The sequence below is a fragment of the Trifolium pratense genome, linkage group LG1, assembly GCF_020283565.1.
Source record: "Trifolium pratense cultivar HEN17-A07 linkage group LG1, ARS_RC_1.1, whole genome shotgun sequence".
Taxonomy (NCBI): domain Eukaryota; kingdom Viridiplantae; phylum Streptophyta; class Magnoliopsida; order Fabales; family Fabaceae; genus Trifolium; species Trifolium pratense.
Genome location: NC_060059.1, coordinates 38,378,946 through 38,521,405, shown reverse-complemented (window position 1 = coordinate 38,521,405; position 142,460 = coordinate 38,378,946). Strand labels below are relative to the sequence as shown.

At 32.9% G+C, this 142,460-nt stretch overlaps 17 protein-coding genes, 1 long non-coding RNA gene, 6 other non-coding genes and 1 pseudogene across 37 annotated transcripts in view; 15 read left to right on the top strand and 10 right to left on the bottom strand.

The window, feature by feature from the left end:
- The window catches only part of LOC123915527 (homeobox protein knotted-1-like 3), a 4,340-nt gene extending 3,309 nt beyond the window's left edge, over positions 1-1,031 (top strand). The window contains exon 5 of the mRNA XM_045966685.1: positions 171-1,031. Coding sequence (XP_045822641.1) covers positions 171-320 — 150 coding nt within the window. The 3' untranslated portion in view covers positions 321-1,031. The remainder of the gene's footprint in view (positions 1-170) is intronic.
- A 2,960-nt stretch (positions 1,032-3,991) lies between these two features.
- Positions 3,992-4,704, bottom strand: LOC123915517. Its single transcript, XM_045966673.1, has one exon. The coding sequence runs from the start codon at positions 4,611-4,613 to the stop codon at positions 4,122-4,124; it is 492 nt and encodes a 163-aa protein (XP_045822629.1). The 5' UTR covers positions 4,614-4,704; the 3' UTR covers positions 3,992-4,121.
- Positions 4,705-5,896: 1,192 nt separating this feature from the next.
- TRNAL-AAG lies at positions 5,897-5,977 on the bottom strand. Its single transcript has one exon. It is a non-coding gene; the product is annotated as a tRNA-Leu (tRNA).
- Positions 5,978-6,283: 306 nt separating this feature from the next.
- On the bottom strand, positions 6,284-6,364 carry TRNAL-AAG. Its single transcript has one exon. It is a non-coding gene; the product is annotated as a tRNA-Leu (tRNA).
- Positions 6,365-8,134: 1,770 nt separating this feature from the next.
- LOC123915509 (hydroxyproline O-arabinosyltransferase 1-like) lies at positions 8,135-12,828 on the top strand. The gene is made up of 8 exons (XM_045966662.1): positions 8,135-8,816; positions 9,892-9,959; positions 10,058-10,259; positions 10,658-10,755; positions 10,846-10,915; positions 11,648-11,719; positions 11,832-11,942; positions 12,542-12,828. Exons 1-8 carry the CDS (start codon positions 8,421-8,423, stop codon positions 12,593-12,595), a joined length of 1,071 nt encoding a protein of 356 aa, XP_045822618.1. The 5' UTR covers positions 8,135-8,420; the 3' UTR covers positions 12,596-12,828.
- A 142-nt stretch (positions 12,829-12,970) lies between these two features.
- On the bottom strand, positions 12,971-26,500 carry LOC123915468. Of its 11 annotated transcripts, none has more exons than XM_045966602.1 (18): positions 25,677-26,500; positions 25,503-25,591; positions 25,272-25,370; positions 23,662-23,807; positions 23,134-23,579; positions 22,044-23,009; positions 21,785-21,899; positions 18,814-20,603; positions 17,235-17,307; positions 16,995-17,115; positions 16,822-16,908; positions 16,168-16,260; positions 15,483-15,644; positions 15,212-15,391; positions 13,651-13,755; positions 13,389-13,571; positions 13,227-13,271; positions 12,971-13,140 (listed from the first exon to the last, which is right to left on the bottom strand). In XM_045966602.1, the coding sequence occupies exons 1-18, from the start codon at positions 26,017-26,019 to the stop codon at positions 13,006-13,008; spliced, it is 5,178 nt and encodes a 1,725-aa protein (XP_045822558.1). In that variant the 5' UTR covers positions 26,020-26,500; the 3' UTR covers positions 12,971-13,005. The 11 variants fall into 11 exon arrangements, 9 of the variants coding, with proteins under 9 accessions (XP_045822558.1, XP_045822559.1, XP_045822570.1 ...); XM_045966603.1 differs by having other exon boundaries at positions 21,785-23,009; positions 25,677-25,896; positions 25,979-26,431; XM_045966614.1 differs by having other exon boundaries at positions 21,785-22,075; positions 22,640-23,009; positions 25,677-26,430.
- A 15,662-nt stretch (positions 26,501-42,162) lies between these two features.
- Positions 42,163-42,236, top strand: TRNAI-AAU. Its single transcript has one exon. It is a non-coding gene; the product is annotated as a tRNA-Ile (tRNA).
- Positions 42,237-45,568: 3,332 nt separating this feature from the next.
- On the top strand, positions 45,569-46,594 carry LOC123915462 (annotated as a pseudogene).
- A 1,699-nt stretch (positions 46,595-48,293) lies between these two features.
- LOC123915451 (calcium uptake protein, mitochondrial) lies at positions 48,294-54,411 on the top strand. Its single transcript, XM_045966575.1, has 7 exons — positions 48,294-48,949; positions 49,072-49,139; positions 50,430-50,653; positions 50,965-51,048; positions 51,682-51,895; positions 52,974-53,270; positions 53,720-54,411. Exons 1-7 carry the CDS (start codon positions 48,610-48,612, stop codon positions 53,936-53,938), a joined length of 1,446 nt encoding a protein of 481 aa, XP_045822531.1. The 5' UTR covers positions 48,294-48,609; the 3' UTR covers positions 53,939-54,411.
- Positions 54,412-55,411: 1,000 nt separating this feature from the next.
- LOC123915445 (protein PHOX1-like) lies at positions 55,412-60,113 on the top strand. Its single transcript, XM_045966562.1, has 3 exons — positions 55,412-57,829; positions 57,932-58,168; positions 59,732-60,113. The coding sequence occupies exons 1-2, from the start codon at positions 55,861-55,863 to the stop codon at positions 58,066-58,068; spliced, it is 2,106 nt and encodes a 701-aa protein (XP_045822518.1). The 5' UTR covers positions 55,412-55,860; the 3' UTR covers positions 58,069-58,168; positions 59,732-60,113.
- A 1,771-nt stretch (positions 60,114-61,884) lies between these two features.
- On the top strand, positions 61,885-64,898 carry LOC123915435 (protein MEMO1). Its single transcript, XM_045966553.1, has 8 exons — positions 61,885-62,178; positions 62,808-62,892; positions 63,094-63,162; positions 63,301-63,413; positions 63,550-63,661; positions 63,736-63,879; positions 64,091-64,265; positions 64,481-64,898. Exons 1-8 carry the CDS (start codon positions 62,124-62,126, stop codon positions 64,616-64,618), a joined length of 891 nt encoding a protein of 296 aa, XP_045822509.1. The 5' UTR covers positions 61,885-62,123; the 3' UTR covers positions 64,619-64,898.
- A 1,339-nt stretch (positions 64,899-66,237) lies between these two features.
- On the top strand, positions 66,238-66,309 carry TRNAD-GUC. The gene has a single exon. It is a non-coding gene; the product is annotated as a tRNA-Asp (tRNA).
- Positions 66,310-66,464: 155 nt separating this feature from the next.
- LOC123915426 (topless-related protein 1-like) lies at positions 66,465-68,836 on the bottom strand. Its single transcript, XM_045966540.1, has 5 exons — positions 68,699-68,836; positions 68,510-68,605; positions 67,727-67,909; positions 67,464-67,627; positions 66,465-66,851 (listed from the first exon to the last, which is right to left on the bottom strand). Exons 1-5 carry the CDS (start codon positions 68,798-68,800, stop codon positions 66,713-66,715), a joined length of 684 nt encoding a protein of 227 aa, XP_045822496.1. The 5' UTR covers positions 68,801-68,836; the 3' UTR covers positions 66,465-66,712.
- A 530-nt stretch (positions 68,837-69,366) lies between these two features.
- Positions 69,367-74,894, bottom strand: LOC123893859 (protein TOPLESS-like). The gene is made up of 10 exons (XM_045943679.1): positions 74,821-74,894; positions 73,770-73,949; positions 72,735-72,848; positions 72,302-72,473; positions 72,047-72,146; positions 71,359-71,387; positions 70,169-70,309; positions 69,736-69,837; positions 69,445-69,627; positions 69,367-69,399 (listed from the first exon to the last, which is right to left on the bottom strand). The coding sequence occupies exons 1-10, from the start codon at positions 74,892-74,894 to the stop codon at positions 69,367-69,369; spliced, it is 1,128 nt and encodes a 375-aa protein (XP_045799635.1).
- A 1,212-nt stretch (positions 74,895-76,106) lies between these two features.
- LOC123915410 lies at positions 76,107-79,747 on the top strand. 4 transcript variants are annotated; one of them, XR_006811865.1, is made up of 6 exons: positions 76,107-76,699; positions 77,036-77,182; positions 77,280-77,344; positions 77,513-77,582; positions 78,756-79,239; positions 79,428-79,747. It is a non-coding gene; the product is annotated as an uncharacterized LOC123915410 (long non-coding RNA). The 4 variants fall into 4 exon arrangements; XR_006811863.1 differs by having other exon boundaries at positions 78,756-79,316; XR_006811862.1 differs by having other exon boundaries at positions 76,110-76,699; positions 78,756-79,191.
- A 2,384-nt stretch (positions 79,748-82,131) lies between these two features.
- On the bottom strand, positions 82,132-88,855 carry LOC123915402 (hydroxyproline O-galactosyltransferase HPGT2). The gene is made up of 12 exons (XM_045966521.1): positions 88,575-88,855; positions 88,426-88,489; positions 87,845-87,894; positions 87,350-87,537; positions 86,328-86,388; positions 86,146-86,218; positions 85,689-85,812; positions 85,496-85,583; positions 84,873-84,923; positions 83,202-83,273; positions 82,903-83,015; positions 82,132-82,544 (listed from the first exon to the last, which is right to left on the bottom strand). Exons 1-12 carry the CDS (start codon positions 88,703-88,705, stop codon positions 82,522-82,524), a joined length of 1,038 nt encoding a protein of 345 aa, XP_045822477.1. The 5' UTR covers positions 88,706-88,855; the 3' UTR covers positions 82,132-82,521.
- Positions 88,856-93,852: 4,997 nt separating this feature from the next.
- On the bottom strand, positions 93,853-98,299 carry LOC123915391 (uncharacterized vacuolar membrane protein YML018C). Its single transcript, XM_045966514.1, has 8 exons — positions 97,905-98,299; positions 96,022-96,393; positions 95,715-95,929; positions 95,245-95,315; positions 95,049-95,150; positions 94,507-94,624; positions 94,291-94,426; positions 93,853-94,149 (listed from the first exon to the last, which is right to left on the bottom strand). Exons 1-8 carry the CDS (start codon positions 97,983-97,985, stop codon positions 94,087-94,089), a joined length of 1,158 nt encoding a protein of 385 aa, XP_045822470.1. The 5' UTR covers positions 97,986-98,299; the 3' UTR covers positions 93,853-94,086.
- A 9,267-nt stretch (positions 98,300-107,566) lies between these two features.
- LOC123915382 lies at positions 107,567-111,552 on the top strand. Its single transcript, XM_045966505.1, has 3 exons — positions 107,567-107,723; positions 110,285-110,958; positions 111,140-111,552. The coding sequence occupies exons 2-3, from the start codon at positions 110,287-110,289 to the stop codon at positions 111,278-111,280; spliced, it is 813 nt and encodes a 270-aa protein (XP_045822461.1). The 5' UTR covers positions 107,567-107,723; positions 110,285-110,286; the 3' UTR covers positions 111,281-111,552.
- A 7,703-nt stretch (positions 111,553-119,255) lies between these two features.
- LOC123915362 (14 kDa proline-rich protein DC2.15-like) lies at positions 119,256-120,236 on the top strand. Its single transcript, XM_045966492.1, has one exon. It carries the CDS (start codon positions 119,319-119,321, stop codon positions 119,850-119,852), a length of 534 nt encoding a protein of 177 aa, XP_045822448.1. The 5' UTR covers positions 119,256-119,318; the 3' UTR covers positions 119,853-120,236.
- A 5,010-nt stretch (positions 120,237-125,246) lies between these two features.
- On the bottom strand, positions 125,247-125,319 carry TRNAA-AGC. Its single transcript has one exon. It is a non-coding gene; the product is annotated as a tRNA-Ala (tRNA).
- Positions 125,320-125,401: 82 nt separating this feature from the next.
- TRNAA-AGC lies at positions 125,402-125,474 on the bottom strand. The gene has a single exon. It is a non-coding gene; the product is annotated as a tRNA-Ala (tRNA).
- A 936-nt stretch (positions 125,475-126,410) lies between these two features.
- On the top strand, positions 126,411-127,393 carry LOC123915372 (pEARLI1-like lipid transfer protein 1). Its single transcript, XM_045966500.1, has one exon. The coding sequence runs from the start codon at positions 126,619-126,621 to the stop codon at positions 127,075-127,077; it is 459 nt and encodes a 152-aa protein (XP_045822456.1). The 5' UTR covers positions 126,411-126,618; the 3' UTR covers positions 127,078-127,393.
- Positions 127,394-129,673: 2,280 nt separating this feature from the next.
- On the top strand, positions 129,674-130,503 carry LOC123915354 (lipid transfer protein EARLI 1-like). The gene has a single exon (XM_045966484.1). The coding sequence runs from the start codon at positions 129,797-129,799 to the stop codon at positions 130,271-130,273; it is 477 nt and encodes a 158-aa protein (XP_045822440.1). The 5' UTR covers positions 129,674-129,796; the 3' UTR covers positions 130,274-130,503.
- A 4,578-nt stretch (positions 130,504-135,081) lies between these two features.
- On the top strand, positions 135,082-136,014 carry LOC123915342 (pEARLI1-like lipid transfer protein 1). Its single transcript, XM_045966476.1, has one exon. The coding sequence runs from the start codon at positions 135,139-135,141 to the stop codon at positions 135,649-135,651; it is 513 nt and encodes a 170-aa protein (XP_045822432.1). The 5' UTR covers positions 135,082-135,138; the 3' UTR covers positions 135,652-136,014.
- A 4,739-nt stretch (positions 136,015-140,753) lies between these two features.
- Positions 140,754-141,654, top strand: LOC123915333 (pEARLI1-like lipid transfer protein 1). Its single transcript, XM_045966467.1, has one exon. The coding sequence runs from the start codon at positions 140,826-140,828 to the stop codon at positions 141,390-141,392; it is 567 nt and encodes a 188-aa protein (XP_045822423.1). The 5' UTR covers positions 140,754-140,825; the 3' UTR covers positions 141,393-141,654.
- The last annotated feature ends 806 nt before the right edge of the window (positions 141,655-142,460 follow it).

The following is a 142,460-nucleotide window of genomic DNA, read 5'->3' as shown; positions in this document are numbered from 1 at the left end:
AACTTCTATGTAAAGTTTACCCTTTATTTCATATTCAATTGTAAAAAAGGCTTATATTTAAGAGTATATAGGATAAGATCGTCTTGAATAAATGCTTAATTAAGTTGTTTACTCAAACGCACCTTAGTCTACGTGTTAGCATCACCGAAAGTTTACTATGTGCTTTTCAGGAGGAAGATAAAGCAAGGTTGGTGCAAGAAACTGGTTTGCAATTAAAGCAGATTAATAACTGGTTTATCAATCAAAGGAAGAGGAATTGGCACAGCAATCCTTCATCTTCAACTGTCTTGAAGAGCAAGCGCAAAAGGTCTCAAAACTAGTCTTTTATTTAGGGATAATTGCACTAAACTCGCCTAAGATTAACGTTTATTACACCAACACCCTTCTTGCTAAGGAAATCGCATTTATCATCCTTGCTTTCTTATTTTTAGGGAAACTTAGTTCAAGATAGAGTAAAGGGGTATGTGCAAACTATGTAGCACCGACACTTCAGATTGAAACCGTGTCAGGTGTTCGACACTTGTTAGTATTTGACGTTGACATGAGTCGAAGTCTATATCAGTGTCAATATCATATTTGTGTCTGTGTCAGTGCTTCATAGTGTGCAATACCTTCTTTAACAAAGATGGTTGACTTGGTAAAGAGCAACATATAAAGTAAAGGATGTTGATGTAATTTCACTAACAAAAAGGGATGTCAGTGTAATAAACCATAACCTTAAGAGGTCTTGTGCAATTTTATTTGCACTAGCTTTACACAAATCTTAATTTGAAGTAAGTAATGCTGGTCATAACATTGTTGATGTTTACATGTAAATGAAGCAAGTGTCAAAAACCAATCCTCATGGCCTGCTAATGGTTTTAGTATAATGCTACATAATTAGGAACTTCCATTAGAAATATATGGGAAACAAATTTGGTAAATCAATAGAATTATGAATTTTGTACACATTTTAATGTTTTGTGAATTTTGTGTATGTATAATATTGAGGGGGTTGTTTGGTATCAATTAATTAAATACTATTATTAGCTGTGCATTTTTCCTTAGGATTATATTAATACCAATGTTGTTTTTGTTCTTTAAATTAGTAGTATTTGGAATGTGTATGCTTTTACCTTTTTTCTATTTTAATTTCATTGTCATGGTGTTTCAAGAAACTCTTAATTAATTTATATAAAAAAAATCTTAATTATTTTTTGCCGGTTGGAGGGGTTAAATATTAGAGTGATGGGTTGTTATGATTTGACTAATTAGATGGATTTATTATGTGATTAGACCTCAAAATGAAGCTTGTATTTTCTATTGAGCCAAATCAGTGGTGGTACTATATGTCTTTTGTGATCTTTGTCTGATATAGAAAAATTTGGAGGGTGTTGTTAATACTTAATGAATACTAATATTTTATACGTATTTATGCTCAAAATCACTACTACTTTGAATATAACATACATATTTATTGTCAAAATCACAACTACTTTGAAACACAATAATTAGATTTTGAACGTGTTTGTGAACTTTTTTTCAACATGAAATTATGTTGATGATTATTGCTTGCATTGAAATAATGCACATGGACTACATATAAATATAATATTGAATACTTTTTCTGTGTAGGGAAGAGATATATAAACACGTAGGGGAGTTGTTTAATTTGAATAGGTTTTGGGAGTAAACATTATAAAATTCAAATTTTTTTTTTTAACCAAACAAACTTACTGCATTTCATTAATTATCAAAAGTTCAATACATGAAGGAATAATCTCAAATCTATGGAAACTAGTCCAAGAATTGGCCGCCCTAGCTAAAGTGTGAGCAACCGAATTCACTTGTCTCCTAATAAACTTAACTTCAAAGTTCACACATGATAACATAACAAGAATAATTTCATTAACGATTGAAAGAAATTCTGAGTTGCCTCGTCGTTTGCTATAAAATTCAAATATTAAAATTGCATTAAGTACATTTTTGGATTATTTGATGGGGCATGACAATGTGTGAGAAAAAGTAAGAACTTTAGACTTAAGATCATGATTGTTTGAATAGATTCAAAGGGTTGTATATACATATAAGCATAATAAAAATTTACAGCAACTAATACTAATTTTGCCTTGAATAGATGAATTTTTTACAATAAGTTTTATATAAACATATATACTTTTAGTAAAATAGTATTGGTAACTTAATCCCCCCCAAAAAAAATGTACTGGTAACACTAATATATTGTTTTGAAATTATTTCTAAATATGAAAATATGTTAAATTGACCCAAGTTCATGATAACTTTGATCGTAAAACTACTTAGCAGAGAAACTTTGATGCCAATCAATATTATCCTTATCTACCACATGTTTTCAAAATTTAGATTATACTCAGTTTCGGTATAGCTAAATTCATTTCCAACTTTCTTGTTGGAATGTGATGTCTTCAAGCTTTCCTTAAATTTGGAGAAGAGTCCCTTTCCCTTCTTATTTGGGTCTTTTCCTTGTTTGGTTTCTAATGCCAATAAATTAAACATCATGCTTGTTACAAAAAGTTTTACATTGCTTCCGAATCAAGATCAAAAATATATTAACAACACTCACGCTTTTCAATTCAACGAGACGCTGACAAAAGACAAATATGTGATAGTTTACACGTGACTAAAGTGGACATATCTTAGAAACACAATGTTGTGGAGTTGAGGTCGGAATATTGGCAGCCCCGAGTAGGGGTCGAACCCATGTCACACTTCAACACTTGAGGACTGACAATCCTTCATCTCTTTAACCTCGACTGAGGGGCTACTGTTCTAATACACCAAAACGTCTTACATTATTTGGAAATTGAGGCTAAAAGTGGTCAATACTCACATTTCTCAATCAAATGAAGCGTCTTTTACGAAGGATAAAAGTATAAAACCACAATGATTCACATAAAGTTTAAAACGAAAAATGTCTCAAAAACGCAATGTTGTGGACTTGATTGCCTTGATCAAATAAAATGTAATGTTTGTACCCAAAAACAAAGCACCCAGAGATTCGAAATTTACAAGTGTGGGTAGAAAATTTAAAAATATTTATGAGTAGGAAATTTGATTATAATGCATTTCAAAATAAGGAGTGTTAATAACATTTTCTTTCCAACACTTTTTCTAATACTCATTTTTTTTTATTTGGATGAAATCAATAAGAGTCTCACATAAATTAGTGTTTGTTAGAAAGAGTATTAAAAAGACATTCTAGCACTCAAGACAATGAATTTCATGGAGCTTTGAGATATTTCTTAGAATGAGAGTGTGTATCTTTTTTTTATATGGTTGGTCCCTTTTATAGGTTATTAAATTGCATAGGTGGCACAGGGTTGTGCTTTGTAGCGGGTGGTGTCCTTGCAAAAACACTCTAACACTTAAGTTAGTGAAGTTTCATGGAGATTTAAGGTTTTTCTCAATTGGAGAGTGTATATTTTTTTTGATGCGGTTGGTCCCTTTTTGTAAAATTGTTTAGTAACTAGACTCGCACACTTTTAAGTATAGAAAAATGAAGAATTTTATGATAAACTCAAGACAGTCTTTACAAATAAATATTTCTGTCAGCTACCAATTAAACTGCACTTATGGAACGAGGAATATACTTTTTAACCACAGCAATATATTTATGGAAAGATCGTCCAATCTTCATAGTAGCAAATTAAACTTATTTTCTTGAAGGGTTTATGTGTCTTAATTAAACTATGTTTCTTGTATTCTGGCTTTTTGTATTTTTTTATGAAGTTTTTTTCTATGAAGCTGGCCTTTTGTATTTTAAACGATTATATGCATGAATATTGTATTTTATATGTAGAAATAAGGTTCGAACCTGGAATGAGTGAAAAATCATTAAAAAAAAAAAATTAAAAAAAATAAATTAAAGTTAACAGAAAGATGATCAAATATAACATTTTGATAGAAGATACATTCATGGAAATAGAGATAATGATGCCAACACAACATTGCCAAGTATTTGGGATACATTGAATATTGAATTGAAACCTCCTATCAAACATATACAAACTACCTTGTGTACAAAAGAAGGCAAACCATAGGTTTTTCTCCATTTGATATTCTTGGCACCAAATCTGAATGATTGACTATGTCTATGGTATTGATCAACTACACCCAACAATCTCCTTTGGAAGCTCATCGGAATAATTAACCTTCGAAGAAGAACGCGGTGGGGACCGAGGCAAACGAGAGCTAAAATTTCTAATTGGAAAATCATCTTGGGCATTTTCACTTTCGAAATTAAGTGCATAACTAGAAGGATCATAGCTAAAATCAGCGGATTGTGATTGACGATTATGACCTCTACGACTTCCACGTAACCTTTGGCTTCTCCCCCTAACACGCGAAAATTCGGTTCCATTATTACTCGTCGTTGGCGATTTCTTGAACCATGAGGATGGCGAACCTGAAGAGCCAGCCGGCGAAATTGGTGTTCTTGGTATTGTTAATTTGTTGTAAAATCCTTCGCCACCAAACGATGAATCGTCGACATTATGAGGATGATAATTTCCCGTGAAGCAACATATTGAATTTTTGAACTTGTCCCTTATATGGTCCCTTATAGATGATTGTCTATGAATCCCATTATCCATCATAAACAAATAATGATGATAATGGAATTTTGTTAACAAAATTAATAATTAATAAAACTCTTTTTTTTGTGATTTGATTGAAGGAGTGAAGATTTTGTAATGGTATATATATAATAAGGTATAAGGGACTAAAGAGGAAGGAAAATTTGAAGGATGTAATGAGTTATTGAGTTGGAAAATTCCGTAGAATTCGTGGGATGAACGTGGTTGCGATTTTTGTGTTAAAACCGCGTTTATGTTTATGTTTAGGTTTAGTTTAGGTTAATTTTGTGTGCTGGACACCTTAATTACACACGTGGCAATTATGTTTTTGTTTTGATTTTTTCTTATTGTTGGCTAAATTGTAGGTAGGCTGGGTGGTAATAATATCCACCGTATACATATACTTTAGTTGTTGTTTTTTAACAACATATACTTTTGTTTACCAATAATTAGTTGGTTTAGTGGTGATTGACGTTGAACTTGTTTAGGCAGTATCACAGTTCAATCCCTCGCAACTGTAATCGGGAGAGAGCTAGAACCACTTAATGACAGAACTGACCCCCGAACCAGATTAAACTGATGGTGAAAGCCCAAAAAATTTACCATTAATAGTTTTGTTGTTAATGATGTTGTTATTTTTAGTTTCATTTTTACAAGAATGTTGATGCTGTTATTATTAATACAATTTCAGTATTCTGATGTAACAAAAAAAAGTTAATGTTGTTAATTAGTTTATTTGTTCATGACTCATTTGCTTATTTGTCTATTTTTGAAATAGTTATTGGCAGCTTATTTTCTTTCTATTTTTTAGGATTTGCTAGAAGAACATTATGTTGTACACATAGCAACATTTTTTTCTTAAAATTGCTTTTTTTCTTTGTGATTATTTTTAAGTTGTCTAATGGCTAGACTTGCGTAGTTTAAATTTAGAGTGTAAAGTAAGTAATCTTAGTCATGGATCAACAAATCAAAAATATATATTATATGAATACTATAACAAAACTTGATTTTCCAACTTTACATTTTATTTGCTTTAGAGGATCCAAATCCTTAATCCGTTGTTTTGCAATATCAAAATCCCCCCACTCACATTTTAGGGTTCTAACATATAAGATATTGTGTTGAATTCTAGAGTTCAATTTGTTTTGTTATAGGATTAAAATATTTAACCGGAAGCAAATTGAATTTGAATAGTAATGTGTTTATTATTTTTATTACAACTTAAAAGCAAAATTAGAATGAAATATGTTTATTACAACACAAAGATAACTCAAGTAAATAAGTCGATAAAAAACTTAATCATTTGTTGAGAGTGGGATTTGAACCCACGCCCTTTCGGACCAGAACCTTAATCTGGCGCCTTAGACCAACTCGGCCATCTCAACTATTTTGTATATTTTTTTTTTTAACAAAATTTATATTATACTAATACGGATATCTGAGGTTTTTTTGTGATGGTTTTTACCAAATATTATATCCTTTCTTATTATTTTTTTTTTTTTTATCTTTTGAATTACTTTCCGATAAATTATTATTTCATGTTACCAAGTGAGGAGCGGCAACGCCTCGACTCCCGTGCGGATGCACGGGTGTCCAGCTGGTTATAACTTAAAAGCAAAATTAGAATGAAATATGTTTATTACAACACAAAGATAACTCAAGCAAATAAGTCGATAAAAAACTTAATCATTTGTTGAGAGTGGGATTTGAACCCACGCCCTTTCGGACCAGAACCTTAATCTGGCGCCTTAGACCAACTCGGCCATCTCAACTATTTTGTATATTAATTGGTGTTAACAGATAATTATCTATAGAGCAATTGTCATCTTTCAAAAACAGAACAAAATAACAATGGGTTTTTTATGGTTGCCTTAACAATGTTCATCCCTATACATATCTTTTAAACTGATGTTTTTTAACAAAGAATTTAATATATTCTATTAAAAATTCATTCACAATAATTAATATGACAATGTTTTTTCATGTAAAATAAAAAAAAAATTATTGAAGAAAAAATTATTGATACATCATAGTAGATTTATAAAATGAATCCAACTTTTCGCACTCCCTGAATATCCTCGATCACCCCCTAAAATTAACAAACTAACCCTCTCGTTTTCTAGGATGCAAGCACTTTTTCGCACTCTAAGTAGCGAGTGTCAATATTTTTAGCTCAAATTCACCCCCTATAATGAAAAAATGAGTTCACATTCTAAAAAGCGAACTCAACTGCAATTTGCTATCTAAAAATCGAACTCAGCTGCAGTTCGCATTCTAGAAAGTGAACTCACTACAGTTTGCTATCTAGAAAAGCGAACTCAGTTGCAGTTTGCATTCTAGAAAGCGAACTCTTCCCCCCCCCCCCCCCCCCCCCCCCCCCATTTTTGTTATTTACATCGCATCATAAGTAGCGAGAGGGGTCAAATGGAGTTTTCAGGGGTGCTCATATATGCCGGGGGGGGCAGAAATAATTCTCTGATAAAATAAAGGCTTTGGGCCTAAAAATATAGAACATGTAATTAAGCCTCATTTTCTATATATACACTTTGTAATGGGATTTTCTTTTAGCACCCTCAAACTTTCTTGCAATATCTATGAAATTTTAAAAATACCTTTGTATGCTAGTTAATTAGCAAACAAACTTTGCTACATAAATATTGGACGTGTAAAAAATATTGAAACTCAACAACATTTTAATATTTGACGCCCCCTAGAGATCCTAGTGAAAATTTTGAATTATTTTGCCATATACTACTTAAGTATCAAATAGAGTTCGCTACTTAAGTAGCGGACAATACCAACGTGTATAAAGAACCCGACCTCCTTCCCCCTCATTTCACCAGTTTCAAAAACAATTTCAATTTCTACAAAAAAAAGTTCCAAAACCTCAAAAACCGAAGCCATATTTTGATTTGATTTTTGCGTTTTTTCCTCTTCTTTTGGAAACTAATTCAGTTCGTTACATAAGTAGCGAATTGAGTTCAAACAATGGAGAGTAACCCCTCAAAGAAAGGAGAATTACATTGCAACTAAAAAATCTTAATCATAACTAAAAAACCAGGCAAACGTTAATCTTAGAATAAGACAAAAGGTGGGTACAATCAAATTTCATCCAAAATATACCTATAATAAAGTTTCTTAAATACTCAAAAATGTCTGATTTTACCCATGCAAAACCAAAGCAACATCATATCAATCCATTAACCAAATACAACCCTCTTGCACCCTCTCTCTCTCTCTCTCTCTCTCTCTCTCTCTCTCTCTCTCTCTCTCTCTCTCTCTCTCTCTCTCTCTCTCTCTCTCTCTCTCTCTCAATTGGACCGAGTTTCGACTCAACATGATCAGCCATCTTCCTTGAATTTTATATAAATTGAATCGTGTTCGAGTCGGGTCATATGACCTAGATCTTTGTCGAGCCCTAGTTAATTTCATATTTAACCATATAAAATTGTAGACTATATATAAAAAAAAAAAAAGGTCCTAATTACAATATTTATTATCCTATCCTATATATAAAACATGGATTATGACAAACCTCACCTAATAATCAATCAAACTAATATAAAAACATAACTTCTTCAATCAACATATTATACCAACACAAAAAGTAACACAAATGGCATTTATTTAAATGAACAAATGAATGTTATTTCCATATTAATAATTGAAGAAAGAAAGTGTAGACGACTTTTTTGAGAGTTTCCACTTTCAACTACAGTAACAACTAGATACAGAACCGTTCCCAAAGCCGCCTCATTCTTCTTCTTCTTCTTCTTCTTCACATGAATCAAAACTAGAGAAAGAAGAAGAAAAAGAAAGGACAGAAAAATGGGTTGTGGAAACATGTTTTTCACAATTCTGATAACATTTTCAGTAACATTAATAACATACAACATCATAATATCAGGAAATGCTCCATTGAAACAAGATTTTCCTGGTCCAACACGTCGTCCTTCAATTACTATAGACCCAATAATCAAGATGCCACTTAACAAAAAACCTTCTTCTTCAAAGAGATTATTTCATACTGCAGTTACAGCTTCTGATTCACTTTACAATACATGGCAGTGTAGAGTTATGTATTACTGGTTCAAAAAGATGAAAGAAAGTGGTCATTCTGATATGGGTGGATTTACAAGAATTTTGCATTCTGGTAAAGCTGATCAGTATATGGATGAGATCCCTACTTTTGTTGCTCAACCTTTGCCTTCTGGAATGGATCAGGTTTTTCTTTTCATTTCTTCATTTTCATTGCTTTGAATTAATTTTGTGTTTTGGTTTTTTGGGTTTGGTTGAATTGGATTTTTTGATTAATTTGTGCTATAAAAATCTTTTCTTTTTTTATTGGGATTAAAATATGAGAATTGTTTAGTTTTTGTCTAGATTGAGAAATCCTAGTGGTGAATCCTACCATAGTTGATAGTTGAGTTTGAATGATTTAGGAACTAAATAAATTGTAGTAATTTGAATCATTGACTAAATTGTAAGTTAGGTAGGTAGATTTTTAGGGATCCAAATCAATACTGGGAAATGGATTCTCTGCAGTCAAATAGTGATTGCAGGAAGATCTTAGTCATCTGGTTTTGATCCCGCAATTTATAATTTTGATTGTGGTCAAATACTAAGCTTTAAATTTGGATTGTCTGATATCAACCAAACAGCCTCCAATGCAATGAAACCATGACGGTAGGGTATCCAGGTCCTTGTTATTCTTGGAGTAAATCAGTAATTTAGTCCCTAAAACAGTATGCTTCAGGAAATCGTAAAATTAATGAAGTTTAAAATGATTTTTTAAATTAGTTTTTTTCATTACATTAGTCCTTTTGAGTTGATCAATTTAGTCCTTGAAATTGTTCGGAGAATCGAAGAAACTAATGTGATCTACACTTTTAATTTCAAAAATGATTTTAGAAATTCATTAACTTTGAGGACCAATTTGACTTGTCCTTAGAATTTGAGCACTACATGTTACTTTTTAGAATTTGCATGGGCATGTCCGTGTGCGTGCGTGCGAGTGCATGTGCGTGTGTGTGTGTGGGTGTAAAAGTCACTTTTAATTTTCCATAGACTCGTACGAGTCTACGAGTCGGGCCTACGAGTCGAGTCTATAGACCCTTTACGAGTTTGAGTAGACTCGCGAGTCTGACAACCTTGTTGGAGAATGGTTGGAACTAATGTGATCTACACTTTTAATTTCAAAAATTCATTAATTTTGAGAACCAATTTAACTTGCCCTTAGAACTTGAACACTACATGTTACTCTTGTGCCATCATACTCATGTATGATCTTTTATGGCAGGGTTACATAGTCCTTAATAGACCATGGGCCTTTGTACAGTGGCTTCAACAAGCAGATATCAAAGAAGAGTATGATATGTTTAACTTTAAATTTCATTTCATTTTCTTTTCTGAGATTTTGGTTTTGAATGTTATTTATGTGGTTTTCTTTCTTTTTTGCATATCAGCTACATATTGATGTCAGAGCCAGATCATATAATTGTGAAACCTATACCTAACTTAGCCAGAGATGGAATGGGAGCTGCATTCCCTTTCTTTTATATTGAGCCTAAGAAATATGAGACAGTACTAAGAAAGTACTTCCCTGAGGAAAATGGACCTGTAACCAATATAGATCCAATTGGGAATTCACCTGTAATTGTTGGCAAGGTATCTGTCATTTAGTTTTTTTTGTGGTAATTACGGATAGAGCGTGGTATTTTGACACAAAATTGAACAACAAAATTCGATAACATTTGTTATAGTTAACGTAGTTCAAATACGTAGTTAATACATTTAGTGGTTGGTTAATGAATATAACAAGGTGTTGCAACACATCGACTATCCATTGAATGCAGTTAACCATTAACTGTGTTCATTGGATGGTTAATGGATCACAACACCTTGGTATTTTCATGAATCATCCACTGAATGTAATTAAACACATTTTTGAACTGCGTTGTTAACCATCAAATTGTTGTCAAATTTGTGTATCAAAATATCATTTCTCTTATGGATATTCTTAATTTCATGCAACTTTTTATAAATTGTATCTGCAAAAATATTAGGAATCCCTTAAGAAGATTGCTCCTACTTGGATGAATGTTTCCCTGGCAATGAAGAAAGATCCTGAAACTGATAAAGCTTTTGGATGGGTGCTTGAAATGTAAATTTCTTTCACTTCTCCAATTTTTATTATCCTTTCTTAGCCTCACAACAAATTGAAGTTTTATGATATTTTGTATCGTCGATATAGGTATGCTTATGCAGTTTCTTCTGCTCTTCACGGTGTTCATAACATATTGTTCAAGGACTTCATGATTCAGGTTCAATAAGGTTCTCTGTTTAGTATATTTTCTACTGTCTTGTGTGTTATTAAGGTTCTCATGTGGCAATATGTGATAGTGAATGAGAACCTTTGATTTCTATCCATTGCTTCTTATTTAAAAGCTTAGAACACTATGCAATTAAGAGTTATATTTTAGACAGTTTAGTATCATAAGTTTTATAACACAACACTTCAAGTAAACAACAGTTAGTCTTGTTCAGTCATTTAATCAACCGATTTCAGTGACCTGCATAGACCTTGTTTAGAAGAGTTCATTTGAACTTGTATGCCACAATAATTAAGTGCTTAAAAATTGCAAGAATATAAAATAGTATCGAAAAATATCTTGACATTATCTTGGAATATCTTGATTTATCTTTTAGGATCAGTTCTCAGTCTTATCATATCATGTAAATAGGGATAGAATATTTGTGATTATTATCCTCTTTATTACATTTACGCCTATATAAAGAGTTGTGCATTGCGTGCGTAGTTCAGAACACTGTTTCACTATATATCTCTCATTTTTCTCTTTCAACTTTGCTACTATTTTATAGTCTAACATGAAGCTTCTTGGTTCTGTTTATAACAGACTACAGAAATCACAGAGAATTGTGCTTGAACAATGATGTATTCATTACTTTTTTGTATTCATTTTCAAACATTGTTCTAAAAGCATGCTGCTATCTTCAAACATTCTAACATTTTATTTGTTTATTATGTGTGTCAGCCTCCATGGGACAAACAACTTGGTAAAACATACATAATTCACTACACTTATGGGTGTGACTATTCAATGAAGGTACTACTACTGATCTATATTCAGTTCTTAATCAAACAACATTACATGTACACATCTTTGTTTTTATCTTATTGCTTAAGTTGTTACTTAATGTATGGTGTAAAATATTCAGGGTGAAATGACTTATGGAAAAATTGGAGAATGGAGGTTTGATAAAAGATCTTATGATCTTGTTGCTCCAAAAAATCTGACATTGCCACCACCTGGTGTTCCAGAGAGTGTGGTATGCTTCAATCTGCCTTTGTGTTAGTGTTGGTTACTTTGTCGAATTTCCTTCACTTTTTTTTCCTGTTGGTTTTGTTTTTTGGAATGCGATGTTTTGGAAAAGTTATCATTCATCATGTTGATTTATATGACTCGGCCGTTTAAGGTTTTATTTGGGAGTTTAGGGCAGAAGAGAGGAATAAAATAGTTTCCGATTGTTAGAAAAGAGCTACTTTTATCACCTCTTTCTTAAAACTGATCTCATCCCGATGAACTGTTGTTCTAGACGGGCAAAAAATACAATTTTGTCTGAATTTATCCATCTAGGGATGAAAAAAAGTGTTTTTACCCGTTCAAAACAGTACTTCCGAACAAGATCGGTTTTTAAGAAAAGGTGGGAGGGGATAAAAGCAGCTCTCTCAAACTCAAAGAAGAGCTGATCTGGTTAAATCTTTGGTAAGACATTCATTCACATTGCTGTTCAGGAGAGTTGCTAGGCTTTTTCAGAATAGGTTGAAAATCACCTGCAATAGTTTAGTTCTAATTGAATGGCTCATGGTTTTATGTAAAATTATAATGATATATTTGATAAGAACTACCACGCGTTTCCTTTTCCAGGTGACTCTCGTAAAAATGGTTAATGAAGCTGCAGCAAATATTCCAAACTGGTAGTCATAGGGTTTTCTCAAGGTGGGTTACAATGTGTTAAGAATATACTGGGAATGTGTTCCATTTGAAACAAGTTGGTAACGTACACCACTGTATCTGTAATTCTTATGTAGATGACTTTTTTTTTTATGTAGATGACTTTACATTTGAGACAAACATTAATTTTTTCAATGCTTGGCAAAAGTGTGTTTGTGTTCATCACTGACCAAATTGAAAGATTTTCTTATTTTTATTGATTGATGCCTTAGTATCTTATTTCATTCATCAGTTTCGCTACAAAACTCCATTCAAGTGATGCCATCACATAGACTTGCCCGTGTAAGGAGGCAACGTGTTTGAGTCATAAACACAACAAAAATGTTCAATGACTTTATGTAAAATTTAACAACTAAAGGTTTTTCAAAATGCCAGAGTCAGTTCAGAGAGCGCCTGCAAGTTTTTGAATTGCAGGAACATGGAATTTTCTTTCCTTCATCTTCATAGTTAAATTTGTAATCGTAAGTAATCTCTTCACCAGGAAGTATGTCCCTCTTCGCAAAGAAGACAACCTACAAAATCAAATGTTACTTGGTTTTTTCATCCGCCACCATTAAATTAGTCCAACTTATTCTAAATGAATCATGTGAACAATTACCTTCTTCAGATGCCTGACAGTAATGACTTTTGACACGCAATTTGGCTGGCCATGTAAACAAAGAAAACTATAATCAATGACCTTTAGCAGTCTCGATCAATGAAAAACTATAGAGAGCGAGAACAATAAACAAATACAGAATGGAGCTTCAAAGTAATATACCAGACATGAGTGGTTAACAAATCGAGCTATCCCCCCCTTCCTTGTGGCATCAATTACATGTTCATTGTCTATCCTAAATAAGTAGCAGGCACTTTTGTACTGAAGTTTCCTTCCAGATATGTATTCAATTTCTCTTTTATCAGCCACACTTTGTCTCACAATTTCACCTACATACTCTACAACCTATTGAAGCATGAGAAACATATACTTGCAATCATAGTGGAGAGGGGCATATAAAATAAGAGAGTTAAAAGTATTATACCATTCTACCCTGAGATATTAATTGAGAAGTATAAAGACCAAGGCCATGTATCCCAGATTTGTATACAAAAAGACCCTTCACTTGTTTGTGCAGAGAACATGTTTTCTGCAAATAGTAGACCATTAGATACTCGGCATAATCTTTGAACAGATAGTAGGATGACAGATAATAAAGACTAGGCTGAAGCTTACTCAAAACATTACAATACCAAGTTATCCCGACGCAGCTTCCCCAAAACATAAGAGTCATTTGTGGTTATGTAAAGAGAGAACAGGCACACCCAAAATTATGCTGATTTTCTTATGTTTTTTATTTTGAGCCTATGTCATGAACAAGCAATCTCAAAACTTAAGTTATTGGGTGAAAAGAACATGAAAGGATTTTATATCCCAAAGGATACTAACAAATCATGCTATAATAAATTTCAATATCTCAATACTAACCTACATATATGTAACTTTTTATTTATAAAATTTATGTTCTTGAAATGCCTAAACTCAACTTGATCTCCATAACCCAAACATGTCATATATTCGCCACACATTAGAGGAAACCAAACATCAGTCAACTACTCACTCACCTGTAAATAAAACAACTACCATAGTTGTCCTACTCAACCATCGTTGTCAAACCTGTTGGTACTTGTAAACTACAAGTATACAAGCTTAGGTAAGGGATCTGACTGAGATAAACTTCCTCAAACTTGGAGGTCTTGGAGGAGTTTGCCAGTCTGAAGATTTTCTAAAAACTGGTTAGAAAACAGACGGCACAATTTCATTTAAACCGGCTTTGTGCCAGTTTCTTTCATAATTTCACTTCATCAGGCCAGCCATGGCCTCAGAACGCATCCAGCCGTGACCAGTGGTTACTCTAGGGTTCCATCCATGTTGGTTTATGAGCTAATGTGGCATTATCTAGTTTATGTTGCAAGTGATCATCGTTGATCGTATGCAGCATTATCTAGTTTCTGCTGAAAACTACTGGAATTCTATCAGTTTGTTTGTTAGACGCTTGTCATAAGTTGGTTAACGAGTCTATGGAGGAGTAACAAATAACAATAACAAATTCTTATACAGTTTCAGCTTTTCTCTTTCTCCTTTCCAAATTTCAAAATATACCACTCTGAAGCCTACCTCCCTCTGGATGGCCGCAAAAGGCCTCCCTTCACTGGCGAACATTCAAAGACTATCATTGAAGCCTCGTTTTGACAAGGACAGCCACTAACGTAACAGCAAGGTTCCAACTGCTAACAGACTCTGTTGTGTGTACAGCTTCCTGTTCTTGAGTTTTTCCTAACTCAATGTTATTCTACTGCATTGGAATTCTTCAACGTTGTTATTGTGTGTGTGTGTGTGTGTGTGTGTGTGTACCGCAAGTTTACCTAGACCGTCAAGTTTGACAACCTTGATTTCAACATAACAAATCTCAACCCGTAGGTAACGCTTGAATATACACAAGTACCGCAAGTTTACCTAGACCGTCAAGTTTGACAACCTTGATTTCAACATAACAAATCTCAACCCGTAAAAAATAGGGGACTACATAAACAACTTGAACATACCCGAGAATCATGCTCAATATCTGAATCTGGAAATTTCAAAATTCCTTTTGAGCTCAATTCCTTCCCATTTATGTGAATCCAAGCATTTAACTGCTCATCCGGAACACGGCATTCGCCCTTGAGTTTTAAGGCACTGGTATGATTATTCTGGATACCGTCCCATTTACGGCCCTTGTAACCCTATAAAAATCAAGAAGATATTTAATATCATGAGTCAATCATCCAATCCCCCCGCACTTCATTCCTGATAATGCCATGACAACAGAAATACCTCTGTCCTAGCACAGGTAAATTCCTTTTCCTCTCGACTATCCATCTCATCAGTAGGATCATACGTAGACTGAAATTCAGGGCCAATACCATGAAGCACAGATCTTCGATAAAATGAAACTTTCTCTTCATTAATTCCCTCAGTTTCGATTTGCAAAGGGTTCTGTAGAAGAAGTTCAAAGGCATTTGTTATGGGAGTTGTTATACAAATCAAATGGGTATACTACTCAAAGTAAGTTGTCCATCATTCAATAACTGCATAGTCCACAATAAAGGTTCAAAAATCAACCAACATTGGAAGAAGCCAATAAAATGCTCCACAACTTATCCTGGGTACCGAACCCAGGAAAAGACAGGTGAAAACAGACACGGACACTGAAGATTACACTAATACAGACATAGGCAGTGTCTAAACTATAGATGACACTAGGACATGGTATCTATACAAATTGGAGTGCATAGTTTCTTTTTTTAACAAGTATTTGAGTGTATAGTTGAGAGCAATAAAAATGTTAATCTCGATACAGTTATTATCAATATTATCTCCTATCAATCTCATGAACTCACTTGATATATATACATGGGTGGGGTTACAAGGATGAACAAAGTTCCAAATGAATTCTACAGAGATATTTCCTCTATCAGAAATAGTATGCTGAAAACTTCAAAATAGCAATGGAAAATACCTTCTGATGAGAACAAGGATGAAACTTGACAGAGCAATCAACATTCCTGCACTCTATACACGAACCACCCCGTTGATTGCAAATTGAACACACCTGGGAGAAGTAATATAGAGAAAACATTGTCAAATATCAAATGTTAACGCAATAAGTTTCCCCATTCTCAGTTTATAATTATTACAACACCATTTCCTTTATTTTGACTCTGTCACATGCATGAGGATCTTGAGTTGTGCGTTAATCCATCCATAACAGACAAGGACTTGCAACCAAGTACTAAGCCCATATGTAATTCCAACAAACAATCTATGGTTTACCATATAATCTTGAAGGGGAAGATGAGTAGTTAATTGACCCCTAAATACCATAAAGGCACAAATTTGACAATTTTTCAGGAGAGAAATACTTGCTACGTTACTTAAGAATAAAAGAATGAAAACAATTTAAATTAATTCCAAAAGAAATTAAAAAGTGTGTATCAGAAAAGAGATGGAGCTACCTATAAAAGTAAAAGGAAAATAAAATTTGACTGAATGGCTTCTTGCAGTAAAAAGCAAACCCGAAAACAAAATAATGAAACCTTAGATCAGGACTAAGAATTTTAATGGATAAAATGAAATGCTTATTGGAGTAAAGTGTAAATGTCGACAAACATACAATATCTTTTGAGTTTGTTTGGCATGGTCTACAACCCCTTAGACCTCTTTTAGGTAATGCTGAAATACCATAGCCAGCCTGACGAACCTAATCAACAAGATAATAAAGATAGTATCAAAATCTTACTTCATGCAAAAATATGAAAATGTTGAATTTGTATCATAATTACATACTTTAATTAGACATTTACTACACTTCAATAAACTGTTAACTTCATCATTGCTTGACCTTTGACAGACACCGCAGAAAGAATCTGAATTGGTGATGGACAGGTTTCTGTGTTCCTGAACAGAGCTGTAATAACCATGCAATGCATACAGTAAGAATAACAATATGCACCAACAAGAGATCTAGGCATTTAAAAGGAAGATTTCTACAAAATCAACAAATAAGACAACTTTTGATTTGCTCACATGTTACTTCTTTTGTTACACAAACTATGCTCGTGATCTTCCGCATACTTCAACATATCCTGCATTTGGGTTTCTGGCACGCATTAAAAACCCTAATGAGGAGACATTTTTAAGGAAAATAATTCAAAACACAAACCCAAAAGGATATAATACTTATATCCAATTTGCAACTAAATAGCTACTGATGGTATAAAAAAGCATCACACAGTATGTTGTCAGTCAGTACCAGAAACAGGAGCGGTGCGGCTAACCCTAAACCAAGGATTTCGAAACAGCTGCGTGCGAGGTGACTGCTACTCTTTTTATATTGATTAACTTATATCGATTAAATAATCGAATAAATTATTAATTAATCATATATATGTGTGTGTGTGTGTGTGTGTGTGTGTGTGACGGGGATCTTTTAAGTTTCTCCCTTAATTTTTATTATTTTCATAGTGCATACAAAATTTTTCCTGCACGCAGTTTCAGTCCCTGATGTTGAGTTAAGATGTACTCCCTCCGTCCCAAATTATAAGGGAAAATAAAAAAATCACACTTATTAAGAAAAAGTAAAACATGAGAATTTGAAGTATGTTTTTGTGAGTTTTCCTTGGAATAAGTTGCATAGTAAGAAGTAAAAACAATTTTTATTGGTTGTTGTTTATTGAGAAAATGAGAGAGAGAAGAAATTAAATGCAATTTGCATTTAATTTTATGAAAATAAGGAAAAAACATTCTTGAAAATGATTTTTTCTCTTATAATTTGGGACAAAAAAAATGGGCTTTTTTCCCTTATAATTTGGGACGGAGGGAGTATTTTTTAATGATTTTTTTGCAGGCATGTTTAGAACATTATAAAAAGTTCTTCCACAAAAAATGAGCTCAAAATTTGATTTATAGGTCCAGATTTTCAATACATTTAGCTTGAACTTTGAGTGTTTAAAAAATTCATTTAGCTTAAACTTTGATTTCTATAGCATTTTTGGGGTTCGGCACTACGCGCCGCTATCTGAGATTGACAACATAGGGCCTATTAACTAACCATACTTGTCAAGTAGGGCTCATTATTAACTAACCATACTTATCAAGAATACAGCGATGTCATTCTTTCGCTTCTGTTTGCCTCCTACTTCCTTTTTTCCCGTCTGTGACGGTGTGCCTGTGGATGGCAGGGACTAGGAATGGCGCGGCTGAGGACAGTGCAGATTCATTTCCACGCCGCAGCATGTGGGGGAGGCTACCCCCCATGCTGCTTCTCCCCAAAATGCCACTATTGACAACATAGCTCACACATATGTCATCATTATATGAAAATGAATAGTGACATAAATTGGTAGAATAATAACGGCTAGTTACACCAAAAATGCAAATCAACAATTGTCTTGTAGTACGTATTTGTAACATTTGGAATTCCAAACAGGTAAGCTTGCAATAGTAAAGGAAATTATGGAATGCACATAAAATAAATTTCAAATATGGGTAACTTTATAACCCGCACACCATATGTTGTCATTATTACTTTGTTCTTTATAATAATGAATTTCCTGAAACAAAAGTTATTTTTTTAAAAAAATAATAATACTTAACTCAAATTTACCTTTAGTAATGATTTCGTTAATGCTGCGCTGTTTCCGAATTTCTCTGCTCTTCACCTTCAATGGAGAATCAGCTCTGCTTAAAATATCACCCTGCCTCTCTTTGGCATCTCTCTTCCCTTTGTAAACAACAGTTTGCTTGCAGCCTCTTTCAAAATCTTCCATAGACACATCGGAATTTGTTTCATCACAAATTATTGTATATTCGGATTCATTATCTTTCTTAGCTTTTAAACCAGATTTCGCACAGCTATGCCCCCAACTTGTTTCAAAGCCCAATGTCCTCTGTTTCTTTTTTGCTGTTAGACTAGGTGTTTCAGTTGTAGGGATCATGCATCTTTTGGAAGTTCTAAGAACCTTGCTAAGAGAGACAATTTTTGCTGGTTTTGGTACTTCTGTAATTGATAATTCACTAGATATTTCCCCATATTTTCCACACACTACTGGCCTTTTAATTCTATGAGCGCTTCCTTTTCTGCTAGAGGATAACATCTGCGTAGCATTTTTTGGTTCATCATAGTGTGGTACTTGCATTTGGAAATGCCCAAAGCAATCAGAAGTGAAAACCTTCCTTGATTTCTTTATTCTAGAAATTCCAGGTAATGTGTGAAACTCAGTATGAGAATTTGATTCTGACTCACAGCAATCTTCATCTCTGTGATGTTTGTTTAGATTATTATTATTACAAGAGAGAAATTTAGATGAAAATGAAGAGGGTCTGTGACTAGTTATAGGTTGAACAATAGAAACCTTGTTATATGATCTTTGCTGGCTAGATGAAAAGTACAATTGCATTTCTTCAGATAAACTAGAAGGGGGATCAAAAGATCCAGGACTTTCTCCAATCTGGTTATTCAATGAGCAAGAGATTCCAGGAAGCAATGAAGCACCCAGAACTCTCACCTTGTTTCTCTTTGGCTCTTTTCCTTTGAAGCCCTTTTTGACTTTTTGAGATTGACTAGCTCTACAATTAGCACTAACCATTATATGATTTTGGTCCTGCCCTTTTTTCCAAATCAAAGAATCTAACAGTTTAATATCGTCAAGGAGACTCCGGCATGGTTGATCATTTAATACTCTCGGATAACCTTTTTTCAAGTCACTCCCACTGGTTGAACCTGCATACTCTGCACTTCTTTCGCTTTCAACCAAATCAGAGGACCAGCCTTTATCAATTCCTAACACCTCATCAAGCACAAGGTTCTCAATACAACCAGCATATGTAGTATCTACATTACAAGAATCAACCTTGTTAACCTCCATCCCAGAGGCCTGAGAAACAACAGGAGCAGAACATCCAGAAGAAACATTTAAAATTTCCCGCTCTTTCAACAAACCTTCCCTATCAAATTTATTTTTCAAACGTTTGGTAGAAATGTTTCCCATTTGGGCACTGTCTTGTCCTTCACAATCCAATATAGTAGCCATCTGATCTAAAATTGTTGCATCACATAATGGTTTACTGACCTTACGTGGCACATCCCTCCATTGAGGTGTATGAGAGCCAATTTTTACTGTGTCGTGACTATCTAATCCACTTAGCTCAAAGTAGATATTTTTATTCCTTGAAGGTTTCTGATCTCTACTACACTCTGAAACTATTTTCAAAGAGGTCACACCATTGACATCGGCAAACTTTTCTTTTACAATATTGCGAGAGGGTTCAATTCCAGTGCAAACATTGTTTCTGCAACAGTTTTCCCAAGCAGCACTAGCATATTTGCCTGCAAAATGTATATCTGATTGTTGCTCAGCGCATTTTTCACTTGATCTGGTATTGTTCATTCCAAGGCTGAAACATTAAATTGGGAGACATGAAAAAGGGGAAATTTTAGAAGCCAAATTACGAAACAAAATTCCAGGAAGCCAAAGTACCAAACAGTTAAGGTAGGATTTCACAATGACATACAAAAAAAAAACTGCAATGCGCTATACTATTTTCTTGCAATAGAATTACATGCTCAAGCTCCTTTCACCTTCCACTAATCCTTACTTCGATGATCTTACCGGCTATATATCCATCAATGTGCACATGCCAACCTTTTACACATTTTTTTCTAGATGCACTAGGAATCAATGCATACAGGTTCCCAAGTTTAAATGCTTGACAAGAAACATAAGAACAATTACATTATTAAGTATCATCCCCAAGTGCCACCAAATTATATGTATAGCTGTCATTACCGACTAGAGGTGCATAGTGACCAACTGCAAAAATTCTACGGCGGGATGGCTGCTATATGGAAGATAATGGGAAACAATCATGTAATTTATACTACAAAAAAGTAATTGTTCAGATTTTAAAAAAAGAAAGAAAAAAAAAAAGACAGATCATCTTGATAGTTAAAAGCCATAGTCTGGACACCCGATCACATGTATTCAACGGTATAATTAACAAGTGACTTGGGATAATTGCAACTGAGATAATTCCCAGAATGCACCAAAGAGGTGTTGATTAATCATCAACAGCAAAGAGGCAGAATAGAGGATGGGGGTAGAAGTGTCTCAGCCAAAAGAATGAAGGATCAACATGTGGAATAAGTTGCAGCAGGAGAAAGAGAAAAAGGCAGTCTATCAGGTATGCACTATGAACGGATGGAGTCTGGAAAAGGGACCAAACTCAGCGAAGGTCAAGCAGCAGCCAGTAAACATGTCAGGGACTCAGGGTTGCTCGAAATAGGTTTGACTTATAGAAAAGCAAGGACTTCTATACAAAACGTGTCACCCTGTGGAACGAGGGAAGGTTTTGAAGCGCGTGTGTGTTTGTGCGAGGTGGGGGACACTGTACCACAACAGCCTACTATTAGCTAAAACAAACCATCATTAGAAAAATGAATTAAAGAGACAACTACTCCTAAAGCTGCCACAAAAAGTATCAACATCAAACTATCAAAGCCACCAAAGAAATACATCTTTCCAGCAAGATGCAGCAATTATCCTTATGACATAACATGATATCTGCAGTCACCTAACCTCAAAGACGGACCATCATTTTGAAGATTATAGGAATGTTTACATTGTGATTCCTTTTCTTTAGATTGTAAAGGTATTGGTGTTAAGGCAGAGACATCGCAATATCTGTTCAAACCTGCAAGAAAGATAACCCTTAAACACATGCATACTATAAAAGAAAATCCATAATACATGCCAAGAAATAAACTAAGAAAACAGTTAAAAGAGGAGAGAAAGATTATTGTGTGCCAGTGAGCGTAGCCAGTTAGTTTGTGTATACCATCAGTAATCTCAAGATTTCCACAAGTCCCCCTATTTTGGGGTAATTTCAGTGATGCCCCAGAAGAACCCGGCTCAGGCACTGAAGCCTTGTATATATAGTTCTGAGGTTTTGGAATATCTGTTTTCCCTAGCTTCTGATTCATATCATGAAAATACAAAGCTTGTTGTTGCTTAGATAACTCCAGCATTTGTGTCAATGCAAGCAACCTCATATTTTCATCAAGCATGTAAGTATCCATATTAATACCCCATTGTTTCGGTGTAGAATTCTGATTTAACGTAGAGCTTGAAACAAGATAGGGAAGGCTCTTCAAATTTTCTTCAAATGGAACAGCTGTCCCCAAAGTCAAGTGATTGCTTTGTCCAAAAGAAAATACATTTTTTGAACCTTGCAAAGCATTTGCACCCACAGATGTATCTGATGCAAAGCTTGATTCATATATCTTTTTGCTAACAACAGGAGTACAACTACCACTACCACCAACAGTTCTTCTAATGGAGCCAAATTCCATGAACTGATTTACTTCAAATCCAGAATTTATTTTGGTGCGGGAATCTTCACCAACCCTTGCCCCGTTAACATTTTCCAAATATTTATTGAACTCTGGTGCAGAATCATTTGATTGCCTACCTTTGTGACCATTACTATTCCAGAGAACATTAGAAGAACCAAATTGCACGGTACCATATTCAGAATGTGGGTTCTTGGGCATGATACCATCATTCACCAAATTTCCGCTTGCATTTGTATTACCCTTGGGTTGAGAAGTAAATTGTGTAAATGGTGAAAACAATGAACTCATGGCCACATTGTAAGTTTGTGAACTAGATGTAGCAGCACCTGAAATATTACTACATCCAGACATATAGTATGGGGGGTTAAGTAGAGGTTGTTCCTCGAGCATTTTGAATGAACCAGCAGCATGACTAATATTATTCTGCAATTCCTCCTCCCTGCTAAGATCTGCATTTAATGAACAAAATTCACAGTTAAGAAGGTTTTCTTCAAAATGAGCACACACTTATACACAATTGAAATACTGTAACACTATAACAAACAGTGAAGAGAAAATATTGATTCAACGCACTATTAGTCATCTGCTTCAGGGAATGCGGTTTAGGAGAACTGGCAAAGGTAAACAATGGTGATTCTACAAATGATGCAACTAGATTTCCGGCCCGATGTGGTTGACCAAGCCTAAGCTCAATGTCAGAGAAAGTTGCATCTTTGTCTAGTATACCAGTCTTTAGATTCTTCTTTTTGATACATGCATGGTCTTTATGGCTTGTTGGAATTTGTGTAGACTGGGTAATTGACAAATTTTCATCCCTTTTCAGAGAATCAAGGAAAGGAGGTATAGGCTGACAACCATCATTCAGTTGAACTCCGACAAAGTTTGGTGCAGGTGTAGAATTAGCCATATTAGATTCCATTAACTGGCTTTTCACCCGGTCATACAGGTTGTTCTGCATAAAAGCGTTTAAACCCTTGAGTGGAATGTTGCAACCATCCTGGTTTGGTATCGGTTGTTTTCTGGACAATGCACCAATAAATAAATTGAGGTCTGTATCAAGCATTCTACGGAAACATAACATAGTCAGAAAACTTTTCAGACCTTAACGTGACTGCAGCCGAATTCAAAATATGTGACAGATCACTCTTGGACATATCAGATGCAGATGCATTGGATTTCATCAGATTGCCTGTTGTTGAAAATACTTCTGGCCAGTCCCATTCACTCTCATTTCCAGAAGACCTAATCTAAAGCATTATAAAATATCACCATCCAGTGTTCTCATTGCTTCAAACACATGCAAATAAGAAATTCAACTCTCAATTCCAAGAATGAAGTAAACACGGGAAAAAATAAAGTCAAATTATCACCGTTTTACCATACATAAAGTTGAAACACGGCTTTCATCTAATAAACTAGCTAGAGCCCTCAACACTCACAATCATTATTATTTCTATTCATCAGATGCAATGATACACCAGACTAAGTGCATTGATCTTCTGGACCATTAGCAGTGCCTGGTTTGATGGTATGAAATCATGAACCAATGGTCCAACTGAGACCTGGTTTTTCAAAAGAAAATTCGATAACCAAATGTATGAAAAGTTGTTGGTACCGAAGTTAAAAATTGTCGGTGCAAGTAAACGCCATAGTGTAAATTTTGTGCTATCCATTGGTAAGTTTTCAATGCAACAGACTATAGTTTGTAGTAAAAGAAAAGTTTAGTATAATTTTTGCTTCCTTGCAAACCGGGTGTCAAAGAATGTATCACAGAAAAACATGTTATTTTCATTTTCAAGCTACTTATAGTTGTTGGTCAGTTTGCATCCAAGTAGAACATGTAGCAGAAATCTTTCTGAATCTTGATGCAATGATGCTTATGAAAAATCAAGTTTACATGTATGCAGTGATGTGTCTTATGCAGCAATGTGTCAGCTTTTTGGTAAAAAAAAACGTGTCAGCTTTCACACTATCACAACATTTGCACCAAGAGCCAACCAAACCACTAGAACCACTGTGGTTCACTGATTTCTAACAAAACCAGCTCATTTACTGTTGCAACTAATTTTCAGTGACTACAGTGTTTAGGCAAGAAACAAGCCAATCACATAGCCAGTTAAATGGCATCTGATCAAACCGGCCAATATTCTACTTCTCAAAATCATGAGTAAAACCACAGCTAGTAGTACTCTTTTAACATACATCCAATCAAAGGATAAAGGATGGGGGCTCCATTCTATTTTATATTTTTCAAAATGAAATAGCAATGTAGGAAAGTCGAAGATGCAAGCAAACAAATAAAATTCTAAGAGAACCAAAATAAAAAGCATTAACCAAATGTCCAGACCTTGAAAATACTAGAGAGCTAGAGGAAAGCGAAAGGAATGCATGCTCAGTGAAAGGAAAACACCAAAAGATGCATCTCTGAAGGCGGGGATACAAGTAATTCTCTTCAATCACGATTAAACAAATAAACAAACAATATATTGTCTTCTCACGTGATGCAGTCCAATGTGGGAGAAAAATCACAAAAGAAATAAAAAAAACCATAGAAAATTTGTCTTTTCCTATAACTTGATAAACATATGATGGAAGGACAGGCAAAGAATCAAGAATACACATTATTTGTCTCTAAAAACGCTTTCCCCTATAAAGATACATCATGCAAAATGAAACATTAAGCCCTAAAATGTATAGCATCTACTTCTTACCCCGAATTTTAAGAAATACAGCTTCTGCCATTGTGCAATGGTCTCTCCGCTTTCCATTCGAACAACATCCCCTGGGTTGACACTGTGTAACCCTGAATGCTGCAATATCAAAAGAGATAAATCATTAAGTCGGCAATTTTTACATTGGCATCAGAAATTAATGTTCAAGGAGGTTCAATAGTGCTACAAATCATCTCTATACAAAGTAGAACCAGTTTTGTCATAATTTACCTCACAAAACTTAAGTATAGACATGTGGCAACAATGACATGAGCAAACAATACCAAGAAGCCATGTATTGCTTATAAGAAGATGACCACCTTCAAGCCAACAACAGAAATGTGAGTTCTCAACAAATATATAAAGTATAAACGTTAACCAAACAAATAAACTTTTCCCACTCACTTTTTCCCATGCAGAAGACACGAGGACACCCATTCATGGAAGGAGATGCATAGTTAGCTGAGAACCGTTCAAAAGCCTTTTTTGATGTCGGTTGCATATTTGAGCTGCAAAAATTTAGACCAGATGCAGGGCTTGTAAAACAGAATTGCCCTCTAGAAGAAAAAGACTCCCTTGCCTTCTCACCACCAGGAAATGTTGGCCAAGAAGCAGTATTGTTGCTCTGAATATCATGAAATACAATATTACTACCGCTACTAGTACCAAACATTGCCCCAGAAGAAATATCAGGAAAAGTGTCTGACAAGTTTTGTGGGTTGTGATTAATTCGCTTCCCTGTTTTCATCCTTGCACTTTCTATACAATCAACAGCATGCCATGACCAACAGCCTTCCCAATTGCAGAAGTAAAATTACCAGATTAGTTGCAAAGCTTCAGATCAGACAACTCCAGGAAATTACACTGCCACGACAATAAAGGACCAAAAATGAGTGAGTGAGAGTGTGTGAGAGAGAGAAAGGGGGTGTGGAAGTGACACATGAGAGTGGGGGGGGCGGGTGTGGTGAGTGAAATGATGATTTGTAATGGTGGAGTGATCAGACTACAAACTACAAAAGACTGACTGACACTGAGAAGTGACAAAAGTTAGGGTTGGCGATTTTGGATCGTTGATATTTGTGGATTTTTTGCAATTAGGGATTGTGAGCCATTGATTGTGAATACAGCTGGTTTGGGTATATTAGGAAAGTGAATCTTGCATGGTTAGCTATGACAATGATAGGTACTAAATACTCATCCTCATATTCGCATATGGAAAAAATATCCGTAGACATTTGCATATCCGCATGGATAACAATATTTGTACATGTCCTCATACATTATTCAATGGTTCTTTTCGGTTTGAGAATAAATGGTTGAAGGAACCGGATTTGGAGGAGACGGTGATTGATGGCTGGGGTGCGAATGACAATATTGTGATAGTTGATCGTGTTGCTCGTTGTGCTAACAAGTTACAAAGGTGGGGAAAGAGGAAAAGAGTGAAGTTTAAACAGGAGATTGAAGAATGTGTCCGTGAGATGGAGGCGTTGAGGGATAACCAGGGGGAAGCAGAGAGTCGGAGGTTTTAGGAATACTCTGATAGGCATGCTACTTTACTGGTTCAGGAGGAAGGGTACTGGAAACAGCGAGCCAAGATGCATTGGCTTCAAGAAGGTGACTTGAATACTCGATTTTTTCACATGTCAGCTTCAGCTCGCAGTAAGAAGAAGAAAATTACCAAACTTGTTGATGAAGCAGGTACTGCAGTTCATACTCAAGAGGATTTATGCGAGGTAGCTAAAAATTATTTTAATGCTCTTTTCAAAAATATAAGTGGTATTCATGAACCTGTGCTTAACCATATCCAACAAAGGGTGACAGAGGAGGATAACCATTTACTTATGGCACCCCTGACCAAAATTGAATTACAACAAGCTTTATTTCAGATGCATCCGGATAAATCACCAGGCCCTGATGGTTTCAACCCAGCATTCTACCAAAGGTTCTGGGAACATTGTGGGGACGATATTTTTGTAGCCGCATCTTCCTGGTTAGACAGGGGATATTTTCCTTCTAGCCTTAACGAAACCAATATTTGTCTCATCCCTAAATGTGATAATCCTACTTCGATGAAAGATTTGAGACCTATCTCTCTGTGTAATGTCCTTTACAAGATAGTCTCTAAAGTGCTTGCCAATAGGCTGAAGTTTTGCCTGGACAAATGTGTTTCCCAGGAGCAGTCAGCTTTTGTCGAAGGTCGGTCGATCCTTGATAATGCCCTTATTGCTATTGAAGTTATACATGCTATGAAGAGAAAGACTAGAGGATATAGAGGTGAGTTAGCATTAAAAATTGATATTAGTAAGGCTTATGACAAGGTGGACTGGGGTTTCCTCCGTGGTATGTTAGTCAAATTGGGCTTTGGAGAGAAGTGGATACAATGGATGATGATGTGTGTGAGTTCTGTTAACTATTCAGTGCTTATGAATTTTGACAAAGTTGGTCCTATTACTCCGGGAAGAGGTTTACGGCAAGGAGACCCATTGTCCCCTTATTTATTTATTCTTGTGGCGGAAGGACTGACAACTTTAATACATCAAGCTGTTAGAAAAGGAGACATTCATGGTGTGCGAATTTGTCGAGGCGCCCCTGAAGTGTCTCATCTATTGTTTGCAGATGATTGTTTCTTATTTTGCAGAGCTAATGTTGCTGAGGTGACCCAACTTTTGAGTATTCTACATACTTATGAACAGGCCTCGGGTCAGGAAATTAATCTGTCTAAGTCTGAAGTGTTCATTAGTCGCAATATGTCACAGGCGGCACAAGCAGATTTAGCCGGTATACTTGGGGTTCGACATGTATTGGGCACATGCATTTATCTAGGCCTACCGTCTATGGTAGGTAGAAGTAAGAAGGCAATTTTTTCCTATATTAAAGATCGTATCTGGAAGAGGATAAATTCATGGAGAGGACGAGCCTTATCGAAAGCTGGCAAAGAGATTATGATAAAGTCAGTGCTTCAAGCCATCCCAGCTTATGTTATGAGTATGTTTATCCTCCCTTTTTCTTTTATTGATGATATTGAAAAAATGATAAATGCCTTTTGGTGGGGAGGTGGTAATGGTAATAGTAAAAGTATTCATTGGTTAGCATGGGAGAGACTTGCTTGCCCCAAAGATAAAGGGGGTTTGGGCTTTCGTAATTTTGAAGCCTTTAATATGGCTATGGTAGCGAAACAAGCGTGGAACATCTTACAAAATCCAGATACGTTGGTGGCTAGACTTATTAAAGCAAGGTATTTTCCACGATCTACTTTGTTTGAGGCGTCCTTGGGCTATAATCCTAGTTTTGCATGGCGTAGTATTTGGAAAGCTAGACAGGTTCTGTTACTTGGGTGTAGGTGGAGGATTGGTGGTGGTGACAAGATACACGTCATGTCCGATCCTTGGTTACGTGGGAATGGAGAACGCTGGATCCCTTCGCCTCAAGCTGAAGGAACGTATAACTTATTTGTTAGGGACCTGATGATAGATAATTATAAAGCTTGGAATGTGACTAAAATTCGCATGTTATTCCCAGTCCAGGTGGCAGAGAGGATTATTGTGACCCCTCTCATTGGGTCGGTTGATGTGGATAAATTGGTTTGGGAGGAGGAACGAAATGGTTGTTATTCTGTCAAATCCGGGTACAAACTTGCTATGAAGTGTATTTTTCGTAATGATAAATACCACGTGGAAGGTAATTGGAAAGAAATTTGGAAAGCGCATGCTCCGCATAAAGCGCGTCATCTTTTGTGGCGATTATGTAGGGGATGTATTCCAACGAGGCGTCGGTTATTAGAACGTTATGTTGATTGTGATATTCATTGTCCATTATGTGAAGATGAGATAGAAGATGATGTACACGCTTTTTTCACCTGCGTTTCTGCTCAATCCAGTTGGCAAGCAGCTGGACTGTCATCTGTTTTGGGTTCTGCAGCTTGTCAGCAAGGTAGTGCGGCAGATAGAGTGTTTGCCTTGTGTCGGAATGAGGATTACGCTACTATAGGTAGAGTGGCTACGCTGTTATGGAGTATATGGCATAACCGGAATGATAAAATTTGGAATGATAATGTTAAAAGTCCAAACCAAATTGGTCGGGCGGCGTTTGATCATTGGAACGAGTGGTTTGCAGTCCATAAGCTGCGAGGTAACGATAATCATGATGCTCCGCTTGCCAGCACCAATCGGTGGGAAATGCCTCGTATATGATGGTTAAAGTGTAATGTAGATGCAGCATTTTTTGTCGGTGCAGGTAGGACCACGATGGGTGCTTGTTTTCGTAATAATTCTTGTTGGATATTTGAATTGGCTTAATTTTGCTAAAACAAATATACTAACAAGATGTTGGAAAACATGTTACAACATCATATTTATTCAAGGAAATCTCGCGCATTTATGAGAGCATCTGCTATTTAAGGAAATCCACTTTAAAAGCACGCGTAATGGAGATCTGATCTGATCAGGAGTTTTTAAGGATAAGACAGACTTAATGGTACAACGGTATGATCACAAATATCCTATAAAGTCCTTAAACACTTTTGGAAAGTTTATGTACAATCTTGATGAAGATCAAAAGAGAATCAGATCACCTTTTATGAGCTACAAGGAGCGTCCTACGAGTAATGAAGAAAGAGGAGCGTGCTAGATTATTATATATACGAAGACCAAGCTCAAGACTAGACATCTCATTGAAAAATATTAGTTACACATATTGAGTCTTTGTTGAGTCTTTGTTGAGTGTTTTATTATTTGATTGTAATTCTTGCTTGTGGATTCTATAACACGAGTTAAGAAGTAAGTTTATTATTTTAAGGTTACTCCTAAGCTTTGAAGTACGGAGTTTACCATGTGTGATTCACTTGAAGCTTTTAAGCAAAAGTGAAGTGTTGTCTTGACAAGTTGTCGCCACATCATTCTTAACATTGTATAATCAACACAGGTTGTGTTGTGTGAGTGGAAGTGAGATGGGATCTCATGTCTAGGAGTTCCTAGGCAGAAGTTGCATGAGTAGTGTCGAGGTTATAAGACGTAAACCAAGGGTTTGCTGGAGGTCTTAGTTTAAGGCGTAAATCCTAGGGTTTGCTGGAGGTCTTAGTAACTAGAGCTATTAGTGGATTTCCTTCCTGGATTGGTATCCCCCAGAGTAGGCAGTTGGCTGAACTGGGTTAACAATTACTTGTGTCATTTATTTATTTTCTGTCAGTTTTTATATGTTATATAAGATGTGCCAACAATAGAAAACAACATTATTCACAAAGTAGTTGTTGGGACATCTTAGGCAACATCATTCTAGTGATACCAGAATTACAATTGGCATCAGAGCAGGCACCCTGTTCTGTTATTTTGGGTGAGCTCCAGGGAGAGTACTTTCTAGTACAATGGATAAAGAAGGAGGGTCAGTGTCTAAACCCCCCTTACTGACAGGTCCTGAGAACTATGATTATTGGAAATCTAAAATGGAGGCTTTCATAAAATCAATTGACAGCAGGACATGGAAGGCTGTGTTACGTGGATGGGAACCACCAATGGTTCTTGACAAAGATGGCAATAAAACTAATGTCAAGAAGCCACATGATGAATGGACAAAAGATGAGGATGATCTAGCACTTGGCAACTCCAAAGCCTTGTATGCAATCTTCAATGGTGTGGATGCTAATATGTTTAGGCTTGTAAAGAGATGTGTTACTGCTAAGCATGCCTGGGAAATTCTGAGAAAAGCTCATGAAGGAACATCAAAAGTTAAGCTGTCTAAGCTCCAGATGCTCAAAACCAACTTTGAGAATCTCAGAATGAAGGAGGAAGAAACCATTCATGACTTTCAAATGAATGTGCTTGATTTCGCAAACTCATTTGATGCGCTTGGAAAACCTATCTCAGATGAGGAGCTAGTTGGAAAAATACTCAGATCTTTGCCTAAAAGATTTGATATGAAGGTGACAGCCATTGAGGAGGCTCATGATCTCTCAAGTCTAAATTTAGATGAACTCATAGGATCACTTCAGACCTATGAAATTGGTTTGAACAGAAGGAATGAAAAGAAAGATAAGAATCTAGCTTTTGCTTCAAAAAGTGATGCTGATGATTTACAAATTGAATCTGAAGGTGAAGAAAGCTTAGCTGAGTCTATGGCTATGCTTGGGAGACAGTTCAACAAGTTGATGAAGAAAGTGGATCAAAAGCACAAGCCAAATGGTCGATTCAACAACAACAAACAGTCCAGCTTTCAGAAAAAGACAAATGAAGATGAAAGAGGAGTGAAATGCCACGAATGTGAAGGTTTTGGCCATATCAGACCTGAATGTCCAACCTTTCTAAAAAGACAAAAGAAAAGTCTTGTGGTTTCATGGTCTGATACAGATTCAGAGGAGGAAGAATCTGCCAAATTTGTTAATGCTTTAACAGGAGTTTGTGTATCTGACTCAGAATCATGTGATGAGGAGGTAACTTATGAAGAACTAGCTGCTACTTACAAAGATCTTCTTAGTAGAAGTATAGAAGTTTGCAAAGCATTGGAGAAACAAAAGAAGATCAATGGCAAACTACAAACTGAGAGAAATGACTTACTCATGAACATTAATAATCTCAACATTAAGGTTGAAGATCAGAGTAGTCAAATTCAACAGTTGGAAATGGAGAAGTTTAACCTCCTGTGTAAAGTTGCTGAACAAGATGAAGAAGTGACCAAGTTAAAAGCTGACTTGGATCAAGTCACAAAAGTGGCCAAAATGATGACCAAAGGTACTGATGCCTTTGAGGAAATGTTACAAAGACAAAACTACGGGAAACCTAAGCCCATTGGTTTTGAACATGAAAGAGTAAAGCAACAGATGAAGTTCAACAATGCCACTATACATACTCCAATCAACAACACGTTTGTGTCAGGAGGATTGTCGCAACATCTTATGGAACATCCTGTGCCCAGGTTCTATAACTGGACATGTCATCATTGTGGAAGGAAAGGACATATTAGGCCTTTCTGCTATAGGCTGCACGGATATCCAAGGAGAGTTCATCAAGAATTCTATACTCTTGCCTTTCCTAATGTTACAACAAGACAGGAATGGAGAGAAAAGAAGAAGATCACAGGTCTAATAGCTCATACATCCTTGAGAGCTTCTTCAAGAGAAACATGGTACTTTGATAGTGGCTGTTCTAGACACATGACAGGTGTTGAACACTATCTTGAAGATTTGAAGTCATATGCTACCAGTTTTGTAACCTTTGGAGATGGAGCCAAAGGAGAGATCAAGGGAGTTGGTAAACTTGCAAACCATGGCTTACCAAAGCTTGATAATGTGCTGCTTGTAAAAGGGCTTAAAGCTAATCTAATCAGCATAAGCCAACTTTGTGATCAAGGCATGAAAGTTAACTTCACAAAAGCTGAATGCCTAGTTACAAACGAGCAAGGAGAGCTGTTGATGAAAGGAGTAAGGTCAAGAGACAACTGCTATCTCTGGATTCCTAAAGAAGAAGATGTACCAACATGTCTTATTAGTAAAGAAGATGAGGTAAAGTTGTGGCACCAAAAACTTGGCCACCTGCACCTCAAAGGAATGAAGAAGGCAATAGCTAAAGAGGCAATCAGAGGTCTTCCAAAACTCAAAATTGAGGAAGGAAGTATATGTGGAGAATGTCAAATAGGGAAGCAGACAAAGATGTCACATCCAAAGTTGCAACATCTTACCACAACAAGGGTTCTAGAATTACTGCACATAGACCTGATGGGGCCAATGCAAGTGGAGAGCCTTGGAGGAAAAAGATACGCGTTTGTCATGGTAGATGACTTTTCAAGGTTCACATGGATTGAATTTCTAAAAGACAAATCTGAAAGTTTTGATGCATTCAAAGAACTTTGTCTTCAACTCCAAAGAGAAAAGAACTCTGCTATTGTTAGGATACGAAGTGATCATGGTAAAGAGTTTGAGAATGCAAGCTTTCTTGAATTCTGCATCTCTGAAGGAATCAAGCATGAATTCTCAGCTCCAATCACACCTCAACAAAATGGTGTTGTTGAGAGGAAGAACAGGACAATACAAGAGTCAGCCAGAGTGATGTTGCATGCAAAACATCTTCCATATCAATTCTGGGCTGAGGCCATGCATACTGCCTGTTATATTCACAATCGTGTCACACTCAGAACTGGAACTTCTACTACACTATATGAACTGTGGAAAGGCAGAAAACCAACTGTCAAACACTTTCATGTGTTTGGAAGTAAGTGTTATATCCTATCTGATAGAGAGCACAGAAGAAAAATGGATCCTAAAAGTGAAGAATGATTGTTTCTTGGGTACTCAACAAACAGCAGGGCTTACAGAGTTTACAAGCAGAGAACTAAGGTAATAGTAGAATCTATCAATGTTGTGATAGATGATTTGACATCTGCTAAAACATCTGATACTGAAGATGATGTTGCAACAACTTTGCCAACATCTGAAGAAGCTGTAGCAGAAAAAGAATCAGATTCAGATGATGAATCAACCATTTCTACACCTCGTCCAGTAAGTAAAGTTCCTTCAATAAGAATCCAGAAGAACCATCCCAAGGATCTCATCATAGGAAATCCTAACCAAGGAATTGCTACAAGAAGGACTAATGAAGTGGTTACTAATTCATGTTTTGTTTCAAAAGTTGAGCCTAAAAATGTAAAAGAGGCTCTCACTGATGAGTTCTGGATAGAAGCCATGCAAGATGAATTAACTCAGTTTAGAAGAAGTGATGTGTGGGATCTTGTTCCTAGACCCAATGGTGTTAATGTCATAGGCACAAAATGGGTGTACAAGAACAAGTCAGATGAAAATGGTGTTGTAACAAGAAACAAGGCAAGGTTAGTAGCTCAAGGGTACACTCAGGTTGAAGGACTTGATTTTGATGAAACATTTGCGCCTGTAGCAAGACTAGAATCTATTAGGCTACTCCTTGGTATAGCATGCATCTTCAAATTTAAGCTGTACCAAATGGATGTCAAGAGTGCCTTCCTAAATGGGTATCTACATGAAGAAGTTTATGTGGAGCAGCCAAAAGGTTTTGTAGATCCTGCTAATCCTGATCATGTGTACAAGCTGAAGAAGGCTCTTTATGGACTGAAACAGGCTCCAAGGGCCTGGTATGAAAGGCTGACAAATTTTCTTGTTAGTCAAGGATACAGAAAAGGAGGCCATGACAAAACCTTGTTTGTTAAAGAACAAGAAGAGAAGCTGATGATTGCCCAGATTTATGTTGATGACATAGTATTTGGTGGAATGTCTGAAAAGATGGTGCAACATTTTGTACAACAAATGCAATCAGAGTTTGAAATGAGTTTGGTAGGTGAGCTGACATATTTTCTTGGTCTGCAAGTAAAACAAATGGAAGACACCATATTTGTCTCTCAAAGCAAGTATGCGAAGAACATGATCAAAAAGTTTGGAATGGACACTGCAGCACACAAGAGAACACCAGCTGCTACTCATCTAAAGCTAACCAAAGATGAAAATGGCATTGATGTTCATCAAAGCCTATACAGGAGCATGATTGACAGTCTATTGTATCTTACAGCTAGTAGACCAGACATCACCTTTGCTGTGGGTGTTTGTGCAAGATATCAAGCCAAGCCAAAGATGAGCCATCTTGTCCAAGTCAAAAGGATTCTGAAGTATATAAAGGGCACCAGTGATTATGGGATTCTGTACTCCCAGACAAAGAATTCAACTTTGATAGGGTATTGTGATGCAGATTGGGCTGGAAGTGCTGATGATAGAAAGAGTACCTCAGGAGGATGTTTCTTTTTGGGTGATAATTTAATCTCATGGTTCAGCAAGAAGCAGAATTGTGTGTCTCTGTCTACTGCAGAGGCTGAATACATAGCTGCAGGAAGCAGTTGTTCCCAGCTGATGTGGATGAAACAGATGCTGAAAGAATATAATGTCGACCAAGATGTCATGACATTATATTGTGACAACTTGAGTGCAATCAATATATCAAAGAATCCAGTTCAACACTCAAGAACCAAACACATAGACATCAGGCATCATTTCATCAGAGACCTTGTTGAAGAAAATTGTGTGGAACTCAAGCACATTGGTACAAGTGAACAGCTAGCTGACATTTTTACAAAGGCGCTTGATGCTAATCAATTTGAATTTTTAAGGGGCAAATTGGGAATTTGCCTGCATGAAGAAGCATAGCAGTTACTGCAGTTGTGGCGTGCAAAAGGAAACCGTTTTCTCTCCCATCAATCAATGCACGCTAATTTAGGGAAATCATTACAAACTTCCCTTAAATACATCATCACACGCATTCAATTGTTTTTCTTCCAAATTCTAACCTTTGTCTGCAAACCCTATTCTCTCACTTTGCTCATCAAACTCCATCTATCCATCTTCTCAACCTTCAAAAATTATCAAAACATGTCTGAATCTTCACAAACTGCTAAAACCGGACGGTCTACTCGATCAAAGGCAAAAATCGATCCCTCAAAGATTATCAAGGACGCGGTCCCCGTTACAGTTGTTCATGCATCCAAACCCAAAGCTCAATCCAATGACGCTGAGAAGCAAGGAAAAGGAAAAACTGTTGAGAAGAAGGAAACTTCTGAGGTAGGCGATGATATCTCCCTCTCTACTGCTAAAATTGCTAAATCTAGTAAAGGAAGTTCTAAAAGAAAGAGAAGAGACTACAAGTCTAGGATTCCTCTGAGTATGTCTGATCTGGTGTTTGAATCAAGTGTTAACACATCTGAGAAAGCAACGGAAGGAGAATCTCAAAAACCTAAACCTGTGTCTGAAGTTGTTGAAACAATTCCTCCTGCTGGTGACCCTAGCGAAGAAAATTTGGGATCTGACGCTGCAAAGCAAGATCTTAACTCTATGCCTGTTGAAACGGAGATTGAAGACACCCATACAGAAGTTGAGCCTGACATTGCTGATAAATCACCAACTCTTGCTGAAATGGTAACTGAAAAATCAGCCCCTGTGGAAACAGAAGAAGTTGTGATGAAGGATGTTGAGACATCCTTGAGAGAAGATGAAGAAACTGAAACCGCTGAGGAAGAACCTGTGAAGGAAGCTGATGCTGCAAAAGATGTTGAGACAACTGTCACAACATCTGAGACCTCAGATGAAGAGACTGAAATTGCTGATGAAGGAGCTTCTGCTGATGAAGAGGAAACTCAATCTGAAGAGAGCAATCAATCCATCCCCACAGAAGAACCATATTTTGAGGCTGACAAACCTACAGAACCAGAGAAAGAAAAAGAGAAAGATGTTGTTGATGTTGATGATTATGTCACCACCAAGACTGCTGAAAAATCAACTGGTGGTATAACAAAGAGATTGAGAAGCTGTACAGGGAAGGTTGTGCCCTCTGCAACCAGAACTCCTACACCAAGAGTCAAAACAAAAGGTGTTGGACCAGTCAAAGGTTGGAGTAAGGTTCTCTCCCCTCCTGCCAAGAAGAAGGAGACACTGAAGAGAAAGAAGGAGTCATCCAGTGACTCAGATTATGATGCTGCTGAAGATGTTGCTAATATCTCATCTGCCAACCCTAAGAAAGCTACTGTGAAGAAGGCTCCTCAAGGTGTTGAAGAAGCCCCATGTGATAACATCTCTTTTCATCGTGCTGCCTTTGCACTGAGATGGGACTACATTTACCAAAGGAGATTGGCTGTTGAAAGGGAACTGACCAAAGATGCGCTCAAATGTCAAGACATCTTTGACTACATCAAGGAAGCTGGTCTGATGAAGACAGTTTGTGATTTCAGTCTCTGCTATGAGCTGCTGGTGAAAGAATTTCTTGTAAACATCCCTGAAGAATGTGATAACCCACTGAGCAAGGACTACCACAAAGTTTTTGTCAGAGGTAAATGTATCAATTTTTCTCCTGTTGTGATTAATAATTACTTAGGAAGATCTATAGAACCTAAGGCTGAATTAGAGGTTGCTAATGATGTTGTGAGTGCTGAGATAACTGGTGGTAAGGTTAAGGTCTGGCCTACAAAGAAGCTGATACCCACGAGTAAATTGAATGTCAAATATGCCATCCTCAATAGGATAGGGTCAACCAATTGGGTACCAACCAAGCATGCAACCAATGTTGCAACCAACCTGGGTAGATTTATATATGCTGTAGGAACCAAAGTTGACTATGACTATGGGACCTTTATTTTTGATCAAACCATTAAGCATATTAGATCAACTGCTGTGAAGATGCCAATAGCATTCCCATCACTATTATGTGGAATCATTTTGGCCCAGTATCCAGAAATCAAGGTTGTAACTGATACACCTAAGAAGAGGGAATCTGGCTTTACTTTTCATCATAAGCTTTTTGGTAATCATATTGTTGCTGATCATGTTGGAACATCTGCTGCTGGAGCTGGTGTTATGACAAAAAGGGAGATTATTGCTGGTTTGAAAGTTCAATGTCAAGAGATAGATAAACAGCAGGCTGAGCTTGAGGAGAGGAAGAAATTGTTCTTGCAGATGATTGAAGGATTGGAAGCTGATGAAAAACATGTCAAAGCTAGTGCAAATGTGACTACAGGTGAACAAAACAATGCAGATGAGGATGAAGGGTATGATACTGCTACAGATGAGGATGAAGCTTCTGATAGCAGTGATGATGAATGATTTTGTAATCTGTTTAATGTTTTACTGAACTTTGTTATTTGGTTTGTGGGTTGTTTTGTGCCCTGGATTTAGCACCTTCTGAGTGCATGGTCTGTATTTTGTTTTATTCTGCACCTTGGATACTTAACTTTCCTGTTTTGGCACATTTTGTGGCTAAAAAGGGGGAGTAGTACTTTGATTTGTTTGTTTCTGCTACATGTTGTTGTGACTTTTGTTATGACATGTTTTTAAGTAGCAGTAAGCAAGTATTCAGGGGGAGTAAAAATTTTACCCTAAGATGATGCACAAGCTGATGAAGTCAGGGGGAGTTTGCTGCTGAATGGATATGCTGCCCTGATTGGACGAACATGTGCTAAAAGATGTGCTCCCATATGTCACAACACCTTTGATGACATATGACATATGATATATGTTTTTGCTCTGATACCACGTTTTATTTTGCTCGAGGCTAATTGATGATAACTCCGCTGCTGCTGCCTCTGATGCATATACTTTTCACCTATATGAAACTTTGTTTAATTGATGCTCTAACATTCCTTCTTTTGTGTGACCATAGTGATTTGAAGGATTGCGCTGTTTAATCTCTCAAGGGTAATGGCCTGAAATTGTTTTAGCCAAAAATTGCCAAAGGGGGAGATTGTTGGATATTTGAATTGGCTTAATTTTGCTAAAACAAATATACTAACAAGATGTTGGAAAACATGTTACAACATCATATTTATTCAAGGAAATCTCGCGCATTTATGAGAGCATCTGCTATTTAAGGAAATCCACTTTAAAAGCACGCGTAATGGAGATCTGATCTGATCAGGAGTTTTTAAGGATAAGACAGACTTAATGGTACAACGGTATGATCACAATTATCCTATAAAGTCCTTAAACACTTTTGGAAAGTTTATGTACAATCTTGATGAAGATCAAAAGAGAATCAGATCACCTTTTATGAGCTACAAGGAGCGTCCTACGAGTAATGAAGAAAGAGGAGCGTGCTAGATTATTATATATACGAAGACCAAGCTCAAGACTAGACATCTCATTGAAAAATATTAGTTACACATATTGAGTCTTTGTTGAGTCTTTGTTGAGTGTTTTATTATTTGATTGTAATTCTTGCTTGTGGATTCTATAACACGAGTTAAGAAGTAAGTTTATTATTTTAAGGTTACTCCTAAGCTTTGAAGTACGGAGTTTACCATGTGTGATTCACTTGAAGCTTTTAAGCAAAAGTGAAGTGTTGTCTTGACAAGTTGTCGCCACATCATTCTTAACATTGTATAATCAACACAGGTTGTGTTGTGTGAGTGGAAGTGAGATGGGATCTCATGTCTAGGAGTTCCTAGGCAGAAGTTGCATGAGTAGTGTCGAGGTTATAAGACGTAAACCAAGGGTTTGCTGGAGGTCTTAGTTTAAGGCGTAAATCCTAGGGTTTGCTGGAGGTCTTAGTAACTAGAGCTATTAGTGGATTTCCTTCCTGGATTGGTATCCCCCAGAGTAGGCAGTTGGCTGAACTGGGTTAACAATTACTTGTGTCATTTATTTATTTTCTGTCAGTTTTTATATGTTATATAAGATGTGCCAACAATAGAAAACAACATTATTCACAAAGTAGTTGTTGGGACATCTTAGGCAACATCATTCTAGTGATACCAGAATTACAATTCTGGTGAGTTTATGGCTGGAATTACGCAGTGGCAGCAACTGACTTTATCAACAGAGGAGGGTGAAGCATGGGCATTATTGCAAGCTATGAATGAAGCTAAGAGTAGAGGTTTTGAAAGCGTCCAATTTGAAAGTGACTCTCAAGTGTTGGTTGATGCTATTCGTACCAAACGGCGAGGCAACTCAGAATTTCTTTCAATCGTTAATGAAATTATTTTTGTTATGTTATCATGTGTGAACTTTGAAGTTAAGTTTATTAGGAGAGAAGTGAATTCGGTTGCTCACACGTTAGCTAGGGCGGCCAATTCTTGGACTAGTTTCCATAGATTTGAGATGATTCCTTCATGTATTGAACTTTTGATAAGTAATGAAATGCAGTAAGTTTGTTTGGTTCAAAAAAAGTACCCATACCTATATTTATTGTCCGCATTTTTGCTAAAAATAAATTGATTCATTGTAAAATATTATATTATTTTAATATAATTAAATTTTTAAAATTGTTTATTTTTCTTGGTTTTGGTTTATAAGTCAAACTGCGAACAATGTTAATTTATCTTTCTCTAATTGACGTAATAATCTTTTAGATTGTTTTCATCACATGACATGTTTTAAATACACATCCATTATACTCACTTTGGTTCTTTAAATTGATCCCACTTAATTTTTATATTATTTTACACTTCCCAATTATTTAAACAATTCAATCACATTTTATAAATATTCATGTAACTCGTCAAAATCTCTAAAATGGGTTCACAAACCCCACGATATTTCTCACATTTATACTTCAAAGCAAGTAATCCAACCCAATTTGTCAGTTTACATGTGTTGCTGATGAGCTTAAGTTTGAGAACGTTTTTGAGAATGAAATATCGGTTACATATTGACACAGTATATTTGGTTATTGTGAAAGAGCGACCGATAATGGTGATCTGAAGGTTGAGTACTCCTTCTACTTCTTATAATTCATTTTTTGTTTATAAAAAAAATGTTGACTCGTTAAAATTATAAATAAAATTTTACTAAAGTTCATTTATTTGTTGATATATTCACATTGTGTTTGGATTATATATGTTATAAATAAACATTTTTATTAAAAATGTATAATAGTTTAATAGTGTTGTATTTTTTTAAAATTGATATACATACGTTAGTATATAATAATATATATAATAAATAAATATATATTACGTGGGTATGGGGCGGGGTGGGTACTAAGGTACCCTTACCCGCACTCATACCCGTTCATTTTTGCAAGTAATTATCCATACATGTGTCCGTACCCAAAATGCGTGTGTTTTACCCTATCCGTTATGAGTATTTTTTGCGAGTGCCCATTAGGCATGGCTCAAATTGTCATTCGTATACATGGTCAAAAAGTTGTGTGACATTGTTAGAGCACTCACATGTATCAACCGGGATTCACTTCTTTTTTTTTTTTACTAAAATAGTACGATTTTTATTATTGAAAACTTGTGAATTAACACAAAAGTTTATTTGTTTATATAAGTTATTTTCATAAATTCAAAAATAAGTCAAATTTAAACGAACCAAACTTTTCAATTATTTAAACAATTCAAATACATTTGCTAGATATTTATATAACTAATCAAAACAAGTAAACTATCAAATACCCTCTTAAAATTTTAAAATTCGTCAAATACCCCTCTGAAATTTGGAAATAGGCAAATACCCCCCTGAAATTTTAAAAAGTCACAAAGGAGAGGTGGTTTTAGGATCAATTTTTTATCAAATTGGCATATCTACCTCAACGCATTACAGATCTTTGGACGTCAATGTTGCAGATCCGGGAGTATGAAGATTCCGGTTAATTTTATTTTGTCATATTTGTAGGCACTTTCATGATGCCATTGTATGCTATTAACCTAGGTGCTGCAAGATTGTTTGTAGATTCACTTTTTTCAGTTGTTAACAATCTTGAATTTGTAATGATCGATGTACTTTCAATTTGAATGAATGAATCCATACTTTTTAGTAAAAAAAAAACTGTTGATCCATTATCTTGTAGTATAAATTAATCAATGATTGAGATCAAAACAGTGTTATTTTTTCCTAAACCACATCCATTTTCATCTTAGACATGGGAGAAAAGAAAAAAATATATTATAAATATACTTCTTTTGTCCCTTATTATCATACTCTTCAACAAAATCTGTGTAGGCATTAAGAAATAAGAATAATAGCTGTAATCATAAATTCGTAAAAATTTGAGTTTTCTTTACATATTTATCCCTATAAATGTTAATACCATAAAAGTTAGAAACATAGTTTAAATTTCTATATGGTACTTTTTTTTGTAACTACTATATGGTACTTTATATAGAGGTGTTTTTGTAAAAAAATAGTAATGCATGTTGAATTTTGAAAAACATATTATATTTAGGTACGAACAAAAAGTGAAAAATATATAATTAAAGACGGATGAAGTTTTTTTTTTTATTTAACTTACGGATGAAGTTTTTTTTGTTCTGTGTCAACATGGAAATGGATCATCTTATGTGACACAACATTCAAATCTTCACCAAACCATACAAAAGATCATTTAGGATAGAAAAGTATTTTTATTTTAGTGTATTAGAGGGCACAGGTTAAAATTATTATTTGCAGTACAATTTTTAAATTGGCCCATTAGCTCAGTTGGTTAGAGCGTCGTGCTAATAACGCGAAGGTCGCAGGTTTGAGACCTGCATGGGCCATTTATCATTTTTATTTATTTCTTAATATGTGTGAAACAATCTTAAAAAACAATTTTTTTTTGAGACGGAGAGAGTAAATGACAGATTTAAGCTTGCTCATAAATAATCAACTTCCGATTACTAATACTACACCCTAGCTATTCCACACTTTGACTTTTCACTCAAATTCTATTAAAGAATAACTATATCAGTATATCACTAATACCACACCTTGACACACGCTGTCTTGGTGCAATGTTTGTTACATTCGGATCGACATCTCACTTTCGAGAAACCCGAATTCAACCAATGGTACAAGTTTGTAGGCACGTATACTATATCTTGAGTAACAAACTTATGACGGCTACAACTAAGCTCAATTTCATATAAACATTAAGTAAAGAGTCTTGTCAATATGTGACATAACTGGTCATCTCAAAGACCACTAAAAGATCCCGTATGCCTGAGTGACCGCCCGCGACTATATTTTCTCTGAAATTGTATGAAATCAAATATTGTGAATCTCAAATTATTACTGGTCTTTGACCATATCTGGAAAAATTTAATCCCATTGTTAAGATTTGGATTTTTTATTTGTTAAAGCTTTCGTGTCTCATGAAAGTTTTGTATGTATTTTTAACGAGTATTTAACTATCATAATTGTCTATTGAAAAGAGATTTATTTTAACATGAAACTCACCTAAAAACTTCTATCTTCTTGTTTATCTATTCATCCAAACTAAATAAATATAAACTAAATAAATATCTTATCTTCTTTACTATCTCTCTTACAAATCCATACCACTACACCAGCTTTTATGTTTTGCCTTCACCCAATTCTCCCACTCTTCCCAACCACCGCCAACAAATTTAGGTGCTTTAACCATTGTCCTTGATTAAAATAAAAAATAAAAAGTCCTATTCATTAATCGTGATCATTAATAGCCGACATGATCCTATCTAATTAACTTTGGGTACAAGATATTTTATGCAACAAAACAGAATGAATGTTTTGCTTGTAAAGCCCTCTTTGTCAAAAAAAAAAAAAGTCGCAACTGATCAATAAATTAATAGGACCATTTAAAAAAAGAACAGGAGAGTTAAAGAAATCCCACCAAAACAAAACCTTATTGTTTGGTAAATATCAAAATATAACGAGAAAGCCAGAAAGGCAAATAAATTAATAGAACTAGGGAAGTTTGATGTCCATAATCAAATTAATAATCAAGTTGTGACGGTTGTTAAATAGTTTAATAATGGGATTTTTTAAATAATAAATAAAAAGAAAGAAAAAATAATAGGATTTTCAATCAACCATTTTCATCCATTATATTTAAATTATAAAGACCAGCTTTTTTTTTTTACCGTATAAAGACCAGCTTTTTTTTTTTTTTTACCGTATAAAGACCAGCTTTTTTTTAATTGAAATTTCAGTCGTTTTCATCCTCTTCAATTTTTCTTCCATGTTTTTTATAATTCAATGGTTGGCAAATCACAAAGAATTTAAAAAACACTTAAGAAGAGAGAGAAGATAAATGAATAAATGGTTAAAATTACTACGGTATGAGCATGACCAACATAGGAGAATTGTTTTTAGAGAGGATCCAAATCCTACGTAGTGGGGTTGAAGTTTTTTAGAAATACATCCAATGGGGAACAAAAATTTCAACTTTTGTTCAGTCCCTTCGACTCCAGTTTGTCCAATCACAAAGAATAGTTTTAAAATCAAACACATTATCGTTAAAGTTGTCTTGTCCAATCATTTATTTTTAGCACATTAAATACACCATTAATTTACGATAATTTTTTTTTTTTTTGGTACAAATCTACGATAGTCTCTATTCTCATTTTATTGTGATTGTTAAGTGTTAACCGAAAAATTTCTCAGAACAAAGAATATGTTTTGGTTACAAAGATAGCTATTTTTTGTTCAAAAGTGTAAAACCAAAAGTAGAGGGAGAGTGGGAAACCTCCTTTTTTATTTTGGATATATGGTGGGAAACCTCCTTTTTTATTTTGGATATATGGTGGGAAACCTCTTTTGAAAATGCGGGAAGCATCATCTTTCAACCCAAAACAAAATGTACGAATTTTGAATTTGACTTTACACGCACGAATCAAACTACTAATTCCAGGTCGCAAATTGCAAGCTAAGAGTTAACTAGTTATCGGGACAGTAGTTAAGAAATAAAAAAAAAAAATGAATTTTTTGATACAAGACCCAACAATATGTTGATGTTGAGACGATATGATAAGGTTCGATTGATAGATTCTCTTTGATGTCAATTTCGATGATTTAATTTAACTTCTTAATAAGGGACAAAAGTTAAGCACATTTCACATATGACAAATATTTATTTCGTCCCAAAATAAATGACAAATTTTTCACTTAGTGTACTATTCATATGACCTAATTTGACCTCATTTTTCTACTAATATATACATGCAGTCTAGATAGTTAAAGATATAAAAAGATAATTTTATGTTAAATGGCTAGAATTTTTTTTTCTGATCATGTAGTCTAATGATTAGAATGTGTAAAATAAATAAGTAAGAATACCATAATTTAAACATCAATCCCAACATTTATACACTCTCTCCGGTCATTTTTATAAGAAACACTTTAAAAAAATTGATCATTTTTATAAGAAACTTTGACCAATTTTCAAATGTTTTAAATGTTCAATTTCACTTATGCCTTTATTTATCATAAGAGAGATTTTAAAAATAAGTAAGTTAGTTGAATAAAGAGTAATGAAAATAACTCTGTTTAATGTAATTTCTTAATCTGTGTGATTTTTTCAACGTGTTCTTTATAAAAAGAACTGTATTCCAACTAAGATATGTTTACGGAAATAATATTTTTTATATTTTACAAATATTAATTACAGAAACTTTATTTTAATTTTAGTACAAGTACTCCTCCGACCTCATTTGTAAATAAAAGTAGTTTTTTTAGATTCATTGAAAAACTTTTTCAACGAATCTAAAAAAATTATTTTTGCTTACACATGAGCCCGAAAGAGTATCATTTTTCCATACTCTTTGGTTTTTACTACGTTTGTAAAAAGACAAGGATAACAACAAAACAGTTAATGCCAAAGTAAAAGTTACAAATGTCAATCACTGCACTGCCCAAAAATTTAACCTTAATTTCATAAACGTGGCACCCAAAGAAGCGATCGAAGACCAAATTTTCGTCATTTTCCATAACCACGTCGCATCAAACCAACCGTTAGATCACAATTAACCCATCCCCAAACTCGTTCTATACGCGACACCCCACACCTTAACCCTAGTTAACTTAACCAACCCTATATCGTCAATTACCATAACACCCTTCTTCCATTTTAAACGCTATAAAACCAGCCTCAGAGACTCGCTAGGTTTGCCGAACCAACTTCCCAAAAGGGACCTAGAAGAGAAAAAAACAACAAAAACTCTTTTTCAAAATTCCCTTTTTGACCTTTTGCACTTTTTCAACCATGGCTTCTTCATCATCAAGAACAAAATACAGTAGTTATAGAAACACACCGTTTTCATCTTCACCAAACTTTGCTTCTTCAACAACCTCTTCCACTTTCTTCAACAAAAACACACACTGAAACTCATAGCCATCATCATCACCGATCGGCTTCACCTACACGTGTCAACCTATCCACCGGTTCACTTTCCACTTTTCAGTTTCCCATCGACCAACGCTCCATTTCACCGAACCGGAACGTTCCAAGCCACGTCATCAGCAAGAGGAATCACCACCACAACCACCAGATCCAGAAGAAAACGTGTATGTGTTCTCCGACGACGCATCCTGGTTTGTTTCGTTGCAGTTTGCACAAGAACAACGGTTCAAATTCGATCAACAACGCTGATTCGTATCCGTCGACTCGGCTCAATATGCGTAGATCGGCCATGAAGAATTCGCTGGTGAGAATCGGTGGAGTTGAAGGTGAATGGGTGAAACGAGCTTTAACTGCTTTGATTCGTCCTTCTTCGCATCAACAGAAGAGGAGATCGGGGTTTGAAGCTAGACAGAGTCGTCTTTCCGTCATGTCTAAGGCTGATGAGTGAGGAATAAACAAGATCTGTGAAATTTTTACATCTATTTGCAGGTTCTCGAAGAATTAACTATGGAAGATTCCGCCGCCGAGCCGGAAGTTATGGAAGATTCCGGCATCGATCTGTGATACTGGATTATGAGAATTGCATTTTGTACATAACATTTGCTATGGATTATGGAAGGAGAATTTTGGATCGTTTAATTTTCAAAATTAAATTAGAAAAAAATGAAACTAAAATTAAAACGAAATCTCATATAATTTGGGATATGATTTGTGCTTTACGAGTTGATTCAAATTTTTCTAAATTCAATTGAACAAGTGGTGGATCAAGTTGCTTTTGTTCATTCTGTTATGCTTGCCGTCAATCTCCAGTTTACACCGTTTACGTCGTTCGTTACGTTTGAATTGTGGTTCCATTGTTGCCGTGAAGTCTCCGTTATGTTGGTCGTTATGCTTTGCGTTTGGTGCAAGGTATTTTTTTATGTTCCTTTTATTTATTTATTTTGCATTATTCGTGTGTTTTATTGTTTAATTTGTTTTGTTTAATTGCAATTTGGTTGTGCAGGTGTTTGGTGCAAGGACGTTATCAGAGACAACCGATTCCATTATTAAAATGCTAATTTACATTTGACCCCTTTATCTTTGTGACTTGGATGGAAGAACTAGTCTTGGGTTTTGAAGATTTGACTGGAACAGTTGTGGAAATAAGTGGAATTGGAATAGTAGAAAAATAAAACTGTACTCACTAAAAAAGAAATAAAGAAAGAAGAATATATAAAAAATGGGAATTGAAAATTAAAATAAATTTAAAAATGGAATATTCCACACAGCTGTGGAAGAGAAATTCTAAATTGGATACAATGAATACATTGGACAAAGCCAGCTAGCTGCAGTCTGCAACAATGCAACATGATTTGCGACAATCATAATTAACAACTTATTCAAGATACAATGAATTGAAAATACTAAGTGACTAGTGGAGTGTGCAGATTGTCAACAACAATACCAAGGGACTACAATATTGGTATATGTCGGAGAGTTTGGGAGAGATCGAAGAAACATCGAATTAAATGCTTTACGATAATTAGAGAGGAGTGGTGGAACCTGACAAATTATAGAGGTTGGACAACGTTTCACATGTGACATAATATAAAAATTGTCCAACAAAAAAATATCAGTTTTGCCCAAATTAAACTCCCAAAAATTTCAATTTTGTCTTAAACCAACACCTAAAAATACCAAAAAATTGGTCGAGAGCCCTGACAACTGCTCATGATTGCTGGGCCTTGGCTCTACCCATGGGAAGACGCCACATTTCTATCCAAAATATTAAAATATTATGTTAATGAGTTATCTCTCTTATAAATCCAATATTCTTCTCATTCATAGTCGATGTACGACTTAACCACTCACACTTGAAAATCAACAACTCTAATACCACTCATTGCGGAGTTTGGGAGCTCGGAAGAAATATCAGGTCAAATGCTTCAGGACAACAAGAGAGGGAGACGTCTCATCTTCCCCCAAAATCTTAAAGCATTGGTTTAATGAATCACATCTCTTATAAACTCAACATTTTCCTATAATCAATATATAACTTAACCACTAATACTTAAAACCCAAGAATATCCTTCTCCTATGTTAAAAACAACATGGGCATTCCTCAACCTAATTCACATCAACACAATCATATGGAAAAAGAGAAAAAAAAAGTATAAAGAAAAATAATAAAAAATCTAAAAGGAAAAGACAGAAAAATGTGGAAAGAAAAAAAAAAGTAAAAACAAAAGAATAATAAAAATTATAATATAATAAAATAAAAAAGGAAAAACAAATAGAAATAGTAAAATAATAAAAAATAAAATGTTAAAAAGACAGACTTTTTTTTTTTTTGAGGGAGTTAAAAAGACAGACTTGTTTTTAAATAAAATTGATTTTTTATTGTAATTTAATAGTTACAGACTTGCATACTTTGGGCTTAGGTCCCTCTATTCCTATCAAAACAAAATAATTACATACTTTTGTTCAAAAAAAAAAATAGTCACATACTTAAATTCATACATTTTTTTTCTTCATTAAACTCGTACATTTTTCATTGATAGACGAAATGCCAAAAAAATTAAAAATGAATGCACATAATGTGGAGTGATTAGAGTTTGAAGGCATAATGTCTATCAATTTCAACAAAGTTGATTTTTTATTAATTTAAAATGAAGATAAAAATTTAGGTAATTAACCTCTCGTAACGGATTAGTGGATAGATAATAGATTTGTCCTTAGCTCAATAGTCGTAGTTCCAAGTTCCAACAAACAAGCTCAACTTCAATTTGACCATGTCTATCTTCTCCACTCTCAGAAAATCCATTTCACCCTTCACCCGCCATTTTTCAATCCAACGGTTCCAAATCCTCCACCCTTCAACATCACCATCTTCGCCGTCGACACTGATCTCTCGGAACACTCTTCTCGCCGCCATCGTATCAGGCACGAGTCTAGGGTTTCTTCTCTACACCACCGACTTTGATTCAACTCCTTTTCAATTCTCAATCTCTTCCTTCGTTGACCACTGGTCAACACCTAATTCCGAAGACCAAAATCAACGTCGTTTTTCACCTTCCTCATTCTTTTCCAAATTGTCTTTACCTGAAACTTCTAGTACCTTCCTTTTTGGAGGCAAGTTTCTCTCCCGCAATTTATTATTTAATCATATAATAATATTAATAACATTTATTTATTTTTATTTGATTTTATAAGATTTTTAAATCGTGATTTGTGTTTTGGTTGATGAATTGCAGAAGCATATAGGAGAAAAGTTTTCTTCAACTATGAGAAGCGAATTCGGTTGCGAAGTCCTCCCGAAAAGGTATTTTTCTATGCTTTACTAGATTTCGGAAATGTTGTGTGTTTAATTTCAATAGATATATCTTCTATTTTTAGTAATCAAAATTTTTAAGTATCTTTCTCTGAGAGAGCATATCCAATGGAAATAATCTAAGTAAGTAACTAATTGTGCTTATTTAAGCAAATCGTAATATATGATAACTTAGTTAATTCTTTTGCTGATTGATTGCAAGCATAATTAATTATATACTCTTATGGAAGTATAGCTTAAATAAGGTATTCTGCAATTTTTTTTATGAAACTCAAATTGCCATGTAGATGTGCTCCAATAGAACAAAAAATTATGGAAATGTTGCATAATGTTTGAAACTCAATCATAAAACCCTCGTTGGAGATGCTCTAGTGCTCTACTGAACTTATATGCAATGGATTGTGAGTCAAAATTACTAATTTACATTGACATTCAATAGAAATCGACTATTAATGGCATGGAATGAAAAATTGAGGACTTCTATTGGACATTAGTGTGAAACTAATTTATGTTGACAATATATGGCCATTAAACTAATTTGTGTTGTTTGGCACTTTGTTTACAGACAACAAAAAAGAAGAGAAAGAAAACTCCTTATTTAATCAGTGTCATAATTTAAAGATATATATGGTCCCCAATAAAATGGTTTTACACTGACATGTCATGAAATTTACTATTTTTCCAGTCACTCCACTTTTGTAAGTGAATTTTGAAATCACTTTTTTCTCAAGTATAAACGAACTAAGTTCAATTGATGTAATCAATTAACCATAACCTATCCTTAACGACGTTCAGTAATTATCATTTGCCATCATTCGGCAAATCTTCCAATTTAACTTATTTGTTTCATCATCCATTTTGATTTCAAGGTAGGTTTGTTCTCATCACAAGTTGTATTTATTTTGCTGAAAGTAAGCTAAAATATGTGTATTTCAAAACTATACTCTCCCCTGGAATGAAAGCCAGTTATTAACACAGTTCATCAATTAGGCCCTGGATATAAAATGTAATTAACTTTCCATAAAACTAAGACAATTCTACCATTTTTTATGTATGTTTTTAGCTGAAGCAAAAAGTTGGGGCCTTGTAGGGAATTATGTAATTCTCCCCCCATTTTCTATACTGAAGCAATCTGATGATTTTATAAGCTTGTTTGTAAGAAAGAAAAACCAGATCATAAACTTTTGTTATATACTTCCATTGAATGAAACTGATGGTTTCTCTTAGTTCCCTTTTGAAGTGTGATTTGTATATTGACAATCTTTACTCCTTTTCATAAAGGTTTTTGAATACTTTGCATCTTATCGATCACCAGAAGGAGAAGTACTCATGATACCTGCAGACCTAATGAGGGCTGTAGTTCCTGTTTTCCCTCCATCTGAATCTCACCTTGTTAGAGATGGATACTTGAGAGGAGAAAGAAACCCTGGTCATTTACGCTGCTCTCCTTCAGAATTTTTTATGCTTTTTGATGTTAACAGTGACGGGCTTATATCTTTTAAAGAGTGAGTCAACTATATTCTCTCTACTTATCATGTTCTTTGTTAATAGTTTTTCTTTTCTTTGTGTTTATGGTATAGCGAGTATTACCTTTTTGTTGCAAAAGCCATCTTAGTCCTGGTGTGGGAAATGGGCTAGAGTAGAGTGGGGGCAAGCAGCCTAAGTAGGATCTGGTTCTAGGATCAAGCTGTCCACAAATGGCCCTGCTGATACTTTGTCTAAGGCTCTTAGGCTAATTATGTTCTCCTTTCCACTTTTTCTCTTCATGACCTACGTCTGTTTTTGTCCATAATACCCTTATTTTTCTATGGAACAGGTATATCTTTTTTGTAACACTACTCAGCATCCCAGAATCAAGCTTTTCTGTGGCATTTAAAATGTTTGATGTGGACAATAATGGGTGAGTGCTCATGGTACTTCTTTGAAATTTTAGTATCGCTTTGGAAATTCAAGTTTAAGTGGTGAAGTCTCAATTTGCTTAAAATGAGTTAAATGAAAAGGTTAAGAAAATAGAACCACATACCTAATCCTTGAGGTTTTGCATAAAGTTATGGTGGCAAATCTGTTGTTATGGTTTGTTGCTTAACACGACCTTGCTTTCAGGCTCCTGATCTCTAACTCTCTGTTTGATATAATTTTCATTTTACTTATTTTTTTTTGGACAGAATGTGATGGCATTCTTATTATTTATTTAAACCATGGTTTTCTCAGAATTTTAGTTTGGATTTAACTCCAACCCAAAAGCTATCTCATGGGGTGAGGGTTGCCCCACACTTATAACCACTATCTCGTTCATATCACTAGTCAATGTAGGATCTTTAATGGTACAAGGTATTAATTCATAACGTTTCTAGATCAAGCACATTGCTATTTGTTTGTTGACAGTGGCATCAATTTCAAGGCTGCACAAATTGTTGCTTTGTAGTTCTAGCTGCATCACGAATTGAATTTTTACTCCTGTTGGAGCATGATCATTCCCTATTGTTTTGTTCCCCTCATCTTATGAGGTTAATTAGTTTCCCCCCATATATAGGGAGATAACCAAGGAAGAATTCAAGAAAGTGATGGCATTGATGCGATCTCATCATCGACAAGGTGTTCAACACAGGGATGGACTGCGAACTGGTCTAAACGTGAATGATTCTGTGGAAAATGGAGGGCTGTTGGAACACTTTTTTGGTAAAGATGGAAAAAGTTCCCTCCAACTTGATAAATTCGTACAATTTTTACGAGACTTAAATGATGAAGTAAGTTCTAGTTGTTCCATTCCCACCTTATGTCATTATGGGTTTAATTGATTTTATTTTATGGATAATGGATATGTTGAGGGACTAGGCAGTTTTGCTTCACTCAAGTTTCCACCCTCTCTCTGGTGTTTTGCTCTTATGTTAGGGAGGATTCTTTATCTTCCAAATGCACTGTAAGCTCTTCTCCCTGTGTAAGTATCGTTGTGTTTTCTGGTGTTATGGCTTAAAAGATAATGGTAAGCATGCTTGACACATCTGCAAGCATTTTTTCTGTGCCAAACTTGAATCAAGCAATGAAGTCTTAATTTGTATATCTATATTAGGGGTTAATTTTGTAAAAATTGGGCTTCACACACTGAACGATTATTTTGATAATTGCGCATATAGAAAATTGTTTACTTTTACGTTTGAGATATTATTAATGTTGTGGCAGTTGTGACCTGTGATAGTAGCATTATAACTGAGAAAACCCATACATGCTTCTATATATAATCTGTGATTGTTATAAGTAAGAACTCTCATTTTTTGCAATTTTAAGTCTTGGTCATATTAATTAATTAGGCACAAAAGGAAGCACCCGGATTAATTCTCTGGAATTACTTTTGTCAGTTATGGTAGTTGTATGTGTAGGCTTGCCACTTGGTATTTATTTCTTTTAGATCTATTTTGAAAAGGAAAGGCAAAGTATACTGAAAATGATTAAAAGTCTGCATGGTGCTTATTACACATGGTTTTGATTTACCAGGATAACTTGATGCTTATGCTTCTAGATAAACTATTGTGTGGATGAGGAATGCTAGCAAGTAGCAACACACCTTAATACATTTTAATATCGATCCATTCTTTTAGAAGTCACCATACTCTTAAGAAATTGATCTTATATGAGGCAAATAAATTGGTTTTTAGAACATGAACAAATATCAAAGAGTGTGTTACTAGTATTTCTTTAGTGTGAATTGGAATCCCTACTGTAAATTTTATATGGATATAAGATTATTCCTTTCGATTAGCTATAAATATTATTTTCTACAGTGGTCTGAGAAGCGATTAACTATGACAATCTCAAATATTTATGTAGATTTTGAGGCTGGAGTTTGCTCATTATGACTACAAATCTCGAAAAACAATTTCAGCCAAGGACTTTGCTCTCTCCATGGTTGCTTCTGCTGACATGAGTCATCTAGGCAAGTTGCTTGAACGGGTTGATGAATTGAATAATGATCCATGCTTTAAGGATGTGCGCATCACTTTTGAGGACTTCAAAATCTTCGCAGAGCTACGGAAAAAGCTATTTCCATTGTCATTAGCCCTTTTCAGTTTTGGAAAAGTAAATGGTCTGTTGACGAGAGATGATTTTCAGCGAGCAGCATCACATGTATGGCGTTTATCTTCGTTTTTATGCTTAATACTGATGTTTAAGGGTTAACTATTATATCCTTTATTCTAAAGAACACTCAGTGGTGAAAAAAGAAATCCCTTAATGTTCGGCACCTTTATTCAGTCAATTTCTTGATTGTGGAAGCTTTGCATTAATACAGAGGCTTATTAAGTAAATGGGATTGAAATGCCTGCCTCTATTGAGGACCATCTAATACAAAGCTTTTCTGCTCTTAGTATTTGGATCTAAGTTCTAAATACATGATCATCTTTGCACACCATATAATCCAATTTGCCTGCTATCTTCTTTTTAGAATATATGTGCTGTGGGGGGTGTGGACTTTAGATGGTAAAAAGTGTTTGTCTGATTTTGTTTTCTCCATTTTTTTAAATTTGATTTAGACTACATGGCCAAAATGGCAAGTTCATATTTTGTTTCAATTGCAGGTTTGTGGCATATCTCTTTCGGACAACGTGGTTGATATTGTTTTCCATTTGTTTGATACAAACCAAGACGGAAACCTAAGTACAGATGAGTTTGTAAGAGTTCTACACAAGCGAGAAAGGGACATCGGACATGCTGTGGGGACAGGAATGTTGGGTTTGTTGTCTTGCTGCTGGAACTGTAAAGAAAACATCTCATCTTCACGGTTGTTTTCCTCATAGGTAAAGTTACTTTCACAGCCATTTCAAACCACACAAATGATACAATACAAAGTGAATATGAGCCCTTGTTTGGAAGGGAGAAAAGAAAGAGATAAAGAAAAGAAAAAGGCAGAAGGTGGTGATAATTGGCTTTAAGGTTTCAGTATAACTTATTTATGTGAAACTAACAAAAGCCCTTCTTAATATCTATCACCTTAGTTTGTACTATTGCATTGCTTTACTGTTGAAAAAGAAAAGGTGGGCACAAAAATAAATCATTGTTGACAGCTTAGAAATAGCAAACATGACTTGTAAAATAAATGTATGCCACTGAGGTCCTCGTGGCTTTGAAGGTTGACATGTCTGCCAGTTGTAACTACTTTGCCATGTAAATAGTGACCCTTTCCAGATACAACAAATAAAAGTGACCCTTTTCCAGCTCTGTAACCAATTGCATTTTTTTTTTATGTTTAATGAAATTTATTTTTGGATTATTTCAAATGTAGCAGACTTTTATTTATCAATCATTTCCTACAGTCGTTTGGCTTTTACCTGGCATTTTAAAGAGAGTACAACAAAATTTTATGTGTTTGGTATCATTGTGACTTTGTCAAAATTACCTTGGGCTACCGTGATTTTGTAAAAGCCTCTTTGCTGAATTCAGAATTCATCATGATTTTGGCAAAATTAAGCAATAGAGTAATGAAAATCAAATATTTAATTCACACACTGACATTAATGCTAACAATTATTAACGATATTAATATTAACTGTTCAGAAAAAGAAAGAAAAGTCTATGTACATAATTTGCAATATTTCTATTTAATTTAAAAGATATAACTCAGATTTTAAAAGTTCATCTTACAGGGTGTAGATTATATTACATCACAAATATCAAACCAAAAATTACACAAGATAAAAAATGAAAAAAATATATTGTAAAAAAAATGATATCTTTTTTAGGAAGCAATCAAGCAGTTTTTTTGTAAAGACAAACAAAATATATAGGAATATTCCCAGACCCAACAACAGTACAGCCGCCATGAAAAGAGAAAATCAAATTCATGTGTTGTCTCACTATGAATGAATGATTGAATGTGAATAAGAAGAACTAAGAAAATGTCAAAAAAGAAAATGTCAAATGTAAAAAACCATTAAAAAGGAAAAAATCCACGTGTTAAAACCAAATAATTGAATTTAATTCAACTGGGGAAATCATTAAGACAAATCTAAACTTTGGTTATTACTAGATAAAACAATTTCTTATCTAATTTTTTTTTTTACAAAGTTGACAATGAAGATCGAACCTAGAATCTCATGCATACTATCCAAATCGTTCACCACTAGATCAAACATAGTGACTTATTTTTTTCTTCTAATTTTTGAATTTCATAATTCTTTTCTCTTGAAAATCATAGGATTATTTTGTCAAAAAATTTTTAAAAAATAATCATAGGATTATATATATATATATATATATATATATATATTTTTACCATATATCCCCTAAAAAGCCAAATAAGTGGGGGCCATAATCACAGCGTTTTCCCATTTTTGAGTGTCGTTTGGTGCTTTCCCCCCCAATTTTCCTCCAGAACAAAAGACACCCACCCTTTTATTTTAGGCCACCCTATTTTTCATTTCACACCCCCTTCAATCCATCGACGTTGACTTCACAAAAAAGAAAGAATCAATCAAAAATCAAACCCTAACCTTAACCTATCTCTATACACAAACACAAGAAAGAAAAAGAATCATCACAATTTCTCAACCCAATCATCACATAAGCATTTTCCATATAATAAATACACCAATCAATAAATCATAATAATTCTCTAAATTTGTTTCATTTCATTTCATTTCATTTTCATCTTCAATTCAAATAATAAATCTCTCTCTTATTATTATCATTTTGATTTTGATTGATTAATATTCATAGATCGATGGGAAAACCAGCTGGAAAAAAGAAGGAACATCATGAATCACCAAAATCAAAGAACAACAAAGGTGGTGGTGGTGGTGGTTACGAACGTTCATCATCATCAAAAGCATTAGACGATGATACAGCGATGTTTATCAACATGTCACAAGAGTTAAGAGAAGAAGGTAACAAACTTTTTTACCAGAAAAAAGACAATGAAGGTGCTATGTTAAAGTACGAAAAAGCCCTTAAACTTCTTCCTAAAAATCATATTGATGTTGCACATCTTCATACAAATATGGCTATGTGTTATATGCAATTGGGTCTTGGTGAGTACCCTAGAGCAATCAATGAGTGCAATCTTGCTTTACAGGTTTCGCCGAGGTATAGTAAAGCTCTTTTGAAAAGAGCTAAGTGTTATGAATCCTTGAATCGGTTAGATTTGGCTATGAGAGATGTTAGGGTTGTTTTGAATGCTGAACCCAATAATTTGACCGCGTTGGAGATTCTTGATAGTTTGAGGATTACTATGGATGAGAAAGGGATTACGATCGATGAGACTGAGATTGCTTTGGCTGCTTTGCAGCAGGTGGAGGCACCTGCTGCAAGGTTTAGGAAAGTTGTTAGGGAGAAGATTACTAAGAAGAAGAAAGGACATAAAGGGGAAGGCGAGGAAGAGCGGAAAAGTAAGAATGTTGTTGATGAGAAGAAAAACAATGTTGGGAATGTTAATGTGAAGGGTAAAGATTCTAAGGATAAGGATAGTAGAGAAGTTGTTAAGGAAGATAAAACGGTTACTAGGACTGTGAAGTTGATATACGGAGAGGATATTAGGTGGGCGCAGTTACCTGTGAATTGTAGTATGAAGTTGGTGAGGGATGTGATAAGGGATAAGTTTCCGGGGTTGAAGGGTGTTCTTGTGAAGTATAAGGATAGGGAAGGTGATTTGGTTACTATTACTACTACTTCTGAGTTGAGGTTAGCTGAGGGTTGTCATGTGCTTGGTTCGATTCGGTTGTATATTACGCAGGTGGATTTGGATAAGGAGCCACGTTATGATGAAAAGCCAAGCAGTGGTGAGGTCAGAAGGGAGAATGGGGTTGGAGACCGGAATAATAAGATGCTTACTGTGGAGGATTGGCTTGTTCAGTTTGCGAGGCTGTTTAAGAACCATGTTGGGTTTGATTCTGATTCGTATCTGGATATTCATGAGGTTGGGATGAAGCTATATTCGGAGGCGATGGAGGATGCGGTGACGAGTGATGGTGCTCAAGAGCTGTTTGATATTGCTGCAGATAAGTTTCAAGAGATGGCTGCTTTGGCTTTGTTTAATTGGGGAAATGTTCACCTGTCTAAGGCAAGGAGGCAAGTGCCTTGTCAGGAGGAAGGGTCGACAGATGCTTCTTTCGAGCATGTTAAAGCTGCATATGAGTGGGCTAAGAAGGAGTACAAGGAAGCGGAAATGAGATACGAAGAATCTGTGAAAATCAAACCAGACTTTTATGAGGGACTCCTTGCTCTTGGGTATCAGCAGTTTGAGCAAGCAAAGCTATGCTGGGGTTATTTACTTGCAAACAATAAGGAGTTCGAAGTTGGCCCTTTTGAGGAGGTTCTACAGCTCTATAACAAGGCAGAGGACGGCATGGAGAAAGGGATGTTGATGTGGGAGGAGCTTGAGGAACAGCGGTTGAATGGACTATCTAAATTAGATAAATATAATTCACAGTTACAGAAAATGGGTTTGCACGGTCTTTTCAGGGATGTTTCTTCCGAGGAAGCTGAAGAGCAGGCTTCAAAGATGAGGATACAGATATATCTTTTATGGGGTACCTTATTGTACGAGCGTTCTGTTGTGGAGTTCAAGCTAGGATTACCAACATGGGAGGAATGTTTGGAGGTTGCAGTTGAAAAATTTGAACTAGCTGGAGCTTCTACAACTGACATTGGTGTTATGATAAAGAACCATTGTTCTAATGAAACAGCAATGGAAGGTATGGGTTGGGGAAAAATTGTTCATTGTGTGTGCATTTATCTGATACCTTTCTAGTTTCAAATTTTTTAGGGAACTGACAAACCAATTTTCACGATGACAGGGTTCAAAATTGATGACATAGTGCAAGCATGGAATGAGATGTATGATGGGTGGCAGTTTGATGCTCCAACTTTCCGACTTGAACCATTGTTTCGTCGGCGTGTTCCAAGACTCAATTACATCTTGGAGCAATTTTAAGTTTTCTTCTTTGATTTGTCATTCTTTATAGAGGCAAAATTAGTGCTTCTATTTTCTTCTTCAATATTTTTGAAGGCTTCTACATTCCATTCAAAGACAGGTAAGAATACTATTCCTTTACTACAGTTTTGTCTATCGCAGTAGATCTTCTAAATTGTTTAGAAACTTTTGGGAGATTTAGTAGCATCTGAAAGTTTTAAATGCTTATACCATTAACTGAAATTGTGATTTATGTTTTATGGAATGTTATACCATGTCTTTTCTGTTGGTTAAAAAATTAAGTGTATATTTCTGGACTAGTACAAATTGATAAATAATATCTGCATGCATCATGGAATCACAATTTGATGCTGATGGCTCGACTCTTGAGTGCAGTCTAAGATGTTAAGTGTATATTTCTGGACTTACGCATAATCATAATAGGCGTTCTCTTTTCTGTTGTTTGCTGTCAAAGTTGAGATCCTAATTTCTGTATTCATAACACTAATGGAGAGGTTAGGTTATATTAGAATAGTTCTACTTGTGGTAGTAACTAGTAAAGATAGTAAAAGTTGCCAAAACTTTTACAGTTTTACTTATTAGTAACTAGTACAAATTGATAAATGATATCGGCATGCATCATGGAATCACAATTTGATGCTGATGGCTCGACTCTTGAGTGCAGTCTACGATGTTAGGTGGTTTGGCAGAAGCAAGCTATCGATAAGGTTTTATACTAGTCCGGATGCTATGCATTCTCAGCTGGGGAAAAGGATTATCATGTTCTAATTTGTATTGATTTATGATGAGTTTGTGTGAGAAATAGATCTTGTTTAAGATTCAGGGTAAGTATTAAATTGAAATGCTTATGGCCTAATCCAAAAGGTATCAGATCTATTACCCAAAACATTTTGGGGAATGATTGCCATTGTCAATGGCCTTTAAGTGATGTTTCCATATGAAAAAAGAAATAAAGAATATCAATTGTACAACTGAACAGAGAATACAGCATAGACCAAGAACGAAGGGTAGGCAAAAACTAATGCACTTAACGTGTTGAAGTGGTACTGCCAAACCCGGTGCTTTTATGGTGGTTTATTTTTAAATATAGTTTTAGGAGGTACAATTTTACTTTTAATCGTGTAATGGAAATTCAGAAAATCATTATAAACTCTTCTAAAAACATAGAAGCCTATAGTTAATTCAGCTTATTTATCAAAGAGCAAAGACGTATTGTGTTGACCACTAAGATTGGGTTAGTGGTGTAGGGTTTGGATAGTTTGAATGTGGTCATAGATTCAAATCGCACATTGTCACCGCTCTACAAAAAAATAGGAATCATGTATATTAATTTTAACTTAAAATAGAACTTTGACATCGATGAAATCTGACGGTTTGAAGTCTGAGTTACTGTTTTTGTTATGCTGATTCATGATGTTCACTGACTTTTCTTGATGTGTCTCCTGCGAATTGTTTTCAAGCCAAAATTTCTCCTCTTCTCAGCTTCCCTCCCCGGAAGAAATTGTTGGTTTTTGGCATTTGGGGCTTAAGATGGAAACCAGTTAGCTTAAGAAGAGTTAAATCATTTGATAACTTGCTACATGTTCTTTGCTATACATTGTTTTTATCAATGATGACATTTATGTGGTTGGTCTGAATGGATTTATTTTCCTTTTGATTGCAGGTATATTTTCTTCATTTTGTCAACTCCGTGATGGGTGCTATGATTGAATTATTTTTTCGGTAGCAGTTTTGTAGAGATTGGAATATTAGGGGTTAGAAACCCTGGTTATAGTATTTGTTTTGCAATTACAGGGGGGGTATATGTTCCGAGGGTTTTTGCAGTTGTAAAATCAGTACATGATTCTATTTATTGGTTTGATTGAGGTGATGAGTGATTGGATTTGTTCAGCTTGCAAACACAAAAAAAATTCAACTTGCTGGGGTTTGATGATTATCTATGTTGTTAAATTGTCATTCACCCCATTCTATTTTTACTGGTATTGTATAGCACACTACATTTGTCATCATATTTATTGTTAATGTTGTCTTACAGTTTTTTTTTTTTTTTTTTTTTTTTTTCTTGAGTATTTAAGCTGATTTGTGCATATGAGGGGGCATCAAAATTAGTTTTGAATTAGTCTTTTAAGATTGAGTTGTGCATTTGTTTTTTTGGTGACATGATAAGAATAACAGAATACTACAAAAGCCTACATAGCTCTTCATAGTTTTTTGAATAATTGTTGGTCGTTATGAAATTGGATTCTCTACTGCCCTTTCTGTTCTGTCATCTCTGTTGCTCTTCATCCAATGACTCATAGTAAAAGTAACAATTTTAAAACTCAATAGTTGTTGGCAGCAGAAGAGGATGAGCTGGAGAGGATCTAGATCCGGTTGTTATTTTGTTAGCTTTTCACTCTCTACATCCCTCTGCTGCTATTCAAAACTTTTTGAAGTCTACAGTTGCATGTTGGGATTGCATTGTCACTGCACCATCTACATTCAATTTGGACCATCCAACACGCTTGCCACCTAATGGAAACATAAACAGAAAGTTGAGAAATGCTATCAACATTCTCGAAATTATTTGGTGGAAAATTGTGTTTTTTTGGATTATACTTTCAAATTGGCTTTAGCAGATGAGAATCCATAGACTTTTATGTATTCTTTGCAGGCCACCCTACCTCCATATCATATATGACTCATCTAATATGAGATACTATTTAAAAGACATAACATGGTTTCTTTTTCCTTTTTTGTTTTAAAAATTATTCATCTATTCAACAATGTAATTCAGTGTCGTTAAAACTAAAAAAAATAATCAACTACTCCTCTTGTCCTATATAAAGGAACACTTTGAAATTTTTCTTTTGTCCTTTTTTTATAAAAATGTGTCTGTGTAATTAATGCATAACATTAGAATAAGTTGCATTTTATACAATTTAATAAGGGTATATGAGAGATTATCTATTTAATAAAGAATAAATTTAAAGAGTGTTTCTTATAAAAACCCTTATTTTATAAAAACCCTTATTAAATTGTATAAAATGCAACCTATTCTAATGTTATGCATTAATTACACAGACACATTCCTAATGTTAGTTTTGGAATAACACATAATATTTTAGAATTTTTAATAAAAAAATAAGCCTCTTGATATGTATGTTTTTCTCAATGTGTTCTTTGTATATATGACCAGAGGGAGTAATAAATTCACAACATCCAATTTAATAATATAAAATGATAAAATGCTTAATAAAACAAAATTAAAGTGACATAAATATCAAATATCTTTAAATCTCACATGAACACCAAAGTTGTTGATTAAATACATAATAAATTGAAGATGTTTTCTAGAGATTAAGTGTATTTTTTTTGGTCTAAATTAGATATTTTCTGCATATAACTGCAGAGACTAATCTTTTGACTCTCTTATAAAATTTAAATAAGCGGCAAACTCTCCGTAAAAAATTTAATGGACTTCATCTCAAGCCAACTTAAATGTGCAATTTACTAGTATAAAATAAATAAGGCAAATGCTAAATAGTGCCCCAAGGACACTTGTTAAGGATTCAAATTTAGAAAGTTTTACTTGGAAATTGTGTAGTCAATACAACAAAAGTCTATATTTTGATGTTTTCCATGCACAACTTTTATTTTATTTATTCTTTTGGTTCCTTAACTAGTGCCCCGGAAGCACTGGTTAGCAAGACCCAATAAATAATATCAACCTCAATTAATAAATTAAAGATGGTGAATCCACCATTAAAGATATGCTTATAAAAAAAAAAATTAAAGATATATATATATTTATTTTGTTATTTTATACTTTATTCACTCTAGAAAATCCAAATCTAGATATGATTGTTTGTCAAAATTGAATCTTAATCTTTACGTAAAAAAATAAAATAAAATTGAATCTTAATCTAGAAAAACAACATGGGATTTGCTTAAAGAGTTGTCTGTCCTCTAAGACAAGTTATTAAGAAAGTATTAATAGCACACGCAAAGAACAAAAACTCGTTCTTCAATTTTAGGGTTTTATTAAATTCTCAAATCCTCTTTCATCAATCATCATGGTCACCAAAGTCAGAAAACCATCTCATGCTGGTTCTTGGTACACTGATAATCGTAAGTTTCTTCAAACAATTTTTGATTCCATCATCAATCTTCACTTCAATTTTTCTGATCAAGATTCTAAATATTAGGTTTTTATTTTTTATTTTAATTTTTTTTAGCTTTTAATTAGTGTTTGTTTCTGTTTACTATTTCAATTTGGTGGTTAATGTTAGGTTTATTAAATAACTGTCATGTTAACACTATTCTTGATATTGCAAAGAATCACAGTCACATGCAACTTGTATTGCATTGAGGTTTTGTTAGTATAAAAAACTGTTATGTTAGATTGTAGTAGCCGAATTTTGAATATAAGATTGAATTTTTTATAATGTATATGATTTGATGGCTTGAAACATCTTCCAAAAGAGTGAAGCTTTGAGAAAATTGAAGTTTCTCAGTCTATAGTTGTTTTGTAATCCCAACTTGCGACGCGAGTTAGGTTGCATTCGTTGCATTTGACTGCAACTGCGATTCTCTATAATATTAAAGATTGGCTCCAATGTGTAATTGCAATTGTGGTTGCGTTTGACTGTGATTCTCTACGGTATTGAAAATTAAGATGTTGAATTAAAACCTTTGTGACTGGCAAAATTTCAATTTAATATTTCTGTCTCTGACTTTCTGTTAATTTATTTTTTCAGCTAAGCAGCTTTCGGAAGAACTGGAAGGATGGCTGAATTCGTGTGGTTTGACTAAATCTTCTGATGTACGGGGTGTAATAGCACCGTAAGTGAATGTAATTAGACTTTTGATATTGTAACCCATGTTTGAGTGAAAAAGTAAGGGACTGAGATTGATTTTTCAAATGAAATTTTGATCTTCAAGTTTTCGAGGAGTTCAATTTGCTTTATTTATTTATTTATGATTTAATGATTTTTAAGATAAACTATGCTAATGTGTTTGTGCTGCATTGGATTGTTGTGTTAGACATGCAGGTTATTCCTATTCAGGACGAGCTGCTGCATATGCCTTTGGAAACATTGATCCATCTAACATGTAAGTTAATTTCTTGTTTGTTCCTCTGACCAATCCTATACTCGCCTTTTAAAAAAAAATGGCTGCCTTGTTCCCTGCTAAGTTGTGCACTGTTGTTGTTGATGATGCTATTATTTATTTTTTATTTTGTGATTTCAGTAAACGTGTTTTCCTACTTGGTCCTTCTCACCACTATTATACTCCAAAGTGTGCTCTTTCAACTGCAACAGTCTACAAGACACCCATTGGGGACCTGCCTATTGATTTGGAAGGTAGTGTTAATCGTATAAAATATGAATGAGTTGTTGTATTTGAACTGATTTATTTAGAGTTGATTCATTTTGTTTGACTTCAATATTGGCTTCTGCCTTTACTGATTACACATTTAATTTTCCTTTGTTTTACCAGTAAATGAGCAGCTTAAAGCTACAGGAAAATTTGAAACGATGGATATTCGAGTTGATGAAGCTGAACATAGCATGGAAATGCACTTGCCATATCTCGCTAAAGTATTTGAAGGGTAAGTTTTGTTACATTTGAAGGAGTTTCAGTTCTTGAAATTTGCACAGAGATTGAGTTTGAATGTTGGCGCAGGCACCCGGTGAAAATTGTACCCATTTTAGTTGGCGCTGTTAGTGCTGAGAATGAAGCTATGTATGGACAGATTCTTGCTCAGTTTGTCGATGACCCCACTAATTTCTTTTCTATTTCATCCGATTTTTGTCATTGGGGATCTCGGTATGTACTTCTTTCTTACATGTTTAGACTTAAGATAATAATATACTTCATTGGTAATTATGATTTTAGTGGTGACTGTTCATTAGCAATATCTATAGTACACTATCTTTTCTTATTGTCCATATCTATGTATTCTGATGAATATCTCATATCTATCATTAGTTTGAAGTTGGTATTGATCGTGTGTTTTGTGACTGGTATTTTATGTCAGATTCAATTACACGCACTATGACAAAAAACATGGGCCTATTTACAAATCCATTGAGGCCTTGGACAAGATGGGCATGGATATCATAGAATCTGGAGACCCTGATTCATTCAAAAAGTATCTGTTAGAGTATGACAATACAATCTGCGGACGCCATCCAATTAGTGTTTTTCTCCATGTAAGTTCCTTTTAAATTTTGATGCAAGTAACTCTTGCCAAATTTGAGAGTCCAACTATAACTTTAAGCAAAAAGGAATATAATTGTTGTATTGTTGTTGATATTGTTGATAGTGTTTTTCATCCATATTGTTGCAGCTTACAACATTAAATGATTTTTTTTTTATTTGATGCTTATATTATTATATTAACTTCAATATCTTGCAAATTTACCAGATGCTGAAGGACTGTCAAACAAAAATAAAAATCAACTTTCTTCGCTATGAGCAGTCCAGTCAGTGCCATAGTACAAGGGATAGTAGTGTTAGTTATGCATCTGCAGCAGCAAGGTTGAATGATTCAAGCTCTAGTTGAAGATATCACTTTCTTTGACGGGGCGTCCAGAATTTAATTTCCTGTTAAACTGAATATTTATATTTAAGCTTTGAACAAATGGACATCATGTTTCTTGGTTTTTTTAGCAAACATTATGTTCCTTGTTTGTAGATTATTATCACTAAAATATGTAGCTCACCTCTAGACTGGGAAGTTGTCAAATAATGAAATTCCATTACACTCCCAGTTGGTGTTCTAAACTAACATGCTTTTGAACATATGATTTGATTATGTCATGGTTGCAACTGTTAAATCCTTATTTTGCGCTTTCATCAGCTTTATTTTTGTGCCATGCTAATAAGTGTATTAAGAGTACTCGTTAAGAAGGTAAAAAATAAACTCCAAGGGTTTGATCTAGTGGTAAGAACTAAGAAGACAAATTTTGGATCCGGGAGGTCCTGAATTCGAGTCCCGCTAGTGCTCTTGGAGCAAGGCAAATATAATACCTTTGTAAGGTCTTCCTTTCTTTGGACTAGGGCACCATCTAAAAGTGCATATGCTTAGTGATGTCTAGATTGTTTAGCAACCTGTGTTTTAGATTTGCCAAGGGACCGAGTTGGGACATGTGAGAAGCGAAGCCAAAGTAACTAGAACGGAATCTGTTAAGCTCGAAACTTGGTTTAAATTATAATTCAACTATTATGTCTCTTTGTTTTTTTTCTTCCTAAATTATTGTTCATAAGAGTTTACAAGTGTTCTCAAAGGCTTTGTCTTTAATAAGACTAAGCTAGATTTTCATATTTTTCACATGTCACTCTCATTGAGGTCAAGAAAAAGGGAGGTTGTAGGATACATTGTCAGATTGAAAGGTTTTGCTACATTTGTTTTTTTTAACTAATAAGTGAGTGATAATTTTTATGAATCAATAAGTTATTTGTATATATTTTTTTGCTTTAAGAAACATACACATAATTTCATTTTCAATTGTAGAGCAACTGTAATTCTTTTATAATATTAATTTGAATGTTAGGATTTTCAGAGTATAATATTGTATTTAAATATTTACCATTCAATTTATAATAATTGGTGCGTTTGTTTAAGCTTTAAAAAAATAATTTTGTTTTGAAAAATCTAGAGATCTTTAAATAACTCTAAAGTTATTTTCCGATTGTTTACTATCATAAAAATTATTATTTTTTAAAATGTGAAGCTCTTACACTTAGGTTTTTAGTATTAAGAAAATAGATTTGTTTTTTTGATAATAGTAAAATTTAGGGTGAGACGATCCCCAATTCAAGGCAGGAAAGACCGTAGAGCTCAAAGAACACTTGCAAAATATTTACATTTACTTTCCTCAAAAAACACTTACAGGTAAGAAAATAGATTCTAGAAAAGCTATTAGGATTAAAAAAAAAATCTATACCAAACACTATTAAAAACACACACACACACATATATATATATATATATATATATATATTAAGAAAATAGATTTTTTCTTAAACAAATTTCAAACAAACGAACCCTATATCAGTAACTATTAGCATATTCAACGACAAAAAACTTTATATTTTTTTCAAAGGTTATTGGCCTAAGAATTTTGTACACCTTCCATGATTCTTTCTCATATGTTTAACATTTTGATGACCTTTCAAGTTGTCGTTGTAGTATAGTGGTGAGTATTCCCGCCTGTCACGCGGGTGACCCGGGTTCGATCCCCGGCAACGGCGTTATTTTTAGATTTAGCAGCGTATAATTTGTTGTCCGTCTACCTTTTATTTATGTATAAATTTTTGAAAACATACATACATCACATAAAACACCAATTTTCTTTTTCCTATATATATATATTTCTTTCATCATATAGCATAGCTTTGCATTAAATTAATAACTCATTTAATAAAATTATTGGTTCAAAGAACAATACCATCAAAAACAGTAGATTTTCCACTGTAAGAAATCCAACAAAAAAACTTAAAATAAATATTAAGCCAAGATAAAGGTTTTGCCAAATAGTGTCATGACAAAAGCCTAAAAAGAGCAAAATATAAAAATTGGCCACACCTCAAGGTGACACATTTATTCATTAATGTTGTTTTGGTGAACAATATTCATATGTTTCACCAATCCATCTCAAACTTGAGGCATAATCCAATTACCACTTGGTGGTTCCTTTGGCTCAAACACATAAACACTACCATCTGTGAATCCTGCAGCAAATTGGTTTGGTTTCTGAGGATGTGCAGCTATAGCAGTTGGATAGATTTTCAAACTGCAACAATCAATTAAAAATAATTATTACATTTCAGTGCCAAAGTTTCATATGTTAAAGAGACAATAGAATGTGTACGTATAGTGTAAAATAGTTTTATACTGACATCTAATGAACATCTTGTATTCCGTCAAATTACGGAGTTATTTTAAAATTAGTTGTATGACATGACAAAATGATGGTTTCTTATTGGATGTCTGTGTAAAACTATCTTAAACTCAAATGTTAATTCATAAGTTTTGAAATATTATATTTTTCTATTTGTATAATAATAAAATCATTAATTTGTGATTATAATTAAAAGCTACAAGCCTAAAACTAAATTCTCTAAACCAACAATTAGTTAATTTTTTTTTTGAAGCAATTAGTTTTTTTTTGAATGGCATTGAAGCAATTAGTTTAATAATTACACAATGATAGATTAAACAATCTTTTGAAGTTTAGACCCTTCATAAATTTGGTTCGATTTTAGTTTGTATTTTTCTTTTATAGGAATAGGAACTAAACTTTAAAATTTGTAATTTTATAGGGACTATAAATATATTTAATCTTTATGAATATTATGTTATAATAAATATATTTAGCCTAAGAGAAAAAAAATAAAAAAAGCACCTGGAAATTGATGAAAGGTAAATAGAGGGATGAATCATATAATGCATTTGAAAATTTGATGCATCAAATATTGCCAAAGTTCCATCACCAAAACTAGCATACACCATTTGACCATTAGATGAAAATGTTGCTTGGTTGATTACTGTTGCAAATTTTGGATCCCACTAGTATGAAAAAAAGAGAAAAATATTAAAAAAATATATTATTGCATGTCTTGAAAGAAAATATATTTATGATATGTAAAAGGGGAAGAAAAAAAAAACCTGGCTGACACATTGTAGTTCTGTTGCTTCATAAATTCCAAGAAGAATGTTATGTGCAACAAGAAATTTTTGTTGGTCAGGGTGAAATTGAATTTGAGTTTCAGATAATATTTGCGTCGCATTTTTCATTTGCAAGTTTCTATCTCTCAATTTTTCCCAGCTTCTGCTATTCCATACAATAATCTACAAAAAAAAAATTAGAATAAGAATAGTGACAAGTAAAGTACTTTACCATATGTGGAAGGACATTATAATATATATGTAGGGAACCGGGGTTTGAACTTTGAACCCCGATCATTCCACTTATTCACTTTATGAGTGAAATTTCTAGCCACTAGGCTACTTGACAAAAAAAAGTACTCTACCGTACATAACCAATTTCAATTTTCCGATCATGATTTCTATTAAAAAAAAGTTGAAAAGACAGAAAAAATAATACTAGTCACTAAATTTTTGGTCTCAAACACTTAGCAACAGAATTAAAGACAAATTTTGTCTTTTTATGTCTTTAAATTTCTATCGTTATTTCAACATTTTTTCTAATAAAAGTGTAAAACCTTATGTGTGGAATGGATTCCGATCACAAGTTCGACTAGAAAAAGTTGAAATAACAATAGAAATTAGAGATGGACAACAATAACACTGTCACTAAATTTTTGGTCTCAAACACTTAGCGATAGAATTAAAGACAAATGTTGTATTTTTCTGTCTCTAAATTTTCCTCGTTATTTCAACTTTTTCTATAGTAAAACCTTATGTGTGGAATGAATTTTAAATACTAACCTGAGCACTTGCATCAGCAGAAACAAGAAGATTCAAAGTATTTGAGAAGGCAAAAGAAGTAACTCTTTTAGAATGACCCTCAAGCTTGATTTTAGGCTATAGCATAAATGAATGATACAAAATGTGAGTTTAATTATCTTTTAAGCATGTAATAATTCATGTCTTTCTTGAATGAAAAAAGAGATATACCTGATCATTTTCATGAATATTGAATATAATTATGCTGCAGTCATCCAAGCCAACAACTATTTTATTATTATCTTCAGGATAGAAGGCAAGATATGTTGCCATTGGTGGAGGTTGTAAGATAGTTGTTAGAGCCTGTAATTATCATGCATTTTGTGAAATGATTAGTTAAATACAATATTATTGTAGCAAAATAATAATCCCTTAAATCGCGCATTTGTCATGGTAACCTAATTTGGACCAAGATCAAATGACTTATGTTTTGATGTTGTTACATTTGTAAAACTATGAGAATGAAAAACATGTATGGATTCTCTTCGGCGACAAATTGCACGGTGTAGTCTGTTTGATTTATAGAGAAAATCTAAATTATTTTCTCTTTGAATCAAACAGCTTTGCAGCAAGTTGCACCGTGCAGTCGCAATAGAGGATCTACGTTCTTTTTAAAAATATCTAGAATAAATGAAAAGGAAATTCAACATTTGTTATCATATCATATAAATATAATATAAGAAAATAACAACATTTAGAAATTTTGTAGAAATGAATGCCACATGATCAAGGAAACAGATATGTTGCAGTTACTGTTTTCGTCCGTCCAATCATAATCAATGGTCAAGATTGATTTTCGTATGTTTAATTTAGACCGCATGATATCAAATCAACGACTACTATACATTACTGCATATGACTGTGGCATTTCCCTACAGCAGGAAATCCAGATCCCATAACTCTATCTATAAAATTACCTTAAATGTGACCATATTGAACAAAGTAGTCATCCCTCCTGATGTTGAAATGAGATATGTATCCCTTTTTGAAATAGCAAAACATGAAACTAAATCTTCAACATTGGCATGTTTAAGGTCATTCCTCATAAATTCCAAATTACTTTTTGGATGCCACAATTGAGGACAAACTTGTGTTGATGCCTTCAAATAATAGTAGAGTAGTTATTAAAAACAAAATATCAAAAGAGATAAAAGAAATTGAATAAAAAAGGTAAAAATAAAATATCAAAAGAAATTGAATATTAGTACCAAATCATTGCCAGCATTTGGCCAAACCCAAAGTGGATGAGCACCATTTGATGTCAATGCAATAATGCCATTTCCAGCAAATGTGTAAGCGAGTCTAGCAATCTGCGTAATAAAAAGTATGTATTGACGATGTAAATTTTTGTAAGATAATATTCAATTATATTTCACTATTATACCGCGTTAAAAAAAATTGTAGTTTCAAGATGGTAGCAAATTCTTTATCAATATTTTTTTTGGGTTTTAAATTCTTTATCAATATTTGTCAAAAAAATAATTCTTTATCAATATATTACTAAGACACACATTAAAGATTAAAAGGATTATGATAAGTTGTGTTTTTTTGGTGCTAGTGATATTTCTTTATTTATTTATTTTGATTTAATGTTCTAAGTACCATGACTATAAATAAATAAATGATATATAAATGTCATACCTTGCCTCTTTCTGAATGTTTAGGGAGTAGCAACATCTGACATTGAGATGGTGAGGAAATATGAACTATACCCTTTGATACTTTGACGGATTTTTCAATAAACTCAGATTTTATGTCCTCCAAAGTTTTTGAGCAGATACTCTAAAAGAAAAAATTTATCATAAGAAATTTGTAGTTGTAGTTGTAGTGTATAATTTTAATTATAATAATATGTAAAAGAAATGTCTAGACAGGAAAGCTTATAAATTTTGGGTGTGTTTGGTAACACAAATAAGCTAGCTTATAGCTTATTATATGAGCTTATAAGCTTGTTTCAAAAAATTAGAGGTGTTTGGTAACAAACTTTTTGTACTAGCTTATAGCTTTTTTTCAGATGCTATTTCAAGTAGCATTTGAGCTTATAGCTTATAGCTTTTTACACTTTATTCCATTTTTACCCTTTAATTTAATAACTACCCACTCTAAAAAATAAACTACCCACTATAAGTTATGTAATTTTATATTTAATAACCACTTTAAAAGCTAATTTTACCAAACACTTTAGTTTCAATAAGCTAGCTTTTCAGCTATCAGCTATAAGCTAGCTTTTCAGCTATCAGCTAGCTTATCAGCTATCAGCTAGCTTATAGCTTATCTTTACCAAACAGAACCTTTGTATATTAACGTACCAGTTAACACTACATTTCATAAATAAATACAAAAAACACTATAATTCCTAGGTAAAAAGAATATTTAGTAGAACATTAAAATCACTTAAAATTATTTAAGATTTTAAACTGCGGTTGCAATTTTTTACCAATGTAGCAATGTCAATGTGGTCTAAATTTTGCCGTTCAAAAAAAATGCGGTCTAAAGTTTTTAATATTGTTGCGGAATGCAATTTTTTTTAAAGCAAGTTGCGGAATGCAATTTAAAACAATGATAACTGAGATTAATTAATTTAATCTTTTTTATAAACTTTTATAAAAAGAGGATTTAAAGATAAACAAGATCTCTTGACCCAAAAAAAAGATAAACAAGATCTTAATAATATACAGACAAAAACCCTTTTCAAACCTAAAACAAGTCAAATATAATATAATAAGAGCACAAATAATTCAATATTATTGTTTGCTTAAAAAAAATTCAATATAAAAATATGTTCTACAATCTCAAACTAATAGGTTTAAAGAAGATTTTATCCAACTGACCTCATTAGGAACCCCAGCATTATTCAAATCTGCATAAAAGGTCATGGAAAATTACATCATAAGGGCATAAGCTCAATTGAAAGAAAAATCATATTGTCAAGAGGACAAATTAAAATTTAATTTAGTATAATAAATGTTAAGTAGTAATGAGTAACGCTAATCTCTTCTATAATTATGCTAAATGACTCGAGAGCTGTCAAAACGGGTTATCCAGCCTGTTTTGGGTCGGCCATAATGGACTTTGTGTTTTATCAGATCAGACTACAAAATCCTATGAAAATATGGGCTCTAAAAGTGAAGCCCGAGCTCGGTCCTTATGGGTTGCGGGCTTAACGGGCCAATCCATATTTATATTATATTTTAAAAAAATTACCATAAAAAAATTAAAATTTTTGTTGCCAAATGTAATTTTTTTTTACATGCTTTATTTTATATGTGAACAATAAATTACTCTAGCACATATTTTTAAACAGATCTTTTAGGGCCGGATTGAAAAGCTCTTGAAAAATTCGGACAATTTTTTTAAAACTCAAGCCTATATTTTGTCAGACTTGACAGGTCGGCCCATATGAGCTACCCTATTTTGACAGCACGAGCGATAACATGCCTCAAACACTCAAACATCTATCTAATAATAATAATAATTGCGGGATAGCAATTTTTGATGAAGAATTATTAAAGTCCATACCTTGATTTATTGAAGCAGAAGTAGATGGTCTAGAATGATGGACATTAACATGATTCATAAAGATGCCCTGTTCTGGAGCAGCTGGAACACTAATTTGATGCTGCAAATTTAATCTAACAAATTGTACAATAAATAAGTTTTCTAATACAATATGTGCCAAGAAAAATATGGAGTTTTTTGCATGCATGTCAAGTACTATAAATTAATTTCCTCAAAAAAAAAAAAAACTATAAATTATAAGAAGAAAAAAATAGAAAAAGTGTGGAACCTTTCAACTAGAAGATGCTTTAAACTCTGACTTTGAATGGCAGGGAATTTCAATTTTCCATCTAGCATAGGATGTTTCTCTATGATTTCCCTAATTTCATTCATCACATTCTTTCTTCCATAAATTGCATCTTGATAAGTTGAAAGTGATTTATGTTCCCTAATCAGATTGAGGGAAAAAAGTTAAGCACATAACGAATGATTCAATTCAAACTTCATCACCAAGATGAATATTAATTAAAGGCTTAAATATCTCTTTGATCACTTAATTTATTTTAAAAAGTTCATTTAAAATCGATCAATTTGATTTCTTTACTTATGTAAGTTAAAGAATTAAATTGATCAAATTTTAAATAATCAATGAGCTTTTAAAATAAATTAAAATAGCAAAGAAATATTTAAATTCAACATTGAATTATACCTTATATTGTTAAGTGTCAAAAGTTGAGTCATGTCTTTAAAAACTTCTTCATTCTCTAGGCTGAAGACTTTCAGATCCTTCATGAGGATTTCTAAAGCCTTGCCACGATCATTGCTGATGAAATATGACAAAAAAAAGTTGGAATAAGAAGAGAGATATATATTATGATTTATAATGAATAACATAATACTGTATTAGAATTAGAAACATAGACAACTTTGAAAAATAAATAATAAAGAAACAGAAAATTTTACTTTCATCCTTATTGTTTTTTCTTGTAATATATTAATCAATGTGGTCCACTTTTAGACATAATTTTTTTAACTCGATATATGGTTGGTACAAAAACGATTAATTTGAGAGACATTACCATCCATTAACACTTAACAGATGTTAGGTTTTTTAAGTGGTTAAAAATTTCACCCTTAAGTAGATGAGTGATGTGTCCGAAATTCGAACCCCGACTTCTGTATATAAAATACAATGTTCTTACCACCTGAGCTAAGCTCATGTAGATACAAGAGTTAGAGTTTTACTCTATACGAACTGATTCCAACCAGAAAGTGACACCAAAAAAATTTGATCTACCGTAACATATTGGGACCGTCCAATTTGAAAACGACAGTTGAGATTGTTTTTACATAATATTAGTGATGTATGATATATACCGTCCGATTTAAAATCACTTATTGTGATCTTACTTCGTTAAACTGTGTTAATGCAAGTAATCTGGATCCAACTAATCCATGTGGGGGAAACAGATTTCCTGAGTAGAACGCTGTAATTAATTTCAACCGCCAATCTAAAATCAACGGCTAAGATTGCTTTAATACAAGAAAACACAATTTTTAATTTTATCCGTCCGATCTGATATCAACGGTCCAAATTAAAAACTACGTGAAGTAGTTAGGGAATTCGGGTCCCAGATGTCTACGAACCAACCTGTGCTTCGGCTTTCGCTCTTTCATCAACCATCACTGTCTGGGCCGTCATTTCAACATAAATTAATATTATGAGCATAAAATGATTAATTACCTGTCCAGTGCCTCAAGGTATTTTTGTTTTCTTAATTCAAAGTATATTTTGATAGAGAATTTACTGTCTTCAAGTTTCATGAATCCAGAAAGATATTTCTCAGCCTCATCCCACTTGCCATTAAGTACCATTTCCTCAAGATACTTACAGTCGAAGTACAACCCAGTTTCACGCCCAAACCTATAAATTAACAAAATAAAAAAAAAAAAAAAAGTAAATAATGATAAACGCCAAATTAATAATCATATTGACTATGGTATAAAAAAAAATAGAAAAAACAAAAGTCTTTGGACATAACCTAACAAGAAAAACAGTAACATAACATCGATCGGCGTCAAACATGTCAATAGTGATAATAATTCATTAAAATAAATAAATATATATTTCAATATTATGATGTCGGCGTCAAACACCGACGCGTATCCGACATTAGAGAACACATAATTTAAGAAGTGTTCGAACTTCATAGATTCTATGATTTTTAAAATTGTTTTGACAATTACGGTAAAACCTTGATTACGACAAAGATCAACTCGTCACCATCATTGCTCGAAAACAATTCTGATAGACGCATATCATAAACAACATTGGGTTATTACAAATATCATGTAATGGTGCTATTGATATATCTTGGGACATAATAACCTAACAAGGAAAACAGTAACATCGGTGTCAAACGGCGTCAAACATAACGGAAAACAATAACATCGGTGTCAAACATGTCGATATTAATAATAATTTTTTTTTAAAAAATAATTCATATAATTATAGACGTCAGTGTACACCGACGTGTGTCCAACATCGGAGCGCATATAATCTAAGAAGTGCTCGTTCGTACTTCATAGATTTATAGTTTTTTAAATTGTTTTCTTCTTTAACTTTGAGACAATTACGGTAAAACCTTGATTATGACAAAGATCAAATCGTCGCTGACAAAGATCAAATCGCCGCAATTATTACTCAATTTTTTTTAAAAGAGACGCATATCAGAAACAACATTCAGGTATTAAAAACAAAATATAAAAAATTGACAAAAGAAATAGACACATACGTCTGTGCTGTTTCCATTAAACCTTCCTCCTGAAAATGTTGTAACACTAAGAACATTAGTTCTTCTTTAGACATCTTGATAATACTAAAGTATCTCAGAAGTGTCTGCACATAATGTACGGTGTGGTAAGGTATTTATATGTAATAAGTAATCACGGTGACATAAAAAAAATTAATATCACAAACAAAATCCTAAATTCCTAATCATACCATATATTTAAAATACATTGAATCTAGCTAAATCTTAATATATTTTATTTTTTATGAGAATATATTAATAAATTATAACCTTATTTAAAGTTTATGAATTAATTCCTAAAATTGATCGAACTCTAAATAAGGTAAATTTAAATTTTAAAAAAAGTACAAATTTTATTTTTTACCAAAAAAAAAAGATTATATTCTTTCTCATATTAACATTAATAATTCAAAATCAATTTAAATATTTGTCAAACAAGGTCAATTTTTTTTTTTTATTATTAACCCTTTAGTTTTCAAGAAAAGGGACCGGTAATATAGAGTTCGACTGCGAAGTAAGTAAAGTCTGATTAATAATTTTATTCCACCACCAATATTCGGTCCACTGGACCACCTAATCTGGTCTGGGGTCAGTTCTAGTATCAAGTAGTTTCAGCTCCCTCCCGTTCGCAGTTGCGGGGGATCGAACCATGCTCTTCCATACCGAGTCCAGCACCAATCATCACCGAACCAACTAACGATTGATAAGTCTGACTAATAATTGTTTCCACTAGGAATCAAACAAACAAAGTTAAATTTGATACTATATAAAAATAAATAGGGGGCTGGAACCACTTGATGTCAGAACTAACCTCCGAACCAGATTAAACTGGTGGTGAAAGAAAAAAAGTAAAATAATAATAATAGTTTCTTTTTTTAATAATAAAATAAAATCTTTGTTTGATTAAATAAAATATCTTTGTAACTTTCTACCTTTTTTATTGTAAAAAAATAACTTTTGTGACAAATCAATGTTTGTAAATAAAAAAACAAATGTTCGCAATATCTTTACTAGCATCTTTTGTTCAATTTAGTAGAAAGTTCAATATCGTTTTTATTATCTTTTTACCTAAAGGGTTCTGCTAACATGTGCCCTAAAGGCACATTTTAAGGTGTATTTAATTAACTAATATCTCATTTAATATATTTTAAAAATAGCAATAATCAACTTTATTAATTAAAAGATATAGTTCATTATATTTATTACCCATTTAAAAAAATTGCAAAGGCAAAATATGATACTTCACTAGTACAAATATGACATATTACACATCATGTTTACATCTGACGAGCATATGTCAGATGTAAAAGGCAATATGGAGTAGCCTTTTCATCTGGCTTCAATATCCACAGATGTGAAAAATAAATAGAAAAGACTTTTTACATCTGACTTCAATGTACCAGAAGCATAACTAAACGCGGTGGCAATACTGTAATTATCTCGAAAATTGTCTAAAATAAATATATATCTGGGCAAATATATCCTCAGATGTAACAAGTCAGGTTGAGTAAATAAAAAAAAAAAATTGGAACCAAATAATTGATTCAAGTGCAAAACACTCTCAGACGCGTACCTACACTCAAATATAACACTCTCTCTCTCGATGTCAAGAACAAAACCGAAGAACAAACCCAAACCCTCGATTCGTCTCGATTCCTCTCTCGATTCGACAATCTCTCACTCTCACTGTCACTCGTCCTCTCTCACTCATTCTCTCGATCTCGATTTCGTCCTCTCTCTCACAGTGGTTCTCTCGATCTGGATCTCGAACCCTAAGCCCCAAATCGAAGCTCAGTGAAACAAATTGAAGCTTCTCTCAGATTGTTATCGTTCCTCTCCCTACAACTGAAAACACAAACAGGTACTGATTCTATTCTCAAATTTTTTAATTTCTTTTTGTTTGGTTAAAGACTGAATTCTAATTATTATCATTATATATCTTTGATGATGATTATTATCATAATAATATGTAATTTTTGGGGTTTTATGTCCTGCTGATGTGCGTTTTTTGTTTGGTTTTATGTGCGTTTTTTTGGGGTTTTTATCTTATTGTTCTGCTTTTGGTTTGTGGGCGTGTTGCCCTGGTAGTCTCTTTTTTATGTTTCTCTTTTTTATTGACATTAAAAACCTAAATGTTGTGTTTTGGGATCATTTATAATTTTCTAAAACCCTACTAATTACTACTTTTGTTTTGCAGGTAAAAATACACAAGTTACTTTTAGAATCAAGATTCAGGACGAAAAAGAAGGAGGAAGCAGATCTGTTTTTTGTTCCATCTTATGTTAAATGTGCACGTATGATGGGTGGACTTAACGACAAAGAAATTAATAACACTTTTGTTAAAGTAAAAAACTCTTTCGTTTCAATTTAAAGTGTATTGCTAATGTTCTAAATGAATCTTAGGAATTACTTAGCTGAAATTCTGTTTATGTGATGATTAGGTTATTAGCCAAATGCCTTATTTTCGGTTATCTGGAGGCAGGAACCACATATTTGTTTTCCCAAGGTAATAATGCTGGTGATGGTTTTATTTTTTGCATTGTGAAAAGCATGTGGCATTTGTGTTTAATAGGTTAATACGAGTATCGATGTTATGTTTCTTTATATGAATTTAGACATTGCTAAGGTTTCCTATTAGCTAATATACATGCTTTGTTAATTGCTTTGTTTTTAGTGGAGCTGGTGCTCACTTGTTCAAGTCTTGGGCAACATATATAAATCGCTCCATTATTCTTACACCTGAGGTGAACTTTTACTTTTCCTCATAGTTTTATAGGTTTTATCAAAGGTTTTAAGTTATGGTTGCTTGCTTTATGAAAATAATCGAAAATGTGGTTAGTTAGGCTGCAATTGTAGTTGTGAAGATGAGAAATCTAGGTGTTTTGGTCGCAATTTTGGTTGTGAACCACAACTTAAATTGTTGGTTTTGTATGTTTACCAGAAACACTGAAATGACAATTGTAAACCAAACTGTGTGTTACTGTTTGGTGTAATAATGTCTTTAGTAATTAGGAGATGGAATTATGTGAAGTTTGGAACAAGCTGAGGAAAGAAGTACCAAATGTAATGTATGTGATGTGAAACAGCAGGGAATAACAATGAGGCAAAACTTGAACATATCTCAACCTTCATTTTTACAGTGTTGGTTTTCATTTTGATTTTTCCTTTCTTTTTGTTGAACTGGCCAACTAGGGGTAAAAGTTAAAAGTTTCCGTGAACTGAGTAGTGATTACTCACCTTTGATTAAAAGAATTTAACATTCCTCTGTCCTGTAGTCATTCAGCTTTGATTAAATGAATTTAACAATCCTCTGTCCTGGCCATGAACGTGAAAGCCCTGGAGGATTTCATTCTAGAATATTGTATTGATATTTTGTTAGCAATGTTACATTTATAAAAAAATAAGCATTGGAGCAATGTTACGTTTTTTTGGTATGTTTCCTATACTTTTTTTAGTAAATACTAGTAAATTTGGTACTTAAATGTGTGAGAGACTTTCATTTCACTATAGGAACTGAATGTATTGAAATTACAAACAAATCCCCAAATTTTCTTTTCCTTTTTCAGGTGTGAGGGTCTGCAGCTTTTTTCTGTTTTTTTAGTTAGTTTTAGACTCTCTTTTTTTTTTTTTTACAAAAGAGATAGTTTTAGACTTTTAGTAGTCACAATTTGTTGAATTCTATTTTTGGTGAGTTTATCATGAAATTCTGTTTGCATGTTCTTTGTTGAATTCATATGAGAATTCCATTCCAATATCAATTTCTACAGCTTCCTCATTGCTTATATTTTTCCTCTTTGATTGCTTCCTAGACAGTATATGGACTATGTATATCTTAAATGATGTTTCAGGCAACTACAAGATACTGTTTTTATTTTACAAAATGAATTTATATGGACTTTCATTGATGTTGTTTTCAGGATTTTTAAACCTTGTTGAAGGAGAAAAACAAATTCAAACCTGGATGTTTTCAAGAAGGAGAAAGACAAATTCAAACCTGGATCTAAGGTAGAAGAAAATTAAGGGTTGTTTAAGAACAAGTGGAGTGGCAGCAAAAGCTGCGTTTCTGTTACTAAACAGCTCGTCTAGTGAGAAGCATCATCGCCTAGCGACGACAGCAGCGTGCTCTGCCTCTGTATGTTGTTCTTTCCCCTATCCAACCATTCTTGATCGTAGGTAAGCAAACTCAAGCTCTTTTCCTTCTCTCTAGGATTATTCTATTCTTTTGGTGTTACAAATATCACTAATCTCATTCTTGGTAATTATATGTGGCTTGTTTGGAGAAAGAGGCTGTGATTGAAGTATTTGGAGCTGAGAATTGAATGAAAATGGAAGGACATGGCCATTTGGAGAAAGGTATGAAATTGGAGATTGGTGATTGTTAGAGGAGTTTCATGGAAACTCGTAAGTACGAGTTTTGCTACCTTAGTTTCCCATAATTAATAAATGCACGACAACAATAGGATTTTATGGAATTTAGAGTGAGTTAAATTAAAAACCCAAATTTAACTCTACTGTAATTATAGTATATGATATAATGTCTATAGCTAATGAAATGGGACTGTAGGTGGTTAAATTATCAATTTTTGCAGAAAAACGCAGATTATGATGTTGCCGATGATGAGGCTTAGGAGCTAGCTAGGTTATGAATTGCGAAATAGCTGGGTAACTTGTTTTCTTGACCTATACAATCCCGAGGTAGATTATGATGTTGCCGATGATGAGGCTTAGGAGCTAGCTAGGTTAATTTGTGTGATGTTACAATGGATTCACATTAATTATGATGTTTTGAATTGTAATGACTTGTATTTTGCTTGAAAGTTATAACATTTTGGATGAATGAGTTGGTATTTTGCTTGAATTGTAATGACTTGGTATTTTATTTGAATTGTAATGACTTGGTTGAATGTAATTGTATTTTGGTTGAATGTTGAATTGTAATGCTATTTTGGTTTTTTTTTAATTACAAAATAGGATTTAAAATATAAAAAAAAACGCAGGATTTTGAAAAAAAAATAAATAAATAAAGTTACTATTTCACATCTGGTGACTTGGTCAGATGTAAAAGGTCCAATTTAATTAAAAAAAACAAAATTGGTCAGCTGAAACACGAGAACAGAGGTAAAAGGGGATACTTTTACATCTGGCGAATGTCAGATGTAAAAAGCATAAACTTACTACTTCTCGTACGTCTACCTCTAACTATATTTTTTTTGCTACAAAGCTTTTTTTTTGGTCAAACTTTTTTTTTAAGTTGAAAACAATATTAAATTATACTAGTAAGTATTATAAAATTCTAAAACATATTAGCAATTCAAAAGCTAAAATAATACTAACAATCGTTACCATTACAACATAATACTATAATATTCGGTCTTGTTCACCGAGAAAAAATAAAAAACACAAGTTAGCATAAATCAAGTATTACCGGGAGTACATATAAGCCTAATTGTTAACAAACAAAAACAAAAATGGGAGTCATATAATTATGGTCGTATAATCAGACGCGTCATCATAAATCAAATTTGGCAGCATATAATATTTTTGTCTTTCCAATTCTTTTAAATAGGTAATAAATATAGTGGACCATATCTTTTAATTAATAAAGTTGATTATTACTATTTTTGAAATAAATTAAATAAAATATTAGTTAATTAAATGCACCTTAAAATGTGCTCTTGAGGCACATGTTAGCATTTGCCTTACCTAAAATAAGTGTTTTCCAATTTAGAGTATTGTCTTTTATATAGTAAGATAAATATATAAAGAAAGAATAAAGTAAAGCTTTCCTAAAGGGAAAATAGTTAATTATTTGAATACTTCTTCCTCTTTCCCTTCTTTTCAAGCTCTTTTTTAGGTTTTATGTGTGTTTTTTCTTTGTGATTTCTTTGCTTGGTGTTGTTTTAATCCCGTCTTTGTACGAAGTTGTTTATTTTGATTTCCCGTCTTAGTACGGTATTTGTCCCGTCTTAGTACGAACATTTAGCCATTTTATGTTATTAACTCGGATGTTGTGATATTGTTTGCAGATTCATCATTTTTACTTGATATGAACCATTAGACAAAAAAGGCTCCACCGGGGTTACAAAACAAAGGGATATTTTTTCTAGTTTGTACTCCCTAAACTTTGATCTTTTTAACTTTTTATTTTTGCCCTAAATCTCAAGTTCTTTTAAAAAATCAAAGTACATTAATGATATTTTACCATTTGTATTCTTACCAAAACTAGAAGTATTTATTAGAATACCAAAAAAAAAGTATTTATTAAATAAATTAAAGATAAGAATGATTTAACTTATCAAAATTTATTATTTCTCTGCAATCGAAAGGGGGCTGGAACTAATTGATGTCAGAACTAACCCTCAAACCAGAATTGACCTTCTTGGCGGGCTGGTTCAGCAGTTGGCCTGGTTGTTTGCTGTGTGTTGTTGTTGTTTAGGGGAGGCTTTTGTTGCTCTTGATGTTTTTTCCTCTCCTTGTTTCATGTACTTTTGTTCTCTTTGTATGGGTGACTGGTTTATCCATTTCCCCTCTAGTACATCTTGTAAAAGAGGTTGCTTTTAATAAAATTTATGCTGATTCAAAAAATAAAATGGTGGTGAAATAAAAAAAAAAATCTTAATACATTTGTCCAACTCTAAAAAGACCGAAAGTTTTATAGCATAAGAAATAAGTACAAATTTAGTGTAACCATGCACTTAAACTCTAGTGTTGAGTTTAATAAAAGACAATCAAATGAAGCAGCTATGTTGCAAGAGTAGCCACGTCTATAGCTAGCTCCAAGGTTTTTATTGATGTACCAACATATATCAACCATATTATTATTAATTACAAGCGTTATTCAAGCTCTTATTTTTGCTACTTTAGTTGCGACTTATATAGGTGAGTCCATGGAAGAACATCATTCACTAATTATCAAAATGATTATCTAACAATCCCCCACCATAATAATAAGTATAAAGTTTTTGTGTAGCATAATCGATCAACCGAGAAATTTTCTCACCCCCTACAAACCATATTATTATTAATGAAATGCTACGAGCACCTTTTAATAAAAAAAATGCACTTGTTTTAAAGAGGAATATATGAAGGGTCTGGGTCATGCTAAACAGTGCCTCGGGAACTTGTTAAGCATACCAAAAGATAAAAATAAAAGAAAAATTAATGTTGAAAAGATAACATTTTACATTTTCAATATATTAAATGCACAAGTTTCAAGACAAAATTTTCTTATTTATATACTTAACTGCTCAGGGACACTATTTATGAAAAATTAAGGAAAGCAAAGCACCACAATAAAAAGAAAGGAAAAATATAATTTGCTGCCTGTGGTTCAATGCATTAATACACAATATATTAATCGCATATGCTTTCTTTGAATTTCTCTTTTCAATATTTGATCATCAACTTAAGTTTTGTATATAGACAATAATAACAGAGGAAGACTATGATATCATAGCACTTCCAAAATATCAGGTGAGCTCTCTAATGGCTGAAGTCCGTCGATTTCGCTATTTTAACATCTAAAAGAATGAACAGATCACTGTAGGTATACAAAGTAGTTATATTGGTTGTCTGCGAAGCTCTCAATGGTGTATTCGATCAAAAAGCGTAAACATAATCTTCAACTGACATTGATCATCAGACTCCCAAACAAGTAGTGAAGGATGTGATCTCATCATCCAATCAAGCCACCGAGCATAACTTATCTGAAAATTGGGCACCATTAGTTAGGTAAGTTCAATTGTGAACTTAAGTAGCTGCAAAACACACTATATATTAAGGGATATGCACAATCAGTGTAAATTAGGCAACAAACACTTATATAACTGGTTTTTGATTTAAAAAATATATGATATGATAAATTGGGGGATTATCAACAAATTGGGGAATTATCAACGTTACGTTGACAGTGAATAACTCAATTTCTGCATCTCCCAATCTATTGAAGAAAGACGCATTAATTATTTTTTTCTTGATAGATTATTTTACCCAAGTACATTTTCATTTTCCACTGATGCAATGTCATAAAATAGTGACTGCAAAATATGAGGATTGGGATATCACCTTGGCTGATGCCACTGCAGCAAAGGCGACTGTCGTCAATATATGTTGATTGGATGCCCATCATCCATGATCCCAATGATGTATCATCATAGGCATAGGTCTTCAAAGATACACTGCATTTTGTTTTTGGATAGATCAAGATATATTACTAGATAGGAAGAAAAAATAGAAGAAAATATATTTTGAGAGAAAACAGAGTTATAACAAAAAGCGGCATTTAATATCATCAAGGCTAACATCATCACCGTCCGAATCCTTTGTATGAAACAGAACCTCCAAATAAGACATTGAGAACTAACCTGTTTATGTTAATGTACTGTGCTAAATTCTTTGAGAGTATAACAAGTGAACCAGCTGCATGTCGGAAATACCTAGAGACAAAATAACTCAATAGAGATCCACACTAGCAAAAATGAAACATTTCAATATGATCCATACTACTAAAACGTAAAAAGTTTCCATGCGCAATGTTTATACATAAAGAGACTTCTGTTAAAAGAATACACACACATTTTCCATCAGGAGTTATAATACTTGTTAACAAGTCCCACATCGGTTGCGATATGGCCTGACTAAGTGTTTATATACTAGAGGCAATCCTCACCTTACAAGCCGGTTTTGTAATGATGAGTTAGGCCCAATACTCAATTCTAAGATGGTATCAGAGCCTATCCACGATTCGCTGGGCCACTTCATCGGGCCGCCTGCAATCAGGTTTCTGATCGGGCCCTCCACCATTCATATCCGCGCCTCAAGCCCATAGCGCTTGGCGCGAGCGGGGGTGTTAAGAAGTCCCACATCGGTTGCGATATGGCCTGACTAAGTGTTTATATACTAGAGGCAATCCTCACCTTACAAGCCGGTTTTGTAATGATGAGTTAGGCCCAATACTCAATTCTAAGATGGTATCAGAGCCTATCCACGATTCGCTGGGCCACTTCGTCGGGCCGCCTGCAATCAGGTTTCTGATCGGGCCCTCCACCATTCATATCCGCGCCTCAAGCCCATAGCGCTTGGCGCGAGCGGGGGTGTTAAGAAGTCCCACATCGGTTGCGATATGGCCTGACTAAGTGTTTATATACTAGAGGCAATCCTCACCTTACAAGCTGGTTTTGTAATGATGAGTTAGGCCCAATACTCAATTCTAAGAATACTATACCAACCGATCTATAAAATAAAAGAACAGCAAAACATATTCGTTCATAAATATTCAGATATAATAGTACTTTGGAAGCAAGTGATGGGAATTATAAACATCAGTAAAGTAACATGTGATCTATACAGCAGATCGTTTATCATTGTTTCAAATGATAACTAGTATTATTGATCTGTGCCGGAGACGACGATAAAAAATACTAATGTACAAGGGATGACTCTTTTTTGATGCATGGGTAAGACTTTTATAAGAAAAATAAAAATTAAATCTGTCTTATGAGTGTTATTCATTATTTTGAAAAAGAAATTGGGAAACAGGGGAAATTTTATTAATCAAAGTGGCACTGAGGGGATTTACTCGGCATCTTGAGGTTCTCTCATGGACACTATTATTATTATACGCATATTCTAATCACATTTCTTATAATTATCGTGTATTGGAACAAGTTACCAAAAGTAAAAAAAAAAAAACTACAAGCAATGGATGTTACAAATAGGACACTAGTGCAGTCACTCCATTTATGCATACAATGTATTGTTTTTTTTTGAACGGCTTATGCATACAATGTATTGTTTTCCTTTCCTTCTAATGTTTGTTAGTACCTAGCACTGATGTGCTATATTGTGAAGACTGAAGATCATTATTTTACCCATTCAACGATAAAACAACAAAAGAATAATGTATTGGTTTCAATTTAAGATATATATTAAGGTATAATCACATTAAAGATTATTACTGAATAAAGATTATTACTGAATAAACAAAATAAAATAAACCACCAAATCCTTTCTCATTTAAAGGGTATATTACTTACGATTTTTCATCCCCAAATTTCCACCAGTCAGGTTCATACCAAAGCTTTCCCCTGAAAAAAACCAAAATAAGGAGCTTATAAGTTGAATCCAAAAATCTCAATTGAAAGATCAAACTTGTAAATAATTTACAAAACAAAATAAGATTGTAACTTTGATGTAGGAGAAAATAACAATCAATATTGTACCCAAAAAAAAATAACAATCAATAAAGAAATATAATTGTGTTCAGGGAGAAGAGATTAAATACATAACGACTCAAAATAAAAACATTCATTAGAAATTAACACATTTGATGGTAACCTCTAAACACCAGAGAATGCAGATTTTTTTAGAAAAATAAGACATGCCTAAAGACTTACAAAGAGATGAAAATTAAGATAAACAGTGACATCCATAGATGCAACTTCAGAATAATTTATTAAAATAAACAAAAACCTGCAGTAATAATTCTCAACACAAAAATGGATAATAGTGAATAAAATTCCCCAAGTTCAATTCAGAAAAATGAACAATTTTAGACAGCTTAAAGCAAAATCTTCTAGGACACAGAAAATAGAAAATATTTCCACAGAATTACTATGATAGATAAATAATCGGAATTAATTCAGATAAAGGAAAGTACTCTTCTGATATCACGTCTCCTGACTTCATGCATCCAATATATGCGCCATCCTGGCTACGGCGACGGTCAAGAAGTGCAATTAAACCCTCTGTTAGGCCAGTGAATAAAGGTAAGACTCAATTTCACATGGTAAATTATAGCTAGTTCAACAAAATCTCCTAAATATGTGCATTCATTATTAAACCATCTTTACCCAGATCAATGTCAATACTGTCATCGACTTTCACATAAAAATCAGCATCCCAGTTCTGAACTGCTGTACTAAAGAAGATTTTTGCTTTTTTAGGCAACTCTTCTTGAGCTTCTTCATGACTTTCCTATTGTAACAAAAACAAATGGTCAAGCTCTATACTAAGCTTGTTTAACAAGGTTCAATGACAAGGAAGCATGCTCAAATGAGCATATTTTATTTACAAAAAAGCATTGATAAACACAATGGTAAACAATTGCTCCCTAAGATTGAAATATTTAAGAAAAAATGTGAATTTTAAATGAGGGGGAATATTTCCAGCTTGCAGATACATGTATTAGGTAACCCTAAATGGTTAATACCCTAAATATTAAGCATCTATAAATAAGCCAAAGTTTAAAAACAATCCGGTGCTTCCTGTTTACTCACACAATCCAAAATAAAAGATAGCTTTACTTACAAGAATCAAGAAATCCTTTGTTGAGCGGTTTTCCTCATCAATATTGCGATCCAAGCTATCACCTCGATTAGCACTGTCAATTACAAATTTTTAGGTCAAAACAAAGTTCAAAACAGTTCTAGACTCTAGTTAAGATAATGAGATTAATATAATAGCCAGTAAGGATAAGTGCGTGGAGAAACCTCCGACCAATTACAAAACGTATGACCACTCCTCTTTCTTCAAGTTTTTTCAAGGCATCACCTGCCAAAAATGAGAAGAGAAAATGTCAGTGATATATATAACCTAAAAAGATAACCATCCAAATAATACTCAACTGAATCAAACCCAACATACTAGCCGAGAAGCATAAAAATCTCGATTAAAAGTTAACATTGAGGCTCTTGTGTAACTTAATATTAGATTTTCAGCCTTAGTTAAAAAAAATCATAATAGCATAACTGAATTAAATTTCCTTATTAGAGAAACACAAAAGAGTAGAGGTAAACCAACTGTTCATGTTCTTATTATTCAAAAAACTATGTAATATAACAAATCTAGCTGCGGTTTACTAAACCAATACTTTTAAAAAAAAACAAAAGCTTACTAAACCAATACAATAATAAAAATGTTGCATGAAACATGTGGATAATCTGAATATGAACAAAATAAGTAATAAAAAATTATCAAGGTATTTTAACACAATGCCTACAGTCCATTATATCTTTAACATTTGCTACATAACGTACTAAAACTTATCCTAGGGAAATAAAGATAGAAAACTAGAAGTCTTTAAACCATGAAAATGGCAATAAACCATCAACATATATATTAAAAACCAATCTTCAAGAAATTTTTAAGGATGCTAGAATCCCTCTCGATTTCAAATTAAGAGGCATAAAGTCACTCTCAAATTTAAATTGCAATTAAAATCACTGTCATCTACTAAAACAAACTACAAAAACAATCAAAGTCTACATCTCAGCCAATGAAAATGATCTCAGTAAAGATAAAGCAAAAGAGCATTGAGCCTTAGATGAAATGTCACCCAGTCCCTTGGAGTTGGACCAGAATCAATTCGCACGAATGCCACTTTGCCTCTACTTTAGCCTACCCTCTCTTTCACCACACAAAGTCTTACACCTCCTTCGTAACCAAAAAAAGATGACTCGAGAACAAAGAAATTCACATGAACTTGTGAATTTCAACCAAAATCCAAACATACCTCTAGGCATCCAAGACCCTCTGAATACATTCCTTTTCAATCGGCTTCCAAAACCAGTATACACTCCAATAACAGCAAGAAGCCTACGGTCAGCAGAGGCAGTTTGCAGCCGTTGGCCTTTGAGGTACCCTTGACTCTTGGCCAATGTCAATTCCATCTCAGCTTCCACAATTCTCTTCTCCAGATCCCTAATACACAACAACACATACATAAATCCCATAGAAAACAACATCATAGAAACCTGTGTTGTCAAATACATAGCGCTATAGCGTATAAGCAGAATTCGAACAAATTTCTATTGTTTTGCGATACGCTAATTAGTACAAAGTGTTGTCAAATAGTTGCAACTTGCAATAATCCAACGGAATTTGAACTAATTACTATTTTACGCGATCTGCAATTGACAACACCGACAAAAACAACCTAAATATCACCAAAAACCACAAATCAACCCAATTTTTTTAAAAAAATATAAACAAAAAAGAGCACAATTACCTGCATCCTAGTACCATTAACTTATCTTCCACCGTAAGAACCTTAGGTCTCTAGCAGCAAAAAAAAACGGCAATATCATAAGTTGATAGCAGAGACCAAAAACAATACTATATTTTCAAAATTGAGTAAACCACCGAATTAGTCCCTGACTTTGTAGAACACTCTCAAATAGGTTCCAGATTTTATGACTATCTCAAAAAGATCCCTGACTTTATTAATATGTCAAGTTAGTCCTTGCGTGTAGTTACTACCAATTAAGTCCCTATGTTTTAATAACTTAATATCAATTTGGTCCCCAGCGTTATCCAGTTCCTGTCAATTTAGTCTCTAGCATATTCTCGGAAGGACTAATATGAATTAAATTTGACGGAGTCAGGGACCTTTTTAAAATATTCGTAAAGTACCTACCTATTTGAGAGCATCCTGCAAATTCCGGGATCAAATTGGTGGTTGGTTACTAGTTTGAAAATTTGGATCATAAATCACGAGTACTCTATCTACCGTGTATCAACAAATCAATCAACAGGTAAAAGTAATAGATATATAGCAAACAAAAATGAATTTGAAAATAAGAAGTGAACCTGTGCTGAATTCTTCTTGAGAAGAGTAGCAAGTAAATTTCGATTCTCAGCATCTTGCCATAACCTAACATTGAAAGAAAATGAACGAAAACGATGATGATGAATTGAAAAGGTTTAAGAAGAATGAAGGATTGGATCGGAAAGAGAACCTGCCAGCGACGTAAAGCCAAGCAACACAAGAGAAGAAAGCTAAGAGGAGAGAAGATTTTGACGTTTGAACGACTTTGGATCTTCCTCCTCCTCGCTTCGCCGCCGTGGATGTCGTCGGCAATGTATCCATCTTAGTCGGAAATATTCAGTTCTGAGTTCAGGATTCAGAATTCCAATTGAAATGGATGCAAATCCTGAATCAATCAATCGACTCTGTCACTACAAACTAACGTATAGAAAGGGGTTTTATTTTTAAGATTTTGTTTATTTATTTTGTACCAAGGAAATAACTAAATTTAATTGTTTATATATTTTGTAAAAATAAAAAAAAAATTGTTAATTGTTACGGATAGTTAGTTGGTGCCGTGGTGCAGTGATTGATGTTTGGTTTAGAATGAAAAATCATAGTTTGATCCCTCAACTGTAATTGGAGGGGGTTAGAACTATCAAAATTGAACCCAAATCAAATTAGGCGATCTAGTGAACCAGATATTAATGGTACCTTCTAATTTTACTTGTTCTTGGTACTTATAATTTTACTCCGTTTTATATGGTGAATTGTTTTGTACACAACTACACATATTATGTGGATATTTATCGGTACATTTATTAATGTGGATAATTCCGGTTGATTTACAAATAATATTTATTAATTTTTCTACATTAAATATTATTTATGAACCAATTAGAATCATCCACTTAAATCATGTGTCCTCAATGACATATAGGCTAAAATTTGCTGATGTGGAATTAAAAAGATTGTTGATGTGGCTGATTTTTTTTTTTAAATGAGAGTGTGTATATATATATATATATATAGGGGGCTGCTAATTTAGACCCAGTTGGGTCTAAATTAGCAAGGTGCACCTTTTGAGTTGGACAAAAATACCCATTTTTTAATTTTTTGGAAGAATAGAGCAACAGGGGCATTTCTGTAATTTTCTGCAATTTTACACGCGCCCCCCACTTCTTTTTCCCCCCCAGGACACGTGTCACGCGATTACAGGACAAAATTCACGCGCGTGCACCACACGCGCCGACAGGCGCGCGTGGGTGGAAGGATGGGAGGAGAGAGAAACTTTGCTTTTGAAAAAGGCAGCCACGTGTCACGCTATTATTGGGTCTGCGTGATTTTTTTCATTTTATACTTTAAACTCGATTATTTCGTCGTAAATTAATTTTTTATTTTTTAATTTTTATACCAAAATTCATAATTTTTTTTTCTCTACAAATAGAGACTTGGTTTGTTTGATTTGGACACCGAAAAAAAAACGCAATTTTTCACTACTTTAAACTCGATTATTTCGTCGTAAATTAATTTTTTATTTTTTATTTTTTATACCAAAATTCATAATTTTTTTTTCTCTACAAATAGAGACTTGGTTCGTTTGATTTGGACACAGAAAAAAAAAACCCAATTTTTCACTACCTTAATCTCATCAAATAACTAATAATCAACTTACTGAAACCATTTTACCAGCAAAATGGTTTCAGATTACAACTCTCTGAAACCATTCTACCAGATAAATGGTTTCAGAAGCAAACACAATTAATAAATTACTCACTGAAACCATTCTACCAGTAAAATGGTTTCAGAATACAACTATGTGCAACCATTCTACAAGCTAAATGGTTTCAGAAGCAAATAACTAATAATCAACTTACTGAAACCATTCTACCAGCAAAATGGTTTCAGATTACAACTCTCTGAAACCATTATACCAGATAAATGGTTTCAGAAGCAAACACAATTAATAAATTACTCACTGAAACCATTCTACCAGTAAAATGGTTTCAGAATACAACTATGTGCAACCATTCTACAAGCTAAATGGTTTCAGAAGCAAATAACTAATAATCAACTTACTGAAACCATTTTACCAGCAAAATGGTTTCAGATTACAACTCTCTGAAACCATTCTACCAGATAAATGGTTTCAGAAGCAAACACAATTAATAAATTACTCACTGAAACCATTCTACCAGTAAAATGGTTTCAGAATACAACTATGTGCAACCATTCTACAAGCTAAATGGTTTCAGAAGCAAATAACTAGTAATCAACTTACTGAAACCATTCTACCAGCAAAATGGTTTCAGATTACAACTCTCTGAAACCATTCTACCATATAAATGGTTTCAGAAGGATTTCGGTGTCCAAATCAAACGAACCAAGTCTCTATTTGTAGGGAAAAAAAATTATGAATTTTGGTATAAAAAATAAAAAATAAAAAATTAATTTACGACGAAATAATCGAGTTTAAAGTAGTGAAAAATTGCGTTTTTTTTTCGGTGTCCAAATCAAACAAACCAAGTCTCTATTTGTAGAGAAAAAAAAATTATGAATTTTGGTATAAAAAATAAAAAATAAAAAATTAATTTACGACGAAATAATCGAGTTTAAAGTATAAAATGAAAAAAATCACGCAGACCCATTCATATGCTGACACGTGGCTGCCTTTTTCAAAAGTAAAATTTTCTCTCTCCAGCTTATAATCTAGTGTGGCTCAGACAGGATGATCTGATAGATCAGGATGATCTGGGCTGTCTGATTGATCAGACAGTCTTAATGAGATCACATCTTGGCTGTCTGATGGAAATCAACGGTCTGTAACCATGGTCCTTCCGTACGCGCGCGACACTGGATCCACGTCTATTAATTGTTTAAGAAGGTGGGACGCGTGATGTTATTTTTTTTTATGTAAAATTACAGAAATGCCCCTGTTGCTCTATTCTTTCAAAAATTAAAAGAATGGGTATTTTGGTCCAACTCAAAAGGTGCACCTTGCTAACTTAGACCTAACTAGGGTCTAAGTTAGAAAACCCCCCATATATATATATATATATATATATATATATATATATATATATATATATATATATATATATATATATATATATATATATATATATATATATATATTGTTATCAAATCTTTTTCTCAAATGCAACTCTTCACTCTGCCATTGAACTTTTTTTTATAACCTGCAATTGATCCTTACTTTCTTCTCCTTTTCTTTTTGTTATTTTTTTATAACCTTCTAAATGGAGTATTGTTTCATACAAAAAAAAAAGGAGTATTAATGATTTCAGACTATTTTTTTTCATTCTTTCGGTCAATTTATTTTTTGGTAAAGATTATTTTGGTAAAAAAAAAATTGGTCAATATATAGGATTAATCTTCTTATCAAATATATGGATCAAACGCAATTATAACTTGTGTGTAACATAAATAAGAGTCCAATTTTTTCTTTTTACGATATCGGTAATGAGAGTCGAACTTTGAACATCATGCATATTATCCAAATCTCTCACCACTAGAAATAAGAGTTCAATTTCATCAAACTTAAGCATGAATTCATAAAAAGAATAAATAAATAAATAAATAAGAGTCCAACAAGTCAAGGCTAATCAATACCAACATAATTGGTGAAACTTAAAAAGATAACAATGTGATTTTAGCATCATGAGATTTTAATATGTTGTTCTTCTCTTTGTTTTGTTGGCCTCTACGACAGTGAGAAATATCAAGCTATCCTGAATGGTTGGAACCCATCAAGAATATTAACAATTTATGTGTGCTCGAAATCGTCAACTACACTGTTATCGAGCATGACAATCAAACTGGTTTAAACTTAAAATTGGAGAAAGTCGTTAGTGGTGAGACAAAGACTATTGTTGATGGTATAATCTTTTGCCTTAACATTACCGCTAGCGACAATTTTGCTTCCAACAATATAATATTGTGGTGGTAGAGAAACCAGTGCATCATTTCAGAAACCTCATTTCCTTTGTGCCTATGATTAAATTATTAAACAATTTTGATTGACATGTAAACATATTATTGTTATTATATATTTTCAACATTATAATGGAATTTGAATCTAAATTACTGATTATCTATCTATCCACAAACTTTCTTATGGTTATGGGTTATGTTTTTTTAAAAAAGTTCATATGGTTAATTCTAGAAAGCATTTACATATGGACTTTTTGATTGGGTAAATAATTGATCTTAAAAAACAGTAACATTAAGGTGAAATTTAAATTTATTCTTTGTGTCTATTTTTTTGTTAATTTTTGTTTGTTTTACATAAGTTCATCTTACTAATGGTATTCGAGACGTGCTAAACACTAATTCTGAATGTCTCTCTCAACCGAAATTTTAATTTTAATTTTAATTCATCACTAGAGTCTATTCCTTCTACTATCCAACTTCATTAGTATTTTTTTTTTTACTTTGTAATTCAAGACACTAATTGAATATAAGTCAAATATTATAGATATCCTTGGATTTGGGGCAGTAAAGAATATAAGTACCATTATGATAGTAACCAACTCTATTTCTTCTTCTATGGTGGAATAACGTTACTTGACCTTGAAGACACGACACCCGCCATAAAATGGTTGGTAGCCGAACCAAGATAAATAAATCTGGCTGCACTATTCTCTACTCCTGCACCCTCTGTTTACGGCAACTTCTTATTTATTGCTATAGTTGAATGATCGTTTTTTTTTTTCCCTTTAACCACCAATTTAATCTGGTTTGAGGATCAGTTCTGGCATCAAGTAGTTCTAGTCTCCTCCGATCGCAGTTGTGGGGATCGAACTGTGGTCCTCCCTACAAAGTTCAGCGTCAATCACCACTAAACCAACTATCGATTGATGAATTATCATATATCTAGTCTAGTTTTGTATTTTCTTTTGGTATTAACCTCTTGTCAAGAAAAGGAGATCCTGGTAAATCAAAATTCAGACACAAAGTAAATAAAGTCTAGTTAAAGATAATTTCTATCTGGATTGATCGCCAAAAATTGTTCTCATAAGGAATCAAACTCAGATTCTCTATAACAATTCGTCTTAAAAAAACATTTTAACCACTTAAGTCCATCTTGGTTTACTAGTTTTGTATTTGTTAGAACTTGAATTGAGAGTAATCTTTTTTAATGCAGCACTTTTTTTTACTGCAGTATTTTTTACAGGTAATAGCATTCATTTATGATTAAGGGTTTGTCTCTTTTTTTTTTTGACAAATAAGGGTTTCTTTGAATTTTATCATTTAAATTTTATCTACTGTGGTATGGTAAATTTTATGCCACCATTTGAGGGAACAGAATGTGTGCGTGGGCGCATGTAAAACAGCCCTTTATTATCTCTAATATAAATTCCTATTTTTTATTTGTTTTCTTTTGAAATACGTACATCATAAAATATTTTAACCAATATTGGTCTTAGATTCTCATCTTGGACATGATTACAAAAAAAAAAAGGACTCACTATAGAATACAAGTATATACACAGAACAAATACATCATGAAAACAACACTCTTTTGTTGTTTTCCTTGAAAATTACAAACAAAAAATAAAAACCAAGGTTAAAGGCTTTGGTTTTCAACATATATTGACTATTGCTATGACACTCAATCAGAGGAGTGGAAAGATAATCAACCAAAAAAAAAAAAAGAATAAGTGTTGTCCCCAAACTAATGAACAAAACATCATCATCATGTGTTACAATCCAAACCTCTTTGTCATCCAATCTGAAATATTAGCTATCACAAACCCTGCAAATACCTGTAACTCGATGCCAAAACAAAACACTCGTATTAACCTATGAAACACTGATACAGACACAACTACTGGACACTACACTAATGTGTAGACACCGGTAATAATTTAAGAGAAAGTGAAAGATCCTCCTATTGACAACCATACCTGAACTGAGCCAAGAATGTATAATGCTGAATAATGCCGACCATGGATTACCATGTCAGCTATCATAGCAAGTGGAATGGTGAGTGACATGCCCAAAGTGGCTACAAGGGGAGTTGTCCATACAACGCAGAGTGCCCTGGGTGTAGATTAAATAAACTTTGCTTAACAACGTGCGCACGCGCATGCATGTAAATTAATCAAATTTATTTCACGTACCAAAAGTAGTCTGAGAGAACACTTCCAACAAACCCATTTGCAAGAACTACTTCATCCATTCTGGCAGAGTGGGGAATCGCAAACTTAGGTTCAATTCCTAAGGCCGATAACGGCCAGACTGTGGAAAAAAGAAGATAATTAGCAATCAGTTAATGCGCAACAATTTATTAGAAAAATAAAGAAATGTTGGTGGAGAGTATGTGAAAACGGAAAACACAAAAACCAAGTTAAAGGAGTAAATGGAAATGATTGTGATCTTATAAGGGTCTGTTTAGAATTTAGATTGACTTATTTGAGTTTATCCACCGACATAAACACTTGTGAAATTGTTTGGGAGAGCTTATGACATATCCGTTAGCTCTCCAAGATAGCTTATGAAAACAGTTCGACTCTATTTTATATTTTATTTATTATAGAAAAAATAGCTTATACAGTTATACGGAAGTACTTATATGATTAGCGCTTAATTAAGATGCTTATTTAAACAGGACCTAAGTTGACTTTGATGAGTAACTATAGAAGCATCATGGGTAAGAACTTACTAAGCCACCATAGTGCTACAAGTGTAAACAATCCAATATATCCAAACAGCTTTTGCACATCAACCCGTTCACCTTCTTCGCCGGAAAACTTTTTCAGAAGAACTGCAGCATTAATGTGGAAGTTGCGTCATTATTCATCTAAATTATCCAGGAAAAAGAAATATGGAATGAAACAGCTAAGACATTGTTGTCTAACCAGTAAATAGACCATATGACATGGCTGAGAGAAGGCCAAAAAGATCTCCAACAAGAGAGCGCGGTCCATTGCTGAACACAAATATCAACTGTCAACGCCCAAAAAATAGCATTACAAAGAGCAAGCTGGTGATAATGCATGAAAGATAGCAACTTGACTCCTTAATATTCTGCACCATTACTAAAATAGTTAGCTCATTTTTGCACATCTTTCTCTTATACCCTATATCTCGATCAATATAATGGACGACACTTGTATTGATATACTCATGAAGGAGACATCGATTTTCAACAATGTGATGCCAGATAAAGGAATCAATTATGTTAGGGATATAAGTCTGTAAGCCTCTACGTAACACCTTAAGTTTTTTCTTTCTGTAATTCACTCCCTACATTAATTGATTTATATCTTAAAACTGGAATAAAATAATGAAGCTAATGCGGTCATCAAAAGAGATAGAAAGGGCTTACGAAGCACTAAGTTGCGAGTCATCTGCAGCCCAAGTTTTGCCTAGAGTTGTCATGGCAACCCCAGCCATGCTGACCAATACAGCAACTACTTTTGATACATTTATAGTGTCTTGGCCCATTAACACACCGATGAAAAGAGTGAATAGTCCTGAAGTAGATGACAATACTGTTGTACTCGCAACACTTGTACGTGCAAGTGCAGCATTTGATAGATACTGCAAGTAACAATAAAAATCAAGATAAATATGTTTCAATCATAAGAACACTTAATCATGTAAGAAACACGTTATCATCATGTGCTACTTGCCTCTGTGATAAACCAGATAGGTGCAATGTAAAATCCATAAGTAGCAATTTCCTTTGTAGTAAGTTGTTTTTCTTCCTTTGCCACACTAGTTTCATTATACTTAGCCACCAATGGTGCTTTCTCTGCAAGAGATGGAAGGTCTAAATCACTGTCTTTTCGAGCCACAATCCCTTGTTCCATTTCAAACATTTTCTGCGCACCATTTCCTTTGAATGGGGAGCCACTGTCTGCATTATTTCCACTTTTAGAAGAGCGGTGTTTAAGCAATTTACAGAACCAATCCTTAATGAATGCTATTGGGAGGTAAACTACCATGAGAGAAGCTCCAAGATATGTCACCGCAAATGGCTGCTTATAATCTGTATATATATCCTGCACAGAAAATTTTAATTCAGATAATCATTCATAGATATAAAGCTTCGATACTAGCACTTTGCATGCTATCGTCTCCAATTAAAGATACCAATTCAGAAGAATTTCAAATTCCAATGGCGTTTTCAACAAAATATTGACCAACCGTGCTTAGATAAGGACTTACTTACATACTGAAATTCTATACAACTTTTTTTTTTTATAATCGAAATTCTATACAAATTGAAGCAAACATATCAACTTACAAACATAAATCTTCAAGCTTAGATAACAGTGTCCTCTCGTCGACTTTTTTTTTTTGTGACTAAAGTCCTCTCGTCGACTTATGCACAACATAACACGATTTACACAACATATAACTAGAATAATGAAGCTCCGTAGAAACATATATTAAATATAAATATAAGTCTGTTAATTCTCTCAAATCAAAGCAATGTGGATTGCATGTTTTGGATGAAATCCATAGGTATCATCCTATCAGAGGTAATCCTATTCAAGACTAACAGAGCAAAAGGGGTAAGACCACTCTGAAAGGAACTTATTTTTTACATGGAATCAAACCAGGACCTACGAGAAAGAAGTATCCCAAAACATAACTTCCATTAAGCCAGTCTAATTGGGTCGTCAAGTTAGCTATATCGTATACATACAAATCATTCCTAACCAACATAACTTTCAATCTCACATCACCTTTATTAGGCTTTTGTGATTGAAATGCAAACTTTAAAATAGTGTAAAAATTAGAAAAGGATTGAATCTTAAGATACATGGGAAGCTTCAAAATTAAGTCACATAAAGCAAAGACATATAAACCTGCATCCATCTCTCAAATACATCAACTTCCTAATTGGTTGTCAGGCAATTAAGTATAATTTTGGTTCCAATTTTGGAGGAGGAAATATTGATTCCAGATGCGTAGAATTGAATTTGAGATGTTCTCAAGTAGAACTGATTTTGCCTCCAGAATCAATTCTAACCCGAAGCTAGAATTTGGCATGGTGTTAAAATCCAGGTTTTTAATCCTAAAATCTTAGGATTTTACGATTATGATATGATTTAAGGTTTTCTTTCCGAACGGTTTTAACTACCTAGGAATTTGGAACTCCTCAATTGATTTTTAGCCTTGAATTTATTATTCAATCCACCTTTACATTAATGAATTCAAACATAAATCATTTATTCAATCCACCTTTACATTAATGAATTCAAACATAAATCATTTAATATTCAATCCATCTTTACATTAATGAATTCAAACATAAATCATTTTGCATTCAACTCACTTTTAGCCAATCACTTCATTCAAAAATCAATTTTTGTCACCGCAGAACCAAACAGAAACCAACAACACATAATAGGTCCAATAAGCTAGGACATAATAAAGCCTCACAAAATCATTGAATTGCACTAAACAATCACATTTATGTAATGCAAATTATGCAATAAATCCAAACTAAGGAGAAAAAAATATAATTCATATAGTTAAAAATGAAAAGATTAAATTTTTTTACCTGGGTGACTTCAGCAGAAGAGACCCAAATGATAACAACAGTACCTATAAGGAACAATCCTGCTTTATATCTGAAACCCATTAGCCAAAAAACGAAATCAACAAAACCCAGATGAGAAAAAGTGCAGAAATTGCAGAGATCCACACGTTTTCTGCTTCTGCCAGATCCCAGAATCAATCACAGCGTTGAATATATCAATTTGTCAACAAAATCATGTGTGAAAAAGCTTGAACCTTTTGCATAGAAATTGAATAAGAGAAGAAGCTAGTATGTTGAAATTGTTGTTGTTGCAAGAGAAAAGAGGTTGAAAGAAGAATCTTGCAACAAGAGAAAAGGTAGAGAAAATGGTTGGAATTGGAAGAAAGAGAAACAGAGGGAAATGTTAATTTTAATATATATTTTTGGTGGTGTAATATATTAAATAATACTATAAAAATATTGTTTCTGTATTTGGTGATTAATTTTCAACGTTACTCTTACTCTAATTCTTATTTTTTTGACTAAAAAAATATAATTGGCATTTGACCAAGATTTTTTTTAATAATTTACCTCTTTTATATAAAAATATCACATTTTTTGGGAATATGTTTTGCCTTTTATATAAATTCTAATTTGTTTAGATTAATTAGGAGTTGCTTACGTACAAATTCTCTTACGCTTTAGTATGTATATGGAACTCATGGAGTTAGGTTTATATTCTCAGTTTTGTATTTTTTTTCTTTTTTTTATTAAATAATAAAGTGATATGGATAAATGATAGGGTCGGATGTTTAGATGCTCTTCTCGCAACAAAAAAAATTATTATTAAATTTTTTTCAAAGGAAAATGCTAATAATGAGTGCTCCTGTGACACTCTTTAAGGATCTTAAATTACTATGTTTTTGTGATTTTTTATGAAAATATGTGAAGTCAACTCATCAAAAATTAAAAATTATCATTTTTAAATAAATAATTTCTTTAAATAAAATATTTAAAGAGTGACGAGAGATACACGTCAGTCAAACTCTTGTTAAAAATATGAACTTAATTAGTGAGCCGAGTAATCATTCTCCACCATCGTTTTAACTCTTAAGACAAATGATTCAAATAACAGTATAACTAACTTATCCATCTTCCTTTGTCAAAAAAAAAAAAAAAAAACTAATCCATCTTCCAATTATAAAAGAGGTATAAAAGATAGCTTTTTAAAACATAATCGAACAAGGAACGTAAAATATGAATAACGATGAATTACATACGTTATCACATTATGCCAAAATTTGGTGCTTACTATATGTTTGAGTATTATAAATTCCGAGATACCAACGTCGACTTCTAAGCACTATGTAAGTTGTTTTTACATGGCCGGTGCATAAATTATTTCTATAATAAAACTTTATATAAAATTTCCCTAGGTTTAGCTCAGTTGATAGTGATATCGCACTATATGTACAAGAGTCATAGTTCGAATCCTGAACACTTCACTTATTCATCTTTAAAATGGAATTTATAGCCACTAAGTTACCTGACGGAAAAAAACCTATATAAATATAAATTAAACGAATTGAAGTAGTAATTGATAATGGCGGAATGAAGAAAAAAATCGAGTGCGGATCATTAAAAAATTCTGATATATAAAGTAAATAAAAAAAATTATATTACATACAAAAAATTGAAGTTGTAGAAAGCAAGGTAATATAAATCGAACCAAATAAGCAATTAGATTTGGTCTAGGGATGAAGGGTTTGGGTAGTCTGCTAGAGGTCCTGAGTTCGATACTCAACTTCATTGTAAACAGAAAAAAATCGAACCAAACGGTTGAATCGGGAATCAAACTCCTATCCGGTTCGGTTGGCACTCAAAACCGGACAAAAAACCGCTCAAGAACCAGAGAAAACTGCAAAAATTGGCAGTTCAAACGGTTTTGCATGTCTGATTGCGTTTTACCTTTTTCATTTTTTTTCTTTGAAAAAAATAGCGGTCGAAACTAATCCCTCCGATTCTTTTTATAAGAAACACTTTGAAAAAATCACACAGACCAAGGAAGCGCATTATACATAGTTATTTCTATTTTCTGTCAAAAAAATAATTATTTCTATTTAATACTATTATAAATTTAAATGTATTATTTTTGAGATGTAAAGGAGGTAGTATGTTATATTTGTTGGAGAGTCTGGAGGAGCTCGAGAGAAACAATGGGGCAAATGGTCTAGGACTACAAGATATGGAGACACAATATCTCCACCCAAAACCTTAATGCATTAGATTAATGAGTCACCTCACTTATAAATCCAATATTCTTTCCATACATAATCAATGTGGAATTTAACCACTCACATTTGAAATCCAACAATATTTTAGGGTTTAATAACGGATTAAACATATAAAAGAGAGATTTTTTTTGTCCCCTGCCAATTTTCTCATGCACCCTGTAAAATTATCAAAATATCTTTGTCCACTATTTAAGTAGCGGACGTGTAAAATCTTGCAAATTTCATGTTGGGGTGTTATTTTATCAAATTTCTCATTTTTATAATGTCAACTAATTAAGTAACAGACGTGTAAAATTTTGAAAATTTCATATTAAAAAGTATTTTTTTTTCTCATTTATATAAGATTCGTTATTTAAGTAGCTAAATAATAAAAATAAAAATAAAAACCGTGCACGAAAAGTACATAGTGCCAATAAAACCTCTCTATAAAAGAAGCCCACAATGTTTCTGTTTTGTACAGCAGAAGAAGCCCATGATGTTTTTGCTATTTACTCTTTTTTCTGGGACATGTTTTTGCTATTTTTTTTTTAAACAATTGTTATTTACTCTTTTTTTACTAAATATAAACGATATTCATTCAAATTGATAAAGTACATCAATACAATACAATACAAATTCAAATTCGTTAAAAACAAAACGGATAAATCTGCGAATAAACTCACAACATCTATGTTAATAGTATAAAACGGTAAATTGCATAAGCCTACAAATATGACTATATTGAAGTGTATGAAATGCCCATGCCTACAGATCTTTAGCGTTGATGACACATAAGTCGACATTGATTGAATTTGCACTTGATCAGAACTAATCTTTCAACCTGAAACAAATGAACACCGCACAAAGACGAAAAAACAAAATATACCGCATAAAGACGGGACAACAAAAACATCGTACAAAGACGTATGTGAAAATCACACTTATTTAATCTAACGAGAAAGAAGAAAAACAATTTGGAGGAGTGATTCTAGGTCAAAATTGACATCAAATCACCCATCTATAAATTTTTTTAAACAATTGCTATTTACTCTTAATCTTATTACTATTTCTTACACACAAAAAATCATTACTATTTGATTATTAAAATTTTTAAAAATATTATATTATAATATGCCTCGCTTACACGCTAGAATTAATCTTTTTTACTTTTTTGTTTTTTTTGGTTACTTATTATAATAAAAAAATATTTCTTTAATGAAATATTATAATAAAACAGTAGAAAATTTATAGATTTTTTTTGTTGATAGGCAAAATGGGAAAACCATTGAAAACTCACATACACAAAGTGGAGCGATCGAAATTCAGACCCGGGTCTTAACGTCCGACACTGGCAATTTTATAGATTTATATTGTATAATTTTCTATTTTTAAAGATTTACATATTATTTTAAAAAATATATTTAATTAAAAATGATCCGATCCGATTAAACTCCAATTTACCCTATTAAACTTTAAGCGGTAAGTACGTATGTTCAATGATGAATCTGATTACCTTGGTTTTTAACACTTATGTATGCTTATTTGATCTATTTATTATTATTTTAAAATTTGCAAATTACTGTGAATTATTTTTTATCTCTAGATGAATTAATATTTGAGAGGAAAAAATGCAGTGGGTACTGGGTAATGTACATGAGACAGAATATTCTACATAATTCCAAATAAATAAACGATTGGGTGTCTCTATCGAACAAGTCATTACTTCCATTACCTGCCACTGGCCAATGCCAGCAATCTTTCATTATTCATATTTCGTTAGTATATTTCGTAATTTGTTTATTAGTTGATTTGTCACTGCCCTAGTGACCCATTAACTAACAATATTGTGGAGGACAATTTCACTCTTTATTTTCTTTGGTTGCTCCACTCTTCCAATGGGATAGTGATCGATCATCGTTTGATTGATTAATTAATTAATTAAAACTCTCCAAAGTTTAGGTGATATAAGGTTGGTAGAATGCGTACTTAGGACGACAATCTGATTTTAATTGAAATAGTAATGATTTTTCTTTGATTGAAATCATTTGGAATTAATTGGAAACTAAGGTGATGCCACTACAACATTTTGGAGTTTAGGTCGTGGCTTAAAACATACTACTTCGTCCCAAAATTAAAGTAAAAGGAGGTCAACAAAAGTGAATGCATCTAGACTAAATTTTAAACCAAATACATCAACTTTTATTGACCAATTTTTGCTTATATTTTGGGACGGAAGGAGTAAATAGGCTACGGTTTTCAAAGTGTTGCCCATAACTTACCTACATTTTTTTACTCATATCATATGGTAAAAACCGTCAACAGCCACAAATTTTAACGGTGGTCTATAAATGTTTAGGCTACGCTTTAATGTTTTTTACCACATAAAATAATCGTTGTTTATTCAAAGAAAAATGTTATTAAAATACATTTTTGGGACAAAAATACAACATTAAGGATAATATTGTTATTTTCATAAAAAGATATTTCAATAATCGTGGCTTCTTTGCATGTTATAAGCCATAGTTTTTAGCTTCATGTTGTAGTGCGTGTTTCCGTTTTTTCTTTGATGAGACAAACGACACATTCCTGATAGTTTGAAGCAGCAAGACAATATATTGGTTTTATTTTTTTATAATACAGGGGCGAAGTCAAGGCCCAGCCAGTCGGGGCACGTGCCCGGGCCCGGCCTAAAATTTTTGGTATTTTAGGAGTTATGTTAGGGCAAAATTAAAATTTTTAGGGGTTAATTTAGGGTAAAACTGAAATATTTTGTTCAAAACTGAATTTTTTCAATGCAAAATTGAAATTTTACTCGGGCTTTAAAAGATTTATGGCCCCACCACTAATACTATATGATTATAAAAAAAAGTAATTGCATTAAAAAAGATGTAACTCGTTACTAAAGAGATGTATCATGGCGTGATGATTTCTATAGTCTTTGTTTTTTAAAATTAAATTTTCATATGCTTGTTTTGATACTTTTGATTTAAAATTGTAGGTCCAAGTTCACTTATATATATAAATTATAACACAAAACCTAAAAGTTAATGTTCAAACAGTTGAACTTTAACTTTTAGGTTTTGTGTTATAATTTATATAATAAGTGAACTTGGACCTACAATTTTAAATCAAACAAAAGTAACAAAACAACACAGGAATATTTAATTTTTTTATTTTAAAAAAAGACTATAGAAATCATCAGACCATGATACCTCTGTTTACTAAAAACAAATATCTTACTATTTCATTCAAGTGCTCTTTAATACTAAAAAATATATTTATATAATGAAAATAATATTTATAAAACCTTAAATATTTTTGTATAATATCATATTTAAAAATTAAAACATGTTAAAAACAACCTAACTCATAAAGCACAACTCACATATACAATACCAACTAGGGTTTTTCAAACTTTCAGCAAGTCTGACTTTCATCTTCTTTTTTCTTAAATATAAATCTTAACCGTCTTTCATGTACCAGGGAAAATAAAAAACATTTGAGATTATATTACAATTGCTTACACTATTGAACAATGTTAAGTACACAATGATGCCAAATTTCGCTTATTCATTTTTGGCTGAGGTGAATAAATTTTTGAAAATATTAGTGTACATTTCACGAATGAATGTATTAAGAGTGTCTTTCATTTATACAAATAACTACTTCCTTCACATTTATTGGTGAAATTTACACTACATTTTGAAAAATTCCTTCAGTTTAGGTAAAATTGAATAACTAAAAGTTGGCATCATTGTGTACTTAAACATTGTTCAGTAGTGTAAGCAATTATAATATAACCCAAATGTTTTTCTTTTCCTAATCCGTGGAAGAAGATTAAGATTTTGCCCAATTTTATTTTTCTAAAACAAGAAATCCAAAACGTTGAAACCCAAAAATGCAAAAAGCATAAAATAATGTAAAAGATGGAGATGAAACCAAGAAATCTAACCGAAGAGAGATGAGAAACTCACTAAGTGAAACGAAACATGTCATAGTGGTCAAGCAAGACAGAACAATGGTGGTGTTGCCATGATGGTGAATGGTGATGAGATGGAACAAAATGACGGTGATGGTGCCATGATAGTGATGAGGCGAAACAGAACGATGGTGTTGGTGGTTGTGAGTGTCTTTGTTGAAAGTGGGAGTTTAAGATATGGCGAGCGTCGCCGCTTACTGATTAGGGTTACAAGAATGAGCGTGATATATATCGGTTAAGTGTTTGGGCCAAGATGAGGAAAAAAAATTGGGCCAAAAAGATAATACAGGTTGGATAGATATGAAATTAATAGTAATAATAATGATATATTACATAATAAATAAATATAATCGATTTAGTTTGGTTCAATCACCGAAGGGTTCAAATAAACTAACCGAACTGAACCGAAGTTTAAAATAACAGCATCATAAAAAATTTAGAAAAAAATAACAACATCATAGAGAATCAATCAACCCAAATTCAATCAAAAACCTATATCCTAAATCCTCAAATCAGAATCACGAATTCATTCCCCAAAAACCCTAAATCCCGAAATAATTTCAATTAAAACCCTAAACCGTTTGCGACAACGAAGAAATTAGAGAATCAAAACCCCAAATTCATGACAATGAGAGATTAAAGAGAAATCTTACTTGCAGATTTAGAGTTTACGATCCAAAAATTCCTTTTCTGTGACTGAGATTAGAGAATGAGAAGATGAATGCTAGCTCATTGATGAAATTGTCAAGTGGAGTATATGATTGTGCAAATCGCCCCTTTTCGTACCCTAAAAATCGCCCCCTTTTCCCAAAATTTATGTTTTTAATGACACTGATTATGTTCTTCACGGTTTGTAATGTATAAAATGAATGACACATAAGGAGGGATTTCGTATTCTACGAAACGAAAAGACGCGTTTTCGTAACATAAAAAACGAACATAAGCTTTTCGTATCCTACAAAACTAAAGAGTGGTCTTTTCAGACTTATAAGAGTTGTGATAGAAGTGGTTACCGCACACTCTTCTTCCTCTTCAATCTTCCTCTACAATTCAAAAAGCCACAACAATAATGTTTCAAGGACTGACGAAGCAAGAAAAGGTGAAGAGGAAGTTGATCAAGTGATCCAACATGAAAAGATAAAGCCAAAGTATCATAAGAAACCAAGCGTGTTTGCGTAAAACACCAGTTCGTAGCATAAGAAACAAAATTATTTCCATTTTGTAATAATAAACCCAAAGTATCCTGGGTTCAAAATTGAGGATATTTTGGGATTTTTTGGGGGGGGGGGGGGTGTGGCAGCAACTAAAGGGACCTATAAAAAAACAAGTTTCATCATCGAAGAAGGGTTCAAATAAACTAACCGAATTGAACCGAAGTTACCCATTAAAATCCTCTTTCTTGACCAATTCAACTCGCAAACCCAAACAACCCGACCCGATGCATGAAGAACAGTTACGTTCGGTCCATTTGGTTCAGGTCGGTTCGGTCGGTTATACCCACCCCTAAGAAGTCTTTATGCCTTCATTGATATTAGAAAATTCAAGTGTGAGTGAGGCCGTATTCTCAAAAATAGATAAACCATCGGACACCTCTGTATAGGTGTTAGTGAAGAAGAAGAGTTCAAATTGTTTTCGGCGATAATCATTGTCACTATCAAGTATCAACACAACATTTTTGTCAAAAGTCGTAAAATCTTATTATTTTTTTTAATTTGATGGGTTCCAAGGTAGCTACTTGTATACAAAAAAACCTCCACCCAATGAGAAGTGTGTGTTTATAATCTGGCAAGTACAAATGGAAAATAGCTTTTAATTTATCCTATATAATTCTAAATTTCCATAAATTGAAAACTGTGATTACAATAAGTTAAGAAATTGTGATCGCCCTTGATTCCAAACTTTTCATCATCAATGGTGAAATAGACTCTCTTCAATTTGTTCGCAGTCTCATCAAAATATATAAATTAAAGGTTTTTCAATTTTTAAAATATTTATTTTTAGAGTTAAGACTCTCTTAACACATTCATTAAATGCTGAATTAGTTGGTGCTATGTTAACTATTGAATCAACTTTCAATAAAGGGTGGTCATATTTTTGGTTAGAATCAGACTCGCTGCTTGTGGTATTAATTAGTAGTTCGTTGGAATCTTAGAAATGGATGAAAAAATTGTTCAGATAAGATTTTCAACATGATTTTTTTTTTGTATCACATATTTACAGAAAATGGAATTACTGTGCAGACAAACTAGCTAGCCTAGGGTTAATTTTGCATGGATTTACTTGGTGGAACCAAATCTCTCCTGAGATAAAATGAAATTTTGGCAGAAATTATTTTGGAATGACTTCTTTTTTAACTTTTATTTTTATCAATATATTTTGAGGGCTTGGTATCCAGATAAATCTCTTGTTTTTTTTTTTTTTTAAAAAAACTTTTAACACATTCATTTGTAAGACGGACATAATTTTTATATAAACCTGATTAATTTTTCAATTTAGTCAAAAAAATAAAATAAATTAAGTGTTAGAATAATTCTAAAATATCTTACGGTGATTACTCTCGAGCACGAGACTTCAAAACATTGTCAAGGATTACATTTTTTATTTTTTTATTTTAGAGTACATTTTTCATACATAATATCCGAATCTCTCACTACTAAATCAAACATAATGACTGTTGTAATGTGTTGTGCTGTTGGGTTTATCCCTCTCTTCCCTCGCCTGTTTCCAGTTTTACATTGTAGGGGTTATCGTTTTGCTTGTTTTGCTTTACTTTGGTTGGTCGGCACTTTTAGTATTAACACTTTTTTTTAAAAGCAATTTTAGTATTATAAGTTATAACTTGATCCATAATAATTTTGTAAAGACTAAAACATGTCATTTTTTTATAGGATAAAAAAATTAATACTGTAATTTAATTTATTAGAGATCAATTTTTTTATTTAACTCTTAATAAAAATTAAACAAGTGTTAGCATGTGCTACATAATCAACAACTTAATATCATATAATATTGTCAAAAAAAAGTTATACATTTAACTTTAAAAAAAAAACTTATAAAAAATCAAAATCTTGTACTTTTGTTTTTTAAGAAAACAATCAAATTGTTGTACTTTGCAATGCAATAAGTTCACTTTTTAATTTATTAATTACTATGTGTTCTTGATTAAAAAAAAATTACTATGTGTTCTTTTTTATTGACACAATTAATATGTGTTCATATGTTATTAGAGCACACAAGTTAATGATAGTGAAAACTAAAATAAAAATACCAATAATTAGTCGCTCTCCTGGTAGTTGACACTAAATTTGATAGAGAGATCATGGTTCAATCGTCACGATTGTGATCGAATGAAGATGAAATCACTTGATATCATGATTCTCGAATTATATTAGGCGGTCCGGTGAGCCTAATACTGGTGGGTGAAAATTTTTAAAAAAAGAAAACTAAAATAAAAATAAAAAGAAACGAAAACACAACACGAATCCTCTTTCCATCTTCAGTTAACTCGGTAAACCCATCTCCGGCAAAGAGGAACGATATCAGTGACGGCGCGTCACCAATCTCCGGCGACACTACCAATTTCTCCGTCAACTCACGCACTTCTCTGAGGTAACACAATTGACCCCTCTGAAATCCTTCTATTTTTTTTTCTTGCTGTTGTTGCTGGCCGAAGCTGTTAGGGTTTTTAGAATTGGGTATTTGCATTATCTAATTTCATATTCAATACAATTTATTTTCCATTTGTTATCACCGAGTTCTCAATCTTTGTTGTGATTTTCAAAAAACAAAAGGATTTAGTTTCTTTCCCTTTGAGTTTCATTTTATTGATTGGAATTGATTAGCGTCATTAATAGTTTATGATTTCGGTATTTAAATTATGAAACTAAAGTCATTGTTTAAGAGGACCCTGAAAGTTGGAGTGATTCTCTATGAAGCACAGACACCAGACACGGATAATGGACACTGATAAGTCGACACCGATAATAAATTAAAAAAATGACACAATTCAATGTAATCATCTGTGTTGGTAAGCACTGACACGAGAATGGATTCTCTCAATTGTAAAACAATTGAGAGAATCATGGGTAATCTAGACCATTCATATTGTAAAAAGAGGATAAAGTTGGAATTTGAAAAAAAGGAGAGAAGTTGATTAGGGTTGAAATGTAAAAATTGAGGGAAAAAAATGGAGAGAATCCATTCTCCACCGACACAAAGACACGCACTGACACATAGACATCACTAATCACTAATAATTTAAGAAAATCAATTAATTGAATGTAATCACGTGTCGATGTCGGACACTTGACATGCCTTTGATCAAAAGCTTACATTTTCCTTTTCAAATTCAAGTCCATGCTTACCTCATTAAGCTTATATTGGCCTTTGCAAAGTATGTGCTATAAAAATCAATTTAGGATAACATTCTTTAAGTTTGTAAAACTATTTTAGGATTTTTCTTTCTAGTTTTCATTTTGGTATGTATATTTAAGTACAGAAGATGTAACCAAAAAAAAAAAGTACAGAAGATTGTTTCTGTACTTTCACTCTCTGATCAATTATTCTTTTTTGTGTAAAATATTTTATTCTAGACAAAATACAACACTAGTTTCTATTTGAACAATCAATTTCCAAGGCTGTTTTATTTAGCTTATGTAATTTTTTTGGCGTTGTTAAATATTAGTTTGTGTGAAAAGGAATATCACCATTTTCTTTTTGTACAACAATGAGAAAATTGTATACTAGTGCAAAATACACTCTTTAGCACAGGCTTTTAAATCAATTGTCTACCACGTCTTTTAAAAAATGAGACCGTGACAGTTTTGAAATTAGTAGAAACATTTTTTGAGTCGGTTATTTGACTAACCTACTAAAAAGGTGTTTTAACTCATTTTTCCAACTCCGTTCCCTTTCCTGTGTCTATGTAAAAACTGAAATCCTTCAACTTGAATCTCATATTTTTCCAACAATTGCTTGCGCTTCATCATCATCATCACTCACATCACATGTACAATTGTTTTGTTGATCTTGTCGTAATGAAATATAATTAATTACGTTGTTTTGTTGTTCTTTCCAATAATATACAATCGTGTCATTTCTGTGTTTTTCATTTTGTTTTTACATATTTGGTGTTTAGATTTGCACTTGCGAAACTGAAGAGATACAAATTTTGGTTTTCATTTCCCTTCTTGCATTTGTGTCGTTTCTTTGTTCAACCCTAGCAAGAGTTAAGGTTTTTGTTTTGTTGTATCCTATTATTAAGTTTCAGACTTTCTGTGTTTTTATTATCAAGTTTTTAGGATGAATGTTGAAAGATTATAGAATGTGGGTGAGATTTAGTTCTGCTCTTGTATTTTTTCTTTAGGCATGTGTAAGTTAATTCTTGAAGTATAGTTTGTACTTTGTAGGATGAATATTGAAAGACTATAGATTATGGTTTAGACTTAGTTCTGTTCTTTAATTTGTTCATCTTCATGGCAATGACATAGCCAAATAAGGAAATTCATCGTGCTAATTAAACCCATAACCATGTTGGCTTAGACTGTTATGCTCCTTGTGTTACATTTGGTTATGCCTTGTTATTTTTTCTGTTGATCTGTTCTATTACAAGTGTTAAGTGTTTTGGAGTCTGGTCAATCCTCTTATTTTGGCATAGGAATTAAGTGTTTAACTTTGTTATCCATAGAGGTAAAATCTTGGAAAAAATCAACAGATTGATTAGCTACAATCAACTTGTTAATTTTCCATGAATGTGCGGATCAAATATCACTAGAAACTTTGGAGCCACATTGAAGTTTGTATTTTTATTCGTAGTATTTTACAAAAACAATATTGTATACTTGCTTTGTATTTGTCAAATTTTTGTTTGCTTAAGAGCATTCAGGAAAAAAGTTGATTTTCTCTTTAGTGAATTTGTCTCAAGTGGATAAACGAATATGCAAACTGACTTAACTTCTACGAGTATGGATTTCAATATATATGCAAACTGATGTAACTTCTATAAGTATGGATTTCAATATATGCTGAGAATGATATGTTGGGTTCAAGTGTGAGTGGTTAAGTCTTAGATTGACCAATCTGGACATTCCAAAAAGTGTCCGAATAGCCCTATCTGAACTGTCTGCTTGCTGTATTAGCTTATTTTGCTCATGATCATGATACCATTTCAGGTATGGAGGATGCCCCAGCTGATTTGAGACCTAACAACATTGCTGAACCAGTTGTTGATTCTCTTGATTTTGCTAAAAACTTTGCTACTGATGATAAATTTAGTACTCGAGATGACTTGTTGAAATGGGTTCGAGGTGAAGCACTCAAGTTAGGGTTTGCTATTATTATTGCAAAATCAGATAATGGATCAGATACAAGAAAACAAACACTTGTACTTGGATGTGAAAGGGGTGGTGTATATAGAAAACGCCAGAAGAAACTGAAAGGCCAAGACAGAAGAACCATAAAATGTGAGTGTCCTTTCAGATTGCGGGGTTATTTTTTGAGCTCCGGTGTTTGGAAAATTACTGTAGTGTGTGGAAAACACAATCATGAGATGAAAAAAGATTTAGAAGGTCATCCTATTGCACGTCGTCTAAATATCGAAGACATAAAACTTGTTCAAGAGATGACAAGTAACAGGGTCCAACCAAAAAATATTCTTATGACTTTAAAAAAAAGAAGGTATGACAATGTGGCTAATATCAAACATATTTATAATGTGCGTCACAGATATAACAAGTCTATAAAGGGAGAAATGCAACATCTGATGGATCTTTTGGTTGAAGGCGATGATGTCCCAAATGAAGGTCATCCAGATATATCTCTTACGGAAGAGTGGGAAGCGATCCAGGTTCAGTATAATAGTATTCTGTTTTGTTTTAGTATTTAACATGTCTGAATTCGTTATTGTCAAAAGAAAAAAAAAGTATGAATTGGTCAATCCAAACAAAACAAATTCTCATTTATAAAAAAAAAAAAGACAACAAATTCTCACATCAATTTTTTTTTAATATTTTGAGCATGTACTTCAGGTTCGGTTTAACAATGCTGATTACAATACGAAGATACATATGAAGGAGCAGCTGCGTCAAATAGCATTTCCAGAAACGACATCACTGTGTCCACCTGCTGAGAAGGAAAATGAGAACTTACCTTTCTCATTTGTGACTTAAAAACTTGCGAAATGTAATGCTTTAAAAGTGGTTTTAATGGAAAACAAATGTAAGAAGGGTTTTGGGATTTTGAGAGAATATGGCTGAGGTTTTGCAAACAATATGAAATAAGGAAGACCTAAACTTAGCAAACTCAGCACCACCCACAAGGTGTTGAGGTTTGAACCTATGATGTTTACTAGTCATTTTGATGTCAATGCTTTTAATTTACCTAATAAAAGTGTAGTTACGTTATATTTTGAGGAAATACAAAAATATCTTATTTGTCTCCAGATTTTCGAGATTTATACTATATAGATAGATATGGCATGGTGAGTTGTTAAATCTGTCAAATGTGTCGGAAAGTGAGGAAGTTAATGTAGATATTAAGGTTGTCCGAACCGGATCGATCATCGAACCGGAAAGTTTACTGGTTCAAGGTTCAATTGGTCGGACCGGGTTCAATCGGGGTCGAACCGTTTTTAATTAAATATATTTTTTAATTAATATATAAATAAATATATATGAATAATTGCTCAATATTTCATAATTTCACACATTAAAAAGATAAAATATCACAAGTCAAAATAAAATAAAATTTATAATTCAAACCAAATGAAAAATAGATGAAAAACAAAAATTTTTCCTATTCCTACGACGTCGTTGTTTTGTTTCAGTTTTTTTTTTTTTTAAAAATTAAAACGACGTCGTTTTGCTCTATTTTTTTTAAAAAAATAAAAAAAATCTGCAAAACCGCTTGAACCGCCCGGTCGGTTCACAGGTTCAACCCGGTCCGACCCCGGTTCACGCGTTTTTTTGCCGGTCGGTTTCCTATCCGTTTTTTGCTCAAAACCGAACCGTTTTCATGACCGGTTCACGGTCCGACCGGTCCGATCCGGTTTTGATAACCTTGGTAGATATAGCTGATGGTTGATGTTTGGCAAAAATGTCCTTATAGCTTATAGCGGTTGGCAAAAATAGCGATTGACTGATAAGTTAACTTATAGCTGATGATTTATGACTGATAAGCTAATTGAAGTGTTTGATAAAATTAGCGGTTCAACTGACTGATAAACGTAAAATGACATAAAAGGTCATTTCTAAGATACTTTAAAAAATATTAACTCGAATATGATCAAACTCTAAATTATAAGGAGTCTTTTCGTAAAACGAAAGAGTTATCACAAGAAACAGAAAAAACCTTATTAAGGCAAGTTCATATTGGTTGGTTTTCTGTTCTTGCATAGTAGGTCAAATTAAATCCTCAGAAAATCACAAAGGCCACCACAAATTCTCTTAACCACTACCTTCACTACTGAATGAACTCTATCCATCCTATTAGAATTTAGAACTATTACATGTGCTCTCAAATCTCAATGTACTTCCATTTTAATTTTTAACCACAAGCTCAAAGTGGTATTAAGCTTACACATGCGTGACATGTTAGTACAAATAAATACGACATATTGGTATTAAATTTGATAGTGACGCACCAAAATTGTGAGTTTTTAATTTATTTAGAATTAAAATAAATAATTTAAAGAACATATACCCGTGAACTGTGAGTGGAGTGCCTTATCAACAAATAAATCAATCAAAAGTGGTCACAAAGATTATTGGAATTTTTGTTTTATTAGCAAAAACTTATCATTGGTGTTCTCTTTCAAATTAATACTACAAATCCTTAAACTAGTTCAAAGATGAGGATGTCCAAATATATTTATACACTCAAAAGTCCAAAAACCTTAACAATGTGAAAATTCAAACAATCTTCAACGACATATCACTGCATATTCAACACCCACCCTTATGCATAGCGTGAACAGGTTAAATACCCACATTGTAGTCCCAAACTATTGAGTGTCACACATTGAACTAATTTTTAGGGATGAAATCCAAGCTCATTTAACACTTTTAAATTTAAAAGGCACTAGTCAAGTTTTTTTTTTCTTCCTTTCTTCGATACAAAAATGTCCTTAATAAAATGGAGATAATAAAAAGACCAACTTTTATAACAAAAAAAAAGACCAACTATATTTCTCTCTTAGTAATTGAAAATAATTTTGAAAAGATTAAGCATATATATTGTTGACAAACTTTTTTAATTTTTCGTGCATTGACCAAAATGATCTTACATATAGGGACGTACGTAAAAATAAATTTAGGTCCATTTATTTTTTTACCGTAAAACTAAATTTTATTCACGTGCTAGAGCAATGATAATCTAATCTAATCAAAGTGAACATGTGTTGAAAATTTTTGATTTATACAGTGGGTCGGACGTTCAGAGCGCCTGCCTGTGTCTAATTTTATGTAAAAAAAAAGAAGATACGTCTTATGTTATGATCAATTTGTTAATAAAAAATTTTTGTTGTTAAAAAAAATGTACTTATGTTATGGCGAGTTTGTTAATAAATTTTTTTATTGCTACTAAAAAAATCAAGGGTATTGTTGGTATTATGAAAAGTCCACACCAAAACTCATGTATTCTCTTTATACTAGCGGGCCAGACAGGCGCGGAATGTCTAACTTATGTCCAAAAAAAATGTCTTATGTTATGATAAATTTGTTAATAAAAGATTTTTATTGCTAAAAAAATAAGGATATTGTTGATATTATGAAAAATCGACACCAAAAATATTTGTATTCTCTTTTTATATAGTATAGATGTAGTATTAATTTGGTAATCATTCATGTATAGGCAACCCATTTGCCACTTATTCACATTTTTATGATTTGAATTTTTTTTTAAATTGATTAGTTAATGGAAGATGTGAAACTAAGTCAACGGTAAAATAGGTATATTGAAAAGTCCATCCCAAACTCACTTATCCTTTTTATATATTGTTATAGATATAGTACTAGTGGGCCGCGCCTGCCTGTGTCTAACTTATGTTATGTTCAATTAAAAAAGATATATCTTACGTTACGATGAGTTTGTTAATAAAAGATTTTTGCTGCTAAAAAAATGTGCCTTATATTATGGTGAGTTTGTTAATAATTTTTTTTTATTGCTACTAAAAAAATCAAGGGTATTGTTGGTATTATAAAAAATCCACACCAAAACTCATGTATCATCTTTATATATAGTAGGGCCGCGCCTGCCTGTGTCTAACTTACGTTCAATTAAAAAAGATATGTCTTACGTTACGATAAGTTTGTTAATAAAAGATTTTTGCTGCTAAAAAAATGTGCCTTATATTATGGTGAGTTTGTTAATAACTTTTTTTATTGCTACTAAAAAAAATCAAGGGTATTGTTGGTATTATGGAAAATCCACACCAAAACTCATGTATCATCTTTATATATAGTATAAATAAATATAAGATTTTGCGATCAATATAATTAATTAAATAAGTCATGAACACACCAAAAATACATGTAGACTCTTGGAAAAGTATCATAAACGTATCTGATATTTTTTTTTTAATTAAAAAAGTAAAATATAATCATATCTTGTATATTTTTCTAATACGTATTAGGAGGCATTAGACATATATCAGTGTTATATACGATATCTAACGCAATACTTGAACAATTTTAAAGTATCGAAATTTCGTAGATCCGAAATATTCAACCCAAATACAAGAAAAATAAAGTTACAATCCCATATAGATACAACAACCACATGATGCCATAATGGAGTTTACACATGAATTGACATAAAATATATTTCATGATATATTTTAAAAATGTATTTATTAAAAATGGTAATAGTCAACCTTTTGACTATGTCTGAGATATCTATATTAGACACATCTTCAATATGATATGATTTTTTTTTTTAATAATTTTTTTATATATTCGATTTATATTTATAGCAGCCCTCCACAATATTTTGGGCTAGCTCCGCCACTAACCATAATAATCACATAATCACATAGATGAACATCCAAGTGGGTCTACCTATTACTCATACGAAAAACATTGTCCTTTGGACACCCTACCAAAAACCACTTCCACAAGGTACCCCAAACGGTTCACAATAGAGTGCCAAATCAAAAGGAGAACCCACCTATATTTTGGAACATTTTTCTTATGAGTAAAGTAAACACTGCAATCAGAGGTGTTTGATGACACAAACTGTATGCATGTGTGTTTGTGTATGTGTTACTCAAGAAATGCATGGCCTACGATTTCAATAATTCATGTTTTTGAATAGGCAAAGGCATTTCAATAATTCATACAGTATATGTTAACAAATCCAGTAGCATATGGATATGAAACAAGACACTCTATACGGCCAGTTTGTAATTATTAATATTTGAATCCATTAGCCTGTAAACCACTTGCATTGGAAAACATCCCTATCATCCTTGTCAAAACATACAATTCCTTATCCTTTTGTAAAATAAAACATATATAATTTCTTATATTTTTCTCTATATTTTTTTTCTTATATTTTTTCTCTTATATTTTTTCTCTATATTTTTTCTTATATTTTTTCCTGATCCCACATTGGTAATTTCTTATATTTTTTCTAACCCTGTTTGTTGCATAGCCATTGTGTTACAGTATCATATATATTACTTTAAACTTCCGTATTGATTATTATCTGTATGACCTATCACTTTGATGGATCCAAGTTGCATGAAGTAAAAACTGCATCATGCAATCGGGACAAATTTGATCGTCCAATCATAATCAAACATTTCCAATTGAATTTTTTTTTCAAACATTTCATTAATCAAATCTTTTTATATAATCTAAGAAATAAACTCGTGCATGATTTGTCACATCTAGTTTTTATCCCGTTTCAAGCTGTTAGAGTTAGTAGTTGAGATGGTATTGTAAATTTAGAATGCTGTTGGATAGTATAGAAAACTTTAGTTGATAGTTGAAAGATAGTAGTAAGTAGTGTGAGAGCTATAATATTAGAATATTTAGTAACATGAGACAAGAGGTAAGATATTAGTAATTAATTTATTGTAGGAGGAGAGTAATAGTAGTATGGCGAAGTCTTAATGTTATTGACATTACATTTCAAAAGCTTGAATACAATTGTACATAAGTTTAGGAGGTATACTCTAGATACTATGTTCTAGAATTTTCATGATATTTCTTAATAGAAAACTAGTTATTGATTCATTCTTTGCACTACTAAAGTATTCTAAATTTTTTTAGACATGAGCATCATTACTTTGGTATTCTATAAATTACTAATGTATGTTAGAAATATTTAGAAATGTGCATCATATTTCAACAATTCTTCTTGATGCATATTTCGAAAACTCCAAGCATACTATGTAGTTGCTCAAATTTGGATTTGGGAAATCTCTCTTCTTGTGTTATATATTGATCTTATGTAGTATAATTGATTTTGGAAAGTATTACCTCCTCCATGATTCAATTTTGTCACACCTCTTGCCATAATATTTATCATTGATCTCATTTAATTTGTCAGTCTTTTTGAAGCCTTCTAATAACAGAGGCTATTCTTGCTCCTTAGTTGGGCTTGTGATCCTCCTTGTTGGTCTTGTCAAAGACTTCTAACAAGGACAACTCTTGATGCTTAGTTGAAATGTGAATTTCCTTGTTGGTCTTGTTAAGGACTTCTGACAAAGACCACTCTTGCTTCTTAATTAGTTGCATGTGAATCTTCTTATCGGTCTTATTGAAGACTTTTGACAAGGACTCTTGTTTTAGTAGTAGTTTTTCTTCCTACGTTTGTACTCAAGTTGAGCCTCAGAGGTCACAAGTCTGCATTTTTTTTTATCGCCCAGGCTTGTGCTCTATTTGAACTTGAGTCTTATTTGCCATAGACTTACGACAATATAGTTGAACTTGAAATTATGAGGGTTAGACTGTTAGGCCACTTGAATTCCTTTCTCTCATTTTTAGTTTCGAGTTTGAACTCAGACAGAGTCGGGATGGGTGGCTACATGTACTCCTTTTGTGTTTGAGTCAAATAGGTGGTGGCAAAAAGAAATAGTTTGCTACACCAAGTGAATGACCGCTCTGATACCACTGTTAGTAGTTGAGGAACTACTGTTAGTTTAGAAAATTAATTGGATAGTGTAGATGTCATTTATTGATAGTTGGAAGATCGTAGCAAGTAGTGCGAGAGCATATGACATAGGACAATGGACAATACATTAGTAGTTAACTTATTTGCAGGAGGAGACATATAGTGTGGTGAAGCCCTCCGTGTTATTGTCATTCCATTTCAAACGTTTGAATACAATTGTACACAAGTTTACCTATTTATCGGTGTAAGAGGTATATTCTAGATACTACATTCTAGAATTTTCATGATATTTCCTACTAGAAAACTAGTTATTGATTCATTCTTTACATTACTAAAGTATTCTAGAAAATTTAGACATATGCATCATTACTTTGATATTCTATAAATTACTAATGTATTCTAGAAATGTGCACCATATTTTAACACAAGGTAACCTTTATTATAAGGAGGGATCTATGGACCACTATTTCTTGATGGTTGCTCTTCGTCGCCCTCCAAAATTGATCAGAATCTCTCATGTCCCTCTTATATCACGAGATATTTCCTGATAGTACAAATCTTACCGAAAGATATTTTCTAATAGTGTAAATCTTACCAAAAACTATCTTGCGATGGTGTGTGGGGGAGAAGAACAACCATCGCTCTTTTTTGTGGATTTTATTTTTAGTCTGTTTTTTCTTACTTTACCACATAGTGCATTAGCAAAATCTTTCCTTTTCTGAGATGACCAGTAAAAAACAGTTGATGTAAGCAAAAAATGATGAAGAAACACACTTTTTTTTGTTGCTGTAAATTTAATTAAATTGACCCCAAGTGAAACTACCTACAAAGTTATGCAATATTCTCACCTAAAAAAAAAATTCACATTTTATATTTTTTTGACAAAGTCACATTTTATATTAACTTTGTTTTTCTATTATACCTTAAAATAAAATATTAACTTTGTTTTTTTCTTTCTATTATATCTTAAATATTTATTACTTCCTTATTTTTCAATTATGTAATCTCTCTTGTTAACTAATGGGACATTGTAGATCATAAGGGTCTATTAAAAAAATATTTATAAGGAGAAATTAAATTCAATATCTCAAAGTTTACGACACACATATTAAACTAATAATTTTATCTTTTTTACTCCTTCCTACTTATTTTAACTACTCAAAATACTCATTAGAAATTTATCAATTAAATCGCTATCATTAAAAAATTATAAGAATTTAAAAATACGGTGAATAAAACCCACAACATTTAAAAGTAATGTGGAAAAGAAAGTGGGTATTGCGTGAGTAACTTTACCCGCAACATTTTCTAAGATAACGAATTACCAACAAAGCAATACTCCCTCCGTCTCAAAATATAAGAGAAAATTGGTCAAAGAAAGTTGATGTATTTAGTTAAGAATTTGGACTAAATACATCAACTTTTATTGACCAATTTTTCCTTATATTTTGGGACGAGGGAGTATACCACGGTCTGTATTGTGGGTAGGCTGTCGGTAAATTTTATATATTCATGGTGAAGCCGTGGATAAGGAAAAAATAGTCGTGGGTACAAACTATTTTTCATGTAGTGTAGCAATCCCGCACAAGTCTCTTGCTAATTTTTTTTTTTTGGTATAAAGTCTCTTGCTAATTTATTGATAAGTAGAAATTGAATTCAAGACTCAAAATTTATGACCTTAATAAATGACTGTAACCAAGATATTGGACAAGTGGTTAAATAACTCATCTTAGAATGAATTGTCCGAAAGAATCCGAATTTAATTTCTGATGAGAATAATTTTTTATCCGATTTTACTCACCTTACAATCGAATTCTAGATTATCGGATCCTCCTAGAACCAAATGGTTTGCAACCACCACTTGTACTAGATTCGGTGGCTGAGAGTCAAAGGGTAATTGAAAAAATATCTAAGTTACTAGTTACTACTTACTATAGACAGTAGGAATTCCTAGTCTCTACCAACCACTAAAATATACCGTAAAAAAAAAAAAAACCACTTAAACATGAAACCATTATTTCATAAGCTTACAAAAATCCAACTGGAAACGTTATCAATATCACACTCTCTTCCACCCAATCAGATTTCACAATGATTGAATATCAAAAAAAAAAATTGCCTATAAAAATGGTCAAATATTCCCCTTTCCTTCACATTCTATGTTTCAACCTCAACACACACAAAAACAATAATCTACACATTTCTTTTCCTTTTTTGAAACCTTATTTTTCAATGGCTTCCACCAAGCTTAATGCACTAATTATATTATTTTCTCTCCTTGCTTACTCAACATTCTCACATGCTTGTGGTACATGCAAACCAACTCCAACACCTAAGCCTAAGCCTAAGCCTACTCCTTCAACATCAAAAAAATGTCCTAGTGACACATTAAAGCTAGGTGTTTGTGCTGATGTTTTAGGACTTGTTAATGTTGTTGTTGGAAGTCCTGCTTCAAGCAAATGTTGTGCATTGCTTCAAGGTTTGGTTGATTTGGATGCAGCACTTTGTCTTTGTACTGCTATTAAGGCGAATATTCTTGGTATCAACTTGAATGTTCCTGTCACACTAAGTCTCTTGCTTAGTGCTTGCGAAAAATCTGTTCCTTCTGGTTTCCAATGTCCTTAGAATTTCATGTCAAAAAGGTTCAAGCCATGTTAGCTTGTACTACTTAATTATATTGTTGTTTTTATTGTAGCGATTGCTTATTTATATGATTGGAATTCGAATGACTTTAACGAAATCTTAGTGACACCGTGATTTTATATGGAAGTTTCAAAATGTAATGCTTTTTTTAAAAAATCACAGCGTGTTATTGAGATTTTGCTAAACTCACCGCCAATCAAGAAATGTACTATAATTCTTGTGTGGGATGTGTGCATTTTAATAATGAGGTAAGCTTGTTTGCCTTATTTGGGGAACTTTGATTTGATGAATGTGCTTGTTATACTTAAATGTATTTGAATTATTGTAATAATTTTTATTGAATTTATTGGATATTTGGAGATGTGAGAATTGGTGCAGAGCATGTAAGATGCTTAATTAGTGGAAGTGAATGATAGCATTGCTAAACCAGGTCTTAAAGACCAAAGGCCAATACATTACTCTTCCTCTTTCAAAATAAATTAATGTTTTTTTTTATTAGAAAATGCTTAATTCATTTCATTCAAAACAGTGCGTTTAATGTAAGATGGACAAAAATTATAAATTTGGAAACTAACCATAAAACAAGTTGTTTGAGCTAAGTCGTACTCAATTTACTTGTTTTTTTTAACAAAACTGACCTTCCAATTTTTATTATTAACCAACATACTACGACAAAATAAATGTTATATCTGGAAAAGTAATTTGTTTTAAAAAGAATGTTGCTTCATTTTTTTTAACAATGAAATAACAAATAGTTATTACCTTCGTCACTAAATATATATAAGTCTCTTTTGAATTTTTTGTCCCTTTTTATAAGACGCTACACTACTAGAAAAATTCTAATTAGCAAGGGCAGTATTCCGTCACTAAACACTAAATTTCCGTCACAAAGCAATTTAATGACGGAATTTGTTGCGGCCCTAAATCCGTAAACAATTTCAACGTCGCAAACTATTAGCGAGGGAATTTCAATTCCGTCACAAACTGGTACGGAATATATCCGCCACTAAAGTTAAATTCCTTCACTAAATTACAAACATACCAATTTTATTTCCGTCACTGATTAATGAGGGAATCATGGACTAATTTTTGTGTCACTGATTAATGAGGGAATCTTAGACCAATTTTATTTCCATCACTGATTAATGAGGGAATCTTTTCTAATTGTGAGGGATTCATTATATCACAAACTAGAACTTTGACCCATGCGGTGCATGTGTCTAATTAGGTGTAATATGTAACAATAAAAAATAAAATACAAAAATTCAAAGAGCATTTTCAATAAGAGTAGTATAGGGAATTTCATGGACTAATTATTCTATATTTGTTTATGTGCTTATTTTATATTTTATATATTTTTTAAATAATTTTGGAACCTCATCGTTTTGTTTACTTATTAAAAAAAATTGCTAATAACTAAAGGTTAAAAAATTGATGATAATTAAAGGTTAAAAAAAAATTAAAGACATAATCAAGAACATAAACTTAAGTAGACATCCATAAATAAATAAAAATTGTGATTAATTCCGCCGTTCAAATTTATTGAAAACAGGGTTAACATATTAGGATTCCTAAATTCTTTCATAATTGAAGCACATGTTTTAGCGGATGAAATGTTTTATTGTAAGTAAGGGATGCATGTTAGATGACAAATCTGTATTTTTTTTAATATAAAGTTGCAATAAAAAGAAAGAGAAAATGAGAGGGGAAAAAATTTGGTTTAGGGTTAGCTTATGTTAGCAAGCTTATAATATAAGAGATTATCGGTTTTTAATTGTTTAAATTGTGCAATGAAAATTGATGATGCTTAATTGTCGTATGAAATCTTTCCTATGAAAGTTGATGGAGATTAACACTTTGTGGACATAATTTAAATCACAATTGGTATGCTAGTGCATATTGTATCAATTGATCACCGGTTAATATTAAATCTGCAATGTTAAAATCAAAATAATGAATGTGATTAGTGACATGACTATGGTTGTGTTTGGTTGTATTGCAAAAAAAAAATGATTTAGCAGAATTGAGTTTGATAATAACTTTCTAAATTACACGTGATAATAACTTTCCAAATCTCACATGATAATTATTCTCTAAATTTATGATCCGGTAGAAAAACAATTATTGACCAGGAAAGACATAAAAATATTTCGTGATGAATAATATAGTCAACAATAATTTTGATATGATATACTTTTAAAATTGATGGTGCTTATCAATTATTGCACATAATTTTAATCACAATTGATATACTTGCCATAATGGTTGGAAATATTTTGCTTTGCATTGAAGGGTTGCGGGTTCGAATCATAGTCAAGACAAAATTATATTATTTTTTAATAAAAATTGCAAGATAAAATGGAGGGAAAATGGGAAAAACAAATTAGGGTTTAGAGTTTGCTTGTGTATACAAACTTATAATATAAAAGATTTGTGACTGAATACATTTCCGTCACTGATATTGCATTTGTGAGGTTTATGTTTCCCTCACTAATTATGAAGGAAACTGCTATGTTAAATTTATGGTTAATATAGCAAACTTCTTGCCTAATTTCACTCATGATATAGCAATTGCATTTACTATATTAAATAAATAAAATTAAAATCATCAATACACAATATTTAATAAGAAATACTTTTTAAATTGTGTTCATAAGTATTTATACACAATCACCAAAATACATGGAAGCCATAACTAATATAACATTGTTCTTGAAACTAATACTACTAACATTGTTTTTTTTATCAAAAAAGCATTGTTATATATATAACATTGTTCTTGAAACTAATACTACTAATATAATTATAATTTTTTAATAAAATCACTTTTTTCTCTCTTTCATTTACCATTTCTTTTTGATATATATATATATATATATATATATATATATATATATATATATATATATATATATATATATATATATATATATATATATATATATATATATATATATATATATATATATATATATAATATTCAAATGCAACATTTATTTTGAGATTTTGTGATGATGAGAGTATTATTTTTGGTAAAACCATATAGTGAACTTTATCAATCACATGTAAGCTGTATTGAAGTTTATGTGGACCACAAATTCATGAATATCATTCACACAATTATATTGCAGTCACACCATCTTAATAGCTATTTGATTATATTTGTATGTAATCTTATCTATCTTAAATAAATGATCATGAGTTCAATTTCTACTTTTTGCCTACGAAAAAAAAACTAAATTTAATATGTATAGTTTCTTCTTTTCTTTTTAATGTATTATTACAATTTGGGTCATGCTAAGGAATAAGAAAAAAGAAAGTTTTGTGTTGAAAAAAAGTGACTATACTATTTTTAACACAATAACAAGTATAAAAAAATTAAGAACATTTGCCGGCATTTTCTTTCAACATTTGTTTATTGGGTTAATAAGTGTTTATCCCCATGTAATGTGAGTGAGTTATGGTTTACCCTCTGTAAATTATTTTTTTGGATTATTCCTGTAATGTGAAAATTCTTTCGTTTACTCCCCTAATGAATTATGTTACGACTTAAGATTCCGTCATTTTGTCTCTGTAATATTAGCGAATTTTGGTTTAGTCCCTAACTGACCATGCAACGTCATCATTTTTGTGGAATCTTAAGTCAACATATTTCATGAGTGGAACAAGAGAATCTTCCACATTATGGAGGTAACCAAAATAAAAATGTTATAGGGGAGTAAACCAAAACTCATCCACATTTCAGGAGGGTATGCACCTATTAACCCTTGTTTATTTATAAAATATTACTCCGTATAAAAAGTTTTGGGACGTGATGGATTGTTGTAGCTATTTCACGTATTTTTACGCAGTAATTAATATTGAGGATCGATTTGACAGTTTAATACATTAATCAATCTCGACCCTTACTTTTTGATCGTACGGTCCAGAGCAGATGCGTTAAATCCAAACCCAAAGTCTTGGGTTGTTTGTCCCTGTCGGATTATGCAACCCATCCGAGCATGAGATATAAACTTGCGTGCCATGGAGGGATGGCTTGATATATACATAAGTCTGTTTATGCATTATCCATCATGCAAAGAAAATAAAACCGATTGCTCTTTTTTTTCGGTGTTTTCATAACATTTAAAATACATTAGCAGAAGCTATTTTCTAATGGGTGGAGAGATTTTGAATATCAAAGTGGAGATAAACTTTTTCATATTGGATCAAAAAGGCTACAAAATTAAGCATCAGATGTACACACAGTTAAAGAACAAACTAAAAAAATAAATTTAACCGGTGATGAATGAACTTATGAAATAAAAGAAAACTTGAATGAGAGATAAGAAGACAACATAAGACAAGCAGCAAAACAAACCATAACAAGGGAAAACAAATGCATCCCACCACATAGCATGACCTCAGAAAAAAAACACGAACACTATATTGTTGTTATGAGTTAAAATGCGACATGAGGTTGATGTTCATTTGAATCATGAATCAAACCTTGAAATCTATATTATCGTTTGGAGATAAGCGACTGTAGTGGCATGTGTGAGGTGAGTTAATTCCCACATTACTTAGAAAAATGAAGGTTATTATAATTTATAAATGAAAAGACTCATAAACCTAACGACTGAGGTTTTTGGTGGAGATGTAGTGTCTCTCTGTTGTGGTCTAGAGTATTTGACCAAATATTTCTCCCTAGCTCTCCAGACTACCCAACAAGTGGATATTACGAGCTCTCCAGACTTTCTAACAAAGATGGTCAGATGACATGTCCTATTGAACAACGACAATTTATAAGAGGTCAATTTTTAAAATTAGAACGGGGATTCTAAAATTAGAGTGTCTCTTAAATCTGTCAACTTCTAAAGGATTCTGGCTGACCTTGCAATAGCCACAACAATCAGAGTCTTGCCGACACATGAATTATAGTCACAAAACTTGCTTTTTTGATTTCAATAATTCATGGTATAAACCTAGTACGTAATTGGTATGAAGCAAGACAAACAGTACTATACCCCAGATTATAATCGTAATCTGAACGTCATTGATTGGAAACAGCTTGCAAAATATCTAATGGCAACTTGTCCACTTGTATTTTGTCAAAATGCACGACTTGTCATTATATACGTAATTCCTTATTCTTGTCTAACTTTGTTTGTTTCTCTACTACTTTTTTCTTCATCTTTGGATTAAGAAATTATAAGAATTAAAATTAAAATAAAAAGAGATCGAAGATTAGCTCAAACCTCATTCAACCAAGACGCGGTTACAGTTTTCCACAACAATTTTAGGTGGAAACAATTCTTAATCAAACTTGACTTATCTTGCGATTGAACTCTCTTGATTACCGGTACTCTATTCTCCTAAAAATAAAACCATTGAATATGGAGATGCAGGGTATCGATCCCTGTACCTCTCGCATGCTAAGCGAGCGCTCTACCATCTGAGCTACATCCCCAACTTATATATTTGACTTATCTTGCGACTGAACTTTAGATTACCGGTACTCTAGTACCCTGAAAATAAAAAATCATTGAATATGGAGATGCGGGGTATCGATCCCCGTACCTCTCGCATGCTAAGCGAGCGCTCTACCATCTGAGCTACATCCCCAACTTATATATTTGATTAGAAGTGATAATAAATTAATAGCTTCTGGATGCATGGAATTGAAAATTGCCACTAAATTTGGTATACTTTATTTTGAAAATGGCCACTAAATTTGGTATCATACTTTATTTTGAGTAAACATATAAATATAAATAATTTTACTAAAAATGACAAATAAACAAATCAATTTATATTAAGATATTACACCTAATCAAGTGATTAATGAGTTTCCTCTTAATTTCTTGGAAGAAGAACCCAAATTCAATTTTTAATAGGAACAATTCTTAACCAGATTTAATTTATCTCTCGACCGAACTTTAAATTACCACAAAAAAAAAACCCGAGAGATCCACCCGAACCCAAACCCAAGTTTCTAAAATATTCCTTATAAAAAGGACCCGAGGGAGTATATACGCTATAAAATAATAGAAACTTTATTATAATATAAATGGGTACTAGAAGTACATACAACTAGTTACCCACCACTTGAAAAAAAGGCAAAGATAAAATAAAATAAAGCAGACAAACACCATCTCACCAAAACTACACAGTAAAACGAAACAAGCAAAAACGACGTCAAAACAAAAGAACACCGCAACACCTCAACCATGAGAATGTCAAACTTCTCTCGAAGAGAAGAAAAAGGATCAACCACTAAGGCATGACAAACGTCGAGAGGGCCTCAACCCAACCTGGAACCCAACGTCTCCACCCCCGACAAACTATACAAGTTCCAGCACAAAATAGGGTGCATCCCCCGCACAAAGAAGGAACCGGGGTGACAATTTTTTACCTAAATATCATTTTCAAGATGAAAGTTTAACCCTATATACCAGATACTTGACATAAAAGATTATCTTATTATTTCGGAGATAGAATATCTGGTGGTCACTACTTCCTATAGATAGTAGAAATCCCTAGTCTTTAACAACCGCTAAGATATGAAACCATTATTTCGCAAGCTTACAAAAAATCAATTTGAACATTATCATTTATCAATATTACACTCTCTTCCACACAATCAAATTTCCACACAACATGGCTGAACCTCACAAAATGTTGCCTATAAAAATGGTCCAATTCTCCCTTTAATTAACATCAAAACACACACACACATTTCTTTTAATTTTTACAACCTTAATTAACAATGGCTTCCAACAAGCTTAGTGCACTAATTATATTGTTTTCTCTTCTTGCTTATTCAACATTTTCTCATGCTTGTGGTTCATGCAAACCAACTCCATCTCCAAAACCTAAGCCTAGCCCTCCACCACCTTCACCTAAGCCACCTAAGGCTTGTCCTCCTCCACCTACTCCTTCAATAACACCTACACCTCCTTCAACATCAAAAAAATGTCCAACTGACACATTAAAGCTAGGTGTTTGTGCTGATGTTTTAGGACTTGTTAATATTGTTATCGGATCTCCTGCTTCAAGCAAGTGTTGTGCATTGCTTCAAGGTTTGGTTGATTTGGATGCAGCACTTTGTTTATGTACTGCTATTAAGGCTAATATTCTTGGTATCAACTTGAATGTTCCTATCACACTAAGTCTCCTACTTAGTGCTTGTGAAAAATCTGTTCCTTCCGGTTTCCAATGTCCTTAGAATTTGATCATGTCAAAAGTACTTCAAGCCATATGCTTAGTACTTTCATTGCTGTTTTAATTTTAGTTAATATGTTTATGTGTACAATAAAAATACAGTGAGTTTAACGAAATTACAGTGACACTATGATGTTGGAAAAACTTTGAAGTGTAGCTTTTGTCAAAATCACGGTGTATCTTTGTGATTCTCCTAATAAATATGTAACTAAATCTATTTGGGATGAGTTTCGTTTTAATAATAAGGTAAGCCTGTTTGCCTCATTTAGCAACTTTGCTTTTTAATTTTAATAATATTTGGGGAACTTTTATTTGATGAATGTTGTTGTCATACTTACTTAAATTTATGCAATGCATGGATTATTGTAAATTGTTTTATTTAGGTTATTTATTGGACTTGAGCATGTAAGTTGCTTAATTAGGGGAAGTGAACTGAATGATATCAATATTGTTAACCTAAGTTTTAAAGACAAAAGGCCAATTTACAAGTATTTTGTACAGTGCTTAATGAACTTTAATCAATCACATGCAAGCTGTATTGCAAATGTGGACCACACATTCATGGGATATAGATTTCCTTTGTTGTATGGCAGTTCCAGCTTCAACTCTTCGATTATATAATTAATGGTCAGAATTATTTTAGTGTATATGTAATATAAATTCTTAAATGTAAAATTAATAATTTAGATCAATTACGGCGTATAACTGCGTGCTCTTTCTAACGCAGCAAATTCCAATCCCACATTCATGCAGTTCATTCACACAATTGCAGAGACACACCATCTTAGTGTCTTAGACTCTAATCGCATACAATCTTTCTAAACTCTAATTATCAGATGCATTGCATACAATCTTAAGATGTTTTCTCTCTAGGCCTCCCATGTATGTTTTATACCCCAAATATTTCAATTTTGCTCTTGCTAAAAACTTCGGTTCGCAGAAACCGAAGTTTTTCTAGTTCAAATTCGGGGAAAATTTGGTTAACATAAACCGAATTTTTTTTTCAAGGCAAAAAAAATTCGGTTCGTAGCAACCAAAGTTTTTATTGAAGGGCAAAAAAGTAAATTCCTGAAAAAAAAAAACCATGGGGTCTAAAGAGAAAACATCCGATCTTAATATATAGAAGATAAATAGGTAATTCACAGCCCAATATTAAGTGGGTTGGTTTTGCATGAACGTATATATGCATTGAAAATTTCTATTTAGGCTCTCATGTTTTCCTTAAACCTCCAAAATTCTGTTTTTGCTCTTAAACTTCAATTTGGAAACTACGTTCTGAATTTGATGTAGGTTGAAAATGTAATTTTTGAACCAATTTTACATTGAAAATTTTAGATTCCAAAATTTTTCAAAATAGAAGTTTAATCTTTAATGAGATTTAATTTGCATCACCAATTTTACTATAAGTTCCTCTTCGTCTTCAAAACAGAGGAATTGCTCTGGTTTATCCAATGACAATAAGGGTGCGTTTGTTTTAAATTTTGAAAAAAATTGATTTTTCTTTATGTATTTTTAAATAGATTCTCTTCACTTTATTCTCTTTGATGCTTTCATACACTTGAATGTAATTATGATGAATTTGAAGCATTCTCTTCACATTATTTTCAAAAGCAGAGAGACGATAATGGTGATACAAATCTCATTAAGGATCAAGTTCCTATTTTTGAAAATTTCATAATCTAAAATTTGAAATTTATCAATATAAAATTGGTTTGAAAATTACGTTTCGAACCTACACCAAATTCAGAATGTAGATTATGAACAATAAAAATGAAATTTTGAGGGGTCTAAAAGAAACCCATGGGACTTAAAAGAGAAATTTTCATATGTATACTAGTCGATGTTAAGATAATAAAACTTAAAAGGTATTACTAAACGGTACCTCGGACACTCTTTAAACATTTCATTTAAAGAAATAATTTGTTCAAAAAGTGAAACATTTTAATTTTCAATGTGTTGATAAAATTTTAACAAAAACTTACTATTAAGATGCTTAAAGAGTGCAACAGAAGCACTGTTTAGCATTTTCCTAAAACTTATTCATCTTTGAAAAAATAAACCAATGTTATTCACAGAGTGGGAGCCTTGAAGAAGAATCGAAGAATTACATACTAATGTACAAAAAAACCTTAATTGTGTGAACCGAAAAATCAAGATTGCTATTACAAGAATTCCAAATGTTTATAGAGACCCTAATATTCTTGCAGAATTTATAGTTATTTCGATGTACTAACTAAATAGAAAATTCCTCCAAGTTAATTTAATTAAGACTATAATATAAGATGAGGTTTCTCCGCATTCATTATTATCTTCGGACTAGAACCTGAGGATAAATTAAAATGTGAATCGGATGAATCGGTTTTTAATCATAAAGGAAATTAGAGTATAATATCTTCAGAATTGTAACCTTCCAATGACATATAAGCTACTAAGTAAAATGAAATAATAATATCATAAAATATGAAAAATAAATTATTAAAAATAACAAATATTTTAATTAGAAAATTAACAACCACTAAGATATAAAACCACTATTTCACAAGCTTACAAAAAATCTATTTAAACATTATCATTTATCATTATCAATATCACACTCTCTTCCACTCAATCAGATTTTTCCACATGATATGACTGAACCTCACAAAATGTTGCCTATTAAAAATGGTCCAATTCTCCCCTTAAAAATGGTCACATTCTTTTCATTTTTGCATCCTTAATTGACTATGGCTTCTAACAAGCTCAGTGCACTAATCATATTGTTTTCTCTTCTTGCTTATTCAACATTTTCTCATGCTTGTGGTACATGCAATCCAACTCCTAAACCTAAGCCTAGCCCTCCACCACCAAAACCTAAGCCTAGCCCACCACCGCCATCACCTAATGCTTGTCCTCCTCCTCCTCCCACTCCTTCAACATCACCTCCAACTCCTACTCCTCCAACATCACAAAAATGTCCTAGAGACACATTAAAGCTAGGTGTTTGTGCTGATATTCTAGGACATAATGTTATTGTTGGAACTCCTGTTTCAAGCAAGTGTTGTGCATTACTTCAAGGTTTGGCTGATTCAGAAGCAGCACTTTGCCTTTGTACTGCCATTAAGGCTAATGTTCTTGGTAACAACTTGAATATTCCTATCACACTAAGTCTCCTACTTAGTGCTTGTGAAAAATCTGTTCCTTCTGGTTTCCAATGTTCTTAGAATCATGTCAAAAGTACTTCAAGGGATATGCTTAGTACTCATGTTACTATACTTTCATTGTTTTTCTTATTTGGTGTGCACGGTCGAAATAAAGTGAGTTTAACGAAATTACAGTGATACTATGATTTTGATAAAACTATATAATGTGTGGTTTTTTATCAAAATCACAGTGTGTATGTGTACTATATTTATTTTTATGTGGAATGAATGTTCTTGTCATATTTAAATTATGCAATTTGATTCATTGTAAATTGTTCTTTTTTGGGTTATTTATTGGACTTGAGCATGTAAGTTGCTTAATTAGTGGAACTGAATGATATATATCATTGTTAAACCAAGTTTTAAAGCCAAATGTCAATTTACAATCATTATTTTTTGTACACTACTTAATGAACTTTTATCAATCATGTGTAATCTATATTGCAAATGTGTACCACAACATGCTAGATACAGATTGATATAATCTTCACTCTTCAGACATTTCTAGCCTGGAAATAAGGAAATTGGATCTCTATCTAGGATGACAGTTAGATCCAATATCCATAAGAAATACCTACGACGGATAAGGTAAAAATTCACATTAAAAAGAGAAGTTCCATCGACCGAATTTGAACCATGGGCAACTAGTTAAAAACCTTAAAAAGTTTGTCGTTACATGCTCAAACATGTGCAGTTATAATTGTCTATGTATAGTTGATATAAATGGTAGTAGAAATATGTAAGAATTAATTCAACTGATAAATAAAAATATAGTTAGATTAAACATTTTTATTTGGTTCAAACCGATGATCTTGCTGTTTTGTAATTTTTTGTGGTGATTGTCATTTCATCTACAAACAAAAAAAATACATTGTGATAGCAACTTTAACTAAATTTATTGATATTCTTTTGCTTTCTACTCATGTATAAAATATAAATATTTTTCAGAAGTACAGATTTAAATATTTTAAAAAACATAAGAACTTTGGACTCTTTTAGCTTGTTGGACTGTGCAACTCGTAGGAGGATGAGTTGGAATTTTTCTCTTTCCACCCTTGCATTTCTATTCTACCCCGAAAAATACCCAGAAAATTTCGAAAAATATTTTCGAAAGTTTTTTTTCAGTGTAAAAATTTACACTAAAAAGAATTAAGAAAACATTTTCCTAATTTTTCTACATATTGTGGAGTAGTAAAGAAACATGGGATGAAAAGAGAAACTGTGAATGAGTTGAAGTTGATAACTTACATCCCAATAACAAGTGGGTTGGCTTTGTATGAATGTTTATGCATTACTAGACTCCGACCCGTGCGTTGCACGAGTTTTGTGAAGTATCATATTCACATGCATACTATTATGAATTTTTTTTTTTACCAGCATATCATTATCATTAACAAATGATTTAATAGATAAAATTCAACATATAATATTTATATAATTTGATTTTTAGATTCATAAATACTCATATAAATAGAACTTTGTCCATGACATTTACTCCAATAATAACTTCTAAACATACATATACAAATAATAACTTTGAAGAGCATCGGAGGTGAAGCAAGCAATTCTCGGCTCTTAGAAATGAGTATTGGGCCTAACTCATCCTTACAAAACCGGCTTGTAAGGTGAGGATTGCCTCTAGTATATAAACACTTAGTCAGGCCATCTCTCAACCGATGTGGGACTCTTAACACACCCCCTCACGCCCAGCACTATTGGGCTTGGTGCGTGGATATAAACGGTGGGTGGCCCGATAGCGGAAACCTAACAGGTGGCCCAACGGATCATGGAGAGGCTCTGATACCATCTTAGAAATGAGTATTGGGCTTAACTCATCCTTACAAAACCGGCTTGTAAGGTGAGGATTGCCTCTAGTATATAAACACTTAGTCAGGCCATCTCTCAACCGATGTGGGACTCTTAACATCGGCCATGAAGCAGAAGAAGCCAATTTCAAACTGGTCAGGTTTGTATACTTTGTGGCGGTGCTCTTCAGATGACAATGGCCGAAAGTGGAGGCGGTGAGGGAGGAAGTAGAGGGCGATAGTGGAGGCGATTGGGGAGGAAGTCTGCAGAGAAAATGGAATGAAACTATTGCAACATGTGAAACCTATTTTTTTGAGAATAATAACAGCTGCATATTCTATGACTCATGGGAACCCTTAATACGAATTTTTTATTTTATTTTAATTTAAATAGCTGTTTGGAGGGAAATTAAATACAAATTAGGGTTAAGGAGGTGATTAAAGAGTTGTTTAAGGAGTGATCAGTTTTATTCCTTTTATAACGATAAAGATAAAGATAAAGATTATATATAGGAGGGTATTTTCGCCAACCTAATAGGGTGGTAAAAAGAAATTTTCTCATTATAGAAACTTGAATACGCACTTGCAAGAATTAAATTAAAACTAAAAAATCAACAGTGTTGTAAAAACTTGAAGAATCGGTTACTAGGTAAAGAATAAAAATAGGTGATGATGTGGCCCAAGAGATGAATGTGGCTACAAGAGTTTGTTTGATAGTTTGACCTTAACATTCCTCTATATGTCAATGCCAAGAGCATCCACAATGGAGATATTCATTTTTTAGTACTTAACCGGGCTTCACGTGTACATATTACTGATTTATAATTTTTTAATAATAGTATCTAATAAGTACTCAATCCCTCCAACCCAATATCTCTTAAAAAGTTCTAAATAGGCCTTACCAATAACACATCTCACCAATAACTATACATCTTTATAAATGGGATCCACAAAAACCAAATAGATGTATAGTTATTGTGGGTCTCATTAGTACCTATTTTGTTTTTGTGGATCCCATTTATAATGATGTATAGTTATTGGTGAGATGTGTTATTGGTAGGGCCTATTTAGAACTTTTTAAGAGATGTTGGGTTTGAGGGATTGAGTACTTATTATGTACTATTATTAAAAAATTATAAATGAGTGATGTGTACACGTGAGGTTCAGTTAAGTACTAAAAAATGAGTATCTCCATTGTGGATGCTCTAAATTGTTTTTTATTTCTTGTTTTTGAAATTAGTAGTCTTTACTTCTTTTTTTCTCAAATTTTTTTTATTGTTTTCCCTTATTACAAGATTGTACACTTTTATTCGGACCTCGAAATTTTGTGTTGTAATTTTCTATTTTCCACTTCACTTACAGACATAAAAAAAAATCGATAGAAAAATACTCCTATATATTTCAGTAAAAGTTTGAATTCACTATCGACTTTTCAGCATTTAGTATGTGTGAGTATACCGCTACATTCTTTTGAACTAAAATGAAAATTTGTCAATGAAATCAGCTTAATCATAGTTGATTTTGTTCTAATAATGAAATCATATTTACATTGACTCTTAGATCTGTCACCTTCTAATAATAGGATGCTAATTAATCTTGCTCTATAGTCGCTGCAATTGGAACCTTTGCCGACTCAAAATTTGTAATCATGTGTGCTTGTGCATTTGTTACTCACAAAATTTTCTATTGATTTCACTCCCAAGCAAACTCTATACCCCAGTTTCTCCTTAATAATTTTAACGTAATGCACAACTTGCAAAATATCCCAATCACAACTTGACAATATTTGTCAAGAAAAACAACTTGACTACATGCATGCATGTAATTCTTTTATTATTTTTCTAACTCTGTTTTCCTACTACTCTTTGCTTCACCTTCATTAAGAAACATGAAGTTTTAATTAACTATAGTTATTCTATAAGTCTTTATTAATTTTTGACAAAAAGTATTTTTTTTCATAGTATTTTTTTTTACAAGAGTACAATTTGTTCATATTCTTGAAGTGTAACACAAGTTTTGCCCACAAAAGTTCATGTTCCAATTCAAGTGCTTTATATATATAGTTAGCTCAAATTTACTTTGCAGAATGCAGAAACCCTTCAAATGTAGAATAGTTTAAATTATGAAGAGTGAAATCTCATTAATCAACTCTCTATGATCTTACAAATAAACTATGCATATTGTTCACCTCAAATTTTTATCCCATTATATTACAAGATATCCTACACTATAAGGGGATATTCTATGGATATTGTTCACCTAATAAGGGGATATATATCTAGACTGTTTCTTTCTTATTTAACATAGATTAAGAAAATGTTTGTAAATGAAAAAAAAAGAAGATAATAGTAATTTTAACAAATTAACTTATTGAGTATTGATGTATTTATTATTACAGTAAATATAAATATAAAATATTGACTTAAAATGGTGCACATAGTATTAATTAAGAAATCCAATTGAAAATAATAATAATAATTATATTGAAAATTAAAAATGACATTTACTTAACATTTAGTGTAGTAATTGATAAAAATTGGAAAGGGTGTAATAAAAATAAAATGACTATGTCCCGTGAGCTTATTAGCTCAGTTGACAGGACATTGCATTATATATGTAAGGAGCCGAAATTTGTATTCCGATCATTCCACTTCTCCACCTTAAAGATGAAATTTTTATCCATCTAACTATTCGATAAAAAGTAAAGTGATTAGTGCTACTTTAATTAATATATAAAAATATCTACTAGTATCTATTCTAATTTAAAAAACAAAAAGAGAGATAGGAGAGAGGGTTGGAGGCAGAGAAAGTGAGGGGAGGAAATAGACACATGAGGTGATAGAGAGGGGGGATGAGATGATAGATAATATATTTTTTAAGTAAAAAATAAAAAGAATATTTTAATTTTTATTCGGTCTCAATTATTATGAGCAATATTTTAGTGATGAGACATTCTAAATGTCTAGTAAAAAAACAAATTAACACTACTCACAAAATTTTGCCTATAAAAATGGTCTAATCCTCCCTTTCTTTCTCATTCTATTATTCAACATCAAAACACACAAAAACATTAGTGTAAAAATGGCTTCCAACAAGCTTAGTGCACTAATTATATTGTTTTCTCTTCTTGCTTATTCAACATTTTCTCATGCTTGTGGTACATGCAAACCAACTCCAAAACCTAAGCCTAGCCCTCCACCACCTACACCTTGTCCTCCACCACCACCAAAAACACCTAAGGCTAGTCCACCACCACATTCAACAACACCTAAACCTAGTCCTCCACCCAAGGCTACTACTCCACCTAAGGCTAGTACCCCACCTCCTTCAACAACACAAAAATGTCCTAGGGACACATTAAAACTAGGTGTTTGTGCTAATCTTTTAGGACTTGGTAATATTATTGTTGGAAGTCCTGCTTCAAGCAAGTGTTGTGCATTGATTCAAGGTTTGGCTGATTTGGATGCAGCACTTTGTCTTTGTACTGCTATTAAGGCTAATGTTCTTGGTATCAATTTGAATGTTCCTATCACATTAAGTCTCTTACTTAGTGCTTGTGAAAAATCCGTTCCTTCTGGTTTCCAATGTTCTTAGAATTTGATCATGTCAAAAGTACTTCAAAGCCATATGCTTATTAGTACTTATGTTTCTACAAGGGTCACGGGTACTTAATTTTATTTCAGTTATTGTTTGTGTGCACAATTGGAATTACAATGACTTTAACGAAATTATAGGGATACTATGATTTTGTTGGAGTTACAATTTACAAAGTGTGACTTTTGACAAAATCGAAGTGTGTCAATGTGATTTTGCTAAATTCATACATTAATTGAAAATATGCACTATATTTATTTATGCGTGAGATGTGTGTGTAATTTTAATAATGGGGTAAGCCTGTTTGCCTCATTTAGCAACTTGTTCTTTAAATTTTAATAAATTTGGTGACCTTTCATTTCATGATCATTATGCTTGTGATCACTGATCATATTTAAATTTGTAAATGTATGAATTATTGTATTTTGTTTTATTGGTATATAATGAAGTTGTGAGAATTGGAGTAGAGCATGTAAGTTGCTTGTGGAACTCAATGATATAATTCCTAAACTAATTGTTAAAAGACCAAACCTCACACTAAACCACCACTCCGTGGACCGCCATCGACTATAGTGAACCACCACTTTGATTACTCTCGACCATTAATTTGATCAGTGTTGATCAATATTCTATTCACTTTTGATAATCAGTTTGACCATATTACCATTACACCATCACCCATCACCACTCTGACTACCACTTTGACCATTGAAAACCACCACCATCAGTTGTCACCACCGACTACAACTCTGATCGCTATTCTGACCATCACTCGAAATTATATTATGCTAGTGTTTCACCCAAATTTCACATTTTGTAAGTTCATAATAGACAAATATAAGTATAATATTGATACTTCTATCGAGTATATGATATTGCACAATGAAGATATTTATGGTTAAATGTAATTACTCTTATAATGTGTTATTCTAATTATTATTCTACTTAATATAATTATGTGAACATTGTATGACCTTTATATATAAAATTGAAAATTCATTGAATGAACCATTAACACCAAACTTATATACATGGGTATTGTAACTCATATTCGTTTGAGTAAGTCTTTAATTTATATATATATATATACGCAATCGGGAGGAGATTAAAACGACTTCAAAAAAAAAAAGTAAAGCAAGTATAATAGTGATTGATTTTGTTTTAATAATCAACAAATGATTTTTACATTGACTCTTAGATCTGTCACCTTCTAAAGGATATATATGCTGACCTTGCCATATTGTCAATGCAATCGGACTCTTGGATGTGTTGCTGACAAAATTTCTTATATATTTTTTATTTCAATAATGCATGTTAACAACTTACTAATGGGTATGAAACAAGGCAAATTCTATACCCCAGTTTCTAATTATAGTTTTAACGTAATAGGCTGAAAACAACTTGACAATGTGTAATTTGTCAACAAAAAAAAAAAACTTGTCGATAAATATCTAGCTAATTCTTATCCTGTTTCTAATTATCTTTCTGTACTACTTAATTATTCTTCACCTTCTTTTAGAAACCTTAAAAATGGAGTATATCTTATCAAATTCCGCATTACAAAAACATAAAAAATCATATCATCTCCTTGATCTTGTGAAAAACCACATTAATATGTTTGGTTTTGGTGTGATACACTTGATTATTTGTAAAATAAATATATGACACTCTTGACTATTACAATGCAACTGAATTCCACCTTACTTGACACTCACTTTTTGTCGCACTAAACATGTGCCCTATGACAACTGTTAAGAAGTTCACATCGGAAGTGAGATAGATGAAATTGCCTCACCTTACATACCCCTCTTACGCCCAATACTATTAAACTCAATGAATATTCGAGAGACTCTGATACCGTCTTAGAATTGAGAGTTTGACTTAATATCTTAAATTCTCTCACTATTTTTTTACAGAGGTATCCTTATTAACGTGCATGAGTTATCTTGTGTTTTTTGCTTTCTTGATAATGAGGATTGCAACCATCTTTTTTTCCTCTGTCCGTTTAGCAAACGAATTTGGGAAGCGATTTTTAAGTGGATAGGAAAGAGACTTCCACCGAATAAAAAAGGTTGGAATCATTTTGCGCTATTTGGTGACATGGTAAAATCAAAGAAGGGTGGACGGGTTAAACATTTGATTTGGCTGGCAACTTCTTGGAACATATGGAAGCTTAGAAATAGTGTGATTTTCAAGGGAGCTTTTCCAAATGCTCTTCTTCTTGTGGATGACATTAAATTCAGTTCGTGGGTTTGGTTTAGTAGTCGGTATGGCCGAAACTCTAATTTATCATTTAAGGACTGGTGTCATGACCCTTTGGGATGTATTCAAAGCATTTAACTTCTGACTTTGAATTATAAGGGTTCGAGTACCCCTTATACTCCATTATAATATATTTTGCTTATAAAAAAAAAAGAAATTCATTAAAAATTAATTATTACTTAGGTCAGAAGTGAAAGGAAAACACATGTAAAAACGCGTGTTTGAACCAATAATTCTAACAAATATATGAATGAAAGCAAGTTTAATTGTATATTGTTGATTTTGTTCTAATAATTAAATAATCCTATTTACATCATTGACTCTTATGATCTGTCACCTTCTAAAGGATGTTGAACTTGCCCTATAGTCACTGCAACCGGAGCCTTGCCGACTCAAATTTTGTAGGCATATGAACTTGTACGTGTGTTATACTTCACAAAATTTTCCTATTTTGGACTTCAATTTAATTCATGTTAACAACCTAGTAATGGGTATGAAACAAGGCAAACTCTATACCCCAGTTTCTCGATATAATTTAACGTATTAAACAACTTGCAAAAAAATATCCCATTCACAACTAGATGTGTGTTTTGTCAAGAAGAAACAACTTGTCAATATGTATCTAATGTTGGGTTACTAGGGGATTCGGGGATCATGCAGGATCTTGAACAATTATATAAGTGAATTGAACACCACATCTTAGCTCAAACTTTAAGACATTACGTTCATGGGTCCTCTCACTTATAAAGTGTTCAAAATTCACTACATTTGATATGAGACTCAACTCACACTTGAAATACCAACAATTTTCCCCTCAAGTGTGAGTCTATCCATTTTTTTATGGGCATGTTCTCCCTCAAACAGAAACTTTTTCATCCATACACTTGCACCGCAGTTGTAGCACTCAACGGTACATGCTAGTTGTCTGACCACCTTTGTTAGGAAGACTTTCAATACAAGTTGGAGTCGATCGAACCCTTCGTCAAACCATTAGCTCTGATACTATTGTTGCATGCATTGGGTCACGAGGAGGTTCGAGGATCATCATATCGGGTCTTGAACAACTACACAAGTGAATTGGACAACACATCTTAATTAACCGAAAACCTTAAGGTATTATTATGTTCATGGATCATAACGTCTACTTTTTGATCTGATATAAACTCAATTCACACTTCAAACATCAACATCTAATATTCCTAATCATTTTCCTAACTGTGCATATATTTTGTATTTTGATTTGATAGGGGATAGAATATGATGGCTTGAAGATATTGTAGAGTTGAGAAGTGGAGTGGTAAGGAATTGGTTGAGTGTTTGAAAATCACTCCCAACATAATTACTAACAAAACTATTTTTTTTTTTAAAAAACAAACACTAATATTTTATTGTAAATAAAAGTTTGTTCAGCTCATTAAATTTTTCTTTTTATTCTAAATCCAATAATTTTTTTCACTTTTTGTCGTAAAATATCTCAATCTTAAACCATGTTATTTTGTAAAATATAACTGTAGTTAATTTAGAGTGTCTTGCACTTCTGTTATTTCAGATATTCATTCATTCATATTAATAGATTATTGATATAATATAAAATTAAAATTGCTAAAAAAAATAAAATATTGTAAACAAACTCACAGCTGCATTCATATTATTAGTATAAACTGGTAAATTGCATCAACCTACAAGTGTGTGGATCTTGAATCTTGTTATTTTGTTTTGCCGTTTGTAAGTTTATTTTGCAATTTTAGACCCGAGTAATTTGATTATTTTGATTCTTGCAAAATTAGTGGCAACTATTATGATAAATTTTATGATTTTGATATTCTCATTTATTGTATACATGTTTATACCTTATATATTTGATGATAAAAAAATTATGAAATAAGTTACACCATATTTTAGGGATAAGAATATAATGACCATGTTCTTGGGTCATTTTTTGGAAAGATTATTTAGAAAGTTCAATCAAATTTTCTAAAAAAAATATGAAGGAACACTTTTATGGGCACAACCACGAACTATTTAAATTTGGACACACATACAAAACTCAAATAGTCAATGTCGTCAATTGATGTGAATAAATTATTTATGATTTACTTTTTATCATTTATGTGTGTGCCTATAAAAGTGTGGTGTCCAACTCACATGTGAAGTTGTTCTTGAACCCAATGGGGATGATCCACCGGCTGTCCCCTCGTAATGTCCCAACAATGGTATCAGAGTCGATGGTTCGACGAAGGGTTGAACTGGCTCCTTGTATCGAAAGTCTTCCTAACAAAGGTGGTCAGGCGGCGAGTCCCGACGAGCAGTGTGGCTTACGGAGGTATAAGTGTAGGATGAAGAATGCTTCGGCTTGAGGGCCGGGGAGCATATCCAAGAATGGATGGACTCGCACTTGAGGGGGTGATAGTTGTGGTAAGTGTGAGTGGTTAAATCCCACATTATTTAGAAAAGTGGAGGTTGAACACTTTATAAGTACGAGGACCCATAAATCTAACACCTTAAAGTTTTGGGTAAGAGTGTGGTGTCCAACTCACATGTGAAATTGTTTTTGAACCCAATGTGTGAATGATCCCTCGGCTGCCCCTCGTAATGACCCAACAGTTATATTGTTATAAGTTGTGCATGATATATTTTTTATAAATAGATGGGATAACAAGTTATTGAAAACTCACACATATAAAAATAGAGGGGTCGGAGTTTGAACCACATCCATAACACCCGACCTAACAATTTCGGCATTTCTGCCGGTTGAGATATGAGTAATATTTTAGTGATGAAACATTCTAGATTTCTTGTTAAAAAACAAATTAACACCACTAACAAAATTTTGCCTATAAAATGGTCTAATCCTCCCTTTCTTTCTCATTCTATTATTCAACATCAAAACACACAAAAACATTAGTATAAAAATGGCTTCCAACAAGCTTAGTGCACTCATTATATTGTTTTCCCTCCTTGCTTATTCAACATTCTCTCATGCTTGTGGTTCATGCAAACCACCTCCAACACCGAAGCCTAGCCCTCCACCACCTTCACCTTGTCCTCCACCACCATCAAAAACACATCCTCCACCACATGCTAGCCCTCCACCTAAGGTTAGTAATCCACCACCAACACCCAATGCTAGTCCTCCACCTAAGGTTAGTACTCCACCACCTTCAACAACTCCAAATGCTAGTCCTCCACCTAAGGCTAGTGCTCCACCTCCTTCAACAACACAAAAATGTCCTAGTGACACATTAAAACTAGGTGTTTGTGCTGATGTTTTAGGACTTGTTAATGTTATTGTTGGAAGTCCTGCTTCAAGCAAGTGTTGTGCATTGATTCAAGGTTTGGCTGATTTGGATGCAGCACTTTGTCTTTGTACTGCTATTAAGGCTAATATTCTTGGTATCAACTTGGATGTACCTGTCACACTAAGTCTTCTACTTAGTGCTTGTGAAAAATCTGTTCCTTCTGGTTTCCAATGTTCTTAGAATTTCATATCAAAGGTTCAAGCCATACTTACTATTATTTGTGTGCATGATCGGTGATATCATGATTTTGTTGAAATTTTAAAGTGTGACTTTCGTCAAAATTACAGTATTACTGTAATTCTGCTAAACTCATCGTCAATATTTATGCACTATATCTATTTGTGTGTGGCATTTATATCATTTTAAAAAAGGGGTAAGCATGTTTGCCTCATTTAGTAACTTGTTCTTTGAATTTTAATAAATTTGGCAAAGTTTCATTTTATGATTTCTTGTCACTCATATTTTACTTAAATTTGTATGGATTATCGTAATTTATATTTTATTGGGTTTAATGGAGTTGTGAGAATTGAAGCACATGCAGCATGTAATTAAATTGCTTATGGAACTGAATGATACAATAATTAAACCAAGAGTTAATGATAATAAAATAAATAGAAGGTGAAAAAGATATATAAGAGAAGTAATTATTAAATATATAAACACTTTTATTTAATGATTAAGAATACAACGATACGGTAGCTCCAAAAGAAACATTCACCACTTTTATTTTATTTTTATGGTTACAGAAACATTTACCACATTAATATTTGATTTATAGACAACTATCATATGGATGAAAATGAAACGGGTGACAATTGTGTATTTTTGGTATAAAACTTGAATATAAAGAAAAATAAAAGGACCCCCAGGGTATTTCCAATCCAATAAAACAAGAGGCAAACCCAAAATAAAAGTATATATATCGAGAGAAGATGTGACACAACAGAAAGTCCACCAAATGAAAGCAACAAGAAAAAGATATGAAATAAAACATGGGTCTTGTTAACATGTGCCCTTAAGGCACATGTTAAGATATACCAAAATAGAAATTCAACATTTAATGATACAAGAAATTTAATGCTTCAAACGTCAAAATGCACAAATTAGCATTTAATAATTTCTATTTTTGCTTCCTTAACATGTGCCTTAAGGGCACAAGTTAACATTCTCCATAAAACATTAGCACTTGCATAGAAAGTGTTCCTCGTAAAAGGTACGTGAAGATCCTGTCTTTCTTACCCAAAACCA

Bases quoted from the DNA above. Each gene is read 5' to 3' on its own strand.
- LOC123915517 (XM_045966673.1), bottom strand. From the start codon at position 4,613: ATGATGGATAATGGGATTCATAGACAATCATCTATAAGGGACCATATA.
- LOC123915509 (XM_045966662.1), top strand. From the start codon at position 8,421: ATGGGTTGTGGAAACATGTTTTTCACAATTCTGATAACATTTTCAGTA. The intron at 8,817-9,891 runs GTTTTTCTTTTC...CTTTTATGGCAG, and splicing joins TGCCTTCTGGAATGGATCAG to GGTTACATAGTCCTTAATAG. The intron at 11,943-12,541 runs GTATGCTTCAAT...TTCCTTTTCCAG, and splicing joins CTGGTGTTCCAGAGAGTGTG to GTGACTCTCGTAAAAATGGT.
- LOC123915468 (XM_045966597.1), bottom strand. From the start codon at position 26,019: ATGAAAACAGGGAAGCGAATTAATCACAACCCACAAAACTTGTCAGAC. The intron at 17,116-17,234 runs GTGAGCAAATCA...TGGTTATTACAG, and splicing joins TGTAACAAAAGAAGTAACAT to CTCTGTTCAGGAACACAGAA. The intron at 16,909-16,994 runs GTATGTAATTAT...CTTGTTGATTAG, and splicing joins GTAGTAAATGTCTAATTAAA to GTTCGTCAGGCTGGCTATGG.
- LOC123915451 (XM_045966575.1), top strand. From the start codon at position 48,610: ATGTCTATCTTCTCCACTCTCAGAAAATCCATTTCACCCTTCACCCGC. The intron at 49,140-50,429 runs GTATTTTTCTAT...CTTTTCATAAAG, and splicing joins TGCGAAGTCCTCCCGAAAAG to GTTTTTGAATACTTTGCATC. The intron at 51,049-51,681 runs GTGAGTGCTCAT...CCCCATATATAG, and splicing joins TTTGATGTGGACAATAATGG to GGAGATAACCAAGGAAGAAT.
- LOC123915445 (XM_045966562.1), top strand. From the start codon at position 55,861: ATGGGAAAACCAGCTGGAAAAAAGAAGGAACATCATGAATCACCAAAA. The intron at 57,830-57,931 runs GTATGGGTTGGG...TCACGATGACAG, and splicing joins TAATGAAACAGCAATGGAAG to GGTTCAAAATTGATGACATA.
- LOC123915435 (XM_045966553.1), top strand. From the start codon at position 62,124: ATGGTCACCAAAGTCAGAAAACCATCTCATGCTGGTTCTTGGTACACT. The intron at 62,893-63,093 runs GTAAGTGAATGT...TTGTTGTGTTAG, and splicing joins GTACGGGGTGTAATAGCACC to ACATGCAGGTTATTCCTATT. The intron at 63,414-63,549 runs GTAGTGTTAATC...TTGTTTTACCAG, and splicing joins CCTGCCTATTGATTTGGAAG to TAAATGAGCAGCTTAAAGCT.
- LOC123915426 (XM_045966540.1), bottom strand. From the start codon at position 68,800: ATGGCAACATATCTTGCCTTCTATCCTGAAGATAATAATAAAATAGTT. The intron at 67,910-68,509 runs GTTAGTATTTAA...TTTTTTTTGTAG, and splicing joins CTGCTGATGCAAGTGCTCAG to ATTATTGTATGGAATAGCAG. The intron at 67,628-67,726 runs GTTTTTTTTTTC...TTTTCATACTAG, and splicing joins AACTACAATGTGTCAGCCAG to TGGGATCCAAAATTTGCAAC.
- LOC123893859 (XM_045943679.1), bottom strand. From the start codon at position 74,894: ATGTCTAAAGAAGAACTAATGTTCTTAGTGTTACAACATTTTCAGGAG. The intron at 72,147-72,301 runs TCTATTTTTTTC...TTAAATTTGCAG, and splicing joins TTGAAAGGTTCCACACTTTT to CATCAAATTAGTGTTCCAGC. The intron at 70,310-71,358 runs GTCAGTTGGATA...TTTTTCTTTTAG, and splicing joins ATGCTGGGGTTCCTAATGAG to AGTATCTGCTCAAAAACTTT.
- LOC123915402 (XM_045966521.1), bottom strand. From the start codon at position 88,705: ATGGATACATTGCCGACGACATCCACGGCGGCGAAGCGAGGAGGAGGA. The intron at 83,016-83,201 runs GTTAGTTCTCAA...AACAAAATGCAG, and splicing joins CAGTACATTAACATAAACAG to TGTATCTTTGAAGACCTATG. The intron at 82,545-82,902 runs GTGATATCCCAA...CCCAATTTTCAG, and splicing joins CTGCAGTGGCATCAGCCAAG to ATAAGTTATGCTCGGTGGCT.
- LOC123915391 (XM_045966514.1), bottom strand. From the start codon at position 97,985: ATGGGTTTCAGATATAAAGCAGGATTGTTCCTTATAGGTACTGTTGTT. The intron at 95,930-96,021 runs GCAAGTAGCACA...TGTTACTTGCAG, and splicing joins CTATCTGGTTTATCACAGAG to TATCTATCAAATGCTGCACT. The intron at 95,316-95,714 runs GTAAGCCCTTTC...ATTTGTGTTCAG, and splicing joins GACTCGCAACTTAGTGCTTC to CAATGGACCGCGCTCTCTTG.
- LOC123915382 (XM_045966505.1), top strand. From the start codon at position 110,287: ATGGAGGATGCCCCAGCTGATTTGAGACCTAACAACATTGCTGAACCA. The intron at 110,959-111,139 runs GTTCAGTATAAT...CATGTACTTCAG, and splicing joins AAGAGTGGGAAGCGATCCAG to GTTCGGTTTAACAATGCTGA.
- LOC123915362 (XM_045966492.1), top strand. From the start codon at position 119,319: ATGATTGAATATCAAAAAAAAAAATTGCCTATAAAAATGGTCAAATAT.
- LOC123915372 (XM_045966500.1), top strand. From the start codon at position 126,619: ATGGCTTCCAACAAGCTTAGTGCACTAATTATATTGTTTTCTCTTCTT.
- LOC123915354 (XM_045966484.1), top strand. From the start codon at position 129,797: ATGGCTTCTAACAAGCTCAGTGCACTAATCATATTGTTTTCTCTTCTT.
- LOC123915342 (XM_045966476.1), top strand. From the start codon at position 135,139: ATGGCTTCCAACAAGCTTAGTGCACTAATTATATTGTTTTCTCTTCTT.
- LOC123915333 (XM_045966467.1), top strand. From the start codon at position 140,826: ATGGCTTCCAACAAGCTTAGTGCACTCATTATATTGTTTTCCCTCCTT.